Source organism: Ursus arctos, unplaced genomic scaffold, assembly GCF_023065955.2.
Source record: "Ursus arctos isolate Adak ecotype North America unplaced genomic scaffold, UrsArc2.0 scaffold_9, whole genome shotgun sequence".
Taxonomy (NCBI): Eukaryota; Metazoa; Chordata; class Mammalia; order Carnivora; family Ursidae; genus Ursus; species Ursus arctos.
Window position 1 is genome coordinate 9,390,606 of NW_026623111.1, and position 144,179 is coordinate 9,534,784.

The window sequence follows — 144,179 nt, forward strand, 5'->3', positions numbered from 1 at the left end:
TCAAAAGCTCTGTTTCCCTCTTTCATTTCTAAGCCACGTTCCATTCCTAAATTCAGTACTCCTAGGGAAGGAACCCACTGGTCTGTTTGGATCAAGAACTCACCCGGAGCTGACTTGGCGAGAGAGGTGGAGTCACAATTAAATGTTCTGGTTTCTGCTTTCACTGAAGGATGAGCTGGGAGCAGACAGGCACTTCGAGTTCATTTTCGTTTTTATTAAGTGCAGAGCTCTGTACTGGGTTCTAGTAGAGAAGAGCAGCAAGGGAAACAGACAGCTGGTGAGGAATCAGATTCCTCCCTCCAGGAGACCCCCGCTTTGTAAGGGGAAATGGCATAATAGAGTCTATGCAGAGCCACTACCATGGGGATGGGGGGTATAGAGAGAATGAAATCCCTTCTTACCCAGGGCTTGGATTCCAACGTTGGCAGGCAAAGCAAGAAAGGTCTGCAGTCAAGTATGATTGCCCTAAATACTTGAATCACACCCAACACAACAAGTTTCTCAAGACAGGAGACAAGCAGAACCACACTGACTCAGCACGGACCCCACATCTCCACCTCTCACTCCAAGATACGTGTTCAACTGAATGGACGGACAGGCAAAATCACCCACATTATTTATAATAGTTCTCTTCTTTTCATGCTGTTTTATCAAGCAGTTAAATCTTCAGAAATTAAATACATTAGGATGTGACTCATGACCTTGCCAAGCCACACAGCACTGAGTTTGGGAACCAGAATCCAACCCCAGAGTTGCCTGACTTCTCAGTCCACGATCACGCCCCTACACACTGTCTCCCGGAGTTACTTCATCCTCCATTGTCTGAGCCTTTAAAGATGGAGGGTCCTACCTGATCCTCCTTGGCAATCCCTGGCCCCCAGCCCAGGAGCTGCACAGAGCTCTGCTCGGGTAAGTCCACGTGAGTAGGGTTAGGATGGGCTGAGCGGAATCGGGAGCTCGTCTGGACAAGCACAGGGGACAATGATTGCAGGACAGCTGGTGCAATGCCATTCATTTTCCTGGGTTGTATATGCTACACAGAGCTTATCAAGGAGATGTTTATAAATGGGGAGAAGGGAGGGCATTGCTGGTTTTAACAGATTAACTATAACATGTTGGTTCAGTGACCTGATAGTGCATTTCAATGAACTGTTCGTTTACACTTGACTCTTTCCTGGACGGTAGGCAGATAAAAAGGCCACTGGGTTGACAGCGGGGAGGCTGGCCATGCCCAGAGCTTCCATTAGCAGCAAAGCGTGGACCCTGCAGGCTCTGATACAGCCTAGAATCCAGCCAGAACTCACACTTTGCTCTTTCCTACAGGGCCACTGAAGACCTTCCACCTTCCCTCCCGCGCCCCCCGCCCCAGAGCCCCTCTCTGACCAGCTCTGTGCCGGGACCCCCGTCCAAAGGACACAGAGGAACTCAGCTGTTGCTGCCTCAGTCAGATATTCGGTCACAACTGCTTGGGTCAGGCGGAAAGGACCCCAGGGCAGGTGCAAGTCTATGTTCTTATCTGGAATAGGAAAACCCACTCTCTGGGAGCACTAACACCTACCGAGTCCTCATCTGTGCTGGCTGCTCTCACGGTGCTCGTCTTGTTTAACCTCTATACTACTCCGAGAGGTAATATTATTCTCCTCCTCATTTTGATAAAACCGAGGTTCAGAGAGGTCAAGTTAACCAAACTGATGCAATTCACAGGTGGCAGAACGGGGGTTCTCACTCAGGTCTGTCAGAGCTTAATATATGTTCTTCTCACAATGCCATGTGCCCTAATCCAGGTATCCTAACTTTTCGAGGAAAAGGGGGTGCTTGTCATTTTCAGAACGCTTGTGGTAATGGGGCTGACAGAGAAAGCCACTAGGCAGTTTTCTTGAATCATCCGTGAGCCTAAGAATCAACTAGGGAGCTTGTTAAAAGTGCAAATGCGCAGAGATTCAGACACACTGGATCTCAGTTCACCCAGGAAGCTGCATTTTCAATCGTAAGCAGCTGTGGGCCATGCTGGTGCGGGCCGCTCAGAGCGCGCATCACAGCTGCAGGGCCCCCTCTCCCTTCCGGAGGGCAAGGGTCTCAGGTGAGCGGGGTTATGAGCTCCTACTCCGATCCCTTCCGGAGCTTTCCTAGCTCCCTGTAAGCGCGCCTATGTCGGCAGGTTCTTGTGGGTGTCTAAAGAGCCGCACGTCCCTTCCCAGAACTTCGATTCGGCCAAGATCTCCCACGGCCACGTGCTTCAGTGAAGGCTAAGACACGCCCCACATCAGGGGCTAAAACTTGGGAGAGTTACACCAATGATTCTTAACCCTAGACACTCATCCTGAAGTGTGTACGCACACACGTGCTCCCCTGCGTGCTCACCAGGGCACCAACCGAGCCCAATTCAACCAATCTCTAAGGGTATAACGTAGACAGCACTACGTGTTTTTAAAGACTTCCCAATTCATTCTCCTCCGGAGCTGAGAGTCACTGGCCCTAGGCATTTCCCTTACCACTAGTCTGGAATGAGCATTTGACAAAATTCTGGCCAACTAAAGGAATGAGAAGTCTTCTGGGAGGTGGGGCTTTGGGGGAAATTTTTCTTCTTTCTTTAGAGGAGACATGAGAATGGTATGGCCACCCTTTCCTGTTTCTGACCTTTGGGTTTTGTGGTATAAAGATGTAAAGCCTGGAGTTATTGCAGCCATTTTGGGACCATGAGGCAGCCAGCCTAACAGCCAACAGGCTGAGAATGGCGAAGAAGAAAGGGAAGCATCTGGGAACCTGGTGGCATCTTTGAGCAACTTAGTTCAAAAACCCTGGACTCCACTTACCCCAACGATATTTGTTGTAAGAAGCTATTGATAGTCTCAATTGTCTAAGACACTTCAAATTAAAAGTTCTGTTACTTGAAGCCAAAAAATCTCAGCAGATATGCCCACTAATGAGCTTTACCTGCCTCCTGCCTGAGCCATTTCTACCTGGGGCAGAAGGACAGCAGCAGCTGGGGCCCACAGACAGTAAGGCCTAGCGAGAGTCAGTCTTGCTGCCTAAAAGACAAATAACGAAAGTGAGCCCCAGGCATGTCATTAAATAACTAGTTACCTTGAGAGCTATTCCAATAATAACTCTGACATTTATTATGCGCTTACTTCATGCCAGAAACTGTGCAAAGTGCTAGAAGTAATGGCACTTCATTCCATCCTTAAAATTACCCAGTGAGATAAGTATTATCTATGTTTTACACATTGGGAAACTGAGACCCAGAGAAGCTAAGGAATTTGACCGAGTTTGCGTCGCTAGAGAGTGGCAGAGACAGACTGCGAACCCCGATCTGTCAGACTGTCAAGGCTTTTCTTCCTTCCAGGAGACCATGTTGTTTCGTTTCCCGATGACTTATGATGTTCTGTGTGTTCGCACATTCACTGAAGCGCTTAACGACGCGAATAAAACGCATTCGTCACTGTAATCCCTAATAGAGATAACAGAAATATTAGCAAAGGCTGCGGGGGAAACCGTTCAAGTGAGGCCTAATTTTTTACAAGGCCAAGGAATGATTTACTTTATCATAGCAAAGAATTTTATTTGACAAACGCATACTTTATCATCTCTGGTCTGCTGAAAATGTGAGTTTACATTTTTCCTAGCCATAAAATTAAAATAATTTTGGCTCCAAAACCTTAAAAGAAATCCCATTCTAGGCTCAAGCGTTTCCCTGGAAATGTAAAGGCTAAATACGGAGCGTGAATAAGCACCACTCCCATGGGGCAGAACTGACTCCGGAGTCACGGAGAGCAGGGTTCAAATCCCAGTTCTGCCTCTGAGTCTCTGCTTTCTGATCTGTAAGGTGAGACTCAAAGCTGCCACTGCAGGCCTGGGGCGAGGACTCGACCAGACGGCCTCTGTACATACTGCACGGCAGAGAGGACGTGCTAGAAAGGTTGCCTGGCCTGAAAGATAGGTACAGAGTGCCTGGTACGGGACCTGGCGCTGAGTAGCTCGCTACCCAGTAAACCTCTGATGCCTTCCCTCTATCCTCCCTCTCCTGCCCCCCATCTTCCCCTGTCTTTGGGGCTGGGCCTCTGAGGACAAGCCAGACTAGGTCACACTGGGGGGGGGGGGCTGGGGGGGGTTGTGAGACGGAGGACACATCTTGGTTCACTCAGCTGTCTGTCAGCTTCTAGAACATCTTCCCTCCGCCCCAACCCAAACACGGGGCAGCACGCCAGTCTGTTCGTGGGCCACCTGCCAGTTTGGAAGACAAATCTGAAAAAGTGTCAGGGGATTGGGATAAGGGACAGAACAGGGGGTGGGGATGGGGTGAGAGGGAATGGTTAAGCTGGCTCAAAAGCCAAGGGTCTTTGGGAAGCCAGGAGGAGACAACTCTTCACCCCCAAATTAGAAACAAATGAGGCAGGTTCAAGGGAATCTAGACTGCTGGTGGAAGAAGCAAAAGAGGGGCCTCAGCAGGAGACTGTCTACCCCTCACAAGGGGGCTCTACAGGCTCGGTGAGCCAAACTGGTCTCCAAGTCGCACCAAGAAAACAAACAGGAAAGATGGATATCCACTCACTTGTTTGGAATTGTTGGAAGTTTTCCAAGTCCTTCCTCCCGCGATTAGAGTCTCCCATCAGCCCCAAGAAGTTCCTAGGATAGTCCCATGGTTATCATTCCATTTTACAGATTTGCAAAGCGAGGCTTCAAAACTGGCGGTGCGTTCTTGGTCACTGAGCAGTGAGTCCGGCCAGCGGTTTCCAAACAGCCTCCAGGCCCCTGCATCAGGGTCGGGCCCCAGACTCAGTATCTTGTTAAGGTGCTTGGGTCATTCTGATGATCACCAGGGCGGGAACCAACTCGCTGCGGATAAAGACACGGAGCCTGACGGAGGCAGAGGAACGCGCCCAGGGTCATACAGCTGGCTAGTGGCTCGGTCAAGGCTGGCCCCTCCGTCCACAGTCACGGCTCTTCGAGAGCTCCTGGTCGGAAGGGGAGAGTCACAGCCACGGGACGGGCAGGAGGTGCTCCACGAGCCCGAGCTCCCCGGCCGGGGTGTCTGGTGAGGCCGCCGTCAGACGAAAGGTGAAGGATTCACCTCCATGTACAAGTCAGGGGCACGACTTCTGCCCAAGGGGAGCAGGGGTGCGGCGGGAAGGACTAAGACTTCAGAGGAAGGCAGAGAAAAATAAGGAAAACAAAGACTCCTTATATGGAAGGCTGGTTACTTCTGTTTTAATAAGCCACTTGTGTGCTGTGATTTTATACAACTCATGTTAGAATAAACGATTTTGAATGAGAGCTTTCTAAGGATATTTACGGGGTATGGAAGGCACAAGCTGACATCTAAAATACGTGGACACCAAAATAGAGGCCGCGGGAAAATGCTCCTGTCGACACGCGTCCTCATTGTCGCGCGGAGACCGTATCTGCCTTTGCTCACGGATCCTGATGAAAGTCAGTCCACTTCAGTGCTGTGTGGGCGCGGGGCAGGAAAGCGAACCCGCTAAATTTACATGAGGAATTCACTGTTCTCTAACGTCGCCAAGGTCATGGGGAAGTGGACACTCCCACCTGCTATTAGCAGGGTAAGTTGTACAATATCTCTGAATCGCAGTTTGGTAAACTTTATGAAAATACAAAATCATATTCAAGATACCCTTTGAACCAGAATTCTACTTCTAGAAATTTACTCTGTGGATACATATATCAAGGCAAATATAGAAAGTTATACGTAGGACGTTCAACAAAGCATAGTTTCCAGTAACAGTGAAAACTTGGGAAAACAACACATGTCCATAGATGGAGGAATGATTAAATCAATCATCGCATTATACACTCGAAAACCAGGAAGCCGTTAAACATGATGACTTGTGTTCGTGCTTATGGATGTAGGAAAATACCTATCCTTTCACTTAGTGATAAACGCTAATTTAAAAATGAGTTATTTAATATAATGCAACTCATTATTAGCATAGACTTGTGGACTGATACACAGAGACATTTGGAAGGTGGCTTTTCATCAACATGTCAACAATAATGAGCAGGGCAGGAGTGGTTTTAATTTCTTTATTTTTCTCTGTATTACTTTAAAGTATTTTTAAATAACTCTTAAAGTTTTATCTTATATATTTACATCTTGAGTGGGCTTGTGGTGGGAGGCAGGGATCCAGGTTTATTCTTATTCCTCACTGTTGGCTGCTTATCCTAATAATACTTGTTGAATGATACACCCTTCCCCCACTGATTTGAAAAGTCATCTGGTGATTATTGCTGAGGAATAGGAAGGTTTATTAGGCTTTTTTTTTAAAAATTGTAATTGGCATATAATATTAGAGTAGTTTCAGATGTACAAGATAGTGATTTGATATTTCAGATAGTGATTTGATATTTTTATACATCATGAAATGATCACCATGACAGGTCTAGGTACCATCTGTCACCACACAAAGCTATTACAATATTACTATGCTTCTTATGCTGTACATTCCATCCCCATGACTTATTTATTTTATAAGGGGAAGTTTGTACCTACTAATCCCCTTCACCTCTTTCTCCCATCCCCTCCCCCCCCTTCCCCTCTGGCAACCACTAGCTTGTTCTCTGTATCTAAGAGTCTGTTTGGGGGCACCTGGGTGGCTCAGTCAGTTAAGCGTCTGCCTTCGGCTCAGGTCATGATCTCAGGGTCCTGGGATCAAGTGCCGCATTGGGCTCCCCACTCAGCAGGGAGTCTGCTTCTCCCTCTGCCTGACACACCCCCTGCTTGCTCTCTCTCTCTCTCGCAAACAAATAAAATCTTCAAAAATAAATAAAAATAAATAAGAGTCTGTTTCTATTTCGTTTTGTTCATTTGTTTTCTTTTGTTTAGTTTCCATGTATAAGGAGCACCTGCGTGGCTCAGTTGGTTAAGCGTCTGCCTTTGGCTCAGGGTCCTGGGATGGAGTCCCGCATCTGGCTCCCTGCTCAGCGGGAGCCTGCTTCTCCTTCTCCTGCTCCCCCTGCTTGTGTTCCCTCTCTCTCTCTGTCAAATAAATAAAATCTTAAAAAAAAAAAAAAAAGATTCCACGTAGAAGTGAAATCCTATGTCATTTGTCTTTCTCTGACTTACTGCATCTAGCAGACCTCTGGGTCCGTCACAGATGGCAAGATCTCATCCTTTTGCACAGCTAATGTTCCTCTGGACATATACACAGCACCTTTATCCATTTGCCTATCAAGGGACACTTAGGTTGTTTCCATATCTTGGCTGTTGTAAATTATGATACAGTGAACATAAGGGCACATATATCTTTTCAAATTAGTGTTTTTGTTTTCTTCAGAAAAATTCCCAGAAGTGGAATGACTGGATTGCGTGGTGGTTCTGTGTTTTATTTTTTGAGGAAACTCCATACTGTTTTGTACAGTGGCCGCACCAATTTACATCTCCACCAACAGCGCACAAGTATTTTATAATCAGAAAAATGACAGGGGATCTTATCATTTGGAGATAAAAATTTTTGAAGAAATTAGTCCTAGGCAATAAGAAACTCCAATGTGATTTAATGGAGATGGCAAATATTTGTTACTTTTAGTCTGTATGTACATGTAATTCATTTATATATTCAGTCATCAAAGCAGTTTGTTTATTCGTTTGAAACTGCTTAAGAAGCAGCCAGTGTGCGTCGGCCACAGGGATACTAATAAGTAAGGAGCATCACACAATAGTTGAGAAGTCAGGCTTCTGGGCGCCTGGCTGGCTCAGTCGGTAGAATACGCGACTCTTGATCTCAGGGTTGTGAGTTTGAGTCCCACGTTGGGTGTAGAGATCACTTAAATAAATAAACTTGAAGAAGGAGGAGGAGGGGGAGAACGGGGAGGAGGGGGAGGAGGAGGAGGAGAAGTCAAGCTTCTGAGCCCAGCAGCCCTGGGTTTCAATCCCTGTTCTATCTCTCCACAGCTGTACAACCTCCAACAAGTTATTAAACTGCCCTAAGCCTCAGTTTCCCCATCTACCAGAGAGAACACAGATATCCACCGCCCTAGTCACCGAGTGCTGGGAAGCAAATTGTCCCAAGATTTCATGACTTCAAACACCATTAATGATGTATTAGCTCTGGTCGCTTCTGCGGACTGTGGGGGCGCCTCTGCTGGGCGCATCTAGGACGGGGCCTCTGGTGAAACTGCAGTCAGGTGAAAAGCCAGAGGGTTCACTTCCACGCTGGCTGCATCGATAAGCTGGCACGTGGACGCTGACTGGTAGCGGGATGGCGCTCTCCGCTTTGCTGCTTGAGTGTCCTGTGGCTTGCTGTGTGGCTTCCCTCGGAAGGGGCAGCGAGAGGCACCGAGGTGGAAGCCGTAATGGTCTTACGAGCTAACCCTGGAGATCACACTCCACGCTCCACCCACCACCGTGGGTCACATGGGTTAGTCGTGCTTCAGCGTGCGAGGGGGTGACACAGCATGTGACTAGCCGGAGGGGAGGGTCCTGGGGCCATCTTGAAGGCCGATTACCACACGCACCAGCTGAGAAGATGGAACAGAGGCCTCACGACGTCCCTGCACCGCGTCCATAATACGCCGCGGCCAAGAGCAAGTACAACCGCTCTTCCCAAACGGGTCTCAGGAAACTGAGCCCGGAGACAGTAAGTGGTTCAACTCGTCAAACAGCCCACTGGTTCTGAGCCAGCAGGAGCGGTTTTCGAACTTGCCTCTTCGGGGTCCCTCTTTCCATAGAGAAAATCCCAGGAGAGACACACAGGTGCGGGACCACTGCTAGAAGGAAGTGGTCACCAGAGTTGAAGATGAACGGGTGTCTCAGAAGACGGAGTGGGGAAGCTGTTAGAGGATTCTGAATGTCGGGCTGAGGAAGTCATTTTCCTTTCATGGAAAAGGCCACGGGGAGCCACTGAGGAGTGTGGAACAAGACGGTTAATTCAAACCCGTGGCCGAGTTCATTCTCCCAGCTGCGTGTGCGGCAGCTGGAGGTCTCGGAAGGAGGCAGGCCGCGGGAGCAATGCAGGCCTCGGGGATGAGGGCAGCGATAGTGGGCAAGGAGAAGCGGCCTGGCGCACACCGTGGCCGGGAATCCCATCCACGGGCCGCCTGCGCATGTGGGTGCACTGAGGAGGAGGAGGCCAGGGCCCGAGGCTTAGGTGACAGCGGTTCAGTGAGCTGGCCCACGTGCAGCGCCAGTGAGATCTGCGTCTCCGACCCAACCTACAGCCCCGAGCCTCCCTTCAATCTACAGCGTGGGAGGCCCAGGGACATTCAATGCAACTTGGAAGCAGGACTTTAAAACAAATAGTCTGCCTTTCCTCTCGTTCCCAGCTCTCCAGCGTGGAAAACTAAAGCGATGAAGGAGCGGACAGGATGGAATGTACACGGTTCTGAGCTCAGCCCAAAGGCCCTCCTCCCCGGAAAGGTTCACTTCCTCGGGGCTGAAGGTGCTGGAGGGAGGGTGTCTCAGGCCAGGCTGTCAGTCCCGGCCTCAGCTCCCTTATCAAAGCCGTCCTGGGGCACCTGGGTGGCGCAGCGGTTAAGCGTCTGCCTTCGGCTCAGGGCGTGATCCTGGCGTTATGGGATCGAGCCCCACATCAGGCTCTTCCGCTATGAGCCTGCTTCTTCCTCTCCCACTCCCCCTGCTTGTGTTCCCTCTCTCGCTGGCTGTCTCTATCTCTGTCGAATGAATAAAATCTTAAAAAAAAAAAAAAAAAACCGTCCTGACCACTCCCTCCCGCTGCTCCGGGCAGGGCTTACCCACTCTCAGGGCCCTTTACCCGGTTTACCAGCGTGGCTTCTCTCCTGACACTCGGGGTGCCACGGCACCCTGATAACGCAAGTGCAGAGACCGGAGCCCAGGGCATCGTATGGCCCCAAGGCCCACCATGAACACTAGGATTTTGTTTTCCAAGTTTGACAAATAATTTTCTCTTCTAATTTCATCAGTTTTACATCCAGACGCGAAGGTTTCCGGTCACGAGGGTTGCAGTCTGGCCACCAAGGCCATCCATGGGCTGCCACTCATATCACAGGGAAAGTAGATCTATCACCCATTTTCCGGGACGGCAAAAGGCCTTGTTCTACCAAAATAGCATGGCAATTTTCTAAAAGAGGGAAGCAAAGTGACTTGGGAAAGGAATCTTTGTTTCCAGTTGGCACAATGATTCTGTATGGGCTAGAGGTGGCTCTATGTACACATAGGTTTTATTGGGCCGACAGAACTTACAAACTGGATGGGAATGGCTTTAGACAGGGCACTCCAGCTTAACACCCACTCCCTACTTCCTTATACGCTTCCTCGCTTTTTATTCATTTGCCTGTCCAGCCCCTGATGCCCCGTGAGTCTGTGGACCTGAGATGCGACACAACATTGCATAAAGCAATCTCTCCCCTCGGCAAGCAGATGTGTGCAGTCTTCTTTCTAGAGCTTCTACCCACCCATCCTATTCCTGGGGTCCTATAGGTTCTATAATAGATTAGCCTTTTTCTAAAGCACAGCCTTTCACCTATTTAAAGACGACCGTCGGAGTCTCTCCGAGGCCCGCTTTTCCATATTAAGCCTACTGTCTTCCTTCACAGGACATCAGATCCCCTCACCGTTATCAGAGCGTGCTGTCAGCCTCTTAAAGAGGGACCCCGTGTAAGGGGAAAAGTATTGCGAGCAAGGTCTATTCCCTTGCAATCTGAAGTGTCATCCAAAAGCCAGCAGTGTCAAATATCACTTCGGAGCTTGCAGAACCTCACACCCCACCTGGTATCTACTGACTCAAGACTCTCCAGGAGATCCGCACGCACAAACCACCTCAGAGAACGGCCTCTCTTTGCATTAACATAGCCTAAGATGACATTCGCTTTTGAAGGCGATTATGTTCCACGGGGGACTCTGATTCCTGTTATCTGAAATCCCTATCTGACCACACTCACTGCTAAGCCACATCTTCCTGTATCGTATTACAGTTTTATTGAAACATTTAACAGTCCGATCACATTTTTATGAGTTATACATGTGCCTAGACTAAGATCTTAAGGACAAAATGCAGATCATGTTTACCCCTGTCTTTGGTGCCAAGCCAAGGCCCCGATACGTAATAGTTGCTTGTGTTAAGAATTAAGAAAAAAATAAAAAGTAGCTGAAACGAAAAAGGAAATTGAGTCACGCTGTTAAAACAATTTGTGACATGGCTTGCTCAGGGGTTCCACTTCAGGGACTGGTATTCTCTCACTTCTCCCCTCTGCCCCCTTGGCATCAGCTCTGTAGCCCCTCCCTCGGTGTTCTCAAGATGGCGGCCAATGTTGCTCAGAGCCATAACCTTTCTCGTTCAAAGCCAGTGGGCAAAGAGTAATCTGGAAACTTCAAGGGGTGGAAGCTTTTTTTTTTCTTTTCTCTTCTTTTTTAGAAACCTCAGCAAATGTCCCCTCCAGTTTCATTAGCTTTCATGGAGTTACCCCCTCATTTCTGAGCCAATTCCTGAAGCCAGGAGAAATTAATATCCTCACGGGTTCAAGCCAATGAGGATCCACTCCTATAGCTCTGAGTGGCTGGAAACGGAGGGGGGTGCTCCACCAGGCAATGAAAAGCTGTTGGGAGGAGTGGTGGCATGGATGCCAGGGAGACGGCGAACAGACGTCCACCGTGGTGCTCAGTAGGTCTGCATTTCCACTGCCTTTGAATCTTGCAACTGTTCTCCAGGATGTCCAACATTACAGCAATCACTAGCATGGGCTATGGCCAGAAAACTTTTCTATTTTTAAATGACACACAAATTATTATGCTCCATCGCATTGTTTCAGTGATCGACTTTAAAGGGCCCTGGCTTACCTCCTCCTGGAATAATAAAGCAGTCACAGGAGTTCTTTGGGCCCCTCCAAAAACCACTCCAGAGCGGTTTGCCACACATAATAGAGGGTGCACTTGAAAGGCAGCATCCAATGACCAGTTCTGGCCGAAAACTTTTGTGTTTTTTGAAAGTTCAGTAAGCACCAGAAGTGACCACAATGTGTTTGAAACTTTATAGCATGTGTCTTCAGGAGACAAAGTGCCTAAAACTAGATGGAAAGACTTGTAATTTTTTAAATTAAAAACTGTAGACAGGAGAGGTAACAGTCAAAGTAAAATAAGCATGAATCCTACGTTTTTGTTTCAAAAATAAAACCCGAGGTATGGGGAAAATTGTAATATGGAATTCAGAAATCTGCTTTGGCCATATGCTCTATTTCATGGTCACTGTGCCTGCTCTCCTTGGCCAAAAGGCTCTCAGTGATGGGTCAAGCCTCGCTGGGAAAGACATAAAACCGATGGGACCAAAGGCACAGGGTGGGGAGGGGGGCACGTTTCTATCCTCACCTTGGTGATCAGAGGGGAAATTTACCATCACCGGCCTCCTCGGACGACGCTACTGGTCTAGGTGGTCGCGTGAGAAGGTGGAGGGACCAACGCTGGCCATCACTACTGCCTGAAACACTCAGGCCTGGTCAACTCCCAGGAAGGAGGTCAGGTGTGTGATCTTCACAAATGAAGGCAGCTCCCATCGGTACCGGCCTTGTCCATCCTATCTCGGCAGTTTGTGTGGATCCTGGCTCCACCACTGACTCAAGGAAGGAGTTAGTGCACTCGCTCACTCACTCTCGGCTTTGGTGTCCTCATGTGTAAAATGAGGGCAATGATACACCTGTCATAGACTGATGTGAGAAAAAAAACAGCTCATGTGACAAGTGTCTGAAAATGTCTAGGAAAAGCCAGCCTACAAAGGCCATTCTCCCTCCTGCCCCCTGCTCAGTCCCATTCAGTGCTCGAACTGCATCAACACACAACTAAAGTGCTTTGATCACAGACCTCTCGTAATTCCTCTCTGCCTCCTCCAGAATGCCTTGTAGCACTCAGCTTGTACAGTCCTATGTATGTGTTAAGTCATACCTGCGGTAATCGGATTAAGAAAAAGATCAGGAAAATCTTCCAGTTTTCACATAGATGTAAAAACAACATAAAAAGGCCACAAGAGCATGGCCTCGTCTCTTACTGAACATACAATCTAGGGCAAGTTTAGTTTAATAGCAGACTTAATCAGAGCTTTTAAAATAGCAACAACAGGGGCACCTGGGTGGCTCAGTCAATTAAGCATCTGCCTTTGGCTCAGGTCCCATGAGGGTCCTGAGATCTCGAGCCCCCAGGTCGGGCTCCCTGCTCAGCAGGGAGTCTGCTTCTCCCTCTCCCCCCACCCTTCCCCTTGCTTGTGCTCTCTTTCTCTGTGTCAAATAAATAGACAAAATCTTTTAAATAAATAAATAAATAAATAAATAAATAAATAAATAAATAAATAAAATAGCAACAACAAATCTATTAGACTGTAAAGTCCTTGAAAGTTGAGCTCTCTTTTATTTAAATTTATATTCTCCTAAGGAACACAGGGAGACTATCCTCCCCCTAGAAGACTGGCTGGCATGTTAGGAGCTGCCGAAAGGAGGGATAAAATAAAATACTTTGAAGGACTTATCACTTGAAAGGTGTAAAAGGCTGCTTAATTGCTATAAAGTAAAAACCACAGAAATCACAGTTAAGAAAGATTGGACTTGCTACCTGATGACTACAGAAGTCACAATCCTTAAAATTTCTTCAACTTCAAATCACTCTTGAGAAGTGGTGACCCCTGGCCTTGAGACAGAAGATTTCCTCTCGGGTCTAGCTTTGATCCCACGTCCTCTGGCAAGTTCTTTTTCTGTCCAAACTTCAGTTTCCTTAGCCACACAGGATATGAAATAACAAGTTCTCTAAGACCCCTTACGGCTGTAAAATGAGGTGTCCAAAATTCCTGCACACATTTGTGGCGAGTCTCCTGTGAGAAAGGCACCCTGCTTGGCGCCCCGCAGAGGCGGGACACAGAACAGACCCAGACTGTTCTCAGCAGGCTCGTGGCTTATTAAGGAATAAAACACGAGGGCACAAATCGCTGTGATTCGAGGCAGGAGAGGGTCACGGCCATCCCAGAGGTACTCCCCAGGCACTTGCGCCGTATAGACGAGGACTGGCTTTGTGGAGGGGCGGCATTCGTTCCTGTCTTGATGTGACAAATACGAAGCACCCACTGGGCCAGGCACTGTGCCTTCGTACAGAAAACACGACACAACGGTGAGCAAGATACACAGAGCGCTGCCCTCGCCGTGCCTGAAGGCTGGCTGGCAGAAGACAGAATTCGGGGCGGGGGGGGTCCCAGGCGGGGGGCGCCGCGCGCTCAGACAGGAAGGCAGGGCAGCACACAGCACACAGCGGTGAGTCCGGGCTCTACCCGCGCAGAGGTGCGCAGCACGGAAGGTCGGGATGAGAAGAGGGAGAGACGGAGGGTGCGCCTCGGGCGGAGTCCCTGACGTGCGGCCGTGGACCCGCATCGGCCCAACAAAGCAACCTACCTGTCCGGGAGACGGGAAGCTTAGGAAACGGGACGCGCTCCCTCACTCCGTATCCCAATACACTTTGTTTGCTGAAACTAAAAGGCAGACACCCGAAAGAAAATTCCCCCAAAAAAGTAACTGAAATAAGTTTATTTGCAGGAGAAGAACATCTGAACATCAGGTACAGTCTGACCCACAACGATCCAACAACAGCTGTGCCTCGTGCCGGGAGCACGGACGGGTCGGAGGAGACATCGGCTGAACACTATCAGAGAGCCAGCGCACCTCAGTGACACGATGCGTAGTGACCATGACACAGGAATAAAACTACGACAGCAAGTACGACTTTGGGAGCTACAGTTACAGTATCAACAATTAGGCCCTTTTTAAAAAATGAAAAAAATAGATTACAGCTTTATTTCAAGCATTTTCAGTTGGATACAACTTTATATATTTTCACTCACGATAGACAGCGGAAGAAGGCCTTCTGAAGCATCTGCAGATAAAGTATGTAACTTGTCTAAGCGTGGGCAGCGGGAAGCGCCCCGCCAGCCAGGAGCTCAGGTGAGACAGCGAAACCGTGCTGGCCACACCCCGGCCGCCGGTCAAGACTGGCACGTCCTCACACTTGTCTAAAAAGCTGACATCGGAGATAAAAGAAGGGAAAGAGAACCAGCATCATTCCCTTTCAGTGAAGCAGTCTAATGCCAGACAAGGGGCTTTCCATGTTGGATTCCGAGTGTGTTGTCCCCAAGTGCAATCAAGTGCAATCCGTCCGGGCCGAGGAGCTGCCGGAGGCCGTGGCGGCCGCGCCGAGGGAGCCGGGAGGAAAGTGTTAACTGAACACTACAGAGATGGCCACTGATCACAGAGCTTCTAGAGGCCCCGGGCCCACACGGGGCGAAGGGCAGCCAGGACCACGGGTGCAAAGGTAACGTGCGCTCACTGAACTGCACACATAGAGCTCCTGGGAGGGTTGACAGTTCTCGACACAGGTTCCTGGTTGTAGTTTACAATATCTGCCTTCACCACCCTCTGTCATAAAAGAAAACAGAGCTATTATCAGCACATCAGAACGTTTAGAAAGAGCTCGTTAAAGTATATTTTTATTTTCTGAACTTTGGTGAACTTCTGATGACAGACACCATAAATGAAGCCAGAGCTGATATGAAAAGAATCAGTCAGAACAAACTGATGTAGAGCTGAGATGCTGGGCAGTGAGGGGCTTGGGTCTGGGTTTGGGGGTTTTTTGTTTTATAAGGACAGAAGAGCAATTCTTTTACTGAGTCGTCCCTGGTTTTACAACATTAACTTGAGGTTACAAGTCTAATACAAAATTGACAAATCAATATAAAAAACTAAACCCTGGTTATAATTTAAAGCAAAGGAATTAGAATTAATCACTCACGTGTTTTAATTCATAGGCAAGACCTCATAATTTCAAGTAAATATATGTCATTATTTATTAATATTTAAATAAACCATTATACCCAGCCATAACTTTTTTAGAATGTCTGCAGCAATTTGCAAGTCAGCAAGAAAACGTGTAAATGTTAAATAGGAGTCACATATAAAGGAGAAATGTTTTGAGCAGCCCAATTTTTAAAACTTTTCCAATTTTTAGAACTTTCCTCCCAAATCCCTAATTTACTTCCAAAGAGCTCACTATTGGGTTATGAGTAATGACTCTAAGAAAATACAGAATGAAAAATTTAGAAAATTACCTCATATTCATGTTTTACTAAAATAATTTAAACCAAAAGACACTTTTAACTCTTCTTTCCATCCCCCTAACCCACACTTCAAGGAATATCTTCAATGATGAATTCAGCAATATGCCTTAAGTAATAATTAAAATTAAAACAGCTCCTTCACTGTTCTCAACTCTATTACTAAGTCTGCGTACAGAAGCAGACAAAGAAAGGTAATTCAAGGCAAATTTTAAAAATACTCTTTCAACTACCCTGCTATTTCAGGAAAAAATGGGAAGCACTGAATAATGTAGTAACTGTCTCAACTCTCCACTGCACATGTGATAAACACAACCATAAAGACAAATATGTTTGAAAGTAACTGAAATGCTATTTTAATTTGTTCCAATTCCTTGTTTGTCAGTCTCCTGGCAAAGAATCAGTTTTTCAAAGTTCTAAAACAGGACTTACCATGAACAGTATTAATTCCCAATAATGTACAATAATCATTTGAACTTCTCTACTCATAAGGAATAAAGAGCAAGACAGCTAGTCCCCCCGCCCCCCTCCCCCAAATTGCAATCCGTTTACCCATTAATACCTGCACTACTGTACTGAACAGATTCTACTCTGAGCAGAGTTGGTATGTTGATTATCTTCTTCCGGGTACTTCACTATTTCTGCCCTGACAATATGCTGCCAATTCCATACAACATAAACAAGATGAAGAAGAAAGAGGGGGGAAAAGAAAAAAAAGAAAAAATGGAAAGTATGTTCAATGACTGAAAATAGAAGGGAACACCAAAGCAGAAAAATACATACATAAATTTAAACATGTCACAGAAAAAAACAGCAGAATATATGCATATAAAGGGAAAGAAAATGAGTGAAGATCCATGAAACATTATTCTTTGCAACTCTATTTAATTATTGAAATAGACATGTGTACCGAACCTCCCAGACAAGTTGCAAGTTCTCTTTTTGGTATCACAAAGACACATTATATCTATAACACCCAGAATTTCAGAGGACAACAAAGAATTACAGGGCTTTTCTATACTAAAGCGCAGTAAAAGTATTTAATTCCATCTTTTTCAACAAATATTACTGAAGATCTCTCTGTGTGCCAGTCACTCTATATTGGGTGAATTACATGGGTGAATTACACAGGCTCTGTTCACAAGGTGCTCTGGACTAAACGGAGGGAGAAACATGTACACAGCTAATTGCCATACAAGATAAGAGCTTTACTAGTGGACTTACAATATGTTGAGGGAACACAGGAGAAGGAGTAATTAATTTTCTTTGAAGGTGGGGAGTGGACGCATAAATCAGAGGAAGCCATGTGCCACTTACAATCTTTACACTTAATAATATCTAGTACTTGTCAAAGACTTCTTTTTGATGCTCATTCCCTCATCCCACACAACCCTCACCTCCATGCTTCCAAATTCCATATAGAAATAAACAAGTTCGAAACACACTTTTCTATCATTTAAGAAAAAGTCCAGACATATAGTGTTTAGGCACAATAGCTACTGTTTCAAATATCGAAAGTTTTGCTAAATAAAAAATCAAAACTACTTTGATAGGTTTTGGATTGCTATAACTCTTAGGATGAAGAGAGCATGTATGACAAGTATGTATGATAGAGATAACGTGCTCCCCTCAAATTTCTTACACTTGAAATTATCCTCACTTTTTTCAAATATCTTATTTCAGAAAATCTTTCTTCATATTAGTATCTATTAATTAACACATATAGAAATACATGTTAATACGGGCAGTTGTTTGTGATAACATTTATAACGATTGGATAAACAACTGAGAGTAAATGAAGAGGATTCTATGGTATATTAGCCTTGGATGGGCTCTGCTCCAATTCTCTAGCAAGCAGCATTAACTTCTGGACAAGCCTCATGATTTACTAGGCATTCAGCCTGATGCTATCAACAGAAGAATTACCAACTGCCACATGAGGTATTAACGTTGAACACCATTATCCGACCTCCCCAAACCTAACTGTTTCATGCCAAACTATGGGTTACAATAAAGAAAGGGGATTTTCATAATCAGTAAGCAACTCATTAATCCTCCACAATGTTGGTTTAAACCCTATCCTATAAACACAACCAGGTTACTGACCTGTGGTCAAGACATTTTGGTTGAAGTATTGACTAACATAAATGACTTGGATTTTCACCATTAATTTTCATCAAATTAATGAAGAACTAACAAGGCAACATCTTTCTTGGAGGCCTTGGCTGTCTGACATAAAGCTTTGTACAAAGTTTCTCAACTGGAAGCCAGACTAAAGCTCTGCAGATTCAAAACTTTGCTTTCTATGAGGAGAAAAACATAATTTCCATGCCATAAACTTCATGGTAGCTGGTTTCATAGTAGTCAGCTTGTTTACAAGCCATTCACTGATGTTTTCAGAGAAAATGTTACCTACAAAACACCACCTTGTACCTGTGGAGTCACAAAGTACACTCTGCTATTGTTCCCTGCAATTAGTTAATGGAGTGAAAATAAAGAAACGGCCCTAAGAGGAAAGAAGCCGTGTGGCTAAACACCAGCTTAACCCTTATTCTGTCAGAGTGTTTACTTGTGAGTGGATATTGGAAAGGGAAGCGGCAGCTACGCAGAGGTGAGCAAGACAGCAACCCAGGAGCTGGGGCAGGAAGGTGTGGAGAGTAGAGATGGACTCTTGGGAGGACACTGAAGATCAGTTTGGCCCATTCTGCGACTGTGTCTTAACCCAGATAGTAGCAACACATCTGCCATCGCAAAAGTTGTAGTTTGTCACATTCAGGATATGGAGTACACATACCTTGTCACTATCACTCATCCAAAGCTAATCACTGTTCTAGATATTGAAGACATTCAGATAAATAATACATAATCTCTGTTTCCGAGATGTGTAAGAGTCTAGCACGGAATACAGAGATGTAAGCTATTAAATAATACTATGGTTGATATATATTCAAAGTGCAACAAAATTATAGATTATCACTTAACGCATGGTTATAGCATTTTTTAAAGCATGGAACTTTGCACACAGCAGGAACTTAAGAGAAACTTCTTTTCTTTTTCTTCCATATAAAGTGCCCTTAGATGCAGCCAGAACCTTCGTAACTTTGGATGCAAGTTACTTTACCACTTCGGTCTTTACAACTTCCTGATATAAAAACACAAGGTTTATCTACATCGTCTCTAAAGTCCCACCTTTAGATCTTGAAACTATATGAAAAGTAACTTTAAGAGGTGAGGAGGAAAAGAAAAATATGGGCTATGATATGGAAATCCGTTAAGCAATGTTCAGTGTCTGAGAACTAGAATAGTATGTACAAAGCGAGTAAGTAAGTTCTGCAAGGAAGACAAGTGATGTTTAGGATAAGAAAGGAATCTCAGGGCAGTTTTTGTAAACAGACTGGAAAAAATAATAAAGATTAACATCTACGTAAGAAAAATCTAAGCTCCTTATGGCTCCTTAAGGAAGGTCAATATTCAGATAAAGCCACAGAGACGGACCCTAGGATCAGGGGTTAAATGGGCACTTGAGTTGTACAGTTATGTGCATGCCTACTACATACCAGGCCCTACGCCAGACATGTTCATATGCAGCATGGAAATATTCAGAGGGGACATATATATATATATATATATTTTTTTTAAGTGAGTTTAGTGTCTCAGACATGAGAGAAATTTTTGTTTTGAGGAAACTAATGCTTACCAAATTCAAACCAAACAAAAATTCACAGTTTATTTTTTTTTAAAGATTTTATTTATTTATTTGACAGAGAGAGAGACAGCCAGCGAGAGAGGGAACACAAGCAGGGGGAGTGGGAGAGGAAGAAGCAGGCTCATAGCGGAGCCTGATGTGGGGCTCGATCCCATAATGCCGGGATCACGCCCTGAGCCAAAGGCAGACGCTTAACGACTGCGCCACCCAGGAGCCCCAGAAATTCACAGTTTATTAACTGACAAGTGAAAATGTCAAGGCTTAAAAATGCATTAAGAACTCTTGGGATGCCTGGGTGGCTCATGGCTCAGTCCATTAAGCATCTGCCTTCAGCTCAGGTCATGATTCCAAGGTCCTGGGATCAAGTCCTGCATCAGGCTCCTTGTTCAGCAGGGAGCCTGCTTCTCACTCTGCCCGAAGCTTCCCCCTGCTTGTGCCCCCTCTCCTTCTCTCTCTCTCTCTGACAAATAATTTTTTTAAAAAACCACCCCTCTTAATATCAGGTATATACTGCAAAACCTCCTTGCAATTCAGACTGAAAGAGATAAGACACAGGAGTATGCATTTTCTCCTTGGATTATCTGGTGCATTACTGAAAAGCTGAATGCTGCACCTTTGAGAGAACAGTAATTAGAAATTCGGTTTTTTTTCCCTTAAGGTTTGACTACTTTGTAAATAAACAAACAAACAAAAAAAACTTGAACAATATGGGAAATGAGGACACTTGTTAACAACTAGTCCCAGTTTTTACACCATCTTAGAGGAGAATAGTTGGGGGAGAAAAAAGAACTGATAAATGATACAAATGCAACTACTGCTTAAATCGGGGACTGTGGACAAGGCAGCTAGAGTGTACAGAAGTGTTTAAATAGCTGTCTGCCCCACCTGTTCTGGGAGCTCCGTGAGGACAAGGACTTCCACGTATTCCTCTCTGGATTCCCAGATTCTACTGTGGCCCCTGGTAAGAAGCGGACCACCAAAGAATGTATGCTGTATTCATGAACTGTGTTCCCTTTCTTTCCTCCCCTTTCCCCTTCCCCTTCCTTGCAAAGCTTGCAAAATGTGCTGGTAACTCACTTTAAAGAACTCCCTAGGAGGAACAAACAAGGTTAGAACTAAAACAGCGGAATCTCTTTAAATAATCACTGAATACAACCAAGACTATAACCTGATCATAAATACCTATGTCACAAACTGAATTACTACAGCATCAGTTTCCATGTGACTGGGAGTCTAAAGACCAGCTCCTTCTCCAGAAAATAATACAAAACACTTTCAAATGCTACACCAAATTCCCTCAGGAATCTGTCAAAAAACACAGAAAGCAAGTGTGCACTCTCTTTCCCTCTTTGCCTTGCCTCCCTGCCCCACCTCTTTTTCTCTCCCCCTCTCTCAGTCACTTACCAGTTAGAATGGCCATCATCAAGAAGAAAGCAACAAATGTTGGGGAGGAAGTGGAGAAAAGGGAATCCTTTTACACTCCTGGTGGGAATGTACATTGGTACAGCCACTATGGAAAACGGTGTGGAGGTTCCCCCCCAAAGTAAAAACAGAACTACCATACAATCTTGCAATTCTAACTCTGGGTATTTTGCCAAAGAAAATAAAAACACTAACTTGAACATATACGCACCCCCGTGTTCATTGCAACATTGTTTACAATAGCTCAAGATATACAAACAACCTACGTGTCCATCAATAGCTGAATGGATAAAAAAAATGTGGTACATATATGGGGCACCTGGGTGGCTCAGTCCATTGAGCATCCGACTCTTGGTTTCAGCTCAGGTTGTGATCTCATAAGTCATGATCTAATGGATCATGGGATCAAGCCCCATCTCATGGTCTGTGCTCAGCATGGAGCCTGCATAAGACTCCCTCCCCCTCTCCTACCCTTCTCCCTACATTCAGACACAGGTGTTCTCTAAAATGAATAAATAAATCTTTTTTAAAAATGTAGTACATATATATACAATGGAGTATATATATGAGAAAGGAAGACATTCTGTCATTTGTGACAACATGGATGGACCTTGAGCATGTTATGCTAAGTGACAGATGTCAAACAAAGACAAGTACTGTGTGGTATCACTTATATGTGGAATTTTAAAAAGCCAAACTTGTGAAAACAGAGAATAAAATGGTAGTTGCCAGGGATCGGGTGTTTCCCCATACCGGGGAAGACGAAGAGATGTTGTTTAAGGTACAAATTTAAAACGAATAGTAAATAAGCCCTAGGGATATAATGCACAGTACAGTGAAGACAGACAACAATATTGTATTATAATCATCAAACGTGTTAAGACACTAGAGCTTAATTATTCCAACTGCTAAGAGAAAAGGTAATTATGTGATAGAGGTGCTAATTATCACTACAATGGTGATCATATTACGATACATAAATGTATCAAATTAACACGTCATACACCTTAAGTTTATCCAATGTTATAGGTCAAACATATTTTTTTTTAAGATTTTATTTATTTATTTGACAGAGACAGAGAGAGCGTGAGAGGGAACACAAGCAGGGGAAGTAGGAGAGGGAGAAGCAGGCTTCCCACTGAGCAGGGAGCCCAATGCGGGGCTTGATCCCAGGACCCTGGGATCATGAGCTGAGCTGAAGGCAGATGCTTAACGACTGAGCCGCCCAGGCGCCCTGTCAAATATATTTCAATTAAAAAAGAAATAACTGTGCTCAACATGGCTTGCTGGCTTGCATGTAAGTTCTTAGAAACCTCTTTTTAAAATCTGAACTTTTGAAAATGTTTCCACTGAGAAATGTTGTTAATTGTGAAATCGATAATTTAATTGGCAAAGACACCAAATTCATGAGATTCGGGAAAGAAGAATGAGATTTCCCTACACAAAGGATTCTGACAAACAACAAAAGAGGGCTCTCGTAATGTGAACTCATCTTCAAATGAATGAATTCATTTACACTCCACCAACAAACTGAAGACTGAGTTAAGTGTCATCGCATAATAAACAAGATGGGGTGCACTAAAAAGGTAAGGTGCACAGGAAAGGTAGAGCTATGCAGTTAACACATCTGATACCCTATTTAGTTAAAATATGCCTAGATGTAAAGTCCATCTCTAAAGTCAAGACAGTAGCTTTCTGGCTCTTGTGACTAAGAGTGAGCTGAGAACATTAATAAAGCATCACTAAAATTTTGCTTTTTAAAAATATCCAAGTTAGTCCACCTCTCTGGAGTTACTGCTGAACCTGAGCACTGTTCTGGAGATGAGGCAGTAAACGGCATTCTTTCCCAGAGTGGCTGCCTGTGACCTACCTGCACACCTTCGCCTCTAGGAGGGCCCACCAATCACTCAAGCTCCCTTTTTTCCATTCCAAGAGTTGGAAGCGTAACCTAATGAGCCACCCAAATGCCCCTCCTCTTAAGATTTTCTTAAAAACATTTTCTTGTCTCTAGCTTACTTTATTGAAGGAATACAGTACATAATACATAAAACATACAAAATATGTGTTAATCAACTGTTTATCAGTAAGGCTTCCAATCAACAGTAGGCAACAGTAGTTAAGTTCTGGTAGCATCAAATGTTACATGTGGATTTTCAACTGTGGGGGGATGGTCAGTGTCCCCAATTCCTGAGTTGATCAAGAGTCAATTGCAACTATTTTTATGTGTCTGGGAGTAATTTACATGGCATAAGATATCTTAACACCATGACTGAGCATAATAAGTGCTGAAATAAATGTCTTTTGAAAAATGAGAAATAAAAAGAGATTTCCAGAGTTTCAAATATTGTAATCAAGTCCTAGAAAGAGTCACTTCAGCATAAAAATTTTCAATTGATATCTGCTTTGTTTTAAAACACACACACACACACACACACACACACACACACACACACAGAGTGACCATGAAAATAAGACAGATCACTGAAAAAATTAAAGAAAATATAAGGATGGGAAAAGACAATTGTATCTTTTTAGCTGTATGGGATGGGCATAGAGTGGACAGGATTGAGGAAAAATGTAATTTATTTGTTGCTTCTAGCAAACCAAAAACTTAACTTTAAACTCTAGGCTCTTACTCTGATTTTTCATTCTATCAAACACGTGAATTGGTATACCACTATGGTGGTATTTTTAAATGCTTGATTGCTGGTATTCACATTTATTTTATTAGTCTAAGAAATAGTGAAAGAATTCCAAAATCTTCAATAATTAATACCATTATTAAATTGTGCATTAAATTTACAATAAAATAGCATCGAGAATTAATATCATTATAGTAGGGGGTGTTTTAGATTAGAACAGAGAACACAGACTTAAAGAAAAAGTAATGTTTTACCAAAGTGAACATGGAGGATGCCAAATGGAGTAAAGTCTAAGACTAAACTTAGATAAATTGTTGGGATTTTTGTATGAAATATAAAAAGAATATTGTAGTACAGAAATCCTGGAAGAACTTAAAGAAGGAAGTACAAAACAATATGGTCAGCATCTTAACCCATTATTTAACCACTGATGAAATGTGTATTATATTAATCTCAATTTTAGGACAAAATGAAGTTTCAAGGGTATCATAATTGGGCAAAAATTAACATCCTCCATCTTCCACAATAAACACTGATTCATTCATACACACAATTTATTCCTAAGGCTTTTAGGGATATGTACATAGAATGCATAAATGTGAAAGGAGTCAGTGGTGAAAATTAATGTCTTTTAGGAAATAAATTGATTTTTAAAAATATAAAGTTCAATATAATCACCTGTGACTGTTCTATTTCTGCTTTGTTTAACTTGATTCCAAGGATTTCAGCAGCAACTTTCTGAAAACACAGGAAGACCTACATAACAAAAATAGGTTTAAATGATTTAAAACAGGCATGCTTAAGTTACCTTCAAATAAATTGAACTTTCTAAAAAATGATAAACATCAAGAATTGTGAAAATATGATGTAACAGGTTATTACAAGAATAGCTTTGTCAAATACACTAACATTTTAAGTGTAATAATTTTTAAATGATTAAATCATAATTTGAAAATCATGCAATTCACTAAATTGGTCTAAACATAAACACATTAAAAATTTACATTTTAAAAATTTTATTTTTTTAAAGATTTTATTTATTTGAGAGAAAGAGAGATCACAAGCAGGAGGAGGGACAGAGGGAGAGGGAGAAGAAGACTCTCCACTGAGCAGGGAGCCCAACGATGCAGGGCTGGATCCCAGGACCCAGGGATCATGACCTGAGCCAAAGGCAGCCGCTTAACTGACTAAGCCACCCAGATACCCATACATTTTAAAATTTTTAACATAAGAGAATTAATTACAGATGCCACATTAAAAAAAAAAAAAAGACTACTAGCATAACAAACTCCTAAAAGTACTGGGGAAAATAAATTAGTCTGTACTTTAGTACCCAGGTTTTTCATTGCCAATTCTATATTGGTCTTTTGATCTGGCTTAGCATATCTTAAAAGATCTTACCTTCCAACCCTTTAATAATCTTTGTGGCTTTCATCAATTTCAATAAATTCTCCATATCTCTTGAGCAAAACAACTTAGTAATCTTTATTTTATTGGTTCAGGGTAAAGGAGTAGTATACTCTGTTATCATTAAACAGAAATCAATAGTATTTTCTATAAACAGCCTTTCATACATACTTAGCTTATGCTGGGCCCACTAGGATTCCTAGGACTTCAATCCAGATACTGACTGCAATGATATACTTGTCTCTGCTTCTTAAGTGTCTTATCATATTTTTACCCCTACTTATCTCATGATTACTTACTGAATATTTATTGCAACTAATTTTGATTTCTTTTTTTTTTTTAAGATTTTATGTATTTATTCCACAGAGAGACAGCCAGAGAGAGAGGGAACACAAGCAGGGGGAGTGGGAGAGGAAGAAGCAGGCTCATAGTGGAGCCTGATGTGGGGCTTGATCCCATAACGCTGGGATCATGCCCTGAGCCGAAGGCAGACGCTTAACTGCTGTGCCACCCAGGCGCCCCCTAATTTTGATTTCTAAAAAAAAAAAGATACATATCTCCAAAAGGCTTATGTCATTTATACCCTAAAAATCATTATATATGATAGTTCACTGATGGTCAACATTCAAGAAAAATAAGAAAGCTAGTGTGGTGGAATGGAGAGAAAGTGGGGGATTGTGAAGGAAAATAAGCAAAAAGATTAAGGGAGTACAAATCACATAAGATCTGGTAGGCTATGGAAAGACTTTGGCTTTTATTCTGAGCTAAATGGAAGCCATGGGAAGGTGGCTTGATGTGACTTCTATTTTAATAGGGTCAGTCTGATTGTTGTATTGAGTATTCTCACTACAGAAGATCAAGAGTACAAAAAGAGGAGCCAGCAAGGACACTAACGTAAGAGATGATGGAGGCTTGAAACAAAGTGGTAGCAGTAGAGAGGGTATATCCAGACATATCTGCATACATCATGAAAGTAGAACCAAGAGGACTTGGCAATAGATGTGGGGTATAAAAGAAAGAGAGGAGTCAAGAATGATTCTAAAATTTTCTCCGCCTTAGCAATTAGTAGAAGATCTGCCATTTATTGAACTGGGGAAGACTATGGGAGATTTCAGGAAAGACTTCAAGAGTTCAGTTCTGAACCTGAATAAAATTAGGGCCGCTTATCAGGCAGCTGAGTGGAGGTGCTGGGCAGGCAGCTGGACTATAGGAGTCTGGAGTTCAGGGAAGAGGTCTGGTCAAAGCCCTGGGGCTAAATGAGGCAACTAAGGGAAAAAGTTTAGAAAAAGATATCCAAGGACTGAGCCCTAAGGCACTCCAATATTCAGAAGTTGGAGTGAGAGGGAATCAGCAAGAGGAACTGAGAGAGAGTAGCTAGTGAGGTAAGAGTAAACCAGGAGGTGTAGTACCTGGAAGGTAAGTGAGGAAAGTATTTCACAGAAGAGAGTGATTAACTGTTTCATATGCCTCAACTAAGTCAAGTAAGATGAGGACTAAGAACTGACCACCACATTCAGCAAAAACTAGGTCACTGGTGACTTTAATAACAGTAGTTCAGGTGAAATACTGGGTGAAAAAGTCCAGCTGAAACTGTTCAAGAGAAACTGTAAAGAGAAAACTGGAGACACCTCTTTCAAAACACATCCCACTGGAACTAGGGGAAAGAAAGAAGGCAACAGCTAGAGAAGAGTGTGCAACCAAGAGTTTCCTGTTTTTAAGATAAGTCATAATATTTTGTATGCTGATCAAATAATCCAGTAGACAGAAAATAAGCGATGATGCAGGAAGGAGAGAGAATTGCTGAGTAATCAATGTTCATTACTAGGCCAAGAGAAATGGGACTAATGCGTAGTGGAGGAATGGGCCCTAGCCGGGAGCACAGAAGGTCTGTCCCACAGTAACCGCACAGAAGACAGAAGATACGGGAACAGAGGCAGGGAGTGAGGCGAGTGGGGGCAAACATGGTGGCAAGAGTATGCAGTTATCTTCTCTTGACTTCAAATTTCTATAGAATAGGATACAAGGTCATCAGCTGAGAGAATGGATGAGGAAATGCTGAAGATCTGAAGAGAGAAGAGAAGCTATGAAAACAGTCATCTAGGTGAGAGGGAGTGATGATGGCCTAGGGACACGTGGTAGAATTACTGAGCAGCATTAAGGGCTCACCTCAGGCTAGTGATTGCGAATTTTAAGTGAAACCTCCAGCATGGCTCTGTCTCTCTCGCATCATGTTCAAATGCCTGGGGGCTGCCACAGAACAGTGGGGGCTTGGTTTAAACCAGAGTTAAGGTTTAGCCAAATGAGTCTGATAAAGTCAAAGAGAGGAAAGGGAACTGAGGGCATATGCATGGCAATGATTTTGGGTTGGCCATGAGATTTAAGTTAGGAAAATGAGGACATGAAAGGAGGTTAAGGACATTAAAAAGGCGTTAAGATCAGCGTCTGGCAGGTCCTGCCGGGACTGCAAATGGACTGGATGAGGGCACTCAGGACTATGAGCTGGAAAGACCGGAGGGTGGTCAGTGATTAGGATGTCTGACACTGAGATAGGAGGTAACAGAAGAGCTGTAGTGATTTGTAATGACAAAGCCTGGGAGTGAGTGGCTGAGATGGGGTGCAGGACAAACAAAGACACTGAAATCACTAAGAATTACAACAAAGGTATTGTTAGAGAAAGTACAGTCAGGAGCTCAACTCCCCGGTGATGAGGAAAATAACCTGAAGATGGAGATGACTAAAGTCTCAAAGTGATTCCACAAGAATGAACCACTTCAAAGTTGCATTTCGAAAGAAAATAACGAGGATTTTTAAGGATGGTTCAACGTAAGTACACAAAAAATATGGAGTGGTTAAACACAAGATAAAATACCAGAAGTTAAAATAATTCTAGGGGCACCAGGGTGGCTCAGTCGGTTAAGCTTCTGACTCTTGATTTCAGCTCAGGTCGTGATCTCACAGTTGTGAGACTGAGCCCTGCATCAGCCTCCACACTGGGCAGGGAGACTGCTTAAGATTCGCTCTCTCCCTCTCCCTCTGCCCCTCCTTGCCTGCTCACATGCTCACTCGCTCCCTCTCAAAATTAATTGATTAATCAATTAATTAATTCTCAAATGACAGAAGACCCCAGAAAGGTAAGTGAGGGTGAAGCCCAATCCATCAACTTATCAAGAAGTACTGACTTTATATATTTTTAAATAGCATGTGTGGGTGGGTATGCGCCCATGTTTGCATTATCTTGGGGGAAAGGGTTCTGATAATAACCAGAAAATAAACTTAATGAAATTTTTTAAAGTTCAACCTCGATAGCAATCAAAAAAATTCAAGCAGCAAAACCGCTTTTTTTTTTTTGGCCTACCAAACTGACAAAGATTGAAAAGCAAATAAATAAATCCTGGATGTTAAAAAAACACCACGGTGATATGGCACTAATACAATGTTGGCGGTAGTATGGATTATTAAATCTAATTAAATCTGATGATTAAATCTATTTAATAATATTAAATGACATGGCCAAATTTTCTGCACGTAAATATATTAAATAAAAAACTAAAACACCAAATTATTTCGTATTTATGATCTTAATTTTTTTTTAAAGATTTTATTTATTCGTTTGACAGAGAGAGAGGCAGTGAGAGAGGGAACACAAGCAGGGGGAGAGGCAGAGGGAGAAGCAGGCTTCCCACTGAGCAGGGAGCCCGATGTGGGGCTTGATCCCAGAATGCTGGAATCATGTCCTGGGCTGAAGGCAGACGCTTAATGACTGAGCCACCCAGGCACCCCTATTTAGTGCAGTTAATAACCCTGGAGTGTCACTACTTAGGTTTACAAATCCTATCCCCACCACTCATTAGCTGTGTAACCTGGACCCCCATTACATCATCCCTCTCAGACTCATCTGTAGCGCAGAGATAATGGGAGAAGCACAATGCAAGGCACAAAGCAAGCATTCAGTGAATGCAATTCACCACCAGCAACAGCAACAGCACGAGCATTTGTGAGCATCGGAAAACTATAAGGAATCATATGAGGTTGTGAATGGTCATCTCTGGATGCTGACATAGTGGGTGATTTTTATGTTCTTTCTTTTTTTGTTGTTCTTTTTAACTCTCATACTTTTAAATTCCCTAAAATAACCAGAAACTTATGTTAAATGAATTATAGATGTAATGTAAACAGAATAAACATTTTATCTATTTTATGTCTTCAATAGGAATTAATTTGTTCCAAAAGTTAAGCCTGGGAAGTGTACTTCCTGTGAATATTATTATTAAACAAAAGATCACTCATAATATTCAGTATTCATTGTTTTACTTACAGAGTCTCCTGTCTTTGCTGAGACAAAGTGGCTACTAAAACCATTTTCCCGGCAAAACCGTAAGTGTTTTTCAGGTTTTACTGTTCGCATATGCTCCAAATCAACTAGAAAAGTGAACAAAAACAGTGAACAAAACTCGATATAAGAGTCAATCAAAACACTGTTAACATGTTTAAATTTGATTTACTTTCCAATAACATATCCCAGCTTAGACACTAGCTGTGTCACCTTGAGCAATTTCTTTATCCTTTTTATGCTTGAGTCTATTAGTCTAAAAACTGAGACTAACAAATACACCTGCCTTGTGTAGAGTTATTTGACAGTGAATCCACGGATGGTGCACAATGACCAGCACATGAAAAGTGCTTGAAAAACGAAAACTATCATTCTTATTACCTACAGCTTCGGGAATGCTGATGAGACCCAAAACAGATCTACTTAGCATAACATGTTTAAACATAATGATTGTAGTTGACCCTTGAACAAAGTGGGTTTGAACTTAGATGTGGATTTTTACAGTTCAGTACTGTGAAAGTATTTTCTCTTCCTTGTGATTTTCTTAAGAGCTATTCTTTTCTCTACCTTACTTTATTGTAAGAATATAGCATATAATACACACAGCAAACAGAACATGTGTTAATTGACTGTTTATGTTATCAGTAAGTCCTCCAGGCAACAGTACACTGTTTGTGGTTACGTTTTGGGGAGTCAAAAGTTATACATGGATTTGACGATGCAGGGGATGGGCACTCCAAACCCAATGTTGTTCAAGGGTCGACTATAACTGAAAGTAAGATGCACTTACCCAAGCACATTTAGTTTGAAACAATTTAATTACTTTAATAATTACAATAGTTCTGCAATCTCTATAAATTTCAATGTTAACACAAACACAGAATTTTGTGCCAAAAGGTAGCAATATTTTGTTGCATGTTTACTTTATTTGAAACCACGGTTTAATTTCACAAAGATACATCTCAGTTGCTTTCCAAAGCTAAAGTCTACATTCTGAAAGCACCGGGTCAGGGAGTATTTCCTTGAATAGGTGTCGGTGCTTTAGAGCAAAGCACAGTACTCGTGGCCAAGAGTGGTTTTATCCAGCACAGTCTATTTTTTCAAATGTGATCCTTTATTAGACAGTTTCTCTTTTTACAACACTACAGACCCTATAAGGGTGTTGACTCAATGCCGTCAAATTATAAGGCAAATATATTCGCAGGATTTAAGGACAACTAGGCTCTTTGAGTCAATAGAGGAAAAAAAAACTTAAACTGATTTCCTGAGGAAGGGACCCAACTGACTTGTAAAAACTTGTAAATTTGCAAATCTACTAAGCCTACATAATAGTGGCAATTGATTATCAACTAAAAAATGTTCTCATGCTACATAAAAGGCTTTATTTAAAATTATATTGAAGGTCTTTAGTTTGTAGGCTCAAGAGATCTTTCTCTAGGAGATTTTTGATCTAGTGGGGGATTTCTGAGTCTCATTTATATTACTTAGCTTGGATAATATGGAGCTTTTTTCTTTTCTGGCCACAAGTTGCTGTTCCTTAAACATCACTGAGACCTTATTTACAAGAACAAGCCAAAAAATGTCCAGATACCACAGGCATCAATTTGTAGAAGACTAAAATAAAATACTAAGCTATTAGCACTGACATTTATACATCTAGTTTATCATAATATTGAGGCTAAAATGCTTTCCTAATTCAACATGAGTAAGAACAAATCATGTCACTAAGAAAATTACCCAATGAAATCACTGTCCAATTAAAAATAAAAACAAACATGAAGTTTGTCATTTAATATGTGTGTGCATCCATCTTTTCGAATGCAATAGTCTACCATTGTTCTGTTTTTTTCTTTCTTGTTTTTCCTTCTTCCCTCCTATCCATCAACAACCTAACTACCACATACACTTATCTATAGCCCTGGGGAATTTACTACCCAAGCAAAAGGTTTTTCTTAATGAAGATAACCATGATTGGGCACCTGGGTGGCTCAGCAAGCTGAGCGTCTGACTCCTGGTTTCAGCTCAGGTCATGATCTCAAGGTTATGAGATCAAGCCCCACGTTGGGCTCTGGGCCCAGCAAGGAGTCTGCTTGAGATTCTCTCCCTCTCTCTCTGCCCCTCCCCCAGCTCACTCTCTGTCTAAAATAAATAAATTAATTTTAAAAAAAAAGATAACCATGAGAAACTAGTACTATCGCTGGTCAATTGAAAACAACAATATTTATCCATCAAACACTTCTTGAACACCTATTCTCTACCAAGCACTGTGGGAGGCAGTAAGAACCCAAAGATGAAAAAGAATACAGGTCCTAAAAAAGCCACCACCCGTATTTTAGGAACATAAAAGACCATCAGCAATCAGAAAAGTTATTTTAAATAACTGAGATTCTGACAAAGGAGGTAGCAGATATAGAATAGGCCCTCCCAGAACTGCACCACAAAGTTTTCCTCTGAAGATAAAGTTATAGTGAGACACTGATAAAATCTTTCCTTTCTGCAATTTTAAAATTATTATCCAGTGATAATACATACATGTGATAACACTCTATCATACATGTGATAACACTCAGTGCTTTGATTTAATTTCCTTTATGTCCTTCAGTGAACCTCATCATCTTTCTAGTTCTCATATTTTTTGAAAATGGAATAAAAATTTCCTAATAATGGTAATACGTATTCATTACCCAAGTATTCAGAAAAACAACCATGAAAATGAAATGTCAAATGTAAAATGCCATTAACTACAGACAACTACTGATAACATTTTCATGTATATCGTTCCAATACCTAAGCAACTGAAGGACAAAGGCATTAACATTGTATATACATGCAATTTCTTTTACCTCAAGCGTACTACAGCCCTGCTTAAACAGGTGCTTACCAGTTTCAAAGGATAACCACTTTATAGATCATTCACTTGTTCAGTTAACAAATATTTGAGTGTCTAGTTGGCCAGGCACTGCAGATACAAGGAGCTTACATTTTAACAAAGGCAAGAGACCAATAGGTAAAGTACATAGTCAGAGATGATTGTTAAGTGCAAAGACCCTAAAGGAAGATTAGGCTTAGCAATAAGAGAAAAGCAGACCAGGGTGGCTGAAGTGAGTTAGCAAGAGTGGGAAAGAGCGGGAAATGAGGTTTAAAAAGCCAGGAACCAGATCACAGAGGGTGCACTGGCCATTGTAAGAGAGATGGGAAGTTACTGGGGGCTGTAAGAAAAAAAGAAAAAAAAGATGTAATCCAGCATTTTAAAAGGTTCCTTTGGGCTGCTTCGCTGAGAATAAACTACAGAGTCAAATGTAAAGCCGAGAAGCCACTGAGGAAGCTACTGTAAAAATCTAAGAAAAAAAAAATCAGGGAAGAAAGCAGAGCCAAGAGAGACTGGGTTGCAGTGATACATACATATTTTTTGAGTCCCTGGATCACACCACAGCTGAAGACAAAACAGTTATTGGGTTTTTCAGTTATGTGAGGCTATAAAATTCCCTCCATTTTTGGTAAAAAAACAAACAAACAAAAAACCTAAAGAAAGAGAAGATAATAGTTTGGACAACACTCTACTTGGTAACAGTAGAGATGGTAAAAAGTAGGGCAGATTCTCAATACATTTTTGGAATAAAAAGTAAGTACAAAATGCTAACGGATTTGACGTGGGATGTGAGGGATTCAGAGAAATCACTTGAAGACAGTTAACCTGGATTTAAAATGAGACACAGTATGTTACAGGTTTTGTTCTAACCACACTCAGCTACATGGGAGGAGGTGCTGAGCACATGAAGGTTTGCATTCAAGCAGAGAAATTACTTAAGTAATTAAGCAGAGAAACTGTACCAAGCACAATTACTAAAAAGAAGGGCAGGTAAGTTGAAGATAGCAGACGTAAGGAAGTGATTAGCCTGATGGAGCATGAAATATAAGTTGAGTAAGGAGGGGTTCAGGAAATTGAAAATTGTTGATATAATTGGTAACTGATGTTAAGGTTTTGTGTAGGACTAAAAATTACTGGAGTTGAGTTACTAATGCAGCTGAGCTGGAAAGACAGGAGATAATGGATAGACTGGGATACATGAAATTAGTATCAATATTACAGAGAGGGCCCAGAAACTGATATGACTAGGTTTTCAGAATGAGTATGTTAGTGTAGGTCGGGGACAAGAGGACTAGAGGTAAAGAACTCAAGGAACGTGAGAAAGCAAGGATACTCTGTGTGGACACTGGAATTACCAGGAATGGTGACAGCAACAGTAATGGAGTGACTGTGAACCAGGAGAAATCTCTGGGAGTTCAGGCAGGGGTTGGCTGATAACGCTAAAAAATACAAGTAGCTAGCTGGAGGGAGGTATAATCATTTGGCTTGATATTCAAATCCAAGGGTTTTTGGGGAAGACAAGGAGAATGGTCTGGAAAGAGCAACACTGAACAAGGTCACCTATCCCACCTCCAGTCCTGACTGATAAGGTAGATACAAGAGGGGAAAATCAACATTTGAAAGAGCTTCAGGAGGGGTGCTTGGCTGGCTTAGCTGGTAGACCAGGAAGGGTCGTGATTTCAAAAGCCCCACGCTGGGGGTAGAGTTTACTTAAAAAATAATAATAATAAAATCTAAGAAAAGAAAAACAAAGAGCTTCAGGAGAAGACAGCATCATCCTCATAGGAGATAGACTATTCCAACAAAAAAGACAAGTGAGTACACACATTATATGGCAGAAGTTTTAAAACTTTTGTTCAAGGAAGATATTAAAAATACAGGAATTTTACTGATGTGGAAGGGTCTCAGAAATTAAGAAAGGATCGAAACTAGCGTCTGAAAATGGGAGGTCAGGGCTGTATAGGATAAGACTGCAGGAGATAAACCAATGATATCAATGTCCTAGGCTTTCTCGTGTAGCTAACATAAACGGGGATAAAAAGCACAAAGATGAAAAAATTCTAAGTCTACATTAGACAAGAAAATCCAAATTTTTTTATTGACAAAACCAACTATGCAAAAAAAAAAAATTACTTGGCTCATTCATTCTGACCTGTATATTAAAATGGAAAAGGAAAAAAAAAAAAGATGTCAAGATAATAAGTCAACCTGTCATGCTGATAAAATCACATGATACATGAAATAGAAGTTGTATGAGAAGCCTAATTTTGGTTAACCACCTTAATTTTGATAAAACTTAGAAAGATGTTAGAAAGAACAACCTGTACAATTTTTAAGGTATTTTTAAAATACAATTTACAATATTTCATATTTTATAATTTAGATTTACAGCAAGAAAGAGATACCAACAAAAGCATATGTCAGGGTTTCATGGAATATTAACAATCCAGTGAGAAGTGGTATTTTCTCAGAAAGGTAACTAATAATTATATTTGACAGAATGTTAGCCTACCTTAAAAGCCTTTTTAAAAATGTTTCACATAAACCTGTGAAAGCATTGTTTGATCAGTAAGCAAAGCAAGTGAAAAAAAATAAAGAACTGAAGTTTACCTTTCAAGTAGCAAAACTGAAAGAAAAAAAAAAAACAAAACAAAATAAAAATAAAAAACATGAGAACACCCAGAGTTGATGAAAGATGGTACAACTAGCTTTTTGAAAAGCAACTTAGAAATCTGTGCCGAACCTTAAAACATTTATACTCTATGACCACGTAACACAACTTGGAAGAGTTTATCTTGAAGAAAGCATCAGGGGTGTAGATAAATAGCAATTATAAATTAAGATCTTCACCACAGAGTTATTTGTAATGTAAGAAGTATCAGAAGAAGAATAAATCTCCCAAAAATGACATACAGTTAAATTATGACACAACCACATAATGCCATTAAAAATCATAGACTTAAAGACTATTAACTGAAATCTTGGTAATGATTTTTTTGGGTTTGACACCAAAAGCAAAGGTAACAAAATAAAATATAAACAAATGGGACTACATCAAATTAAACTTCTTCACAGCAAAGGAAACCATCAAACAAAATGAAAAGGCAACCCAGAGAATGGGAGAAAATATTTGCAAGTCATATATCTGGTAAGGAATTAATATCCAAAATATATGAAGAATTCATAAAACAATCCAATTATAAAATGGGCAGAGAAACTGAATAGATATTTTTTCAAAGAAGACATATAAATGGCTAACAGGTACACAAAAAGATACTCAACATCACTAGTCATCTGGGAAATAAAAATTAAAACCACAATGAGATACACCACATCTGCCAGAATGGCTATCATCAAGGAGACAAGAGACAACAAGTGTTGGCGAAAACGTAGAAAAGGGAATCCTCATGCACTGTTGGTAATGTAAAGTAGTATGGAGTATGCAAAAACGTATGGAGGTTCCTCAAAAAAATCCCGCTGCTGGGTACATAACCAATGGGAATGAAAACAGGATCTCAAAAAGATATCTGCACTCCCATGTTCACTGCATCATCATTCATAATAGCCAAGATATGGAAACAACCTAAGTGTCCGTTAACAAATGAATGAATAAATATGTGGTATAGGGGCACCTGGATGGCTCAGTTGGTTAAGCATCCAACTCTTGACTTCAGCTCAAGTCATGATCTCACAGTTGTGAGATCAAGCCCTGCATTGGGCTCCACGCTGGGTGGGGAGCCTGCTTAAGACTCTCTCTCGCTCTCTTCTCCTCTGCCCCTCCCCCTACTAAAAAAAAAATGTGGTGTATACACACACACACACACACACACACACGATGGAATATTATTCAGCCATGAGAAAGAAAGAAGAGAATCTTACCATTTGCAAAAACACGGATGAAACCTGTGGCATTATGCTAAGTGGACTATGACAGAGAAAGACAAATGCTATATGATAGAACTTGTATGTGGAATCTAAAAAAGCTGAACTCAGAAAAACAGCAAAGTGGTGGTCACCAGCAGCTGAGGGTTGGGGGAAATGGGAAGATGTTGGTCAAAGGGTACAAACTTCCAGTTCAAAGATGAGTAAGTGCTGGGATTTAATATACAGCATTAAGCTGCTAATCTTAAATGTTATCACCACAAAAATGAAATGGTAATTATGTGAGGTGATGGAGGTGTCAGCTAATGCCATGGTGGTAATCATTTATGCAGTATGTACATGTATCAAGTCAACATGCTGTATACCTTTAGTTTATACCATGTTACACATTAATTATATCCCAATAAAAGTGAAGAAAAAAGACTCTTAAGTGAAATAACCAATAGTATAGGATGTTAAATTTAAAAGCAGAGGGACGCCTGGGTGGCTCAGTCGTTAAGCATCTGCCTTCGGCTCAGGGCGTGATCCCAGAGTCCTGGGATCGAGCCCCACATTGGGCTCCCTGCTCTGCTGGGAGCCTGCTTCTTCCTCTCCCACTCCCCCTGCTTGTGTTCCCTCTCTCGCCAGCTGTCTCTCTCTGTCAAATAAATAAATAAATAAAATCTTAAAAAAAAAATTTAAAAGCAGAGTACAAAATTGCACATTTAATAAAACTTCCATTTTGTAAACATATATGTGCATAAATAAATGACAAAAAATACACTAGAATTTGTTACATAATTTTTTGAAAGATTTTATTCATTTATTTTATGAGCAGGGGGAGGGGCAGAGGCAGAGGGAGAGAAAGAGAATCTCAAGCAGACTCCGCAGTGCAGCCCCAACGCCAGGCTCATTCCCACGACCCTGAGATCGTGACCTGAGCCGAAATCAAGAGTCGGATGCTCGACCAACTGAGCCACCCGGGTGCCCGTTACACCAATTTTTAAAAATTAAAATTGGGAAGAGTAAAATTGTTAAATGACAGCTTTTGTTTTGGACTGTTCTTTCAAAGATGTTTTCACAGCAAGCAGCCTACATAGAGATAGTGCCTTCCTCAGGATAAAGTGTAAGTCTGTCCACTGTCTGGTATAATAAAGCAAAGGCCAGAGCAAAGTTCAGAGGTGTACCTGTAACTCGTTATAAAGGATTTAGGTTTCCTAAGCTCAGGGTTCCTCAGCTGTGATAAAAACCACTGCATGCATATCATCTTTGTAGGCCCCTCACACTGCCCTACTGGAACTTAAGAGCAAGGAGAACCAGTGCAAACAGGGAGCTGACCTTGCTTGCTTGCTGTGGTAGGAGTAACAAAGTCCTTTATCTCTGACCCAGGATCTCATGCCTTTTGCCAGTGTCCACAGTGGTAGCAGGCTAACTTGCTAGCTTCCAAGTAAGGTAAAATTTAGGATCCTGCACTGTTCTTAACACAAAGAGTAAAATAGTTATAAAAGGGTAAGATGGCCAGAGGAGAGAACTGTTCATCAACCTACACTGCATTTCTCAGCTTGGCTTGCAGTTTGGTGTGGCCATAACACTAACTTCTGATCAGTGTAATGAAGAAAGAAGTGACATGCATCACTACTTGGCTTGACCCATATAAGCTTTCCAGGTGTGAGCGCCTGGGTGGCTTAGTCAGTTAAGCGTCTGCCTTCGGCTCAGGTCATGCTCTCAGGGTCCTGGGGTCAAGCCCCGCATCGGGCTCTCTGCTCAACAGGGAGTCGGCTTCTTGCTCTCACTCTCCCTCTGTGCTCGCTCTCTCGCAAATAAATAAACTCTTTTTTTAAAATAAATAAATTAATAAATAAACCTTTCCGGTATGGTAGTCCTTATTCTCCTTCTTCACAGTAACCTTGAAGCCATCTGTTGAAAATGGCAGCTCCAGAAAATCGAAGGAATTTTTATCTGAAAGGGGGATGAGCCACTAATGGTAAGCATTACCTGGTTTGGGTCTTTACATAAGCAAGAAATAAATTTCTATTGTACTAAGATGGTGAAACTTCAGGAATTGTCTGTTTATAGCATCTAGCAGTACCTTAACTAATACAGATTAGCTAACTAACATAAAATACAGATCTACATCATTCTTGTTAACAAATAACCTCTTCCTGAGTATACTTTGGGTCTTGAGTTACTAAGAAATACTAGCTTAAAGTTAAAATTAGCAAGATATCAAAAATCTAAGCATTGTAACTATCTCTTTGATTGTGGTTATGCCATATTCAAATAGTCACGTCACAAAATTAAATTAAACAATCATATATTGAGAAGACTCTTTGGCATTTTTTTTCACTTACTAGGGAAAAATAAAAACAAAACATGAAATATTGGAGAAACATCCTTTCTTCTGCCATTAAATGGCTCAAGTAATACATGGAAAATTGTATGAAAACAAAAATGTATTCTTTGTCACTACATTTTGTTGGAAGATAAAAGGAAAGATTCTTCAACAATTATCAAGTCATGACCAATCTTGTTTTATTCATATCCCCACTCTCAGATTATTTTAAGAAAATCAAATACATTATATATCACTTCATCCATAAATACTTTAGTAACATGTATTCTTATTTTGTTTTGATTTTATTGAGGTTCATAGCTTTGACTTAGAAGCAACAAATCAGAATTTTGAATCTGAAGTTGTCACTTTCATTCTTCATTTGGCCGTGCTAATTCCAATGGAACACTAACTCTATAAATTGATGTGATGGTTCAAAATTTATTCACTGGATAACTTCCAGGTAAAGTGGCCTATATAAAGGATATAGAGACAGGTTTTATGAGTAACAATAAGTAAATGATGTTTAACAAACAAGAATTCTAATAAAAGTCACATCATATCAAATATCACCATAAAGAGTTAACAAAAAATTTATTCATACCCCAAAAGATGATCTTTGTTACTATTTTATTGATACAGAGTGACGACATATGAGAATTAAACTCATACAAGAAATAACTTTTCTGGGGCGCCTGGGTGGCACAGCGGTTAAGCGTCTGCCTTCGGCTCAGGGCGTGATCCCGGCGTTATGGGATCGAGCCCCACATCAGGCTCTTCCTCTATGAGCCTGCTTCTTCCTCTCCCACTCCCCCTGCTTGTGTTCCCTCTCTCACTGGCTGTCTCTCTCTGTCAAATAAATAAATAAATAAATCTTAAAAAAAAAAAAATTACTTTTCTGTATTTCTCAATTGTTTGTAATAAGGCAAATATAGAAAAAAACTATGGTTCTTCAATAATTCACCAATTTATGTGAAGAGGAAGTAAGACATGGGAAGTAAAGAATGCCGTCTCCAGAGCCAGACCGCCTGAGTTTGGTTTGCTGTTCTATTACCACTTGTGGAATTTTGAATAAATCAATCTCTCTTTATCTTAGTTTTCTCATCTCTAAAAGAGGGCAACAACAGTACCTGCCTCATAATGTTATTACGATAGATAAAATAAGTAAATACGTATAAAATACATACAGCGATGACTGGTACTTGATAAGGCACAGAGTATATGACTGGCACATACTCAATTAGTATTAGCTAGTGTTATTGTGGTTTGTCTATCCGGATATTCATTTATTCATGAACTACTTAGCACCACCTAAGTGCTAAAGGCCAGGAAGGCTAAGAGAAACACATGCAGAAAGATGTAACAATGGAATTCTGAGACCAAGAGAACAACAGTGTTCTATTAAGACAAGGTACAACAGGAGAATAGAGAACGGCAATTTTTAGAACTGCTTAGAGGGACAGGAAAGATCTCACAGAGAAGATGACGCTTCAGCTAACTACTGGAAGATGAGGGGAAAAAAACAGACAACCTTGGGGGTAGAGAGGATGTACATTCTTCAACAAAGGAAAATGTGTAAAAGCATCTGGAAGAATCTGGCTTCCAAGAGCTGGTGAAATTAGCAGGGCTGAGGCATGAGGGTCTTGTATTGGGTGCTAAGGAGCTCATATGAATATAGGTAACATCTGCACAGCTCCATTTCTTTCTTTTAAGATTTCATTTATTTATTTATTTGAGGGAGAGGGAGTGAATGGGAGGGAAAGGGAGAGAGAATCTGAAGCCAATTCCGCTCTGAGCGCAGAGCCCAACATGCGGCCCAATCTCACAACCGTAAGATCATGACCTGAGCCGAAACCAAGAGTCAGACACTCAACCAACTGAGCCACAGCGACACTTTCCACCCATCTTACCTTACATATTCCAGTCCACCGGAGCAAAAGTATAGGCACAAACAGGAAATCCTTGTGAGTGACATATATTAAAAAACCTTCAACCTTCCCCGGTTGGATTCAAAGTACTTCCATTCACTATAAAGTAACAACTCCTTGTTTCTAAATTCAGAGAGCATTCAAAAGGAAATTACAAATGATAAAAAAAGGTTACACTCCTACAGATTTCACGAACGTGACACTTTTTTCTGTTCAGCCATCTTGTATAACTAGTTACCATTGTCTATGTAACTTTAAAAATAAAAGATGGCAAGTTTTACACTTAGACTCATGCAGCTGATTCTTTTTCCTCCCAAAAGTTGTTACAGTTCTACACATTAATCAACCTAAAGATGACTCAGATTACCTGTGTAGTTGCAAAAATCACAGGTCACAAAAAAAAGTTCATGTACTTCTTTAAAAGAGGTAAAACAATACCTTAAGATTCATTTATTAAATAAGTTTAAACACCCATTATGTGTCAAGTACTGTGCTAAGCACAAGCAAGAACAAAACAGACACTACCTTTACTCTCACATTAACAAGGGAGAAAGACTGATAAACAAGTAAACACATACATAAACAAGGCAATGAAACAATTTTCATAATCTAAAATTGGGGGGGGACAGATGGAGAGTGACAGGAACCAAGAGAGTAATTATGCCAGTTTTATACGGTAGCTATGGAAAACCTCTTTGATCTGAGATCTAAAGGATGAGGCTAAGCCAACCAGGCTAAGAGAAGACTGGAGAAGAAAAACGTTTCAGTCACTGGAACAGTTAGGACAAAACCCAACAGAGGAAAGTGACTGAGTACAACTGAGAAAAATCAAGAAGCATAATGAGCAAGAGTAAGGACATGTAGCAGGTATAACATGAGGATATTATCCAGATTTGGCAATGCAAAGCCCTTGCAGGGTTGTAACCAATGGCACAATGTGATCTTGCATTTTGAAAAAAACTACTTTGGTACAGAGAGAAATCATTCCAGGAGATGTGGGAAGCAATCCAAACTCTGTTTCAAAATTTGCAAAATACTTTGAGAGCTCCTAACACTCCTGGAAAATAGGTAAAGCACTCATCTAATTCACACCTAAAAAACCAAGGCTCAGAATGACTTAACCAAAGTCCCAATGCTAGTCATCATTAGCACGAGAATTAGAGCTGAGCCATCTAATTCCACATCCAGCTAGTGTCTTACAAAGAATGAACATCACCTTTGGGGATGATCACTTAACAGTCTACCTTTTATTGAGAGTTTTAGTTAAAAGAATAAGATATAAAACTTTAAATGCTCACCATTATAAAAACGTGAACTAATATACCTGGTTATTGCTTATTAGTATTTTAAAAGTATTCATTAATAACAATAAATCATAAAACTGTAAAACTAAGATACTCTTTGCCTTAACACTTGATTGTATAAAGTCCTTTACAAAGTACTTGCAGCTGTACAAATTGTGAAATTACATGTTTAAAAATGATCCATCATGATTAGCCCAAATATGACAAGTAAAATACCCTTAATAATGTACTAAATTTGATTTACATGTGCTCAAAATATGTACATATTTTGACTTCTAATATACACACATTAATTAGCCATGTATACAACAACTTCCTTTTTTGGTCCTATTTGTTTACTGGCATTCAGGCATCCTTATTCAGGAGTTCCAATGCATCTACCTACAGGATTACTGATATAATCAATAGAACAGTCTTCAAAGTTACAGTACGAATGTAATAGCTTAAAAACTAGGTATATCGATGTGCAATATTCAGACCTACTGATCAGACTAAGTGATGAAAAATCTTAAGATTTTTAAAATCTGAAAAACATTGCAACAGTATCATTTTTTTTGGCCTGAAACTTTACGATATTCCTATTTTCCTAAATATTCATTTCCAACATCCTATAAAAACATATTCTACAACAAATATGACTTTTTCATCAAAACCAGAATGTATTATTACACGTTTTTACAAAAAGGGAAAGTGCTATATGATGCTAATCATTATAATGTCTATTTCCTATAAATGGAAAGAAAGCATTAAAAGGAAATTTTGCTCCTCAGTTCATATATGATGGCAGACACAGAATATTCTCTGTGAAATGACTGTAAAATATGTCGCTGTCTAACTTAAAGAAGTAAAAGCAAAATACAAATATAGCACTTGTGTAGATTTTCACAGTAATTTTTAGGGTATCAAGGAAACATCTAGAGTGTTGATCTGGTTATACTCAATTCAAACAAACTACTTGTCACATTAACTACCTCCAGGAAGTTACTCCAAACACAAAATAAACTGTTTATGCCCCTACTCAGATAGATAACATGACAGATTGTTATTAGTTGAAGACAGATGAAATACATTAATTTGATTGTGAGCATGTGTTTAATTTTACCCTGCCATGCACACTCTCTAATGCTGTCTTTCTCTGATGACATAGTAAATCATACTGTATTAGAAGAATTGCTAATGCCACAAAATAAAAAATGACCAGAACTTGACTTTGACTGTAGATTCTTAAACCAATCTTCTTAAAAAGTAGAACTGCCTGAAAATCACTGTTCCACAGATAAAGAAAAAGGTATACTAGAAAGTAGTATAAATTTTAAAACCTCAGTGAAGTTTAACATTTTTCCTGTATATTAGTTTTTGTATTTATTTATCAAATGTCTCTTCCTTTTCTATTTTCTACTGTGTTTTATGTGTTTCACCTTATCAATGTGTATAAGCACTTTCTCTAATAAGGTCATTTGCCAAATTTGTTCCAAATATTCCCCTCAGGTTAGGATTTTCCTTTTAAATGTTTCATGATGCTTTTGAGACAGAGAAATTAGGATTTTATGAAATCAAATATACTGATGTAATAAGCTCATTAGTTAAGCCAAGCTTATTCGGTTCTTTTGTTACATGCAGCTAAAAACAAAAGCAGGTGAGCACAAAAAAGCACATAATAGCCACTCAAAAGTATGTGTTGAATAAAGACAAAAATATTTTTAAGCTTTTAAAAGAAATACAAAGCATCAACGGTGTCTAAGATAATATACAGTTGACCCTTAAACAACACTGGGCTTGAAACTACAGATCCACTTACATGTTGGCCTTTATTTATTTGTGGGGTTTTGGGGTGTTTTTTTTTGGTTGTTGTTTTTTTGTTTTTTGAGTTCCAGTTCTACTTCCTTTTTACTTAAATAACCAAAGCAATTGACTTGGAACAGCAGAGGGAAGCTGGACTGGAGTGCGTAAGAGGTGGCAGTAGTGTGGCCTAACTGGGGGAGTGGAGGGAAAGCAGTGACTGGGTCACTGTGCGCTCTCCAGATCCTAAGTCAGGTTCAGCAGTCATGGCAACAGAATTGAGGGCACTAGAGAGGAGACATCAAGTAGTGATGTCTTGCCAAGTCCCAGAGACCGCAGGGATGGGGGCTAAGTCGGCTCTCTCCAATGGCAGAGCCAGGGCATCCCAGTCAGGGGTGACGGGGCCTGGAAGGCAATTTTTGAGCCCCAGTGGCTGCACTGGCAGCTACAGTTGGCATCACCAAACTGAAGACACCAGAAGCAAATTCCTGCCGGGCCACCTGAAAGCTGGCACCTGTGCGGCAGTGCAAGGAGTGGATCTGCCTGAGCACCACGAATCCCAGGACAGTGATGCTAGTGAAGGAGAGGACAAGCAGCAGCATGAGCACAGCTACAGCCGTGCTGGCCTTCAGCACCATCAGAACAGAGATCCAGCCACTGAACCCCCAACCTGGAATGCCTACCATCCAGAAGACAAAAACCATCCTGAACGGGGACGCCTGGGTGGCTCGGTCATTAAGCATCTGCCTTTCAGCTCAGGTCATGATCCCAGGGTCCTGGGATCGAGCCCTGCATCGGGTTCCCTGCTCAGTGGGAAGCCTGCTTCTCCCTCTCCCACTCCCCCTGCTTGTGTTCCCTCTCTCGCCGTGTCTCTCTGTCAAATAAATAAAAATCCTTAAAAAAAAAAAAAAATCCTGAACAAAGAAAATGAAGAAAACGAAGAAACTGAATGAACTGTTGCTCCAGGAAGCCTTAACACATGGGGCAGTACCAGCACACAAAGGAGCAGGGAGTGAAAAGGAGGACCCAGAGGACAGACAGCCCAAGCCTGAGCCACTGCTGGTGTCTACGTGAGGCTGGGCGGGCGAGGACATTCAGGAGAAGAGCCAGAGTGCTGCGCATGCGGAGGCAGTACAGGTTGGATACGGTTTTCGGAAATTCCTGGAGGATCTCCATGGAGACGTCCTGGACAAAGTAGGGCTGAGCTGCACAAAAAAAGGGGCCAACTATTCTGTCAAGTGGTTGTGTTCCCTAAGGCAGCATGCTGCAGCCCTCACTCTCTCTGGTCCAAGCCCTCTGCCTTCCAGCTGAGCTGCTTCTGCCATGACTGCTGCCAGGAAAAGCCTGGGTGCTGTAGGGGCCATAGATCTGACCTTGTGAGCTTTCTGGAGGACTGCAAGGAGGGAGCTAAGGGTGGAGGCAACAGGGCAGGAGCAGAAGGCTCTTAGGCCAGTGGCGGCTCCAAGCTCAAAGAGTTGTAGATGTCGAGCATGGCATGCTGCAGGGTCTGGGTCAATGCAGGGTCACGCAGCTGGGACCTAACAGGGGTTGTGAAGCTCACTTTGAGCCCTGTTTGCTACTGCTGCCCGGGCCGCTCCCTACTGTCCACACCCTTGCAGGGTGGTGGCAGCCACAGTAGCTCTTGGAGCTCCCTCCTATGTGTTGATTTTTTTGGATAAATACAGTACAGTACTATAAATGTGTATATTTTCCTTATGGTATTAATACCACTGTCTTTTCTCTAGCTTACTGTATTGTAAGAATACAGTATACAATACATATAACATACACAATATGTGTTAACCAACAGCTTATATTATCTGTAAGGCTTCCAGTCAACAGTAGGCTACTGGTAGTTAACACTTTGGTCAAAAGTTACATGTGGATTTTCAACTGCATGGGGGTCATACCCCTAACCCCCACACTGTTCAAGAATCAACTGTATCCTTTCTTATTTTGCAGGAATACTATACAGGACCGAAAAATTAATGACATCTCACTGCACAGTAAGAATGAATATCACAAACATATGTGAGCAAGAGAAGCAAGACACAAAGTAATACACATAAATGACAGCATTCATATGAAATTTTTTAAATGACCAAAACAAATATTATTTAGTGAGGTATATACAGATGATAAAACTAAAAAAAAAAAGCAGCAAGGAAAAGATCAGGACAAAGGATAATAGTTATCCCTAAAGTTACTGAAAGGATTGAGAAAGGCACTTCGTAGGCCTCTATTTCCTAACCCGGGAAGAGCTATTCTATATCTTACATATTCTTATGTATGTATATCTCACTATATTAAAACTTCCTCTTAAAATTATAATGATGACAATCTTCACTTCAAACCTAATTTTTCATATGATCATAAAGAAGGGTCTCTGTTGAAAAAATATCCATAGTGTTGACAGTTTTTCCCAAGGACCTCTATTAATCCTTTATCAGATCATATTCTTTTGTATGTGCCATGAACCTCATGGATTTAATTATTTATCACCTGACTCTGCCAGATCCTCATTTGTTAATTACTTTGCTTCTAATAACTCTCCAACACTTTTATAGATTTTCCATATTATTACAAAATTTGCCAAGTCACTTTGCATTGCATTTCTATTGTAGTCACATAGATATCACAAACCAGTGTAGAAGAATTCTGAAGCAATAATGAATATGAACTCCGTAGTGTCACCAGAGCAACACCAACAGCAGCCAGAATCAAGAGGATAGGAGGGAGTATGTAAGAATTCTTAATATTTTCTCAACTTATTTAGTAGCATTAATTAGATTACCTAACTTCTTTCTGGGGATAGATAATGGATAATTACCTCTCCTCTAACTTCATGCTAAAATGAAATAATAGGTCTGAGACCATAGCAGCACTACAGAGTAATAAATCTTTCTACATTTGTGGCTGTCTACAACTTTTTATTGCTTTCTATAACATGCGTGCACAAATCATGAAGATTAGCGTTTGCCCACATGCCAAAAGCCTAAAGGAACTGGAAAATTAATTCATGTTTTGAACATTCTCCATAGGAATTCTTATTAGAGAATTTCATACCTGCACAGAACCGTACATGTTTGCAAAATTCTGCATGATATATAGATATAATAGGGTCCAAGTTCACTTATGCCTTTCATACATAGACTTGCATGGGGAAAAAAAAAAAAGTGTATTTGTCCTGCCTAGATTCCAGCATACCCTGGGATCTTGCAAAGAACAGAAGCCACAGTAAGAATTGCCTTAATTGGCAACTATATTACAGTTATTTAATTCTTCTTTATATTTTCCAATTCCCCACCATATATTAGATCTACTGGGAGGAGGGGGATGAAAGATCATTTAAAATAACAACAAAAAGTAAATAGTAAAGAGAAAAGTGCCTGACAGCAGAAGATCTTAGAGTAATAAGAAGAGCTAACATTTCTAGAGCACCGTTTTTACAGGTACTTTACATGTATTAAATCATTTCATCCTCACAACAGCCATCATTTGACGCATGAAAATCCTGAGGCACAGAGAGGGTAAAGGACTTAGGTAAGGACACACATCTAGTAAGCAGGGGAGCCAGAACTCAAACCCACATAATCCAGTTCCAGAGTCCACATTTAACTCTCATACAATTTTCTCTTCATACATGTAGTCTTCTGGGACTGTCTTTTTCTATACCACGTTGTTTCATGCACATTATCCCAAGTAGAATAGTTCACTCATTTTCACTGCCATAGAGGATACCTCCAATGAACATACAATTTATATCTCTTTTCTCCAACTGATGGACACTCGAGTTTTTTTTTCCAACTGTTAGCTATTACCAACAATGATGCACTGTGACTATTCACAGTACATGTCACCTGATATGTACATGAAGCGGTATGAGAGTGGGAAAAAAAAAATGGTGAATCATAGTCTATGAATGTTCATCGCTTCTCAGCCTGTTGGCTAAGATCAAGCATAATCTATGAATGTTCTTTATAGAATAATGCCAAATTATTTTCAAAGTGGTTGTACCAATTTGCAATCCATCTAGCAGTGAATATGAACTCTTGCAGATTCATATCATGTCTCCATCACTGTTATTCTTAGGTCTCTTGATTTGTACCTTATTACTTACCTGTGGTCATATTTTGCATTTCCTTCTCAGTAATGAGACTGCACTTATTTTCATGTCTTGGGCCCTTTGTCTTTCTTATTCTGTGGCATTCCTATTTCTGTTTTATATCCATTTTTTCTACTGAGTTGTCTTTTCCTTGTATATTTGTAAAAGTATAGTAATCTTTTGTCATTTACTTTTGTTATAAACACCTTCTCCCAATTTGTGGCTTATCTTTTTGAATTCTTTAATGTGTCACTTGATAGAAACAAATGTGTTTATCTTCTGTGGTGTTTACCTTCTGTGGTTGATGTATTCATTATTTAAATTTAGCATTTGCATCTTGTTTAAGAACTCCTTCCACATACCAAAGTAGGAAAGCAGTTCTTTTATTTGTTTCTTCTAAAAAGTTGTGCCATTAACATTTCATTCCAGGTGAACTAATTTTTTGTGATGGGGATAACATAGGGATCCACTTTCTTTTTCAAATAAACAACTGTCCCAGGACTACTCATTAAATATTCTACTCTTTCTCAAAGATTTTCAAAACCACTTTCAAAATAACACCCAAGTTCCGTTTACATGAGCTTTGTTTCCAGCATCTCTCTTCTGCTTCCTTGAGTGCATTCCACACTGTCTTTATTATAAGCTACTTATAAAAAGTCTTGGATCACTGGCATGGTATATGTTCCTCACTGTGTAATTCAGGAGCACAGCAACTATTCTTGGCCCTTTACCCTTCCTTATACATTTTAGATATGGTTTGTTTAAACACCACACACAAAAATACCAGCAGGCTTTTACTGAAATTATGCTGAATCCATAAATCAATTTGAGAAGAACCTACATTTTTGTAATATTCAGTCTTTGTATCCTTTAATGTGATATTTGTCTTATTTTATTTGGGTCTTGTTATGCTTGTATGATTTTCTCAACACAGGGATCCTCAACATAATTAATCATATCTGAGAATTTGGTCATTTTGTTTCTTCATTTTTAATCTATATGTCTTATTTATCTTTTTCCTACTGTCTTACAATAGCCGGGACCTCAAGACGGATGTTGAACACAAGAATCATGACAGTAGACATCCTTGCCTTGTACCTGCTTTTAGGAGGAAAGCATTCACTCTGTGACTACTCAGTATGATATTAACTATGGGTTTTTCATAGATGCCATTTATCAGGTTGAAGAAGTTCCCTCTCATTCCTAGTTTGCTGAGAGTTTTTGTAAATCATGAACTGATATTGAATTTAGTCAAATGCTTTTTATACATCTACTGAGATCATCAAATGGGTTTTCTTCTTTAGCCTATTGATATAGCAAATTATATGAATTGATTTTGAACACTGAATTAGCCTTGCATTTTCAGGATAAACCACACTTGGACATGATGTAGTATCTTTTTTATACTGTACATTGCTGAAGTCACTGTTAGTGTTTTGTTAAGGATTTGCTGGGGGTGCACTTACGTTCATGAGGGATATTGGTCTGTAGTTTCCTTACAGTGTCTTCATCTGATTTTAGTATCAGATTAATGCTGTTGCTGTGAATTGGGAAGTGTCATACCCCTTTGGTTTTCTGGAAAAGTTTAAATACAATTGGTATTATTTCTTCCATACATGTTTGTTTGGTAGAATTCAACAGTAAAACCATCTGGGTCTATAGTTTTCCCTGTTAAGATTTTAAATTATAAATTAGTTTTTTTTTTTTTTCATAAATATAGTAGTGTTCAGTTTATCTATTTTTTCTTGAATGAACTCTGGTAGTTTGTATCTTTACAGGAATTTGTTTATTTAAGCTAAGTTGTCAAATTTATGGAAGTAATATTTTTCTTAATATTCCCTTATTCTCCTTCTCATACCTGCAGGATATGTGGCAAATTCCCCTCTTTCATTCCTGATATTGTAATTTGTGCCTTTTTTTTTTTTCGTGCTCAATTTGGCTAGAGGTTTATCAATTTTATTGCTCTTTTCAAAGGACCAGTTTTTGGTTTCATTGATTTCTCTACTGGTTTTTTGTTTTTGCTTTTTTTTTTTTTTTTTTTTTTGGAGAGGAAGGGGGTAGGGACAGAGGGAGAGAGAGAATCTTAAGCAGCCTCCACACCCAGCACAGAGCCCCATGAGGGGCTCAGTCTCAAAACCCTGAGATCATGACCTGAGCCAAAATCAAAAGTCGGATGCCTAAATGACTGGGCCACCCAGGCACCCCAATTTCTCTATTGTTTTTGATTTCTACTTTTGCCTTACTTTTTCCTTTCCTCTGCCTGCTTTAGGTTTAATTTGCCCTTCATTTTCTAGTTTCTTAGGGTGGAAGCTTAGATCATTGATTTTGAGAATTTTTTTTCTTTTCAAATCTAAGCTTGTAATAATGCTAACCACTTCTCTCTAAACACTAATATTTTAGCTGCACCCTATAAATTTTGATAAGCAGTGTTTTCATTTTTGTTCAATTCAAAATCTTTGACCCACTGGTTACTTAGAAGAGAACTGTTTAATTTCCAAACATTTTGGGATATTACAAATATCTCTGTTACTAATTTCTAGTTTCATTCCATTATTGACACAGCACATATTCAATTCCTTTAAATTTGTTAAGACTTTTTTCATAGGCCAGAATATGGTCTATCTTGTTCCATGTGCACTTGAAAGCACATTTATTCAGCTGTTGTTGGATGGAACGTTCCATAAATGTCAATCAGGTCCAGCTGGTCGATGCTGTTCATGTCATCTATGTCTTGACTGATTATTTGTCTATACACCCTACCAGTATTGAGAGGAGTACTAAAGTCTCAGCTGCAATGTTCTATCAGTTTTTGCTTTAAGTATTTTGAAGTTCTCTTTGTGGGTTTATAGATATTAAGGATTGTGATGGCTTTTTTGTGAATGAACCCTCCAAATATTACATTTTCTTTTTTATTTATTAATTTTTTTAATCCCTGCACTAAATTCCTATTAATTTTTTTAATCCCTGCACTAAATTCCTTGTTTATATTATCAATATTGCTACTCCAACTTTCTTTTGATTAGTGTTTGCAGAATATATCTTTTTCATTCTTTTTACTTTTAACCTATCTGAATCTTCATACTTAAAGTGGGTTTCTTATAGACAGCTTTTAAGTGGGTCTTGCTTTTTTATCCACTCTGACTACCTTTATATTTTAATTGGTGTATTTAGACAAGGTTTTGGCAAATTTTCTCTATAAAGGGTTAGATAGTAAGTCTATTAGAGTTTGTGGGTCATATATTTTTCATAGCAACTACTCAACTCTACCATTGTAGTGAAAAAACAGCCATAGACACAATGTAAAAGATGAGTATGGCTCTCTTCCAATAAAACTATTTATTGGAAATTATTATTTCATATAATTTTCAGAATATCCTTCTTTTGATGTTTTTCCAACCATTTAAAAATGTAAAAACCATTCTTAGTCAAAAAGAGAACCCTTGCTCTACACTACTGGTCAAATCACTCCTCTGTTTAAAAACGTTTAGGGGCGCCTGGGTGGCGCAGTCGTTGAGCATCTGCCTTCGGCTCAGGGCGTGATCCCGATGTACTGGGATCGAGCCCCACATCAGGCTCCTCCGCTGGGAGCCTGCTTCTTCCTCTCCCACTCCCCCTGCTTGTGTTCCCTCTCTCGCTGGCTGTCTTTCTCTGTCAAATAAAAAAAAAAAAAAAAAAAAAATCTTTAAAAACCTTTAGAAGCATTCTATAGCTCTTAGGAGAAAATCTAAACTCCTTAACACATTATCTGTTTCTCAACTCTCCTTACCTTACACCCTAACCTCCAGCTGGGACAAATATAAATTTCTATTATATTTCAGACTGCTTCCTAGCTTCTAAGGTTTTACTCCAACCTGGACTACTCTTTCTTGCCCTTTTCTGTATCATACGTTCCTGCATATCCCTTAATATTCTGCTTACATATTTACTTGTGCTGTAAAGTCCCCCTGTGTACTAAGCACATCACTCTAGGACAACACTATCATACTGTCTCCCTCACCATTGTGCTTGGTACAGAAAAGGTACTCATGAATGAATTAATGAATGAATGGGTACTTTTAAGTATAAGAGGAAATTGAATGTGTGCAAATATTTACAATATAACAAATTGCAACACACAGTTGTTTTTAATGGTTATCAGTATGCATTTTAACCAAACTGATTTTAGGGAAAAAAATTTCTAATTCTAATAAAAACTGAAAGCATTTTCTTAATTATAAAATGCCCCTTAGACTTTGACAGTAAACTATTATATAACAGACTTGGAAGATGGTGTTAGCCCAATATGTCAGTAGGCAAGAAATGAATAATAAGACAACTATCAAAGAAAACACTTCCTCTAAAAAAAAGTCTCTACTTAAGGAAAAGGCACAAATATAGGTAATTCCTAACAGAAATTTTCCTTTGAAAGAGGAAAATTTTACTCCTGAACCTAAGATTAAATGTAAAATTTAATCAACGTTTATCAATTCTTATTTAAGTACAGAAGAGTGATCAGTAATTTATTTTTTTTTAAGATTTTATTTATTTATTTGACAGAGACAGCCAGCGAGAGAGGGAACAAAAGCAGGGGGAGTGGGAGAGGAAGAAGCAGGCTCCTAGCGGAGAAGCCTGATGGGGTGCTCGATCCCAGAACGCTGGGATCACGCCCTGAGCCGAAGGCAGACGCTTAAGGACTGCGCCACCCAGGCGCCCCAGATCAGTAATTTATAATGCTTAAAACAAGAGATCCCAAAGAAAGAAGGAGCTTGACTGCAAACCTAGAAAACATTCATCTCTACTGACAAAGAATTCAGTTCACAGGCTCAATAGATCAGTATGTCAGGTTATAACTCCATGGATATAAGTAGCAATGGTGGGGAGGAAGATGGAATAAAGAATGAAACAAAATTATACAACCACCTTCGGTGTTCAGTTTTAAACCAAAAATACTTTTTTACTGAAACTAAAATGGACAAATTTAGTTGATAAGTTTTAACAACACTCACTTGTTTTTTGCTTGTTTTCAGATACATGCCATTTTGTTTTGGGTTTTTTTGTTAAGACTGACCTGAGTGCTCTGTACTTTTTGGCTAGTCACAAATTACAGAAAAATGCTAAAGTAGGATTTAATAAGCACTCCTGAATATTTTTAAAACTCTACATTCACGTATTCATTTTCAAAAGATTTATCATTTTTGTGTAGAATATCTCTGTCTCCTAATGAAAATGTAAACCCATATTTGAGAAATAAATGGCTTGTGTTGGAAGACTGAGTAAAAAGTTTCTGGACCTAGCAGGAAACAAATGCACATAGCCAAAATCTCAAATCTAAGAATATCTGACTTAAAACTAGTAGTCTTTCTTTTATTAGGGTATGTTACTATATGATACATTCTAACTTAAAAATACTTCTTATTTAAAATTAAATCCCAGAGGGGCACGTGGCTGGCTCAGTGGGTAGAGTAAGTGACTCTTGATCTCAGGGTTGTAAATCTGAGCTTCACGCTGGTTGTAGGGATTACTTAAAAATAATAATAAAAAGGGGTGCCTGGGTAGGGCAGTCGTTAACTGTCTGCCTTCAGCTCAGGGCATGATCCCGGCGTTATGGGATCGAGCCCCACATCAGGCTCCTCCGCTGGAAGCCTGCTTCTTCCTCTCCCACTCCCCCTGCTTGTGTTCCCTATCTGGCTGGCTGTCTCTCTGTCAAATAAATAAATAAAATCTTTAAAAAAATAAAAATAAATAATAATAATAATAATAAAAATCTTAAAAAAAAATTAAAACTCCAAAATATATCTCATGGGTGCAATATGTTCTATGAAGCTGAACCAATAAACACAAGTTTACACTCAAAGGAGGCAAAAGAAAGCTGTCGGCCTATATGAAATATATAGTAAATTAAAGAGACTACAGAACTTAACATTATATGTTAACTAAACTGAATTTAAATTAAAAAAAGAGATTATAGAAAATCCATCTGAAAACTACTGTTCTCATGTTAATGAATCATCTGATTCTAAGACTGTCAAAAAATAGACTTCTTTTACTGACTCCAAGAGAAAAGCTTTTTTTTTTCTTTTTTTAAGATTTCATTTATTTATTTGACAGAGAGAGTACAAGCAGGGGGATCTGCAGGCAGAGGGAAAGGGAGAAGCAGTCTCCCTGATTAGCAGGAAGCCGATGTGGGGCTTGATCCCAGGACTCCAGGATCATGACCCAAGCTAAAGGCACACACTTAACTAAGTCACCCATGCACCCCGAGAAAAACTTTTTTTTTTTTTTAAAGATTTTATTTATTTATGTGACAGAGAGACAGCCAGAGAGAGAGGGAACACAGCAGGCGAGTGAGAGAGGAAGAAGCAGGCTCCCAGCAGAGGAGCCTGATGTGGGGCTCGATCCCGGAACGCCGGGATCACGCCCTGAGCCGAAGGCAGACGCTTTAACGACTGCGCTACCCAGGCGCCCCCGCACCCCGAGAAAAACTTTTAATAAGAAAAGCTGGAGAGCATTCCTTCCAATTCTATGTAATACAATCAGTATTTATGGATAAAATTCTGAGATTTCTTTATGAATATTGCAATCACAGGAGAGCAATGAACGGGAAACTACTGAACTCTGATTCCCATTTCTCAGAATACTCAACTCACTATTTGAAAAAATAAATGAAGACTACACCATGAGAATTTTAAATGAATAAGCATTATAGCTTTTCAGGTAAGAACACTAACAAGAATTTTCCATTCCTCCTTTTAACAGCCCAACTATCACCTTCTCGGTTCACTAGGATCTATTACTCATTTAAGTTTGACTCTTGGTTCACTGTCCCCCTTATAATAGTCAATGTTATAAAAGCCATACTTCTTAGAAATAATCACAAAGAAATAATCATAAATAGAAAAATGAGTAAACTATGCAGCATCCAATCAGTAGAAATTTTAGGTAGCTCTTTAAATTATTGCTTTAAAAAAAGTCTGCATACAAGAAAGATATATAGGCTTAAAACCTTAAGTGAAAAGAATATATATACAGAAAGAGATTAAAAGAATACATGCACATATTAACAACCAGTTGGTTCTGTGAGATAGAATTAGGAGTGATTTTTTCCATAGGTTTCTGCACTTTCCAATTTTCTAAATCGAATATATAATGATTTCTTTATGCTAAAATCCTGAAAAGTATCTATTACAGAATAATTGTAGAATAACTTAACTCTAACACTATAACAACATCTTAGAATACATTACACAAGTGATATATTTTAAATAATTCACTATGCTAAAACTTCAATATGAGACATAAATATACAGAAAAAGTGATTTTTTAAACAAGGATATCAATGGCATCTTTGGCATCAATGGCACTCTAAGAAGTTATGAAGTTGCTCCACTAATATTTAATAATGTATTTTATTAAACTTTAATGATATTTTCAGATCTCCCTATTTGGTATTAATCCATTCAACAATTATTTATTACATCATCTTTTAAATATAAGTGCCTCAGAAAAAAATAAGGCACTATAATAAAATCTCATTTGGGGCCAAAAGTGGTATCAATTAAACTGAATGGCTAAAAACAATTCTACCAATTGCCAATAAAAATGTCAACCTCAAAAATCAAGATATACTATCTCTGATACTAAGCAATCATGATGAAAACAAAAGATATGCAAGCCAATTCCAATGGCGTACTACATGTCACTGAAACAAGCACTCAAACTTTAAGGTTGCCAAAAAGAAAAGTTTTAAGACCTGACTTTTTATTGATCATATCACATTACACTACCCATCTATAGCATAATGCAAAAATATATCTGAATATTGGTTGTCAAACATCTCTCATTACTGGTGATTTAAAATGACCTATCATGCTAATTTAAAATGACACTTCTGTCTCACTCTAGGCCATTTAAATGTAAAAACTTCTTTGGGTTTTTCGTACCTTCTCCAGCTCAGTGTTTTGTTAAATGAGTCTTTATGGTAAAAAGCCTTCAACTGTCTTTACAAGATTGTTATGTCTGTTAAATGTTTTTAAAACCAGTACTTAAGCACAATAAGGATTTTTTAATCCAAACTATTATTTAGGGTTCAAAGTACCATTGATACACCAGATGAAATATTAAAAATGAGAATACAAGCAGTATTTTAAAAAATATAGGTGTCAAAAAAAGAAGACAGAAAAAAATTTCTGAAAGATAAAATGAGCTGGTAGAAATAACTCTATGGGATTTAATACAAAAGGTTTCTAGTAGGAATCCTAGAAGAGTAAAGTGTATCAACTAGGGTTGCATAAAAGAAGCAGAACCAGTATGGGTGATAAAGAAGAATTTATTATAGGGGTGAGACCTTGCGTAACTGGGGAAGCTGCTGGAGCAGCAGGTGTAGGCTGTTGCCTCTGCATCTGATTTTGAACCTGAAGTCACGACAGGTCAGCCACGCCAGCAGTCAGGAAAGGAAGTGGATAAAAAGAGGAGCAAAGACAAAATGGAACCTGTAAGGATGAGCTAGAATGGAAAAGACAACTGAAATCTACAAGAACAAACTGGAACCTGCGAGGACAACAGGAAATGGCAATGACAAACTGGAACTCACATCTGCCTCTCACCAACTCCAACCTTGACACCAAGGGTGAGCTATGGGAGAAGCCTGCACCCTGCCCTAGGGGGCTGTACATGCAGGGCAAGTACTCAGAGATGGTGAAGGAACTGCTGATCCACATGTAATCCCACACCTCCAAGGTGAGCTAACAAATCAGTGACACTAGAGAGCTGACACAGTGCCTGGTACTCAGCTCTGACCCTCAGAGAGACAAAAAGCATGCCAGCCACTTCTTGTGCAAAACTGTCTCTTGTGATCACTACTAACCAAAATCTGAGGAAACATCTTCAGGTTAGCCAAGGTGACCTGATACAATGCCACCAGAGAGAGAAACCAGGTCAGTACCTCCACATAACCTCTCACTATTACAAAGGTATAAAGAGTGAAGAAGGATAGCTGTACAGACTGGTACATCAGTGGTAAATCAGTCTAAGGAAATTCCTTCTTAACTTCTACAATGGGCAGGGGACTCACTTATCACCTGCCTATGTTCCCGTATTAGAAGCCTGACTTGCCCATACGCCACCAATACTCTACAGTCAGGGTGAAATATACTGCAAGCCCTGAGGTCCATCCTCACATTCAAGGTAAGGACTGCTGAGAAAATCCAATATTGACTATCATGATAAACGTAAAAACCCAGATCAGCTACTAATACTATTCAATTCTATCTTTATATTTTAATAAAAATAAGCAAGTATCCACAGATCATAAGGAATCAAAAACACAAATGCGAGGCCACAGAGCTATTGGATCTCAAGAAAAGTCATAAAGAAAATGAAGAATAATACAAAAAAGAAAAAAAAAATGCAAGCATCCTGTCCTCATCTCTAGTCTCTTTCCGTTAGGCAGCTGGGGCTGCTGCTGCTAATTCTTCCATTTCAGCATCATGGTAGACACAATCGCTGCAGCGGGATATGGAGGGCAGTGAGGAAGGCTGGGCTCATCTAGGATGGTAATATTCTGTATTTTATATGGAATTAAGTTATACAGGTGTATGAACTGTCAAAATCAACAAATAATACTCATGAGATCTTTTCATTTCACTGTAAGTAAATATCACCACCAAAAAAATTGAATTCTAAGTAACGATACGTACAATGAAATGTTTAGGTGTAAAGAGCACTGTCTGCAACTTATTTTGAAATGCATTAAAAAGTAGATGAGGGGCGCCTGGGTGGCACAGCGGTTAAGCGTCTGCTTTCGGCTCAGGGCGTGATCCCGGCATTATGGGATCAAGCCCCACATCAGGCTCTTCTGCTATGAGCCTGCTTCTTCCTCTCCCACTCCCCCTGCTTGTGTTCCCTCTCTCGCTGGCTGTCTCTATCTCTGTCGAATAAATAAATAAAATCTTTAAAAAAAAAAAAAGTATATGAACTGCTAGACTGACAGAGGGACAAATTTGTGATAAAGCAAACATAGCAAAATATCCATTGTAAACTCTAGATCAGGGGTCAGCAAACCATAGCCTGTGGGCCACATCCGGTCTGCCACCCGTTTTTGTTAGGGCCCATGAGCTAATACCAGGTTTTATAATATTTAAAGGTTGAAAATAAATGAATAACCCATGACATGAATGTGAAATATGAAATACAAATTTCAGTGTCTATAAAGAGCCACATTCATTCACACAGCCACATTCATTCATTTACATACTGTTCATGGCTGGTTTCGCACTACAATGGGACAGATGAATAATTGTAACAGTTACTGTATGGCTTGCAAAGCCTAAAATATCTACTATCTGGATCTTTTCAAAAAAAAAGTTTGCTGACCCCTGCTCTAGGCAATGAGTATACAAGTGTTTACTGTAAAATTCTTTCAACTTTTCTGTGTGCTTGAAAATATTTATAATAGAACGCTAAAAACAAAAACAAAACAAAACTGATTCTACATTGGCTCACTGGGAGGTGAAGGGAAATGCTATCTGATGGAAGTGCTGCAGTCAGCTTTTCTAAAACCTACCCAGAAGAAAAATCATGTGCTTACAGTTGCAAACAGAGAAAACTACTACCAAGACTCTTACAAAGCTAAGAATTCTACCCACCAGCCAATGAAAGTGTCAAGGCAGTCTGACATCATATGAAGTCATAGGTCAAAGAAAGAAAAGAGACACCCATAAGAAACCAAAACATCAAGCCTTCCTCCATTCCTACTCCAAGCTGAAGACTGGTGGTTTCCCAGGGCTGCCTTAATAAAGTATCACAAACTAAGTGGCTTAAAACAACAGAAATCTATTCTCTCACAATTTTTAAGGCTAGAGGTCAGAAATCAAAGTACCGGCAAAGTGGTGCTCCTTCTGAAGGCCACAGGGAAGAACTGTGCCTTGCCTCTTCCTAGCTTCTTGAGGTTTCCAGAAAACCTTGGCATTCCTTGGCTTGCAGCTGCATCACTGCCTACTCTGCCTGTCTTCACATGGATTGCTTCCTTAATTGCCTGTGTGTCTGTCCAAATTTCTCTTCCTTAAAAGATACGTCACTAGAGGTCAGGATTTCAATATATCTTTTGGGGGGAAAACAATTTAACCTACAACAAAGACTATTCTTCCTATTTCACTGAGAAACTGGAAACAGTCAAGAGACTGTTCACCACATGTGTCACCAAATCTATACATCAAAATGGTATGAGAGGCATGCCTGGGTGGCTCAGACGGTTAAGCGGCTGTCTCTTGATAATCAGCTCAGGTCATGATCTCAGAGTCATGAGACTGAGCCCCACGTGGGGCTCTGAGCTCAGCACAGAGTCTGCTTGAGATTTTCTCTCCCTCTTCCTCTGCCCCTCCCACTCATGGTCTCTCTCTCAAATAAATAAATATTAAAAAAAAAAAAAGATTCTCTCTCCCTCTGCCCTCCCCCACCTCTTTCTCCCTCTCCAATAAATAAAGAAATAAAATAATATAAAATAACATGGTATAAGAAATTGCCTATACTCCTGTTACTATGAATCAATAAATGGTCCATCTTCCTACCTAAAGCCAAACCATTTATTTGTACACTAAATCCTATCCCCTTCTCAACCACATAAATGACACCACTCCAATGATTCTAACATCTCTCTCCTAAAGCATCAATTTCACTTTACTATTTCCTTCCTACCAGCATACAAACATCTGAAAAAAAAAACAATTTTAAAACTCTTGACCACTCCCCCCCCCCACTTCTATTTCTCTGCTTTCTTTATAGAAAACTCCTCAGAGGGCACCTGGATGGCCCAGTCAGTTAAGCATCCAACTCTTGATTTTGGCCCAGGTCATGATAGATGGCCCAGGTCTAGATACAACACCAAAGCGTCATGAGATCAAGCCCCACATCAGACTCTGCACTAGGCATGAAGCCAGCTTCAGAGTCTCTCCTTCTCCCTCTGCCCACTCACGTTCGTGCATGCACGCTCTCTTTCTCTGCTCTCTCTCAAAAAAGAAAGAAAGAAAGAAAAGAAAAGAGAAGAGAAGAAAAGAAGAAAAGGAAAGGAAAGGAAAGGAAAGGAAAGGAAAGGAAAGGAAAGGAAAGAAAAGAAAAAAACTCCTCAAAAGAATAATCTATATTTACTGATTCCAATCTGGCTTTTGTCCTCACCATTTCACCAAAATTGATCTTATAAAGATAAATAATGAATTGTTGCTAATTCTAATAGTTATTGATCTTTTTACTCACCTATCAGCAGCACTTGCATAGTTGATTCTTCCATCTTTGGAATATTTTCTTCAACTAGCATCCAGAATATCATACTCAATACCAAAACTAGGTAAGTAATATTTCTCTGAAATGTTCTAGAGGTACACTGAGATGTAGTACTTTAAGGTATTCTTTGAAATTACATCAATTTAGAATATCAGCAAGGTTGCAGGATACAGGTTAATATAAAAAAAGTCAACTGCTTTCATATATTCCAGGGATAAATAATTCAAATTTGAAATTAAAAACATAATACCACTGGGGCACCTGGGTGGCTCAGTTGGTTAAGCATCTGCCTTCGGCTCAGGTCATGATCTCAGGGTCCTGGGATCGAGCCCCATGTCAGGCTCCCTGTTCAGCAGGGAGTCTGCTTCTCCTGCTCCCCTGCTCCTCCCCTTGCTTTTTCTCTGTCTCTCAGATAAATAAAATATCTTTTTAAAATATCTTTTAAAAAACCATAATACCACTTACATTAAGTAACCACCCCCCAAATTAAGTCCTTAGGTATAAATCTAATAAAATATGTGCAAGATCTATACCTTGTAGAGAAAATATATATGTAGAGGAAAACTACAAAACTCTCATGAACAAAATCAAATAAGAGCTAAATAAATGGGGAGATATTCCATGTTTATGGACAGGAAGATTCAATATTGTCAAGATGTCAGTTCTATCCAACTTGATCTAGAGACTCAACGCAATCCCAGTCAAAATCCCAGCAAGTTTTTGTGTATAATGACAAAACTGATTCTAAAGTTTATATAGAGAGGCACAAGACCCAGAATAGCCAAAACAATAATGAAGAAGAGCAAAGTTAGAGGACTGACACTACTCAAATTCAAGACTTATTATAAAGCTCGAGTAATCAAGACACCAGTATGGCCAAAAAAAAAAAAAAAACAGATAAATGGAACAGAAGAGAAAGTCTAGAAATAGGCCCATATAAATACAGTCAACTGATCTTTAACAAAAAAGCAACGATAGTACAATTGAGCAAAGACAGTCCTTTCAATAAATGGTGCTAGAACAACTGGACATCCATATGCAAAATTAAATGGATCTAGACACAGACTTTACATCCTTCACAAGAATTAACTCAAAATAGATCACAGACCTAAGTGCAAAGCACAAAACTATAAAACTCCTAGAAGATAACATAGGAGAAAACCTAGATGATCTTGGGTATGGTGATACCTTTCTAGATACAACACCAAAGGCACAACCCATGAGAAAAAATGATGAGCTGAACTTCACTAAAATTAAAAACTTCTACCCTGGGAAACACAATGTCAAGAGAATGACTAGACAAGTCTCACACTAGCAGAAAATACTTGCAAAAGATACACCTGATAAAGCAATGTTATCCAACATACACACACACACACACACACACACACACACACACACACACACAAATCTCTTAAAATTCAGTAATAAGCAAACAAATTGAAAAATGGACCAAAGACCTTAACAGACACCTCACCAAAGAACATATACAGATGGCAAACAGCATATGAAAAGATGCTGCACATCATATGTTAGTAGGAAAATGCATTTTAAAACAGAAAGGCCAAAATCCAGAACTGACACCACCAAATTCTGGCAAGGATGTAGAGCAACAGGAGCTCTCAATCATTGCTATTAAGAATGCAAAATATTATAGCCCTTTTAGAAGACAGTTTGACAGTTTCTTACAAAACTAAACATATTCTTACCATATGATCCAGCACTTGTGTTCCTTGGTATTTACCTAAATGAGCTGAAATTACATACCCACAAAAAAAAAAAAAAAAAAAAAAAAACCACACACCAAAGTTTATAGTAGTTTTATTTATAATTGCTAACACTTAAAAGCAACCAAGATGTCCTTCAGTAGATGAACGGAAATAGACTGCATTAAAAAGAAATTAGCTATCAAGGCATGAAAAGACATGGAGGAGATTTCATGCATATTACTAAGTAAAGGAAGCCAATCTGAAAAGGCCACATACTGTCTGACTCAAACTACATGACATTCTTGAAAAGAAAAAACTATAGCGACAGTAAAAAACATCACTGGTTGCCAGAAGTTGGGCAGGGAGGATAGGGGGGTAGAGGAAAAGGTGAAGCACAGAAGATTTTTAGGGCAGTGAAAATACTCTGTATAATACCACAATGATGGACAAATGTCATTGCTCATTTGTCTAAACCCAGAGAATGTATAATACCAAGAATTAATCAGGGAACTATTGACTTTGAGTGATACATGGTATGGCAGTGTAGGTTCGTCAATTGTAACAAACGTACCACTCCGCTGGGGTGTTAATAATGGGAGAAGCAACACCATGTGTGGGATCGGGGGTATATGGGAAATCTCTGTACCTTCCGTTCATTTTGCTGTGAACCTTAAACTGCTCTAAAAAAAAAAAAATCAGCCTTTTTTTTTTTTAATGATTTTATTTATTTGACAGAGAAAGCACAAGCAGGGGAAGCAGCAGACAGAGGGAGAGGAAAAATCAGGCTCCCCACTGAGCAGGGAACTTGATGCGGGGTTTCAATCCCAGGACCCTGGGCTAATGACCTGAGCCAAAGACACTTAAACGACTGAGCCACCCAGGAGCCCCAAAAAATCTGTCTTAATAGTAATATATTTAAAAAAAAAAAAAAAAAAGAATATCAGCAAGCAATTGATTCTGGAATCAAATAAACTTGCTTGGATATTACTAAAATTAAAGACTGAATCCCATGTAAAACTATGTCAACAAATACTGTTTTTCTGAAATACTTCTTAGTAATATAACAGATCTTTCCATTTCAGAAGCAAACATTAGCAAATTCAATCTCTAGCAACATGAAAAGCACTCAAGATCTATATTAAAGCTGTGTGTGTGTGTGCGTGTGTGTGTGTGTGTGTGTGTGTATGCACATTCAGTTGAGCAGGAGGAATTCTTAGAGAAAGCCAAATTTGATCCATATACATTTTTTCAAGATCTCAATGAATTTGGCATTATAGAAGGATTTACAGAAGCTTCTAACCTCTAGCAAAGTTCTTGGCTTTAATAGATCCTGGCAGTTTTTTGGGTTTTGATTTTTTTTTTTAATTTTTTTTTTAAAGATTTTATTTATTCGACAGAGACAGAAACAGCCAGCAAGAGAGGGAACACAAGCAGGGGGAGTGGGAGAGGAAGAAGCGGGCTCATAGCGGAGGAGCCTGATGTGGGCCTCGATCCCATAACGCCAGGATCATGCCCTGAGCTGAAGGCAGGCGCTTAACCGCTGTGCCACCCAGGCGCCCCTGGGTTTTGATTTTTTAATTTACCACATGTATATAGAGTTCTGTGGCAAGAAAAATGTGACAGTATGATAGTCACACTTTGGAGCTGAATCAGTTCTAAACAATACATAAGTGACTATCCTCACAGGATGTCACATTCAGGTACTATTTTCCCCTTCTACTCCCACTTAACATCTACTTGTATTCTAGCAGTGAAATATAAAAGAAAAAGAAATTAAAGCTTAGGTTAAAAGCGGGATTTTATTTCAAATTTTCCACGGATAACTTTAGATTAAGTTTAACGACTATCATATTAGTATCAAATCTATTTTCTCTAGAGATTTAAACTTGAGATACTGTTCAAACTGAAGAGGACAAAAATTTGCCTGATTGCTGCTTCAACCTGGAGACTGTCTCTTTGACATCCCCACATCTTTTGAAAAAATTCTTGTTGAGACTCCATAAAGACTCTGTGCAAAAAGCCTTATTCAGGAAGAGAGGGCAGAGCAGAATTCACCCTCTTGTGAGCCTGAGGCTACTATCTAGTCTCATCCAATCTGACAGGAATCCTGCACAATTCAGAAAGCAACCTTGGAGAAGAATCTCTGAGGAAGGGAACCTGGCATGAGATCTCAACAGAATGAGGGCCATGAGGAAAAAAACTAAATGAACTCATAAAACCCCAAATGATACTTCAACAATATCTATGACTTTCTTATTCCACAGTATTCATGCGGTACTGATCCTTTACCTCGATTCCCATTTAATATCCACTTTCTCCTGCCTGTCCATACATCCAACCTCATAAATCCAACCTTCCTCATAATTTTATGGCCATATCTTGAAAACTATCAGATCTTTAAGGGTAGGGACTATACTTTACTCTTCTTGTATTCCCAGTATTTAGTATGATTCCTAGGCAAAACAGGCCCTTAACAGATGCTTCCTAAATAAAAGCATATTACCGTACTACACTGATGAGATGATACCCATGTTATTCGACAGTTTTAGTCAAAATATTTGGCTGACCTTCAAAGTGCTTAATTATTAGTATTAGTCTTAGTAATCTTTACTCTCAAGATTATGACTAATGAAAATATTTTCACCCTGTGGGTAGCAACATGTACTTTAGAAGTTTGTGTTTTCAAAGACACTTCCTTAAAAAAAAATTCAGTTTGTATGTTTCTTAATCATCATTAACATTGTCCTTCTCCTTGCTTTCCATGAAATCAGGATAAGCATGGTATAAGAAAATGGCTCAGCCTCATCGTCCAAATGAATGGAATTCCCTACAGATCTGATATCCTGAAATAAACTCCTCTATTTTTGAGCTTCTCTAATTATTTCTAGTTTTGAAACTCTCTTCACAAAAACACCTAACACAAAATGTTGGTATTATTTGATTTGAGAATTTGAAAATATAAAACATTTTGAAGATATAAAATATCTGAAGATTTAAAACCCTTCTTAAAGTACTTTCAGTTATGACAGAATAACCTGGGACAAGATTTTCCTCCTGCTGTAAATCACCAGAAAACTGGATGAAATATGTAAAGCAGACACTGAACATGAGGCTGGATGATCCTGAGAGATGAGATACAAATAAGGTGAGCTTTATAGTCACTCTGACTTTCTACCTGGAGGTACTTTCTGGACCACACAAAGGAAAAGAAGAACTAAAGGCAAGCAGCACTGGCTCAGTGACTAGGGAAAACTAAGAACACAGTTCAAATAAGCGGAAGCCCTTGGGACTCTGTGAAGCAGAGTACTGGAAAGGACAACGATACAAAGAGAAAAAGGTCCAGAAATCTTTAATGGAGTCTCTGAGCCAACTGTGAATACTAAGCTATACATATACAGGCAAAATTCCATGAGGCTGGGCAAAGAAGAACTACAAAAATTCCCAGAAAAATTCCTGGGATGAGGCACCTGGGTGGTGCAGTGGTTAAGCGTCTGCCTTCGGCTCAGGGCGTGATTCCAGAGTCCTGGGATCGAGCCTCACATCAGGCTCCTCCCCTGGGAGCCTGCTTCTTCCTCTCCCACTTCCCCTGCCTGTGTTCCCTCTCTCGCTGGCTGGCTCTCTCTCTGTCAAATAAATAAATAAAATCTTTAAAAAAAAGAAAAAGAAAAGAAAAGAAAAATTCCTGGGAGATATTCAACTTCCAACCAACTACAGAGGAAGGAACTCATGGAATTACCAGGGCATTCAGTAGAGAATACAACAGGGTAACACCTTAGGAATGGAATTAAACTAGCCCTAGAGTATAGGCACTCCCAAAACTCAAAGACTATCAAGCTACAAATAATTTAAGTGCCTACCAAAGCACAAAAGATAACAAAATATAGCACTTTAGAATGTCCAAAGCCCAGGGGCGCCTGGGTGGCTCAGTCAGTTAAATGTCTGCCTTCAGCTTGGGTTATGATCCTAGGGTCCCGGGATCAGTCTTCATGTCAGGCTCCCTGCTCAGCAAGGAGTCTTCTTCTCCCTCTGCCCACCCCACCCCCCGCTCATGCTCGTGCGCACTCTCTCAGATAAATAATATCTTAAAAAAAAAAAATGCCCAATGTCCAATAAGAGAAATATTACATATATAAAGAAACAATAAAATCTGAGCAATACCAGGGGAAAAAACAATCAGAGAAACAGACTCAGAAATAATAAAAATCATGGGTTAATTAACAAGTACTAATGAAAAATTCACTATAGAAGTTCAATAGCAAATTCAAGCAGGCAGAAAAAATAATTAATGAACTTGAAGAAAGGTCAGTTGAGACTATTCATAATCAAACTGGAATAAAGGAAAAATATTATTGTCTCCACAGATACAGAAAAAACATTTCACAAAATCCAACACTCTTCCATGATAACAACATGACAGGGATATCTGCTCTCATCATTTCTGTTCAGTGGAAGTTCTAGCTGGGGCAATTAGACAAAAAAGTTAATTAATTAAAAGGCATTCACAGTGGAAAGGAAAAAGTAAAATTATCTCTACTTAGAGATGACATGATTTAATATGTTGAAAATCTTAAAGAATCCACACACACGTAAGACTAATAGAACTAATATACTAGTTCAGCAAGGTGGGCAGAATATAAGATCAATATACAAAAATCATTTACATTTCTATACACTGGCAATAAACAATCCAAAAATGAAATTAAGAAAACATTTCCATTTATAATAGTACAATAGCATTAAAAAGAATAAAATACTTGGGAATAAATTTAACAAAAGATAAGTAAATTTCATTCTCTGAAAACTTTAAAACATTGTTGAAAGAAATTTTTAAAAACTAAATAAATGGAAAAGCTTCCCATGTTCATGGATTGGAAGACTTAAACATGGTTAAGATGGCATTACTCCCCAAACTGATCTACAGATTCAATACAGTATGTACCAAATTTCCAGCTGACTTCTTTGCAGCAAATGACAAGTAGATCCTAAAATTCATATGGATAGGCAAGGAACTCAGAATAGACAAAATACTCTTGAAAAAGAAGGAGAAAGTAGGAGGAATCACTTCCTGATTTCATACTACAAAGCTGTAGTAATAACTCAATGTGGTACTGGCATAAGGATAGACATAAAGATCAATGAAATACAAGTCCAGAAATAAACCCATCTATGGTCAATTGACTGTGACAAGTGCCAAGACCATTTAACGGGAAAAGAATATTTTCAATAAATTGTGCTGGGACATACACACATACAAAAATATGAATCTGGACTCCTATTCACATAATAGAGAAAACTGATTCAAAAAGGACTAAAGTCCTAAACTAAAGAGCTAAAACCATAAAACTCTTAAAACATAGGCATAAATCTTCATGACCCTGGACAGGGCAACAGTTTCTTAGATATAGCACCTAAAGTCTAAGCAACCAAAGAAAAAAAACAGATAAAATAGATTTCAACAAAGTTTAAAACTTCTGTGTATCAAATAGCATTACCAAGAAAATGAAAAGGTAAACTACAGAATCAAAGAGTTATAAATCAAGGGCGCCTGGGTGGCAGAGCGGTTGGGCATCTGCCTTCGGCTCAGGGCGTGATCCCGGCGTTGTGGGATCGAGCCCCATATCAGGCTACTCTGCTATGAGCCTGCTTGTTCCTCTCCCACTCCCCCTGCTTGTGTTCCCTCTCTCGCTGGCTGTCTCTATCTCTGTCAAATAAATAAATAAAATCTTTAAAAAAAAATTTTTTTTTAAATAAAAAAAATAAAAAAACAAAGAGTTATAAATCATATACCTGATAAGGCTATTATATCCTATAAAGAGCACTAACAACTCAACAATAAAAAGTCAACCCAACTTAAAAAATGGACAAATGATATGAATATACATTTCTCCAAAGAAGATATGCAAATACACATTTAAGTACATGAAAAGATACCTAACATCATTAATCATTAAGGAAATGCAAATCAAAACCACGATGAAATATCATTTCACACACATTAGGATGGCTATTAAAAAAAAAGAGTATGATAACAACTGCTAGTAAGGATATAGAAAAATTACAGCCCATTTGATAGAAATGTAAAATGGGGCAGCTGCTGTAGAAAGCAGCTTGGCAGTCCCTCAAACAGTTCCTCAAACATGACCCAGCAATTCCATTCCTAAATATCTTCCCAAGAGAAATGAAAACTTATGTCTACACAAAAACTTATGCACAAATGTTCGTAACGGCATTATTCATAATAGCCAAAAATTAGAAACAACCCAGTGTCCATCACCTGATGAACAGATAAACAAAATGTGATAAGATATATCCATACAATGGAATATTATTCAACCATTAAAAAAATGAAATAATGATATGTACTATAACACAGAGTACCTTGAAAATATCATTATAAGTGAAAAACCCAGACACGAAAGGCCACATATTTCATGATTCCATTTATATAAATGCCCAGAATAAGCAAACCCATAGAGACAGAAAGTAGATTAGTACTTGCCAGGGGCTAGGAATGGGGAAGAGGGGGGAGAAGGCAAAAGAGCAGTGACTGCTAATGGGCAAAGCATTTCTTTTTGGAGTAATAAAAATGTTCTGGAATTAGACAGTGGTGATGGTTGCATAACCTATTGAATATACCAAAAACTATATACTTTAAAATGGTGACTCTTATGGTATATGAATTATATCTCAATACAGGAAAAAGATCGCCTAGGGACGCCTGGGTGGCTCAGTCAGTTAAGTATCTGCCTTCAGCTCAGGTCATGATCTCAGGGTCCTGGGATTGAGCCCTACATCAGGCTCCCTGCTCAGCGGGGAGCCTACTTCACCCTCTCATTCTGCCCACTGCTCCCCTTGCTTGTGCTCTCTATCAAATAAAATATTTTAAAAAAGAAATCCTGCAACAATAGCATCTTAAAATTACAAAAATATAAAATGGTCAATCGTCTCTTGGGGTGATTAAAAAGTATTTTGAGTCCTATTTTACCAACCTGAATGAATACATGGATAATGTATTTAAATCATGCATACAAAACTCCCAGATCCTCTCTTAATCCTCAAATTTTTCTCTAATACAAAAAACCATGAATAATGCCATCAAACACAAGTATGTATGTACAATTACTACAGCACTGACTATCTCCATCCATTTCTCTCTCTTTCGCAAGCATATCAGAACATAAGGTAGTATTTATATATACATATATGTTACTATATATCACACATATATATCTACTTTATTATTACTACATCATTTGTAATACAGAGCACAACTAATCACGTCAAGTGTGTCATGACTGCCTTTATTGCGCCTGAAAATTTTCCCTGTGATGATCCACTTGAAAAAACAGCTTTTGTCTCTTCCATAAATGTACTGGGAAAACTGGACAGCTACATGCAGAAGAATGAAACTGGACCACCACTTTACATCACACACAAAAATAAACTCAACATAGATTTGGGACCTAATTGTGAGACCTGAAACTATAAAAATCCTAAAAGAGAGCACAGGCAATAATTTCTCTGACATCAGCCATAACATCTTTCCAGGGATATCTTCTGAGGCAAGGGAAACAAAAGCAAAAATAAACTATTGCAACTACATCAAAATAAAAAGCTCCTGCACAGCAAAGGAAACCACCAATAAAAACTAAAAGACAACCTACTGAATGGGAGAAGATATTTGCAAATGATATATCCAATAAAGGGTTAATATCCAAAATATATAAAGAACTTACACAACTCAATACGAAAAAAACAAATAATCCACTTAAACAATGGGCAGAAGACATGAACAGACATCCCTCCAAAGAAGACATCTACATGGCCAACACACATGAAAAGATGTTCAACATCACTCAACATCAGGGAAATGCATATCAAACCCACAATGAGAGGGGCACCTGGGTGGCTCAGTAGGTTGGGCATCTGACTCTTGATTTTGGCTCAGGTCATGATCTCGGGGTCCTGGGATCCAGCCCTGTGTTGGGCTCCTCACTCAACAAAGAGTTGGCTTGTCTCCCACTGCCCCTACCCCTCCTCACATGCGTTCTCTAAAATAAATAAACAAATCTTCAAAAAAAAAAATGGGATATCACCTCACACCTGTCAGAATGGCTAAAATCAAAAATACAAGAAACAAGTGTTGGTGAGGATGTGGAGAAAAAGGAACCCTTGTGCACTGTTGGTGGGACTGTAAACTGGTGCGGCCACTATGAAAAGACAGTATACAGGTTCCTCAAAGAATTAAAAATAGAACTACCTTATGATCCAGTAATGGCACTACTGGGTACTTACCCAAAGAATATGAAAACACTAATCTGAAGGGATATATGCACTTCTATGTTTACTGCAGCATTACTTACAATGACTGAATTACGGAAGCAGCCTGAGTGTCCAATGATAGATAAATGAATAAAGAAGAGGTGGCATATATACACAGATTATTCAGTCATAAAAAAATAATGAAATCTTGCCATTTGCAACAATATGAAAGGATCTAGACAGCATAATGCTAGGCAAAATAAGCCATGTATGATTTCTGTACATACTGTACAAAATACTGTATGATTTCACTCATGTGTGGAATTTAAGAAACAAAAGAAAGAAAAAAGAGACAAACTAAAAAATAGACTCTTAACTACAGAGATCAAACAGAGGGTTACCAAAGAGGAGGTGAAGGGGGATGGGTGAAATAGGTGAAGGGGATTAAGAGTACACTTATTTTAATGAGCACTGAGTAATTGATGATTTGCTATACTGTATGCCTAAAACTAATACAACACTATGTGTTAACTACACCAGAAGAAAAGAGAAAAAAAAGAGAAACCACCGTTGACATCAAAATCTTTGATTATATAGAGACTAAAAGATTATAAGAATAGAGCTTCTTTTTAAAACAGTTACTTTTAGTCAGTGTCCAGTAGCTTCTTGAATAGATAGTTCATTTGTACCTCATCATCTAGCAAAAATGACTTAAAACTGATAGCTTCATATGTATTACATTTATTAAACTGGAGAAAAATCAACAGAACAGCATTAGTTCAAAAAGAGGTAAAATAACCAAACTTTTGGAATTAAACCTACCATACTCATTTAAAAAAAATAGTGCATTTGAATTTTAGATATGCTTCTAAAAGTTATATGTAATATCGTATTTCTGTAAATCAACTCACTTTCATCCTTCCTTTGGTTTCCATTATAGTTTTAGAAGTACGGGGACAGAAAAAAAGGAGGGCACCATTTACTTTTAGAAGCATTCTTCCTTAATTTGCATAGTATATTCATTTGAGTCTCCTAATACCAAAAAAAAAAAAGCTATTTAAATAATCTGATTCATTACCATAATAAACTACATTTTTATATACTAAATATTTAAAGTTACTTTACAAATTTAATTCCCACTAATTTTTATGTTTTCAAAAGAGTTGTAATTTTGGTTTTCTCATTAGTAAATAAAATAATAAAATCAGAAGAGTTCTAGATTCTTCTAGTTTCAATTTCTATTATTCTTTGAGATTTATTTCTAACATATTAAACATAATGGTTCTATTTTTGGCTTAACTACATTACCCCAAATTCATATGTTGAAGTTCTAACCCTCTTATTCCTTGGACTGTGACTCAGGGGATAGGGCCTTTGAAGAATAAGATAAATCAAGGTCATGTGGACGGACTCTAATCCAAAATGACTGGTGTCCTTATAGGAGATTAAGACCCAGACATGCAGAGAGGAAAGAACATGTGAAGACAAACAGAGATGACTGCCAACTACAAGCCAAGGAGAGGGGTCTCAAAAGAAAACCTAATCCTGGACTTCTAGCCTCCAGAACTGGGAGGAAATAAATTTCTGTTGTTTAAACTACCCAGTCTGAGGTACTTCGTTATGACAGCCCTGGTAAACTAACACAGGCTCTAATATTTTTCAGTTATTTAGATCTCCTTAGCATGGAAACAAACACCAAAATAAAGAAGTGGAACTTGTATTTTAGGAAACTCTAAAATGAGTTCTTTGGAGACCTAAATGTGTAAAAGGGCTCTAGACATCCTTTCCAAGAAGCTGAACTATTTCGGTTTCAGCAGGATTTCAGAAATAGTAAATTCCACATCCTAAAGCAAAAGTTAACTTCCTACTAGCTTTTTGTGTTCTGGTATATGTATACACGTTTGTTTAGTTGGGGTTTTTTTAAATGCAAAAGAGCCAACATTAAACTCCATATGGACAGATATCCTTGAACTGGCTCAAAACTTAGTTGTAACAAGATGGAGAGAAGTAAGGTATTTTGGAGAAAAACAGCTGGGTTCAAATCTTGGCTCCACCTCCTCCGAGCTATTTAACAACAATCAATCTACTCTCTCTGAGATTCAGTTTCCTCAGTCATAAAGGGAGATCACTTAGCGTGATGCCTGGCACATAACCGATGCTCTATATAAAAGGGGACATTATTTCATCATTATATTTAAACAACTCAGCATTAGCCACAAGGAACAGTAAGCTATCTACCTAAACACCGTGTGTGTGTGTGTGTGTGTGTCCAATGTGCCAAGTGCTATTATCTAATTTTTACTATAACTTAAGTAATAAGGCCCAATTAAAATCAAATTGACACAAGAGCTTATATTGCTTTGAAAAATAGTAAATACTTGGATGGACTCTATTTAATGACTTAAATACTGAAGGATTCAAGATTTCTGTCAAATTCTACCTAAATACACTATCTTAAAATGTTAGATTTTGCCTGAAATTCAGTTCTTCCATTTATGTACCCAAACCCTACTAGTTTTACAAAGACTCAGTTTAAGTTCCACATTCCTCTTAATCCTTAGGTGACAATTTTTCCCTACCATTGATACAACAGTACTAAATTATACGTTGTCTTTCCTTGTACTTTTTATGTAAATCTTACTTTCACAACAAGACTTGAAGTTTCCTGACAGTAGGATTCATAATATATGTGCCTAGGAAGCAGCCATGTGCTCACAGAAAGAATTTAGTACTTTATGGACTGACTGTGTTAAGTAGTTACAATGAGGTTTGCTACTGCCTTTCTATGTCACTTAATTTAAAGGTATTTCAAATTAGGGAGAATGCAGAACACATATAGAACCACACACAGATTTGAAAGCATCTTAAAGAATCACCTAATTTAGCCTAATTAATTACCTAATTCTTTAAAAGTAATTATTAGATAAAATACAGACCACAATAATGTTTTTTTTTTCATTTTTTCTTATTTTACCATTGTTAGCAATATATCTCTTTTACAGTCTACAGCAGTTAATCTCTACCAGTCCCTGAATGATAATGAGAATATATTTTCACAGTAGCAACTGGTGACATTTCAATAAATCAATGTGCTGCAGTGATACCTAAATAAAAGCTTATTTCACTATAATGATGCTTCCAGGCTTCCCTCAAGTCAGGTGGTTACTTGCAGTTAATGATCTGTGACATACCACACAAGTAGTCCTAAAAAGACTTATTATCCACTGCATGTGCAACAATATTTGCTTTATGGATGGCTACATGAATGAAGACATTCAATGTAACTGTAAAAGTAAAATCAAAAGAAAACTTACAAGTAACATGTTTTCTTTAAGTAAAAGGGCTGTGACCATTTTCCATTAATACTTAACCTTTTGCTGGAGCAGTGCAACCACATATAACGCTCAAATCCATAAAGCCCAAGAGCTGTTCTGGGTTAATGCTAATTAACTGCCCCCAATCAAAAGAGCAGTAACTTTCCAAAAATATGAGATCATCAACCTCTATTGTTGACATCAAAGTCATATCACAAAGCTTAATGAACAATAAAAAAGACAAATACACTTTACATATGTTAAGAACCCGTCTTTTGACTGATTTTCTATATACCTGTTCAACAGAAACATGCTGAGAAAAGAATTACTATGCTGCACACAAATTTGCTAATCTCAAACGATACTCTGTCTTTCATAGCTGCCAGACTTTGCAAGCATTCACATGTTTACCATTTATAATTTTATTTCATTCACTAGACTCAGCTTTTGTCCACCATATGTCCACTGTGGATTAACTATTCCCTTAGGTACAATTAAGGCCTTTCCATTTGTTGTAAGAAGAGCTAAGTATGAAGGACACAGCCAGAAATAACATTTATACCTCAACCAAAAACAGAAGCACATTGAAACTCAAGCCATGGTTTATGCAGCATCTTTTTTTTTTATTAGACACATGTCTACATAGCAAAATAAACTTGAGATAAAAATTCATGGCAACTATACACCAGCTTTCACCATTGAGATTAGATATCAAAATCATATCACCTCCACCAACTGAGTTTAAATAATTTTTCAGGAAAATATATTTCTAAAATCTAAGTTACATGAAGGCTAGCTTCCAAACATTAATAACAACTGAAACTTTAATCATTATTTATGTATTTCAAGGACATTTCACACAATTTTTAACGTTTTTTTAATTTCAAATCCTTAAATTAAATATATATACATATATACTTAGCAATACTTCCTCCCATTATCCATAACCAGAAGACAGAATCTGAGGAGACAGAAACACAATAATAAGAACTAACACATATAACACCTGTTACATGCAGGCATTGGTTCTAGGGGCTTTATACATATATAACTCTTACAACAACCTCCCTATAACATACGTGCTATTATTATTCCCACTTTACAGATGAGAAAATTGAGCTACAAAGAGGGTAAGTACCTTACCACAGCCAACAATTAATAAATGAGCCCTTATCTGAACTTAGGTGGTCTTACTTAGAAGTCTGTGCCCTTAACCACTTCTCTACACTGTCTCTCTGTATTGATGATATTAACATGCCAGAACACACTCTAACTAACATAAATATCTATAAGGGAAAATACAATTTCTCATCTTTTTTAAACTAAATTTTTATATGAAAATTATGAGATTAATTAGAGTTAGGAGTCTGTCTTCAAAAGAACTATGTGTGTAATGTAACAGGTGTCTTGCATGGTCTGATGTGGTGGTGACTCATAAGCACGAAGTGAGTCTGTCAATATTAAACTTCTCTTCTGATTGAAAAATCTGGGGTCAGAGTCGTACAGAAGCCAGAACAGTATTTTCACTTTATCATCTCAAAAGGTCTGTAGTTCCATTTTTCACTGAGAGAATTATACTTCTCTAGTCATTCATATTGAGCACTTTCGGTGACAGAGACTAGAACGACAGCCATGAATAAGGCAGTCTCTGCCTTCCTGGAGCTCAACTACAGAACGCCTGGATAACTGCAGGGCGGGGAGCTTTCCTCTAAAGAAGGTGACTTTTTCAGAAGAATCACACAGTTCAAAAAGTGATAAATAGTAACTATTAAAAAAAATTCAAAAGATGAAAATAAAGAGAAGATAAAATGCAGCATTTTGACAACTAGAAAAAAAAAAAAAGCAAGTGAGGACCTACCTAGGATTCTGTCCTAGTCCTCTTCTATTTATTTGTTTCTCTCAATACTCTAAAAGAGTTTAAGATTTGGGAACGTCTTCACAGACCCCTCATGTTCTACTTTTTCACTAAATCAGAATCAATGCAACAGACTGAAGATTAAGGAATGGAGATGACTCATTCAAAAATATATCTAAAAATAGAACAAGTTCAAAAACAATAAAAGACAGGCATTTTATGTCATCAGGTATTTGCACACATACCCCATGTCTGTCTTTCTCTTCCCATGAACAGAAAACATGCTGGATCTCCCATCCTTTAAAAACAACGCCAGAGTTCTAACCCACATTCCCTCCAGCAGCTGCCCCATTTACCAACTCCCAGAGTGGTATTACATATACACGTTGCTTCTATTCACTGTCTACAATTCATCGACTTCCCTTCTCTCTTCAACTCACTCTACTCAGCTTCCACTCCAATGAACCTGTTTGCCAATGTCAATACCCATCACCTCTATGTACTTAATCTAATAACCATTCTTGGTCCTCACCTATTGATCACCCTCTTCTTAAAACACCTTTACATGCAGCTTCCAGGATACTTCACTCTCAGGATTTTCCTCCGATCTCCACTGGCCACATTCCAATTCCTTTGCTGATCTTTCTTTATCTCCCCAAACCTTAAAACATGGCTGTAACCCAAGGATCAATCTTTGGACTTCTCTTTTTATACTCACTCCTACGTAAAGTTCATCTAGTCTCAGGAGTTAAATACCATAAATATGTTGTTGACTCCCAGACTTTTATCTCTAGACCTCCTCTTGCCCCTGAACTCCAGACTCACATATCTAACTACCTATTAAATATCTCCGCATAGATGATTAATGTACCTCAAACTTAACATGTCCAAAAACAAACTCATGATCCTCACCCAAAATTGTTTTTCCTGCACTTTCTCAAGTCAGTAGACAGAATTTTAGCCTTCCAGATGCCTAGACCAAAAATCTTGGGATTATCTTGCCTCTTCTCTCCTCTAACTCCACAACCAATCTATGAAAAAATCCATCATCCCTACCTTCAAAACGTATCCAAAAGCCCACTCCTTCTCACTACTTCTACTGTTGTCACCCTATTCCATACCACCATTATTTCTCACCTAAATTATGTCAAAAGCCTCTTATCTGTTTACTTTGCTTCCATGCATACCCACTATAGTAAACAATTCTCACAACAAGAACTGTAGTGATCCTTTCAAGTTAAATCTCTTCACTCCGATGAAAACCCTCAGTGGCTTTCCATCTCACACAAAGTAAAAGTTGAAGCCCTTACAAAGGCTTTCCTGATCTGTCCTCTTCCTAGATCCTTTCCTCTATATATCTAACTTCACGTCCTACACTATTCTTTCACTGACTATCCCCTACATACAGCCACACACACAGCTACAAACACACACACATACACACACACACAAACACACACACTCACACATACATGCCTTCTTGGAGTTCCAAAGCGGGGTGAAAAAAACCAAAATACTACCTCAAGGGCTTTGCTCCTACTCTTCCCTTCTACTTGGATAACTCTTCATCCAGATATCTCTGTGGTGCTCTCTCTCTTCCTTTATCTCTTTTCTCAAATGTCATCTTCTCAAACTTTCCCTGCTACCATATTTAAAATCTTAACACCTTCTCCCAAGTCTTCCCTTTTCTCCCTTCCCTGCTTTATCTACACGAAACTTACCATCATTTAACATATTACATATTTTCTTATTCATTTATTTACTATCTTCCTCTGCTTGAACCAGGCTAGATGAGGGCAAGAATTTTTGTCTATTCATTGCTGTATCCCTAACACTTTGTTAAATGAAATGAATGAATAAGAGAAGACACTGAAAGCAAAAAAAAAAAAAAAGGAAATACCTGCTGAGACATTTACGTGAAATTTTAGGAAATAATGTCACAGAAAGTAAAAAGTAATTAAATTGTAAGCTCAAGAAAAATTTTAAATTAAAAAGAAGTGCTATTTTTAGAGCCTCCCAAACACTCCAAAGTTGACAATATTTCCAAGGTGTGCCTGGCAGTTAGTAAGAATTCAGCTAGAGTTATCAGGGCACCTGGATGGCTCAGTTGGTGAAGCAACTGCCTTCAGCTCAGGTCATGATCCTGGAGTCCCAGGATCGAGTCCCACACAAGTCTCCCCGCTCAGCAAGGAGTCTGCTTCTCTCTCTGACCCTTCCCCCTCTCATGCTCTCTCTCTCTCTCAAATAAATAAGTAAAATCTTTAAAAAAAAAAATCTTAGCTAGAGTTATTATTATTACTGTTATTAGGTATGTGGACCTATCCATGTATAAAGAAAATAGATTCTTAATAGTCTAACAATTAAATAAAATGAGCCTAAGAAACCATCTGCAAAGATAAGAAGATAGGGTTTACAGGACATATAAAGTTAAAATTAAACTCTCTTAAAATTATATGGCAGTAAATATGTTCAATTAAGCAGACTTATTACTAAACATGTTTGGGTCATCATATTTTAGGAATAGAAGGTGCTTATGATTACCAAGTATAATCCCTCATTTTATGCATGAGGATGATCCTAAGTGATTAACTGAATTGCCCAAGGTGATGTAACCAGATAAAAGGACAGCCCCAGGACAAAAACTAAAGTTTTCTGATCTCCACTCTAAGTCTTCCTTTTAACTGACTGGATTTGTTCCACAATCACTGTAAATAAAATTAAAATAAATTATTAAAGAGGCTTAAATCACATTAATGAAAATTTTAAATCTCCTTTTCACAAAGAAATGTTTTTATAGCTATAAATTTTTTAATTTATGAATTTTATAAAGCTATACATTTTTATAATTTTAATTAAATTAAAATTAAATTTAATATTTAATAATTTCTTCCAATTTTTAAAATCAGAGATTCACCATAAAAGAAACAAAAAGTAGGGGTACCTGGGTGGCTCAGTCAGTTAAGCATCTGCCTTCGGCTCACGTCATGATCCCAGGGTCCTGGGATCCAGCCCTGCCTCAGGGAGCCCGCTTCTCCCTCTCCCTCTCCCTTTCCCACCTGTGCTCTCTCTGGCCATCTCTCTCTCTCTCTCTCTCTCTCTCTCTCAAATAAATAAATAAATGAAATCTTTAAAAAAAAAATAAGTAAAGCAAATGACCTTTTTTAGCATTTAATAAAGTTTCTCTGCAACAACTGTCCAGTGAAAATGATTTTGATGATTATTATGAAAAAGCACTCATTTGATGTTTTCTTTCTCAATAAGTATCAGTCCTAACACCAGTCTGAATGCAATCTTATGCATTTAATTTGAGGAAACTACTCCACCAATTGAACTGGAAATACTATCAAAATGCTCTTAAAGTACAGCAGGAGTGTTAAGTATCATGTAAAAGAACAGCTATGCTAAAAGACTCAGTACACATAATACTGATGCTGTCAGTATCAGAATCAGATGCTCTCAGCATCTTCCAGTAAATAATCATAGCTTTAGTTAACAAATTTACATGCAAAGAGAGGGAAAAGAAAAAAAATGAAGTAATAGAAACACAAATATAAAGTCCAGCTGAAAAAGACACTTGGATCTGATACTCTGGGATTACTATTCCCAGAACAAAATAGAACCAAAGTATTAAAATAAATGGGCAAGGAGACAGAACGTTCTAATTCACAATGTATAAAGAGAATGAACTTTTCAAATTCTCAAAAGAGTTTCTGTTCATGATTTGTGTAAATTATAAACTCTCTAAAGCAAACTGATAATAATGATTCACTCGTTCACTTTATTATAATACTGTAGATAACTTTTATAGAAGTTGATATGAATCCTTCAAAATAGGAATCAAAATAAATGTTACATACTTCACATTTTCTACTCTCCAGATAAAATAAGAATTTTTGAACACTCAAAAGAGTCACAGGATAAGAAAGAACATTTGTGTAAATTCCCACAAAGTTTTTCAAGCTGAATGTATAACCATATCTTATACTCCTCTGTCACTAAGAATAAAGAATAATCTTTTAAAATTTTTGTGATAATTTTATTGAGGGCATCAGTTAAATTTTCCAACCTGAAATTTACTTGTTTTACTAATACATTTCCATTGAGTTCAGGGAACACACTACAGAGTACATTAAAATGTAACCATTGAACCTCGCAGTGTAAAACATCACTTCCTGGGCAGAGATAGCACTCCAAGAACAATCTATCACTGTTAAGAAGAATATACACTCAACATTGTTAATTAGTGTTGATGCACTCTCCTCTATGCCCTCATCTGTCATGAAGATTGTTTAAAAATCTGAGTTATTAGTCTTTATTTGGGAAAGGATCTGGTTAATATCTTTAAGAGCAGAAATCACTCATCCATCCACTCTATCCCAGAGCGTGATAATTCCTACCCCCAATACAAGTTACTGATAACCACCACCCCTCCACTAACTAAGAAGCTATAAATCAGGAAGAGGGCAGCTTCTATGCAACCCCTGTTAATTTCTGTTTACAATCTATCCAACTGAGAATGTTAGCTAGTCAGGGGAGAAACTAGCTGATGGATCAGATAATAGGAAAACATAACAGCTTAAAGACAGAAAATAACAAAATGACAAATTAAAATGTCATGTGCTTATAAAACATGGATTGAATTTAAAATTAATCTTTAAAAAATTAATATTTCTGAATGTGCATTTCATTTCAATGGGAGCCTTTCCTAAAACACTGAAAGAAAAATTAAAACTAACTTCGATGCAGATGGTTTTGGGAATTAAACACAAAAATTTAAAAAAATAAAAAGTCAAAAGCATAGGTTTCTACCATTACGTAAAAGTCGCATTAGGAAAAAGCAAAATTCTTAATTCTTTCATATTTATTTAACCTAAAATCATGATATATAATCTATGACATCTTATCTCAAACATGATCCAGCATAATATAACTTCAATATACTTCCTAACAAACTCTCTGGCGTTATTCAGCAAGGTGGAATTCAGTAGGCCAGTTGGGCCTGAAGGCCATCTAACAGATTCTCTGTATCTACATGTGTATTTTTCCTCATTAAGACAACCATATTCCCTTAATAACACATCCCGGGCCATAAACACTTCAAATTTCAACGGAGGCTTCATGAAAAGGCTTTTATTCATTCATTCAGTATTCATTCATTCAGGTACTGTTCTCAGTGATGAGGTCCCCAGGTTTCGTTGAGCTTAGATTTTAGTGGGGAAAGACAGAAAAGAAAAAACATCAGATGGCACTGAGGCTCCACAGATAACTGAAACCAAACGTCCTGACAGAAAGGGACTGCATGACCTGTTTACACTGAGTGGCCGAGAAAGGGAACTCTGACGAGATGACATTTAAGACGAGATCCAAATGATAAAATGGAGCCAGTCAAGCAAAGACCAGAAGTATTTCAAGCAGAAGAAACTCTATGGTACAAATTAACTTAGAATGTTTTAAGTACAGAAAAAAAGACAAGTGTGCCTTAGCATACAGCAGCAAGGGAACACACAGTAGAAGAGGTCTGAGAGGCAGGTAGGAGCCAGATCACCTAGTGCTTGGTAAATGTGGATGAAGAGTTTGGAATTCGTTCTAAGTGTGATGAGAAAGCACTAGAGGAGTTATAATGACATGATTTGCCATTTGGGAACTGGACTGTAGCAGAGCAAAGCCAGAAGCAGGAGGGACAGTTAGGAAGCTACTGCAGTAGTTCACATAAGAGGTGATGTGTTTTAGACCATGGCCAGGTCCACCTGTAATAAGCCCGGAAGCAGACAAAAATAGAAAACCCTGAGGCTCTGCGGTCCAGGCCCTGATCAAGTCAGAGAGCAAGACTTTCAAGGCCAGGAAACCAGGTACCAGACCTGGTAAATCTGGCTCCATGAATTGCAGAAATTGCCTTAGATGGTAAGACAATGGTTTCCAGCTGCATATCAGTTGTTCCATTCCACACCAGGCTGCAGACACCATCAAACTTCAACTGAACTTCTGTGAAGTACACAGAATAAGTAGATGACTTCCCCTCTTTCCCATTTTGGAAGTTACCTACCAGGAATTTATGCTTACCTCACTAGGGAAAAGTAGGGCCTTCCATGAAGATTTGGACATAATTATACTTATTAATCCCAACAACCAAACAGAGCAAAAGAAAGGCATTCAAATTTTTAGAAAACCTGGAGGCAGCTAAGCAAAGGAATAAAATTAAGACTAATTAATTAGGTTAAAATTAAGGTTAACAGGTCCCTACCACTCCTTAAGCACGCTCTTTGTCTCCACCTTTGTGCAATGAACGTCTAACTGAATACACATAGCTGGCACTCCAGAGTGTTTGCTGAATTGAATTCCCCACCCATCACATGGTCAGAGAAGTATGATCTAAAAACAAAAACAAAAACAAAAACCCAAGGCATAAGATGATGACAAGAGGATTCTCTAGGAACCTTTACCTCCAGGCTGCTTTTGTAAGATACCTGTTCCAGCTCTACTAATTTGTAATTTGTGATCATTCAAATTGAAGCTATAGTCAGCGTTTTTAAAAGGCTATTATGAATGATAATAATTATGATGGTAATAGTTATTGAGCACTTACAGTCTACAGATCACAGGCTAAGTGCCTTCCATGTAATATTTCATTTAATCTTTAAAACAACTTTATCAGACAGCAGCTATTATCCTTACCTGCAGATGAGGAAGTTGAGGTATCTAGAAACAAAGTAACCTGTCTGATGTCACACTGCGGTTAAGTGAAGAAACTGGGCTTGTAAAAGCTAAGTATGCTGAAATTCAAAGCCCTATGATCTTAACCACAATTCAATACTTCATTTAAAAATTTAAATAGTACAGGGGCACCTGTCCATTAAGCATCTGCCTTCAGCTCAGGTCATGATCCCAGGGTCCTGGGATCAAGCCCCACATCAGGCTCCCTCCTCATCAGGGGTCTGCTTCTCTCTCTCCCTTTGTGCGCTCTCTCACTCTCCCTCTCTGGTAAATAAATAAAATCTTAAAAAAATAAAAAGATAAAAATAATAAAACCTTTAATAGTACAAAGAAAAAACACTAATTAGTGTCTTACAGCCTTTCAGAATAGAATAGAATATAGACTAAAATAAATTTGTTTTAAGCACTATACACTGAGTCGTTACCAATTCTATTTCATAAAAGCAAATCCCTTCCTCTACTGGCTACTTCATTAACCTATTCTAATTATTCTTTATATTTAAACATAATAAAACAATTTTTAATAAAAATAAACCCATAATTCATCCTTACCTAAGACTATCCTCAATCCTTAGCCCAAACTTCTGTGAGTTTGCTATATTTTAATAAAAAACAAATGACTTTATAACATTAATTATAAACTCTTCCTCTAAAACAAATTCAGACATACACACGCATATGCACACTCCTTCTCCTCTTCCTCCCTCTCTCTTCTTGTATAGAAATTTTCTGTCAAGCCTATCCTTCTGCTAAACTTTGGCTAAAAGTTGGCTACTCCTGGGGTGCCTGGGTGCCTTAGTTGGTTATGTGTCGGACTCATGATTTGAGCTCAAGTCATGAGCTCATGGGATCGAGCCCCACGTCAGGCTCCTCACTCAGCATGGAGTTTGCTTGGGATTCTCCCTCTCCCTCTGCCCCCTCCCCTGCTCGCTCACTCAAGCACACACACACACACACAATCTCTCTCTAAAATAAATGAATAAATATTTCTAAAAATGAAATAAAAATTGACTACTGCTGCCAATATTTTCATAGCCTATACATACTTTTCAACGTATGCTTTTTTTTTTTGGAACTTTGTAAGTTGTAAAGAACAGAACACAATGATGAGTTTTAAAAAGCACATTTAGGTAGAAGATGACTCTATTAGATAAGGAACGTAATAATCCAGTTTCAGATGTCTTCCTATCATGTTTCTTTTGCTTTGCCTTTAATTCATATGTAAAATCTTTGCTTTTTAATATAATCTTGTCCCCCTAAACAGAAGATGAGTACACACTACTATACTAATGTAACATCAACTTGGAAACACAGATTTCAAGATCTTTTATTGCATGACCATATGAAATCAGGCCAGTGACAGATTATGCAGTAAATAATATCCAGGAAAATGTTCATCTTATAATCTTTTCATTTTACAAATGTAACATTCTGTGTGACTGCATACTTTATTCTATGATCTCATTCTGAAAGAGAGTATTATAAATACAAGGAAGGGGTTAGAGCTAAGCCAAAAGCTAAAAAACTCAACTTTTTATGCTATTAAATCTCAAACATAACACTGCAATAATTTTTTTCATAAATTCATATAACTTACATAAATGTGTGCTTTTAAAACTTAGGAATGGCATCACCAGCACAGTCCAACAGCCCATCTAGTCTGATAGCCTCTCTTTGACAGTGACCAATGGCAGATGCCCCCCAGGACCGCATAAACACATAATATATGTAATTATGCGCCACTACACCATTACCCCAGATGGTAGTCAGATTATGCCTTGAAAGAAATGAAAACAAATCTCAACCCCATCCCTTTCCTACTCTATAATTTCCTAAAAGGTGATGAGAAACTGCTAATAAAGCACAAATTTAACCATAATACAAGCCAGTGCTTCAGTAACATGGCAACTAAGAAATGATCTCCTAAAATGAAAAGCTGCACTCAGAAATAGAACCTAAGATCATCAAAACTTTCTAAAGGAGAATTTCAATGAATTTAAAAGCATCTGATTCATTCAATTAGAACTATTTATGAACAGAAGAGCAAAATTCAACTAAAGCTTTAAAAAAATGTATCTTTTACCCAAGACATCTATTTTATGAAGTATAATACTATTTTCTAAAAAAGTATTATAAAATTTGTATTTTTAACTCTTCAGAGAAATGGTATCCACACCTGTTTTGTAATGATTTTAAAGTAAGGCTTGGATTTATTAAATGTTCATCTAAGTGTGCAAAACTACATAATGAAGAAATCTTGGTTTAGTCCTTCAGGAAGTACTATTTCCTAAATAATTACACACAAAAAAATGCACTATACTTTTAAAGACCTTTGGAGAAGATAATTCTCTTGGTAGTATACTTGGGTATTGGTTTAACAAAGCTTGTAGTCAGGAAACTGCTCCTGACCTAAATCCTCCGTGGTATAATTTAAATTCATTTTCTCCTTTTTCTGACCTCAAATAGTTGTATAAGATTAGGTCGTATCATAATATTTTATACATTTAAAAACTCTTATTAATGTCTTCTTTTCCAGGTAACTGCATTGTAAGACTATGAACCAACTAACAGTCCTATACTAAATTCAGTCTTATAATTTTGTATGCTGTATATCATAGCCCAAGAGACAGATCTCAAAAATTACTTAACCACTATTTTTACCAAGCACTACTCGTCCCCCAATACACTATTTCTTAAAAAAAAAAAAAAAAAAAAAAAATTATCTACATTTTAGAACAAACCCCAAAAATTTAGAAAGAGAAGCTTATGAGAAATGGGAGCCAGGAACAAGGCACACAAAATTCCATCCAGACACTGTTTTCTTTCCTAGAAAAGGGGACCATTTAATGAAATCTATCTCTCAAAATCTCTGGGGCAGAGCTGAAGCTGCAGTGCAATATCATAAAATCTGCAGCTGTGTGGCTGTTCTTAGCAGTCCATGCTGCTTCCTCAGACCACAGGAAGCCAAAACATACACGGTCAGAACAGAACTTACCTGCACAGGAACTGGCCAAAGCAGCAGAGCAGTGAGGACAGAGCAAGCATCAAAACTGTTATTGAAAAGACTCTATACATCTTTAAAAATGTTCTCCTCAAGCAGTGTACTTACTCCAGGAAAGCTGTATCTTTTATGTTTATAAACATCAACATTTTCGTAGGAATAAAGACTGTGGGATAGGTAAATAAACTACTGTACATAAATAAGCATTAATAACTTACTTTTATTGCCCACCAAGGCAACCAGTGGCTGAGTTTCTGACTCCTCGCTCACTTTCTTCACCACAGAATACCAGTCTTCTAAATTCTCAAAGCTTTGATAATTTGTAATATCATATACCAAGAGGATTCCCTGTCACAAAAGAGTTACAGAATCTTGGTAAGATACCTGGCATATGCATGGTAAATTACAATGAATATAAGAAAACCATTTCATAGAGGTGAAAAAGCTGCAAGGTCTACAATCCTGCCTCTAACTTTCATGAGGTCAAACATGTAAACCTTTCAATAAATAACCATCTGCTGCTGCTCTTTTTAAATATTTTCAAAAATGGAGATTCCATGACATCCCTTGATAGTCAATTTTAGTGTTTAACACAATTTTCTTTAAATGAAATAAGTCGATTTCCTCTTTTGGTCCTCTGTGCATTTGGAGAACAACATGAGAGTATCCTCCTCATAATAACCCTTCATGTACTTGAAGATAGTTAAGTAACTCCTTTACCGTCTCCTTTCCAGAATAAACAAACTCAATTCCTTAAACTTGCCTCAAAGGACCTATTTTCTATCGCTTTAATCATAGTTGTTGAGTTCTTCCCAGGACACACTACATACAGTTTTTTGACATCCTCTTTAAAATGAGCAATGTAAAACTGGACATGATACTGTAATAAGAGCCTGAACAAAGCCAAATATAACAGAGGGATTGTTTCCTGCCTCTTATATATCATATTCCTTTTAATATATCCCATTATTTTGTGTGGGAAGGAGAAAAAGTATGTACACACAAAAAAATAACAGTGCCACATTCTTGACTCTCATCCAGTTTGTGGTCAAACACTTAATACAAAGCTCTGCATACAGTATAAGTCTGGACCCTAATAGCATTTATGTCTTCTTCTTAGGTTATAATCATAAATGTTAACTACATTTTTGTACCTACTATGTATCTAGACATATATTTAGATCTTTTCATTAGTCCTTAAAACAATCATGCAACGCTGGTATTCTTCTTCTCATTTTACTAATAAATAGAAGTTACAATAACCAAGGTCATACAGCTAGGCAAGTGATGAAGCCAGACACGAATCAAGGGCTGAAAGAATATGAAGTCCATTTATTCATTCTATAAGCACTTGTCTGCCAACTATATGCCCAGCACTGTGCTGGGTCCTAGGGGTATAAATTCCAAACCTCAAGAAACACCCAGTCTTGCAGCAAGGCCAGATACATAAACAGACAAGTACAGAACACAAAAGTGATGGCCAGTGATGGCCAGTGATATGCTGGTAAAGATTAATCAGCTGGCTATGGTGGTGGTCAGGGTAGGGAATTGCAGAGTGTGATTTGTAGCATTTGCCTATTTCTGTGGTGTAAATACTCCCCTAGGGCCATTTTCAAGCTATGGATGTCACTTCACTGAACAGAGCTGGGTAAGACACCACCATATTGCATCTGAACCATACAGTTACACTAGACATAAATAATTTCAAGAACATAGATTATAACAAAAATATATGTTAAAACAATTAGTAAATGAGGCATTTGAACATATATCTTTGTTTTTAGTATAATTTATGCATGTATATATAATTTTTAATCATGAATGTATTCAACAACTGGCTCACAAAAGTTCCCAAAAATCTAACAACTGAGTTTCTCAAGCCAGTTCCAGCGCACTACTCTTATAACTTTCTAGCACCATGCTCTTTTACTAAATTACACTGGCTCCCAAGTCACTTAGCTTCTCTGGGTCTCAGGTTGTTTGATTCTAAAATTAGATCACTGAAAGTAAATGGTCTGTAAGATCCTTTCCAGTTTAAATAGTCTATAATTTTTATGCAAAATCATTTGTCTGATTCATTTTGATAACTTAGACACCTACTTCTGTCTTCCCAAATGCTTTGAGATAATGTCCAACACAGAATTATTTGAAATAATCAGCGTAAGTCCACTTTTCTTATTAAGAATAATGCCCCAGGGGCGCCTGGGTAGCTCAGCTGGTTGGGCGTCTGGATCCTGGTTTTGATTCAGGTCACAGTCTCCGGGTCATGAGATCAAGCCCCGGGCTGGGTTCCGTGTTCAGTGGAATCTGCCTGGAATTCTTTCCCTCTTCCTCTCCCTCCCTGCTGCCTCTTCTGTGTGCACACACATCTGTGCTCTCTCAAATAAATAAATAAATAAATAAATAAATAAATAAATAAAATCTTTAAAAAAGAAAAAAATGCCCCAGAACTGGCCTTTGAAGAAAACTAATCTTCAATCTACGGCCTCCACCTCCAGTTGACTTGAATGATACAATATACTGTATTAGAGTTCTGCCCTGAAAGATTGCTGTTGAACTACAGTCTTGGCCCTACCATCTACTGATCTTGGGCAATGCTTCTGTCATCCACCTCTATAATACCTGTCATGTCTACGTGATTATGTGAAGTAATAAAAATAGACTTACTTAAAAACTGACATATTACATAATTGTTGGGAATTTTTTCTTTACTCTTCTGAGTGACTAAGAATCACATTTTCAAGACAACTTTGAGGTAGTTTCTACACTCACAGATTGAGCCATTGACCTATGATGTCTCTTAAACCTTAAGGTTTTTGGAACCCTTCTAAATCAATATATGAAAATCTTCATCTGAACATGGATCAATATGCGAACATGATAGAATATGCAAATAAGACATGGCCACCATCTCTTTATGATCAGTACTAGACCAGAGCTATAGAATAAAAATTAACTACTACTGGGAAGCCTGGGTTGCTCAGTCTGTTAAGCCTCTGACTCTTGATCTCAGCTCAGGTCTCCATCTCAGGGTCATGAGTTTGAGCCCCACACTGGGTTCCATGCTAGGCATGGAGCCTACTTAAAAAAAATTGGGACATCTGGGTGGCTCAGTCAGTTAAGTGTCTGCCTTCAGCTCAGGTCACTGTCCCAGGGTCCTGGGATTGAGCCCCTTATCAGGCTCCCTGTTCAGTGGGGAGTCTGCTTCTCTCTTTCCCTCTCCTTCTCCTCTGCCCCTACCCCCCACACATGCTCGCTCTCTCGCTCTCTCTCTCTCTCCAACAAATAAATACAATCTTTTTTAAAAAAAATTAAATACTACAGGAGTTGGTAAACTATGGCCCCCAGGTTGAATTCAGCTCAAAGCCCATATTTGTAAATAAACTTTCATTGGAATACAGTCGTACTTATTTGTTTAAGTATTATCAATGGCTGCTTTTGTACTACAACGGCAGAACTGAGTAGCTACAAGAGACAGTATGGCTTCTAACTGGTTCTCTAAGGAAAGGTTTGCCAATTCCTGATCTAGATCAGTGTGTCCAATATTCTTCAGAGAGCAATACCTATGAATCTTTCAGAACTCATAAGAAAGGCAGAAGGATAAATGCCATTCATTAATCTAGCTATCCACCAACCCAAACATCTGTTCATAAACCCCATTCTCAATAAGACTTAATGTAAAAAACTATGATTCCCTCTTTGCTCCTAACATGACAATCTTTCATCAGTTCTGACCTACACCAATGTGATCAAAACCTAAAAAGGGAAAATGACAAAACCAAAAAGACATTTAAACACAAAAGTGTTCTAGAATTTTCAGTTTCAACCCTAACCTGTAGAAAGCCTAGAAGTCATCATGTCTGTCCTAGCAGTAAGAAAAAATCTAAACAAACTGAAAATCAATGACTTTTCTTGGACAAAACAGACAGCTGAGTTTTCAGGGTAAGTCGCCACACTGAAATCTTGGAAACAGGTGAATCCAAAGAGTCAGCCAAAACGTGCTTACCTGGATCAGAAGCTACTACAGCCAATAAGGGGTGGGAACACTTAAATGATAATTTTGATAAACTGCTGGAGGCTGTGTGTGACCCACTTACAGTAAAAAACTCCCAGGTGACACAGTATGGGAGTACTCTCACACACTCATGGATTTTACCACCAGAAACCCTATCAGATCCTTTTGGTAAAGCATCAGAAAAGATCCCCCACATGGTTCTGACATGGTGAGGGAGAAAATAACCATTGTAAAATATGCCCAGAGTATTACCCATTTAAAAAAAAAAAAGGCGTACTGTCCAGGAAAAAAGCTTAATCAGTGTCTTATATCACAAGGGGGAAAGTTCCCATCTCCAGGCCCTTCTATCCATCCTGTCTCACCTAAGTGGGAAGAGCTAATAAACACCTGTAAAGGTCACAACCCAGGGACAAAGGCCCACTATAAGGCTGTGACTTAATCATAAGAGGACAGAATGCTTCCCTGCCTCCATACTTTACCACAACACCAACTGGGCTCCAGCATAATAGTAGTATATTATATTTGAAAGAGCTTCAAAACACAAACTTCAACTAAGGAAGAGTTTTTTGAGATGGCCAAAAAACAAGGGAGAAACAAACAAAGACACTAGAGGAATTGGATGTCTCTGGTACCTAGAGCCTCAGCAAACATTAAACACAGACCGATTCCTGGCCAACTAACAAAACCTCACACTAAAGGCCTATTTACCTGAGTTCTTATTACTCTATACATCACATCTCGCTTTCAAAAAAAAAAAAATTAGAAGGCACACTAAAAGGCAGTTTGAAGGAAAAGTAAGCCTTAGAACCAGACTCAAATATGATACAGATTTTGGAATGATCAGATCAGGACTTTAAAACAAACTATGATAAGTATTTTTAAAAAGGTTCCAATGGAAGAGGCAGACAACATACAAGAACTGGTGGATAATGTACCCAAAGAGATGGAAACACTAAAGAATAATGAAAAGGAAATGCTAGATATCAAAACCACTATAAAAGAAATGAAGAATGCCATTGATGGGCTCATCAGTACACTAGACACAGCCTAGGAAAAAATCTGTAAGCCTGAAGATAAGGTAATAGAAATTTCCAAAAGTGAAATGCAAAGAGAAAAAAGAATGAATAAAACAGAACATCAAAAAACTATGTGACAATTCTGACTGGTACATCATATATGTAACTGGACTACCAGGAGAAAAGATTATGTAACTTAAGAAATATCTGAAGTAACAATGGCCAAGAAATTGCCAAAATCAATTAAAAACACCAAACCACAGATCTAGAAATCTCAGAAGATGACAAATAGGATAAATACCAAAAAAAATCTACATGTAAGCACATCATATATTCAAACTGCATAAAACAAAACACTAAGAGGGGTACTCTGGAGATTTGAGCACCCCTTTTTCACCTAGGTGATCCAGTCGGTTAAGCATCCAACTCTTAATTTCAGTTCAGGTCGTGATCTCAGGGTTGTGAGATCTGCATGGAGCCTGCTTAAGATTCTCTCTCCCTCTCCCTCTGCCTGCCACCTCCCGCCCCTCACACATGCTTGCTCTCTCTCTCTCTCTTAAAAGCAAAAAAAAAAAAAAAAAAAACTAAGAGAAAATCTTAAAAGAAGTCTGGGATGAGGGAGGAGTTGGTGAGAAGGAATACATTATCCATTGTACACGGATACACGGATACACGGAACACAGATAAGAATTACAGAGAATTTCTTATCAGAAACCATGTAAGAAAAGAAAGGAGTGAATTACGTAAAATACTGAAAGAAAGCAAAGGACCAATCTAGAATTCTGTATGTAAAATTATTCTCCATAAGTGAGAGAGAAATAGACTTTCTCAGATAAACAAAACCTGAGAGAATTCATAGCTAGCAGACCTGCCCTGGAACAAATGTTAAAAGAGGCTCTTCGGTGATAAAGAAATGATATGGATGACAAATGTATTTCTACGTAAAGAAAGGAAGATGGGGCACCTGGGTGGCTCAGTTGGTTGGGCGTCTGTCTTCAGCTCAAATCATGATCCCAGAGTCCTGGGATTGAGTCCCACATCAGCCAGGAGTCTGCTTGTCCCTCTCCCTCTGCCCTGCTCGTGCTCTCTCTCTCGCTCAGTCTCTCTCTCCCTTTCTCAAATGAATAAGTAAAATTTTAAAAAATAGAAAGAAAGGAAGGAAGGAAGGAAGGGTATCAGAAAAGGAGTAAGTAAAGGTAAAATAAAAGCATTTATTTTTTTTATTCTTAGCTGATCTAAAATACAACTGTTTAAAGTAATAATAACAATGTATTGAGTGATTATAGCATATGGGTAAGTGAAATGAATGACAACCACATCATAAAGGATGGGGGGATGGATTAAGGATATGCTTTTGATATGTTCAGATATGAAGTATCTGAACTATACATGCAAAGCAATACAGTGCCATGTGAAGGTGGACTTAAACTAGTTAAAAATATATATTGGAAACTCCAGGGCAATTGCTAAAAAAAAAAAAAAAGTGTTTATGCGTAACTGATAGGCTAAGAGAAGAGTTAAAATCCTCAAATAAAACAATAAAAGCGAGAAAGGTTTAAAGAAAACAAAAGACTAGCACAAGAAATAGAAAAAAAATACAAAAGAAATTAACCAAACTGTATAATAATCACTTTATATGTGAATGGTCTATATATACCAATTAAAGAACAAACTGTCAGAGGGGATGAAAAACCAAGATTCAACTATACATTGCCTACAGGAAATTCACTTTAAATATAAAGACACAAGTTAAAAGTAAAGGGATAGAGAAGTACCATGCTAACACTAGTGAAAACAAAACTGGAGTATTCATATTCATTTCAGACAAAGCAGACTTCAGAATAAGGAAAGGTATTAGATATAAAACCTGGCATAATGATAAAGGGGTCAATTCTCCACGAAGGCATAACAATCCTTTATGTATACACACCTAACACCAAAGTATCAAAATACGTAATGAAAAACTGACAGAACTGTAAATCCACAGATCCACTAGTATTGTTGGAGATCTGAGCACCCCTTTTTCACTGACTGACACATTAAGCAAGCAGACAATCAGATTCACATGAAACATTCACCAAAACAGCCTACATTCTGGGCCACAAAACATACTTTAACAAATTTGTAAGAACAGAAATCATACCAAGCATGTTCTTAGACTACAAAGGAATTAAACTAGACATCAATAATAGAAAGATAGCTGGAAAAACTCAGAATATTTTGGTGATTAAACAACATGCTTTTAAATAACACATGGGTCAAAAAAGAAGTCTCAAGAGAAGTTTTAAAATATCTTAAGTTAATAAAAACACAACCTGTCAAAACTTGTGGGATTTAGCAAAAACAGTGCTTAGAGTAAAATGTATAGCATTGAATCATATATTAGAAAAGAAGAAACACCAATGATCTAAGCTCCTACTTGAAGAAACTGAGGAAGAGCAATTTAAGCTTAATGAAAGCAGAACAAAAAAAAAATCATAAAAACTAAAACAGAGATCAACAAAATTTACAAGAAGAAAATAACAGAGAAAATCAACAAAACTAAAAGCTGGTAAATCTCTAGCCAGGTTAACCAAAAAAAGAGAGAGAAGGGAAGAGAAAACTCAAATTAATGAGGGGCCATCACTATTAATCCCACAGATATTGTAAGAATAATAAGGGAGTGATATAAACAACTCTATGGCCAAAAAGTTAATCACAGAGATGAAAGGGACCACTTCTCTGAAAGACAAAAATGACCAAAGCTCGAACAGGCAGCCACTGACCCCCGCCAAGGCCTCTACCCACCAGCTTCAGCACACCAAAGTCAGAGTTCGAAGTACTCACCTCTTTAGGAGCCTATAACACAAGCACCCTCAAAGCCCTGAATCTCTCACCACATCCATCAATCCGGACCTCTTCTGACTGCTTCCAGAAAACTATCAGAATCTTCTCAGCCACAAGAAAGTATAACTCCTCAGAAATGCAACACATCTTGGCAACAACTGAAGCAATCTACCAGGAACTGCTGGAAGTAATTTTCTTGGCAACCCTGTGGCCATGGAAACCCATCTCCATGTCTCATGTCCCTGATCCACTTTTATCACCTACCTACCTGCCATTCATCTTTCTCCTATGTCTCTTCCCCACACTGCTCTGTGCTTGTTCTTCCCGATTTACCCTCCAACTACTCCTCTTCATCCCACACCTTTTTGCTATGACTTTTGGAAATCAGATTTCAAGTTTAATACATCCTTCTGTATCTTCAAATTCTTCAACCAAAATTCCCTATATTTTCTATGCCTTAACTTCACTTTTTCCCCCTGCAATTCCCAGAAGACACTATCACCCCTTCTCTTCATAAACCTCAACACTTTTAGTAAATATTGCATAAAGTTTCTTCATACAGTATTTTGTTTTTATCTATTTCATTTATCACCATACCTAATGAACATGATGAACCATTAACCAGATAGATAGATAGCATTTTCAAAGGAATACCGAAGTCTCAAAGGACAATACCCAAGTAGTGTAAGTTATTAAACAGATTTAGTTCTGAAATTTAACAGGCACAGTACACACACAATTTAACCTTCTGCAAAATGAAAGGTTCCCAGTTCCCGTAATGCAGGTATTTTTTTTTTCTCCCTGATTTGTAAATAAATAATCTACTTTAGCTTTTAATTATATGTGGAAATGGGCTAAATCATATAGATTGTACCATAGTCCTTACAATATATACTTTGCTGAATAAGTACAACCTGTAAGAAGAAACACTAACGCAAGAGAGGTCTGTATAATCAGTTATAAGTTGGCAAATATCCAAGGAAAAAATGTACAGTAAAAGACAACAGAGGGTCTCAGAGAGCCCAGCTTTGCGATGCGCTCTCTCGCCAGCCGCCATACAGGCAACCAAATCCTTTTGTTGGTGGTTAACAGGCTGGCTCATCTGTGTGGGGCACTGGCACACAATAGTAGTTATGTTCTGCCTCACAAATGACTACACTTCATTGAGTTTATGCTCAGTAGGGCAGTGTTTGCAAACCACTTAGATTCCAGGACGGAAAGAGCTACAAAAATGAAACACCCAGTCCTTCTCTGAGGTTTGTTATTAGCCTCTGTTAGCCACAGGTTACAGGGCACTAAACACTATGTACTGTGTATTTGCTCGTAACCACTATGAAAAATAGCCTATAACATCTTTCTGAAGACTCCTAGAAAATTTTAAGTTAATTTAAAATCTGGGAATTTAACTGGGAAAAACTTCAATTCTTAGAACTAGTTCTTGTCAAAATACCTCACTAATTCTTTCTTGGGTGTCAATCCAATTTTGTTTCAACCAACGCTATTCAATAGATGATTGCTAAAGTTTAATGCTACCGGGGAGAAAATGTGAACAGGGTAAAACAATCATTTCTATTTTAATCTAAGTTCATTCCCAGCCTACCAATAAGCTTCTTAACGTTAAGAAAAGCTTTAAGAAAAACAGATTCACTAGCTTAATAGCCCAGATATGTATAAGATAATTCTTTCTATACATAATACATAAGTTAGAGAACCTAAACCAAAATCCTAAATAATACATTAAACTGATGTCCTCAAAACAGCCTGTTGAAACATCATTTCTGAACAATTTCTATCCTGTAACATGTATAACAAAATGCAAAGTATTCATAAGACGAGCAATATAACATCTATAAGAACTCTAGAAACAGGGGCGCCTGGGTGGCACAGCGGTTAAGCGTCTGCCTTCGGCTCAGGGCGTGATCCCGGCGTTATGGGTTCGAGCCCCACATCAGGCTCCTCCGCTAGGAGCCTGCTTCTTCCTCTCCCACTCCCCCTGCTTGTGTTCCCTCTCTCGCTGGCTGTCTCTATCCTGTCGAATAAATAAATAAAATCTTTAAAAAAAAAAAAAAAGAACTCTAGAAACAGTATAGATCCACTTTGAAGAAAAACTATATGCCTATATAATATAAAGTTATCAAGTATGTTAAAATGCTATCGGAATGTTTTTGAAAGCAATGTTTTTGAAAAATAACATTCCCCCAGTTTATGATAGTGAACTATATAGTCAGAGCTTCTCTGGCCTTGAAAAAAAACTTACATATATTTTACAAAAGAAACTATTGGTAAATATACTTTATGTATTTTGCATAAGCTAATTTAGAATCTCTGGAAAGCAGAGAAAATGTATTATATTTTCATTAATTTATGATAATTCATTTTTGTCATCTCAGAATTTGTAGTTTCCTGGCACAATTCATGAAGATGTTCAGGCGCTTCACAGAAATATTGTACTTAATATCATTGTTCAATAAAACAAGGTATAATCTTATAACATTCACAGAAATTGTACAGTATAAGCAATATAAGGCACATCAAAAGAAAAAAATGTCATACATACCTTCAGAACAGAAATCTTATTTGACAAGTTATAAGGAGGAATATAACATGCTCTTCTCATAAGATATGAGGGACATTAGAAGAGAACAGACATTTTACTAAACCCAGGTCCTCTCAAAAAAGATGAAAATTTTTTTAATTTCTACAAATTTGACCAATAATGTCTGCTGGTCTTAAGCAGTTACATAATAGCATAACACACTGCAAAAAAATTATTCAAAAGAACAGCCACATAACATTGTGAATGCACAAATGCCACTGATTATATACTTTTACAATGGTTAATTTTATATCATGTCAATTTCACATCAACATTAATTTTATATATAATTTTGTAGTAATAAATAAATTTATATAAATCAAATAATAAATTTTTAAATGATATAAAGGCAAAATTAAAAGAATCCAAATCATGAGCATTATATACCCCCAATTTTTAGTGAAGAAAAATTTGTTAATTGAATTTTATATTATTATTTGCCCTGAGATTCATAAAATCTTCCTGTACTCCACTAATTCTAGATAAATCTATAAACAATAAAAAGTTACTTTATTTGACACTCAGAGTCAAATATTATGAGAACCTTGACTAATATAATGTTCATTTTTTTAAAAATCCAATATGTACCCTTGAAGGCAGACTTTAATGGACAAAGACGAAAAAGATTATTATTTTCAAAATCCATTTTACCAAATAGGTGAGCAAAACAAAGAACTGTGGCTTCAGACAAATCTCTGTCCAGCAATTTTTATCTTAATATCTACTTTGAACATAATCAGTTTAAAACAGAAAAAAATAAATAACAAAAAAGCCAGACACAAAAATCTGAGATGTGTCTTTTAAAAGAAAAATGAACATGCATAAAATATAAAATCATATGATCACAAGTGAAAATGCTAAATGAGCAGAAAGATTTTCCAGGAGACAAAGAACAATGAAGAAAAATAGAAATAGCTTTAAGAGCCAGATCTATATATCAATAATCAAAAAAAACGAAACCCTAGGGCCTTCACATGTGACTCAGAACCATACGAGCCTCATTTATCCTTCTCTGAATGTTTTAGAAAATAATTCAGAATCTATTTTCCATCCAAAATTAAAGCAATGGTTTATGTCAAGCACCGAACTTCATACAGAACAATGCTTAACATTCTTTGTCTCCTAGACTAACTTCTTAAAAGCAACACAGTTCCACAGAACCAAGGTAAGACTCTTCCACTTAAAACATTAAATTCCAATAAAGACCTAAAGAAGTATTATGACTATTATCCCCTCTTATGCTTCATGATGGTGTGAAAGACACACACTAGGGGGAAAGAAAAAGCAAAAATAAATAGCATGTCAATAATTAACTTTTTGAAGTATATCACCATCATGCATATTTTCTATTTGTACAATAATTTAACAGCTTATAAATTATGTCTCTATAAGCTCATGTGGCCAAAGAATTTTGTCATATTATTATTCAAGCAGTTTTTCTCTGTCTACATAGATTTTCTTCTGAAAAGACATCATTATATTAAATAATATGAGCTTTATACATAGAATTATTCACTTAGTTTACTGATACACTATATCGATATGTATTAAATCTGAAGAATTATAAATATTTAATAAACTAATTCATAGCACAAAAATATATAAATATGCTTTTTGTCCTTACAACTTAAAATGAAATTAAATTTTCCCCTTCTATATTTTCATTCAGTTTACATATTCTGAAAGCAGTCACTATAACCAAATCAGCTAATAAATATAAAATATCACCTATCACTGCATTTATTCAACTGCTGACAATAATACCTAGCAATATAAGGAAGCATAGGAAAGCTATTCGAGTCACACCAGCTCCCTGACCCAAATCATTCCAAACATAATTTGCGGAGGATGAAACCAAAGGCTTATTAGCACAAAGATAAAATCAGTCTCTCTATGTATCAGATAAAAATCAAGTTATAAAGGGAGGGAGGAAGGGAGAAAGAGAGAGAAAAAGAGAGAGAGAGAGAGAGAGAGAGAGTGTGTGTGTGTGTGTGTGTGTGTGTGTACCCAGTTGTATATGCTTGTAAGAGGAGTATTTTCAGTACTGGAATAATCACAGAATTTATGTCATACCTGTGCTCCATAGATATATTTATCCAACATCTTGCCTCCTATTGTCTGTCCTCCTATATCCCAAACTTGAAGAGTAACATTCAAGTTCCCTTGAATATAAAAACAAGAATGCAGAAAAGGTAAGTAACAAAATAACAACTGAATACAGTTTCAGAGAACAGGAAGTCACAATGATAAACTGTGAGCCTAATCTGCCTTTTATTCTGCACGCTCATACGGTCAGATATTTGGAACTGGGAAATAATGTTGTCAAAAGAAATCATAATGGGGAATTTAGGTTTATACTTTTACCCTTTCTATAGAACCATATTTATAATCATCTTCAAAACAAAAAAAAAAAAAGCTTTCATTCATAAACTGCTCAAAACTTTAAAAAAAACACATTTTTTTAAACAGAGAATAGGACGATAGAATACTTGTACAGAGGGTAAAAATATATATATATATACTTTAAAAAAATAGAACTTTATACACTAACTACCCTATAGGACATAATGAATTTTACTGTAAACTCTAAACTCTATAGGTTCTAATACTCACAGATTAATAATAGACTAAAAAAATGGACCCAGAGTTTCAACTCAAATTAATGGACTTTTAAAATTTAAATGTCATCTATTATATGTAATCTACAGGTTTTCTAATTTAACCTATAAAACATAAACACATATGACAGCCCTCTTCAGAACAGATGTAGGATACATACCCAGTATATCACTAAATATTACATGCATTTACTGTTCAAAGCATTTCCATTGAAACAAATCATAACATGTGCTTCAAAGCCTTCATAAAATGGTGGAACAAATTTTCCCCATACAAGCATTATAAAAACATTTAAAAATACTAAAAAGCAATCTTTAAAATTCTTTTGTCTATTTTGTAAAATATTTGGTTGATACAAAAATTTATGAGATAAGCTATTCTCTCTTATGAATGCATAACCCCAGAAGTTAAAGACCATGTCCAACATACTTTTTAGTTTATTTCAAAGTATTTCTTCTAATAATGCAGTTGTCTCCAAAAGTAGACAAAGTCTCAATTAGTATCTTCAAAATGAGCTCCCACACTAAAAAATGTACCTTTCTGAATGATTTGCAAATCAGAAAAACTCGAAATAAAAACTTAAGACACTAAAAAAATGTTCTCGCTTCAAAAATAACAATAAAAAGATTATAAAGACATGAATTTTATGTCAATGCCAAACACTAAAATCGGAGAATGTTAGTCACACCATTCAACTGAAAAGCAAGTATAACACTGAATTAACCAGCCAAGTTTTATCCTTAACTCTAAGTTTTGTTGGGTTTGTATTACAATCTTTCCATTATTTTGAGGTAGGTCTGTTGCATCTGCCAACGTGCAAAGGATTTACATGAGGAACTTCCATTAGCATTAATGAGAGCTCCTGAAGTTTATCACCCGTCATCATTCCCACATACACACACTTTCAATGTTCACAGAGTAATGACGAAAATGGTCTTAAAGCTCTGTGAAGACGAAAACCAAAACGTCACAAACTAAAAGTAAGACTTATCCAACAACTGGGATAAACCCACTTACTTAAAAATCTAAATTTTTCAAGCTTCGAAGCTGAACTCATTCTCCTATGATGCTGTCTCAAACGAAGCAGGTGAGAAAGCAGTCACGAGCAGTGTGTTAAATCGCTTCAGAAGCCCCTAAACAGGCAGTATTCTATTCATTTTACTTGCACACTCTTTACAGTCATTTGTTTACTTCAAAAAAACCAGTGCTTAACAATATTAACTTTCTTACAGTAAGATTGTAGGCAATACTTCATAAAAGGCATTTAATCCCATTTTCTTCAAGGCCAGTATAAATCCTATCACTTAGTTTTACATCAAGAAATACAAAGTTTTTCTCCCTTTAAATTCTGATAGTCAGATCCAATCTGAATTAGTTATTGTGAACATCTTAACTACAACTTTACGAACATGATATTCATGTTTCCACATCCTCACTACCTCAATTCAAGACTAAATCATTTATTCAGTTGCCTCCCATCTGAGAAGTTTATATTTATATTCATGTGTTGCAGGTACTTTTTAAATTCATACCTTTCTAAATAAACACCGTTTGTTGTTGTTGGCTTGTTTTTTCAATATACATGTTCTAGTGCCTCAGAAATCAAAAGAGTTATGCATTAACCAACAATGCTAGCCAAAAAAAACCCACTTTTGCTATCATTATAGCTTCCACAAATGAAACTAGCTTCATAGTTATTTCATATATCTAGAAACATATATTTAACTTCCACATTTGAATTTTAGGCTTATTAACACATAAAAATAAAAATTAACAGGGGTTCTCTATTTGGGAAACAAAATCTTATGTGATTTCCAATCAATATTCATTTTTGTTTCCCTAAATATAAATACATAAAGCCTGCATGTATATTTTCAAAATGACATATCTAATAACCTATAAAAGTAGTATTCAAATTATTAATACTGTAAATTTTTTTTAAAAATCAAGAATCCATCTAATATAAATTTCCCACTAATAAAGAACATTAAAGAAATTGTCAGCAATCCAATCTCAAATGCAAAATGCTACAAAATTCCTGCTCCCCAGTAAGAAATGACATGTAACCAGGGGAAAAAAATAAAATAAATGAGGTGACAAAATACAGGTAAGTTGCTTTTGGTATGAATCAAAGCCACCAAGAGGATTCAACAGTGACCTTGTAAAAGTACACTTGGTGCCTTGGTTAACCTTACTTAAAGTGCTGCATAGTCAAGATGGAACTAAAAACACAAGTCTGCCCACTTCTTGTACTAAAGACTTAGAAATCCTTTTCACAGTAGAACGCTGTTTACTGGACTGTACCCACAAGCTTCCTGAAAGTATTTTGACTAAGGCTCTTAAGAAGCTCTATCAGCAGAATCTCTGACTAACAGATACACTATTTTAAGCAGTAAACTCTGCACAGTGGTTGCATCCAGACTATACAGCATACCGGAACATGAAATATACTAAAATGGATGAATATTTACAAAGTAATGACCTTGAAAACTTGCATGAAGAGAATGTCAATAGATGGATAGGAGGTATTCACCTCTAACAATCTGAACGGACAGAAGACTTACTAGAATACTTAACAGATTCGCCTAGTATGCTCTTTACTATAAACTCAATAATGCTGCCTGTAATGTTTTAGCAAATGATACAAATATTAATCATCCTACATTTGACACTTAACAATGAATTAAAATTAAGGTTAAAATATATAAAGGATATACTGTGAACCTTGTAATTTATTTACCTCATTTCTTAATGTACTTATTAATTACATAAAATCAAGTTACATTAAAACAATTTTTTCCTACTGAAACTTCTAACACAATTTTGAGTCCATTAAGAAACATAAAACCAATTGCCTTTAAAAAAAAAAAAAAAAGAAAAAAGAATTTTTTTTTCTGGAATTCTACCCATCAAAATAAAAACTTATTCAGGAATTCATTAAAATATATATTCACTAAGAGTATAAATTTCCTAACGTCATTTTTAATATAAGAACTTTCTAACTCTAAAATATTATACTATAAATTTTGATTTCAAAAATACCAAGTATTTTTTACAAAGTAATCAAAACTTTAAAATGAGTAGTATTCTGCAACAGATGAGAAATCATCATATGTATATATCACCTATATAAAACGTCCAAAACCAGTCTTAAAATATTTTTAATGATTAAGTGGTGCTTGTTGCTATATTTAAGCCTTTGAACTAAAAAAAAGTCAGAAAAACTAAATAATATTAATGGTACAGAAAGCTAATGCTCTGGTAATTAGGATTAAAAACAACAGTCAATAACTAAATACATATATTGAGGTTCTCTCTGTGTACAACTGGCATCTCTGAAAAAACTGTTGCAAAAAATAAGCTTTCAGCATGTATATTATATGATTTGTATATGTATTCTAGTGACTGCTATAAACACTCTGAATGTAGCATTGACTTCTCCATACAAATGAGAATAAAAATAAAATGAGATTTTTCAGTTTTGAATACATTAAAAGGAAATACAAATGAAACAAAATATGTGTATGTTTCTCATTATGCCTCTTGCTGAACAATAACTTACTAACAGAAAGTTGGAATTCTTTTCTCATGCTATATCTTTCAATTTAGTTTTCATTGGTAGTTGAAGACAGATACTCGCAAAATATAATAGAGCATATTACTAGTGAGATATGCAAAATACCTTCAATTATCATGAGTTTTCTTTAGCTGCTCTAAAACTTTTATGGAGAGTTGTCTGATAGATGGGGTGCTTGAGAGGTTAACACATTTCAATAATATTGGAATTTATTAAACCCCTTCCCACTATATCACTCACGCTCCAGTATATGAATCTGACACTACACTTGCAACCGTTTTTATTCAAATGTGTTTCCTTAGAGAGGAGAAGGATGGACTGGTTTAGAAAGTCAATCAAGATAAACTGCTTTTAATAAAATACTTTAAACATATAATTTAACCATCACAAATGAATGGACAGAGCATTTTAAAGCCCCAATTGTTCAGAAACTAACTTAAAACAGAAACCACTCTCTTTTTGTTATTATTTCCCTGTATTTCCCACAAAATGTGCTGCAACTGGCATCTAAATAGTTTCTTTGCATGGTGAACTGAAACATCTTGAATGCTCAAACTGTATTTTTATGAGTGCCTAGGGACCCTAAATTTTAGTGGTCTATTAAATGCCAGCAATTTCATGCTGCCTTGCATAAAACAGCATTCACATATTAGAGCACAGAAGTTCCATAGCTACATTATACTTCTGTTCCAACTTTCTCTCAAACAAAAAACTGAAGCAGAGGCTAATCAAAATAATATTTTAAAAAAATAATCCTTTCCAGTCTTTTCACATTTAGTTTATACAATATCTGTTTATAATTGTATAGCATTTGATTTTTTTTTTAACTTTTAGAATTTTATAAGCAACTATTGTTTATCCTCGAAAAATGTGTAGAGTGGTCAAAAACAGCGGGAGAGTGGGGGAATATGTAAACTTTTCTCTCACACCCATGTACAATATTGTCTTCATGGGAGATCCTGATGAAAGTTAATCTCCCTATGATAGATTTGCTAATTATATATATTTTCATGCAGAAACAGCCCCCAAATTTATTTTACATATTTCTGCTATTATTGTAAGATATGTACAACTTTCTATGTTAAGATTTTTTAGTCTCTTACCTGGCAATGTTATCCTTCTCAAAAAGAAATCCAGTCCTATAGTTTGTTTGTACTGTTTCCCAAAAGTTTCTTGAGCAAAACACGTAGCTAAGGAGGTCTAAAAAAATTGATGCATAGAATATCAAAATTAACGTCTTTGGTTTAGAAATGTAAACACAAAATCATTACTAAACTTTATTAAGTAATCTTAGTATTTATACTACCATTAATCCAACAAACAACTTTAAGTAGTTCTAATCAGTTACAAAGGGAGGAGGGACTTAACACTCCACCAGGTAAACTTCACTTGCCAACAGCTATCAGTGGGGACAACAGACTAATCGGTTAGATCTCTTTAAATCCCCTGATAGTCAAGCTCCTTCTCCTTGCTGGAAATTAGAATTTGAGATTTATTGACAAGAAAACTAAAACAACATGACTAAAGATCTGAATCCTATATATCCATATATACCAGTTCAATGCAAATTTCAGAGAATTCCGAATTTCATTTCTGAGGTTAAATACTCTGAATATTTGTGCTCCCAGCCAATAATAAGAAGTACTAATTAAAAAGGGGAATGCCTGTTCACATAATTTTTCTTCTTTCCTTACAAAAAAGTATCTTTAAAGGTCTAATTTTTCTCTATATTAGAGATGTCAAATGAAAATTATCCTACAGAATGACTGAGATAATATTTATCTTTAAAATTAAAAAGTCATTATTTTTAAGACTAATATTAAGCGGGCAAAAATAAGTATTTTCCATCCAAAAACATAAAGATTAAAAGTCACAAGAACATTATAACCAGAACAGATATGTATTTCTACATTTTTTTTAAATAACAACTCACAGTTGTATTCAAAACTCTGGAATACCATTTCCTATCAAAGCGGAATAAAAATCATTCTGGAAACAACTGAAATGACTCGATAACTTAAAATCTTCTTAAATATTTTAAATGCACTATTTATTTGTAAACTTCACCAAAAAGAAAGGCAGCTTCACGAAGCTTTATGCTCTTTAAGAAAGATTACCAAAGTTAAGTGAAAATTGTCCTTTTTTATTTTAAAAGTTAAAATTAGATATCAACTCCCAAAATAATGAAAACTAACATAAAATTTCCAAGATAGCTTAGTATAATTAAGTATGACATTAAGTGCTGCAATGCAGAAGAAAACTTGGCCAAATTTCAATTTCTTCAAACAAAAAGACCTAAAATTCCTTTTGACACAAGAACCATATTTTTCACTCAAATGACAATCTGCACACCCTAACATCAATTCTTTTATTATTTAAATACTCAGCATTTATAATAAATTTCTAAGATATGGGGTCAAATATTTATTGAGCACCCTAAGAAAGATGTTCTGCTAGAACTGAGAAGTAAACTCACTACACTCAAATGAAAATTTGTTTGGCTTCCTGAAGCATATAACAATAATATAAAAACTGAAAGACTGTGATTAAAAAGGTAAGCATTCCTTTTTAAAACTTTTTGTTTTTCATTTAGCTTTATTTACGCCATTGAGCTTGTTTAAGTTAGAGTACAAAATCTTCTGTTAAGAGGTTCAGAGTTACAGAGAAAAATAATTGCCACTATTTAACTATTACAGATATTTCAAAATGTTTAATATAGAGATGGTTGATATAGTTTCATAAGACAAAGAGAAACTCAAGGCACATGTAACATTAGCATAGTGCCATTTAAGGTAATTTTTCACTTTCATGTAAGGTTCTCAAAGTTCAGTATTTTTATATTAATGAAGATTTTTAAAAATTCAAAGGTTCTTTTCTCGGAAACAGGACTTTGAGATTCTGAAAGCCCTACCTTCACACTTTTGAGGCAAATATAAAGCTAGGATTTTTTATTGGAATAAAGTATAATCTGTCAAAAGTATAGGCCCGTGGAAACACAGAATATTAAAATGTGTTCTTATACCATCTTTGGACATACTATAAAAATTAAACAGAGAATCAACCGAATCAGTGGCAGGCACTTCCTCTTCAATTCTCTAGACTTTTTGCCCTTTTTCACACTTAATAATTTCTCGCAAGTCATTATATAAATATCCTTCTTAAACAATTATGAAGTGAACAATCACCTACCATATGTGAAACATCTTTATCTGATTCTTTATATTGTTTTGTTTGGTGAGCTTCTGCTAACAATTTTTACCATACTACATTTACAAATATCAAAAAAAAAAAGACCAAGAAAGAATATTTTGCCCCCAAAAAATCTTAAGATATATGTAATAAAATCAAAAGTATGAATCAAAACAGAAAGAAATAGAAACACATGTTACCAGGAGGAGGAGCTAAATTTCTCTTGGAGGAACTATTAGTGATTATCTCAGTACTCGATTGCTTCCATCAATGTGTATTTAAATGCCATGAGTTAAAACTGACAAGAAAAACTAATGCTAGAAAAAACAGCCAGGAGTTCAATCAGGATACAAATAAGAATGACAGAGAAGCTGAATTCATAAAAGGATAGTAAAGGAAACAGAATGGGAATGTTGGTAGCTTCCAATAACTTGAGAGCTGAACAAGGTACGGAGAAGAAAAAAGCCTGATACACAAATAATGAAAAAAGGTTAGGTTTCTGGTGTTTGTATCTGAAAATCTCTGGCAGAAAATGCCTTTACTTTTAAAGTGATTAGTCAAGATGATAAAGACTAAATCAGAGCACCATAAAGAGTTATCATTCTTACCCTTTTAAGCAGAATGACAGTCCTAATTCAACAATACGGAAGGGAAAAAAATCATGCCTTGTCCTACACTAAACAGAATTTTAGACAGAGATGAAAAACTGTAATTATTTACGCTAAATTAGCAACAAGAAGAAAACACATGACACGCTAAATAAAAAACCCAGATATAAAATTATGAACAAACTTCAACTAACACATGTATGAAACTAACTGATAAATACTGGGAGAAAAAGAAATGAACAAAAGTTTAAAGAATTATGACAGAACGTAGGGTAATAGACAATTTTTGTCTCTTTTAACAAGTGTATTAGTGCTATAGATTGTCATTATAATTTTAAACAGGAAATGAATTCAGTTATGAGTTGACCATAAAAGGATTTAGGAAATGAAAAATTAGAAGGTATTCAAAATTGAATAATTAGAAAACTATACAAATAAACCTTAAAATTTTTATTGAATAAGAGTGTTAGAAACAATGCTGACTTATTTAAGACAATTGAAATATTCAAAAAGTTGCTTCCCCAAAACCTTTTAAAGGTAATCAGAGCATTGTTTTTCTTCAAGGATAAAAATCAGTTACAAAAGATCTTCCGGGAAGGCAAGAAGAAATTAACAGAATGCTCCAAATTTTGCATATGAATGACCCCTATCCCAGGTGCCCTAGGAACTCAAATCCCACAACCAAAGACTGGGGCAGCTCTGCAGGGTCAACTGCCAGGGAAGATGCAAAGAGCAGACGTCACCAGAGAAACCAGGGTCCAAGCTACACCAGTAAAAGGGAATCGTGAAGCCAGAAACTGGTAACAGAAACAACCTGCGTTTCTGAAGACTTTGGCTGGGAAAAGGGAGGGAAGAAGAAAGGAGAGAGACTTTAGCAATATTCCCAGAAACAGTGTTGGCGCCTTGGACAGAAGCGACAGGTGTGAAGACACCCGGGCAGAGGCTCCTCACTTTATTTGGGGGACGGTCACCGACCCTTTTGAGATCCCATGGACCCTCCCAAAGAGCAAGCACCAAGAGATGATTATTCCATTTCAGGAGCTCCACAACCCAGAGTTAACAACCCCAGCCTAAGAGGTAAGGAGACTGGCTGTCGGGTATTCTCACGCAGTCTCAGTTATTCAATCAACCGTCACCAAAGACTAGACTGTAGGCAAGGATCGCCTCTGTCACTATAGCAGCTCTACTCTCAGCATCAGCCCAAATTAGGAGCTCAAAAGATATTTGTTCAATGAATGCTTGTGTTAACAGGTGCTGTGCTTGGAGCAGTGATGAACAGGTATGATGCTATAAAACAGCAACTAGCGTTTATTGAGTGCACACCATTTTCTGAAAGCTTTATGTGGATTTTCACATTTAATGTGTATTTGCACATTTCACCCTTTTGGGCACCCCTATCAATACCCACCTTACCGATGAAGCACAAATAGGTTAGCAATTTTGCCCTCCAATGTCCCGATCAGTAAGTGATGGAGCCCCAGTGCTCACCCAGGGAATTTGATTCCAGAGCCAAGTTCTTGGGAGTGCAGTGCAGGTATGAGAAACCGTAAAGCGGCCGGGGGTGCGGGGATTGGGGGGGGTGGGGGAAGGCAAAGTGTGACCTGGACTAAAGTAAAAAGACGTAAGATGCCTTGGCAGATTTTTGCCAGTCCTCAGAGGCGAGAAGCTGGAAAGCTTCCCAGGAGGGCGATGCTGGCTCGACTCTTGAAGTAGGAGTTCGCGATCCAGACAGGGAGTTGGGCAGTGACTTTTTTTTCTTTTTTTTTTCTTTTTTTTTTATTTAAGGAGAGCTGGACAGCTCTCGTCAGCTTTCACCCAGCGCCCACTTTGCGTCCGGCCCCAGGCCACGATCAGGTGGGCCCCGGCCCTTGGGGTAACCAGACGACCGCGAGAGGCTGGGAGGAGGCTGGGGTTTGCCGGGGCCGCGCCGGGGTTCCTGCAGGCCTGGGACGGCGGGCCCGCTGGAGGACTGACCTTCCCGGAGGTGCCGTCCCCCAGCACGACGATTTTCAGTTGCCGGTCCTGGCTCTCCTCCTCAGAGTCCGACATGGTGTTCCGGGAACCAGGCCCGCTCCCCCACCCCCACCCCGAGGTAGAGGGAGGAAAGGTAGGAGGGGGTCTCCAGGGGCGGGGGAGAGGAGGAAGGGCGGCAGTGGGGGCAGAACCCCCCGCCCCGGTGTCTCAGCGGCGGCTGGACGTATCTAGGGTGAATCACTCGCCGGGCGCCATCTTGCCCGCCTCCCCTCCCCCGCGCGCCGCCCCGCCCCCCACGCGCTACGTCGGTCGCGCACCCCCTCCTCTGCGCCAACCCGCGCGGGCGTGAGCCTCCGTAGCAAACCGGCCCATTTTCGGGCCTGGGATGGGGGAGGCGTTCGAACTGAGCAGGCGAGACGGACGGTACTTTCGCAGGGGCAGCTGTGAAGAAGAAAAACAAAATATATCATTGAAACCAGGTAGAAAAATGGGAACCGAGTAGCATTCAGGCATTCTATCATATTCTCATGTTTCCATCACCCCCTGTGAAGGTCCCTGAAACGAATGGTTTAGCCCGGGGGGGGGGGGGGCGTTGACGCCTGGGCTGCGCGCCACGGTTGCCATGGAAGCCGGGAGTTGGAGGAGAGGCGGTGGGGCGGGGCCTGTCTCCGGGCGCCCGGGAAGCCGGTTGCCAGGCGCAGCGCACACGGGAGGGGCCCCTGGAGCTAGTAGAGGCGCCGGGGATCGCGCCGCGGGAGGAGCGTGGGCGTCGCGGAGGTTGCATAGGACCGTTCTGCCTGCGGGGAAGCACCCGTAGTGGCCTTCAATTTAACGGAGTTGGGGCTCTGCCTCTTGTTTTGACCACTCAAACCATGGCTTCTCTCGACGGAACAACGGAATCGGATGGTTCATTCACCAAGCAAAGAACCTAGAGCAAGAGTTCTCAAAGTGTGGTCCGGGGAACCCTGGGGGCCTCCAATAAAGTCAAAATTATTTTCTTGGCCTTTTTCGTGTTCATTCTTTCACGAGTATAAGTTTTCCAGGGGATGCATGATGTATATGATGTCATTACTCTGGCAGTTAAGGAATCATGTGCTTGTTACAAAGTTCCAAACTTTTTTTAGTATTAATTTCAAAGCAGTAATGATAGCTATAGCTTACATAAACAAAACTCCTTGGGGTCTACAATAATTTCTATAGAGTGTAGAGAGGCCCTGAGCCCAAAAAGTGTAAGAATTGCTGTACTGTCTCAGACCAGTAGATTAGGTAAAAGATGTCACAGAAAATTTCATGGAGATAAATTCTATGCTTGTCTCATTGTTAATTACTTTACAGGGATGATCACGGTTCATTCCTCATGAGAACCCTATAAGATAGGTAGAATTATCTCATTTTACAGAGGAGTATGCTTAAGGCACCAAAAGCTTAGCTCAGAGGCAGTGGTCCTGGAGAGAATGTAGGAAGTAGAATGCGAAAGCAGTACAGTTTTAAGAAATGCCCAGCCCTAGAGGGAGCACTGGAGCTCTAATCACAGACCTGTGCTTACTAGATGTGTGACCTTGAACCACAGTTACATCTATAAAATAGAGGTACTACCTCCTTCATAAGGTTGAAAATTAAATGAAGTAATCATTGTAAAGTAACAGCACAGTGCCTGGCAGATACTAGTAACACTCAGTATTAACAGGTGTATTATCCTCTTCCTCATCATCAGTAGATATGGTCCATATTGGAGCATCACTGCTTCCTAGCCATGTTACCTTAGAAAGGTTTCTTACATAGATTACGTTTAATTATATATTAGTAGTTCATTCTCCTTCTTACATATTATTATACATTAATGATATGTCCCATGTATATAAGCATGTATATATTATGTATGCCAGCAGGATCCCTATGTATTATCATGCATTAATGATATACACCTTGCATATAAGCATGTACATCATTAATCTTGCATAAGACATTAAGTTAAACTAATCTCCAATAATACTTAAATCGGAATGCACTTCACTTATCCAAACAAGACCTTGATCAGCAAGCCTCGAGATACCAGCAATCCTCACACAAACGTGTACCTCTTCTCGCTCCAGGCCCATAACATGTGGGGGTTTCTATATTAAAACTATACCTGGCATCAGGTCCTTCTTCAGGACAATGTAACTCTTTACTCCTATCCTACAAATCCTCTCAAACAGGGCATGTAGGTGGACTGATGACTAATCAGCCCATGATCACACATAACTGTGGTGTCATGCATTTGATATCTTTTAATTTTTAGTGGGGAAAGGCAGGATCACTCAGCCATGACTGTAAAGGTCTCCACATGTAGAGCCTAGTTTCTTCATCTCTAGGTAGGGTTAGTCCACAATAGTACCTACCCAGTTACTACTCCCAACCACCACTGCTAACAACTTCCTACATTACCTGGTCTTTTAATGAAGATCAGTAGGAAAAAGTACCTGAAAGAGCTTTGCAAAGTTCTTTGTAAATGTTAGTTTGAAAAATCTGTTTCTGGGGCGCCTGGGTGGCACAGCGGTTAAGCGTCTGCCTTCGGCTCAGGGCGTGATCCCGGCATTGCGGGATCGAGCCCCACGTCAGGCTCTTCCGCTATGAGCCTGCTTCTTCCTCTCCCACTCCCCTGCTTGTGTTCCCTCTCTCGCTGGCTGTCTCTATCTCTGTCGAATAAAAAAAAAAAAATGAAAAATCTGTTTCTAACGAAGACAGATTTAACCCCTTCTTGTCCACGAAGGGAATTAATGTTGCAGAAATTTGCTTTTCCATTCATCCTTAATGGAAATGGTTATGTAACCCAGTTCTGACCAATGAGACAGAAAAGGATGTCCTATGGGAGACATCTGGAAAATATTTTCCTCCCTGAAAAGAAGAAGAGGGGCACCTGGGTGACTCAGCCAGTTAGGCATCAGACTCTTGATTTCAGCTCAGATCACGATCTTAGGGTCATGAGATCAAGCCCCAGGTCATCAGACTCCAAGCTGGGCATGAAGCCTGCTTCCCTCTCAGTCCACCCCCCCCCCCCCCACACACACACATGCTTGCTCTCCCTCTCTCTCTAAAGAATAAAAAGGAGAGATGCGGAAAGAAATATCTCCCCCTCCCTTCCCTTGCTGTCATTATTTGGGTGAGGACATAATGTTTCAAATTGCTACAGCCTTCCAGGCTTCTTGTTATGGGGCACTTTGGCTACGTATTCCATTACTCGCAGATAGAAACATCCCAACTGGCACAACTGCTTTGGCCCAAAACTAGATTTAGCTGAGGTCTTAAGACCGATTTTCATGTGTGGTTTCGTATGAAGGGAAATTAGAAGAAAACTTTGCATTTTCCTATCATTAATTTCCTAGACGACTGCTTTGATGGAGAGACATCATTTATTTGGAAACGAATTTATCCCTGGGCACTGCTGCTATATGAAACAAGCCAATTGCTTTATTTTAGTGACCATATTTTACACATCTATGGCAAGATTTCAGATTGAAAATTAGATTTGAAGACTTGCAGCCATATTTATAAATTTAAAAAAAAAAAAAAAAGAGGGGTGCCTGGGTGGTTCAGTCAGTTAAGTCCAAATCTGACTTCAGCTCAGGTCATGATCTCTGGGTCCTGGGATCAAGCCTCGAATCGGGTTCCCCATTCAGTGGGGAGTCTGTTTGCCCATTTCCCTCTCCCTCTGCCCCTCCTCCTCCCCCAGCTCATGCTCGCTCTCACTCTCTCTCTCTCAAATAAATAAATAAAATATTTTAAAAATATATTTCTCTGGTGTAGAAGAGCATGTTAGCTAACACTGAAAGCTTCCAGTATGGCGCATTACCATTCTAAAGAGCAATAGAGCTGATCCACAGAAAAGGAAAATGTGGAGCTTATGTAGGATACCCACAACAGGGTCATAAACTAGGGAAGTCTTTTCCAGTGGTCATAAAACCAATAGATTAACAAAATGCTTAATGATGAGTTCTAGAAATTTCAGGAGATTAGGGTTCTTTAGATATGAAGAATTAAAAGCACTTACATAAGATAAACCTGACTACCATCTGCTACTACCTTCCCACCTAATTTTAAAATATCTTCTCCAAGGGGATCCCTCTTACACTGTTGGTGGGAATGCAAGTTGGTACAGCCACTTTGGAAAACAGTGTGGAAGTCCCTCAAAAAGTTAAAGATAGAGCTACCCTATGAGCCAGCAATTGCACTACTGGGTATTTACCCCAAAGATACAGACGTAGTGAAGAGAAGGGCCATATGCACCCCAATGTTCATAGCAGCATTGTCCACAATAGCTACATTGTGGAAGGACCCGAGATGCCCTTCAACAGATGACTGGATTAAGAAGATGTGGTCCATATATACAATGGAATATTACTCAGCCATCAGAAAGAACGATTACCCAACATTTGCAGCAACATGGATGGGACTGGAGGAGATTATGCTAAGTGAAATAAGTCAAGCAGAGAAAGACAATTATCATATGGTTTCACTCATTTATGGAACATAAGAAATAGCAGGAAGATCGGTAGGAGAAGGAAGGGAAGAATGAAGGGGGGGGTAAACAGAGGGGGGAATGAACCACGAGAGACTATGGACTCTGGGAAACAAAATGAGGGCTTCAGAGGGGAGGGGGTGGCGGACTGGGATAGGCCAGTGATGGGTATTAAGGAGGGCACATATTGCATGGATCACTGGGTGTTATATGCAAATAATGAATCTTGGAACACTACATCAAAAACTGGGGATGTACTGTATGGTGACTAACATAACATAATAAAAAATTATTATAAAAAATAAAAATAAAGTATCTTCTCTAGCATCCCTAACAGATGATAATCCAAACTCTGTTGCAATACATCCAGATACAAGGAGTTTCTTGTATGAAAGCATGAAGCAACTTGGACTATGGACAGATAAGCCTGGTTATTAGAATATTCTTTCTGAGATGAACTGAAGCCCTTCATCATAAATTCCAACTAATGATATCAGGTATGTCTTTTGGAGTAAAACAGAACTCCCCCGTTCTAAAAGAAGGTCTTCAAACGTATTCATTATAACCAGTGATTTATTTGACAAATATTACGTGAATGCCTACCATGCACCAGGCATTCTCATTCACAGCTGTTTTAACAAAACATACAAGGGCTCTGCTTCCATGGAACTTGCAATTTGGTGGCAAGGTGTAGTAGAGTGAATAGTGACTGCCCCACAGATAACAGGTCCCAATCTCTGGAACCTATAAATATTACCTTATTCAGAAAAAGTATCTTTACAATGTGATTAAGGATCTTGAGATGGAGAGATTATCCTGGATTATCGGGGTGGGCCTTACATGCAATCACATGTACCTTATAAAAGAGAGACAAAGGGAAATTTGACCCAGACAGAAAAAGAGAAGGCATTGGGACCACAGAGGCAGAAACGAGTGACTCAGCCACCAGCCAAGGAATGTTGGCCAGCACCAGAAACTGGAAGAGTCAAGAAAGGAACTCTCCCTCTAGAGCCTCTGGAGAGAGTGCAGCTCTGTCAATACCTTAACTTCGGCCCGGAACATTGAGTTAGCATTTGAAGACTGCAAGGCTATGAGAAAATCAATGTTGTCCTAAGCCACCAAGTTTACGGCAATTTGTCACAATGGCCACAGGAAACTAATCTAAGGAGAAACACGGAAATACCATAAATCAACAGGAAAATTTTAGATTCAGATAAAAATAGACAGTAAAACAGTCAATGGATGGGATAAAGAGTAAAACCATCTGAAAGTTTTTATTTAGCGCTAATTAAGGTATAAAAACAGTAAGTGAATCAACAAGTAAACTGATTTCAAAGCCACCACTCTCTGCTATCATTTTAAATCCAATAGTCACCCATTAGTTTTCTGTCATTTTTTTAAATATTTCATAATTTTGAAGATGCAGACCTTAGGATTAAAGCCCCAGTGAATATGGATTTGGAAAAAAAGACAAAGTATTGTTGAGTAAGGCAGAATAATGGCCATGCTTTCAGCTCATTCACTTGGTGTTGCTGTGTTTCTGCTGAAAACATAAGAAAAATATAGGAATGATCCATAGAATGTATTGATTGAACTCCTACAGGACCAAAATAAATAAATAAATAAGGCTGTCTTCCTGAAATTCTCTCCTCCCTTGGTTCTACAAATATACACACACATATATACGTGTGTGCACATGTGCGTGTGCATGCTTGTGTGTGTGTGTTGCGTGTGTTGCATGTGCATGTAACCACCACCTAAATCAACATATAGTACAATCCAGAATCCCAGCAGGCTCCCTTGTGTCATCTCTCAGTCACCGCCTTCTCAGCAGTGACTGCCGTTCTAGCGCCGTAAATGAACTTTACCTGGTTTTGAATTTTCCGTGAATAGACTCCTTGCAGTGTGTGCTCTTTGGCATCTGGCTTCTTTGCTACATATTGTCTGGGAAACCATCCAGGTTGTTATGTGCAGCAGCAGCTCGTGCTTTTTCTTTGCTGCATACTGCCCTCCACGGTACGGATTAACCACGACTTAGTTATCCCCTCTACCACTGATGGACAAATGGATTGTTTCAAGTTTGGGGACGTCATGAATAATGTTCTTAAGCATGCTTCATCCCTCCCCCAAAGAAAAGCCCAGCCCACAAATCACACTCTTCTCATCACACACACATGCTCACACACGTGTGCATGCACGCACACACAGATCGTCCATCTACATTTTATAGCCTTCAGGTGGCTGGGTCATTTCATAATCATGGAACTGGTTTTTGGACATACCTTTGTAACGTCTAGGTTTGCGGATTTGCTCTTGGAGTGGCTCATCCATTGCATCTCGTGGTCTCCCCTGAAATTTCAGTTTTCATGCACTGTTCTGTTCAGCATTGTAAACATGCTAGTTTATAAACTGTTATAGTTTATGAGGTGCCTGGGTGGCTCAGTCGTTAAGCGTCTGCCTTCAGCTCAGGGCGTGATCCCAGGGTGCTGGGATCGAGCCCCACACCGGGCTCCTCCACTGGGAGCCTAATTCCTCCTCTCCCACTCCCCCTGCTTGTGTTCCCTCTCTTGCTGGCTGTCTCTCTCTCTCTGTCAAATAAATAAAATCTTTAAAAAATAAAAATAAAAAAATAAACTGTTATAGTTTATAATATATAGTTTATAATCTGTTATAAACAAAAAACAGATTAAGCTCACTTTCAATCAAAACCTCCCTGACTTTTTTAAATGGAAGATGATGTGAAACTACATCCAAAAGAATAAACAATGAGGAAAATTAAGGGAAGGGGCAAGATATGAAAGGATCAACAGACAACATAATTTTTCTAAAAGACACTATTTACAATCGCAACTATATCATGCAATACTTAGGAATTTATCTTAAATATGTATATGGAAAAAATTACAAAACATTGAAAGACAGTAAATAAACACTAAATAATTGTGAAATATCCCATGTGCATGCATAGAAACACAATATTGCAAATACATCAGTTCTACCAAATGACCAACAGTGTCAATGCAATTCTAATGAAATATTCATGGAGTATTCAAATGATGCATATGGAAGGCAAAGATCCAAGAACACTGAAGATATTCCAGATATTCCAGGAAGAGAAGGGCGAAGAACTTGCTTTACAGATATCAAGGCTTTATATCAAGTTATAATAATTAAAGTATAATGTATTATTTCAGGTATAAACAAATTGGCCATTATAACAAAATGAACAGCCACAAAATTGACTCCCACTCACATGAAACTTTGATAGTTGACACAATAGATATGATAGTACATAAAAGGATAGTACTTAGAAACCACATAGAAGAAAAAATTAAATTGGAATCCTACATCTCATCTCTCTCTCTCTCTCTCGCCCTCTCTTGCAATTCAATGCAATCAAGATTCTAAATGTGAAAAGCAAAATTTAAATAATTTGAGGTAACTATCTTTCCTATCTAGAGATAGACTTCTTGAACAAGACACAAAGAGTTAATCATAAAAGATTATGTATTTTATATATATACACACATATATATAAATTAAAATTACATTAAAATTAAAAATGATTCCGTGAAAAGATACCATAAAGAAAGGGAAAGTGAAAGTCACAAACTGGGAGAAGATATTTCTAACACATAAAATTTACAACCAATTGATATCTAGAATCTATGAAAAAACAATAGGAAGAGAAAAATCAATAAGAAAACAAAAATCCAGTAGAAAAATCAGCAAATTCATGAAAAGGTGTTTACAGAAAATGAAATACACACAATAAGCTTATGCAAAAATGTCCAACCTGGAGGTGCCTGGGTGCTTCAGTCAGTTAAGCATCCAACTCTTGATTTTGACTCAGATTATGATCTCAGTCAGGGTCGTGAGATAGAGCCTAGTGTCAGGCTCAGTGCTGAGTGTGGAGCCTGCTTGGGATTCTCTCTCTCTCCCTCTCCTTCTGGCCCTCCCCACTCACACATGCTCTCTGTCTCTCTATCAAATAAAACAATATAAAATAAAATCTTTTAAAAATGCCCAGCCTCCTTAGTATAACCACAGAAACACACACACAAAGAGCTCACTGAGGTACCATTTCATGCCCAGTACATTGGCAAAAATTAAGAAGTCCAACAATATCTTTATCAGTCAAGAAAATAGAAGCCACATAGTTGTGTTATCAGAGAGAATTTAACATAGGGAATTGGTTACATGGTGTTGAAGGACTCAAAACAAAACAAAACCAGTTCCAAAAGATCTACTTTTTCTTGATTCATCATAAAAGTGGCACTCCAGAACACTGAGAAAATGACTCTCTTTGCAATAAATAGTCCTGGGCCAATTACATATTCATATAGAACAAAAATAAATCTTGACTCCCACCTCACACCATATTCAAAAATCAATTCCAGGCATTTTGTAAAGCGAAGTCTAAAGTAAGAAAGCTCTCTGGGAGCCTGGCTGACTCAGTCAGTAGAGCATGCAACTCTTGATCTCACGGTTATGAGTTCAAGCCCAACTCTTGATCCCTGGGTTGTGGGTTCAAGCCCCACATTCAGCGTAGAGTTTACTTTAAAACAAATAAAGTAAGTAAGAAAGCTTTAAGAAGATAACACAGGGAAGTATTTTCGTGATCTTGGGCTAGGTGAAGATTTCTTAAAGAAGAACAAGATAAACTAACCTTTAAGGGAAAAGTTAATTAAATGAGTTACATTAAAATTTTTAAATTACAGTCATCAGAAGACATCTTTAAGAAATTCTGTGAACACCCACACCAGAATGGCTGAAATTAGAAAGACTGACCTTGTCCAGTGTTGGGGATGTGAGCATTTCAACTTTCCATGCACTGTTAGTGGGAGTATGAATTTCTACAACCATCTCAGCAACTTGTTTGGCGTCATCTACTAAAGCTGAATATATATCCGGTGGTCTGACAGTTTCATTTTTTAGTGCCTATCTGACCAAAATGCTTCTAGACACATGCACGACAATGTTCACAGCAGCATGATTCATGATCTCCCCCAACTGGAGCCATTTCAAATGTCTATCAAAGGTCAATTGTGGTATAGTCACAGAATGAGAAATTATGCAGCCATTAAAATGAATGAGTTGCCACGTTACAATGAGGAAGAATCTCATCAAGATAACATGGAAAGAAAGGAAGCCAGGCGCAAATGAGTACATCCTCCATGATCCCATTTATGTAAAGTTCAAAAAATTAACCTCTGATATTCAAAGTCAAATTAACGGTTACCTCGGGAAGGGAGGAAGAAGATAGTGATTAAGAGCAGGGCACAAGTTTTTGGAGTACTGGCAATATTCCATTTTTTTATTTGGGTGGTGGTCACATGGGTGTGTCCACCTTCCTATAATTCACTAGGGTATATCCTTAAGATAGTGCAATTTTCTGTAAGTATGTTATTCTTAAATTAAAATTTTATGTATATATAATATATATATATGGGGGCACCTGGGTGGCTCAGTCAATTAGGCATCCGACTCTTGATATCAACTCAGGTCATGATCTTGGAGTCCTGGGATTGAGCCCCCGGGGCAGGCTCTGTGCTCAGTGGGGAGTCTGCTTGAGATTCTCTCTCTCCTTTTCCCTCGAGCACCCCTCCCCCACTGTCTCTCTTTTTCACTCTCTCTCAAGTAAATAAATAAGTCTTTAAAGAAATTATATATACATATGTAATGTATATATGTATATCTGATAGTAAATAAATAGTCAAATTACATCTAGAAGAATAAAAACCATGCTTTTAACAGCCATTGATAGTAATGAGATTATCAAGAACTATCACTTTCCGTATTACACATTTCTGCAGCACATGAATTTTTTATGCTGAGCGTGAATGCATGTTATAATCAGAAAAAAAAAAAACATGAAAAAAAATATCAATGACAACAGAAGACTAGTTAGGTACAGTCCTTTTCACTGTGGGCAGATGAGGACTTTGTGATGTGATACGTAGATTCCACAAATATAGAAAACCTGTTCGTTTCATAAGCATCTAAGAGTCTTTGTTTGAAAAGGAAAAAAAAAAAAAACAAAGCACCCTCTTGCCAGCACCAGAACCCCAGGCTGGTGTGCGAGCTGCAATTTCCAGCTGTCCGCAGTTCTGCCTCATTGCTTAGGGATGTGCTTCACTGATTCCTCAAGCATAGCTCCAGACAAAACCAAAAATTTGTAAAGCAGGAGAATTCTCAAATCACCTCTACAGCTGTCAAAACCAGACCTATCACAACTTACCACTGAATCTGACATGGTTAAATAAGGTAATACATGTAGACATGTTTTTGGAAAAGAGAAGTTATGGTACAAATGCAAAATATTATTTGAAACTTGGTTGCCGGAGCCTTGGGGATGTGAATTTCCCTGACCTTTGAGGACCAGCATAGAGCAGCCGGTGATTTTAAGGAAACTCTGCATTTCCAGATTCCATAGAGAATAGTGGCATAATATCCTTTACTTTGATCCCTTCTGAAACCTTGCTTTCCACAGCTCTCCTCTAGAACATAACTGCTTTACCAGTGGTGATCCTTTGCTGTCTGGGTTTCCAACTCATCCACTTTGTTAAATTTGGGTTTAAAACATTCCAACAAGCAAGATGCTATTACAAAGTGTTATCTTAACCTTGGGATAACATTTCTCAAAACTGTGTTCTCTAGGACACTGGTCCCATGCTATTCAAATAAAGTTTAGAAGTGGCTATAGCTACCCCATGTTTGCAAAGCAATCGTGTCCTGGAACACAGCATACTCTGAGAAATACTGAAGAAAACAATCTCTTTGGACTTTGTAAATTCCAAATTGCCCAAGTTTATTTGACCAAAGAACCTTTTTTCCAAATACTATTTACTGATATCATATAGATCTAAGGATGCATAAAACATTATATCAGAGGGGCGCCTGGGTGGCATAGCGGTTGGGCGTCTGCCTTCGGCTCAGGGTGTGATCCCAGCATTATGGGATCGAGCCCCACGTCAGGTTCTTCCGCTATGAGCCTGCTTCTTCCTCTCCCACTCCCTCTGCTTGTGTTCCCTCTCTCTCTGGCTGTCTCTATCTCTGTCGAATAAATAAATAAAATCTTTAAAAAAAATTATATCAGAAACTCTACTTTTAAACTAAAAAAATTCCAGGAGAGAAATCTTAGAAGTAGTTAAGACACTGATTTCCAGTACTTAGATCCTTATTATAGAAAGGTTCACGTGAAAAAGGCCTCAATTCTCCTACATATATCAAGAGTTCAGTCCTACTATATAACAACGCTTTGATTCAGAATGTATTTAAGGATTTTCCAGTGCCTTAGCTATAAGTACTAAAATAAATAAATTTATATTATAGGAACATGAATTGCTACTCGAGCGTAGTGGTTAAAGCTGTAGCCTAGATTCAAACAAATCTGATTTTCACTGGTAGTCAAGATTATGACCTTGGACAAGTCATTTAAATCCTCCGAGTTTCCATTTCCTCATCTATAAAATAGAGATTATAGTAATAGTACTTACTTCGTAGGGTTATTTTAAAGCTTATCAATAATACATATACAGGGGTGTCTGGCTGGCTGTTGGTAGAGTTGTGACTCTTGATCTCAGGCGTGTGGGCTCGAGCCCCACATTGGGCATAGAGATTACTTAAAAATAAAATCTTAAGGGGCACCTGGGTGGCACAGTGGGTTAAAGCGCCCGACTCTTGGTTTCAACTCAGGTCATGATCTCAGGTCTGGGATCAAGCCTGTGGGGCCCCATGCTCAGCCGGAGTCTGCTTGTCCCTCTCCCTCTGCTCCTCCCCCACCTCAAATAAACAAAATAAAATCTTTTTTAAAAAAGAGTAAAAAAATAAAGTAAAATCTTAAAAAGAAAATATATATACAGTGCTCAGTACACCACCAAATCTATGTTAGGACCTATTGTTGAAGCGTCTCATTTTGATATCAAGTAAGCCCATTAGAATATAAATATTCAAATGAAATTTGCCAAAAAGCAGTCACCATGGTGAGCTACACAGTGAAGCCAGTGCTGCCAATAGTTTTCAAATATCTTTTTTGGAAGGTGAGCAAAGGGAGGAAATAAGCTTTCTAACAACATATGGGTGAATTAAAGTTTGAAGTGATACGTAAGAAACATTCTCCTAAAAAAATAATTTAACTGAATTCAATAAAAACATGTAATATCGGCTCTGTTTCCACAAAGCCGTGGATTAATACTACACTGTGTAATGGCTAATTTTCAAAAACCTAGGTTTCCTGGGGAAGAAATTCTACCTCAAGATGGCAACATAGAAATCCTGTCTGTTTCCAGTCTGCCAGCCAACCCTCCAAATTTCAGACTTACCAGTCTCCCACAATCACGTGAGCCAATTCTTTAAAATCAGTCTCTCTCTCTCTCTCTCTCTCTCTCCATCTGTCTCTACACACACACACACACACACACACATACACACACATGCACACTAGTGGTTCTGTTTCTCTGGAGAACCCCGACTAATATATGCTATAAGGGATAAAAATGAATTATGACTTCATTGGATTAACAGTATACTTCTTTGCAAGTAAAATAATCTACAAATCTCTATTTTTTTGAATGCCCATCATGACCAGATCCCTTATGAAGAACTTGAATGTACATCATCTAACTTCATCCTCATAATGATCCAAATAGATGTTACAATTTATAAATTGCTGTATAGACCATAAGATCCTGGGGCGCCTGGGTGGCTCAGTGGTTAAGCATCAGCCTTCAGCCCAGGGCATGATCCCAGGGTCCTGGGATCAAGCCCCGCATTGGGCTCCCTGCTCCACTGGGAGCCTGCTTCTTCCTCTCCCACTCCCCCTGCTTGTGTTCCCTCTCTTGCTGGCTGTCTCTCTCTCTGTCAAATAAATAAAATCTTAAAAAAAAAAAAAAAAAAAGAACATAAGATCCTAAAAGAAAGGGCAGAAAAGTAGAAAAAAATAAAGCAAGAAATAGTAAAAAGCAAAACAAGTAAGTACGGAAAAATAACTCTGAAAATCCGTTGCCATTTTGAGAAAATATTTAGAGATATCTTGGGCTAAGCCTCATTAGCTTTTTCCAAAGAAAGTTTAGTTTTTAGGTAATGGAATGAAGCACACCTTTCCCTAATTACTCAGCCCTCCACTATCCCATGGTAAAGACACAAAAATTATTTAAGGATATATACTGGGAAATTATGGAATAGATTGAGAGGCATTGAGCATGGGTGTACTTTCAGCTCTGCTTATTACTAGTTTGGGGGCCTTAGGTAAGTCTCTGAGACTTAGTTTCATTATTCATACAATGGAAATAAGAGTAAGCACCTCATAAGATTACTATGAAGATCAAATTAAATACCAGTACACTAAAGAACTCTGTAAACGATGCAGGATGTGCAAGCCCTTGTTTTCGTTAATTTGAGCTTTCTATTACATTTTCATCCGTCTGACAGTTTATTTATTATAGCAGAGATGGACTTGCAAAGAAGCTAAATTTCTATGTCTATCGGTTTCGCAGACTATAAACTCTATGAAGTCCTCCCAACACACAACCAAAGACTTTCAAAAATGAACACTCTGTCTTTAAAAACAAATGGAACTTTGAGAAATGAAAACTGCAGTCATTGAAATTGAACTCCTAGTGAATGGATCCCGCAGTACATTTGAAACAGCTCAGTAACTGGAAGGGGGATATAATGAAATTATCCAGAATGTAACACAAATATTTCAGGAGATTCAAAAAATGAAAGAGGGATTAAGACACATGGAGAATAAGATGGAAAGGTATAATATTCAACAGGAGTTGGAAAAGGACAGAGTAGGGAAGATGCAGAAGTGATACTCTGTAAGGCAAAGCCTGAGGATTTTCCAAATTAATGAAGGGCATTAATGTGGATAGAGAAAACACAATATACTGATGGGAATAATACAATTGTGGTAAAACTTCGTAAGCTGCCAAAGACCAAAAAAATATGGTTTGCATGTTATACTCTGTTTGCTAATCACAATTCATTTCCTTGTAATCAGGAAAGTAAGTGCAAAATAATAACATGCCATAATGATACATTTAATTGCTATTTTTAAAGCATTTGGAGTTTTTCTTGTGTTTCAGTTTTTTTCTCTCTCTCTGTATCAGGCCGATTCATTACCTGCTGGAACTCATACCACAAAGCATTTTTGCCAACTATTTACGTTCTTTTCTTACTTAGGTAAAGTAAATCCCATACTTTCTCAGTGGGGTTAAGGTCAAGACTCGGAGGGGAGCCACTCCTTCCTAATTAGTTCCCCAGACTCCTCTCTTTTTTTCCCCCTTAAATGGCCACAACAGTTTAGAAAAATGTTTGGAGTCATAATCCTCCTGATAAATGAATCCTTGATCAAGCAGCTGGTTTCCAGAAGGGACTCCTTGCTGTGCTGCAATTATGTTGAATCTGAGCTCCGGTAGTTCAGGTCGCAGCCGAAGTACTTGTGGGAAAAAATACCTGTCTCGGAGCTCCTCTGTATGACACACTAAGCTAAGAGCTTCCAGCGTCTCCTCTCCAAAGCCCTCACTCAAAATATCAATTTTTCTTGTGAGCAAGTGAGAAAAATACTTACTGAGTGCATGTGAAGATCCCCTACTGGTGACCAAGGTGGGGGGAAAATCCATGCTTTTAGAGATAATGGCAATGCAAAACCTTATCCTAAAAATCTTGAAAATAATTTTCTATTTAGATAATGCACTTAATTTTTGAGCTACTGAACAGTGATCTATTAATAGTGATGGCGTAAGAACTATTAGCAGCATCGTTTTATCTGCTGAGAGTTTCTAGGTTGAAGTCATTCTAAAGGGAAATGTTTATAAAAACAAAGTTGTACCTCAGACTTAGAAAAGAAGGCACAGGAAATTACAAAAGGCTCCGTCTTAAATACTATAAGCAATGACACTAACACACACGCGCATGCAAGCACACAAATGTACACAGAACTACCTGAGCACACGGTGGATGAGTATATTTCACCTAATGCCCATAAATCTTATGGATTTATTTTCCCTCCCTGATTCTCCTAGAGTGACAAAAATGCCGTCTTCATGTTCCATGTGAAAGTACAATCCTACCTTATTTTGGTACCGTCAATAAGAACAACGTCGAAGTTGGTTTGTTTTTGCCAGGAGACCACTGTGTTGTCAGTGCCTCTAATAAGAAACATACCTTTCGGGGCGCCTGGGTGGCACAGCGGTTAAGCGTCTGCCTTCAGCTCAGGGCGTGATCCCAGCGTTCTGGGATCGAGCCCCACATCAGGCTCCTCCGCTATGAGCCTGCTTATTCCTCTCCCACTTCCCCTGCTTGTGTTCCCTCTCTCTCTGGCTGTCTCTTATCTCTGTCAAATAAATAAATAAAATCTTTAAAAAAAAAAAAAAAAAAAGAAACATACCTTTCCATGAGACTGCTATGACTCCACTTTTACCTTAATTATAAATAAATAAATAAATAAATAAATAAATTGATCTTTCTGGAAAAAAACCTCAGAGGCATTTTAGAAGACAATGGACTCACTGTGTGAAAGGAGATGATGATCACGCATATTCATTTAAAAAACAAGAGGCTCATGGAAGAGGTTTGCAACCTATAAAATAGAGAAAGAATTGATAACAAGAATAAATAAAGCATCCCTACTCTGTTTGTTTTCTAGGAATGTCATAACAAATTGCCCCAACAGAAATGTATTGTCTCACAGTTCTGAAAGCCAGAAGTCCAAAACCAAATTGTCCATAGAGCTGCACCCCCTCTAAAAATTCTAGTGGAGAACCCTTTTCTGCCTCTCCTGTTTCCGGTGGCTATAGGCAGTCCTTGGCCTGTGGCTACATGATACAGAGAGAAGGAAAAGAAGGCCATGTAAAGAATCCACCTTCCTCCTCTGTATGTCTCTTAGATTGTTATTAGATTTAGAGCTCACCTAGATAATCTAGAATGATCTCATCTTGAGATCCTTAACTTAATAGCGTCTGTAAAAACACATTTCAAACAAGGTCACATTTATAGGTCCCAGAGCTTAGAGTATGGACATATTTTTTTAGGAACCACCTACTACATCTATCAATCAGACTTCTAGTTAAAATAGTTCTATAAACAGGCAATTTCCTATACTGTGTACATATAAAATTGAATGAAGAATAAAAATAGAATTAAAGATACAAACCATGTTGAATCAGAAGATTAAAGCCATAGACAGAACTGAAACTATAGGTGTAAGTGACTCCAGGTCCCAAAAAGACAAAAGAATTTATATCTTTCAATATTAGAGAGACCAAAAGTGCATTCAGCAACAGTCCATATTAATTAATGATTTAAAAAAAAAAACTCTTAGAAAATGAGGAATAGAAGGGAACTTACATAATCTGATAAAAAAAAAATAACTCTCAAAATCTTCAAAACTCTTACAACCTTCATCACACTAAATAGCAAAGCTACTAAAGCATTCCTAAGTTGGGAATAAACAAGAATGCTTACTACTCAATACTTTAAGTGGAATAAACATTGAGAAGCAAAAAACAAAACTGTCTCTGTAGATGATATGATCAACTATATCAAAAAGCCAAGGAAACATTCTAATAAACTTCGAGTACTAAAAAACTTACAGTACTAAAACATTCTAACAAACTTACTGTTAATTAAGGTTGCTAGATACAAGATCAACATACAAAAACTAATGGTATTTCTTTTTTATTTTTAAGATTTATTTATATATTTATTTATTTATTTTAGAGAGTGTGGAGGGGAAAGGGGAGGGGAAGCAGACTCCCTGTGGAGCACGGAGCCTGATCACCCAACCCAGAGATCAAGACCTGAGCCAAAACCAAGAGTCAGATGCTTAACTCACTGAGCCACCCAGTCACCCCTACTAATGGTATTTCTAAAGACAAGCTAAATCAAGTAGAAAGTCTAATTTAAAAAAAGAAACCATTCACAAGCAAACACAAATTACAAAGGTAATGAGGAACAGAAGGTGTTCAAAAATTTTGTCGAGAATATTATAATACATCATTGAAGAAATAAATGAAGATATATACTGTATTCATAGGTAGAAAGACTCAATAATTTTAAAAAGTTGTTACTGTAAAATAGACCCAAATCTACATAAATTCTACCCAGTTTCAATTAATTTTCAAACAGGCCCTAATGTGGTACTTGATGGTATGATCCTAAAATTTGATAGTCAAGTAATTTTGAAAAAGAATAACAAGTTTAGCAGACAGTGTGGAGGTAAAAGCACCAATGGGACAGAATAGAGAACCCAGAAACAGACTCATATGCACACTAAAACGTGGTACTTTAAATCAGCAAGGAAAGGATGAACTATCTAGTAATTGGCACTTGGACTACTGAATATTCATTAGGAAAAAAAATAAGTGTTCTATCTTACACTATAAATAAAAATAATTTACAGATAGAAAAATCAAACTTTATAGTATTTTAGGTAAAAAATATAGAACATATGACTTAGAGTAGGGAAGGACGTCTTAGGAGTAAAAACAAAATGACAAAGGAAAATTTTAACACTCTCCTTAAAATTAAAAAAAAAAATCTCTAGTTCAATAAAAAACACTGTAAACAGGGGTGTCTGGGTGGCTCAGTCGGTTGAGCACCCGGGTCTCAATTTTGGCTCAGGTCATGATCTTGGAGTCCTGACATCAAGCCCCACATGAGGTCCCTGCTCAGCGAGGAGTCTGCTTGTCTGTCTCTGCCCCTCCTCCCGCTCACGCTCTCCCTCTCTCTCTCAAATAAATTTAAAAAAAAATTTTTTTTAAACTGCTGTAAACAAAGTTAAAAAGCAAACTATGAGGGAAGACCTATGCCACTTATATAACTGATAAAATTCAAGCCATGAATTTAGCTTCAAGTGGATCTCCAACCTTAGTGCTCTTAGGCACAAGGAAAAAACAAGAAAAAATCATCTCTGGAGGTAGACACCCATACCCTATGCCACAAAACATCCCCACAATTAGTTTTCCAAGAAAAATAAGCAATTCATAAAGATATCTTGCAGCACAAAGAAGTAAGGCACGGTAAATGACAATCAGCTGAAATAACAGATAGCAAAAACAGACCGACATGACGAATATAACGGAATTACTGATATAGATTATGAAGAAAATCTGCTTGGTATGTTTAAAGAGCTAAAAGGTAAGCTTGAAAGCTTGAATATATTTGCAGGAAAAGAGGACTTTATTAAAAATAGCATAGCAGATATTTAAAACTTAAATAGTATTTCTTAACATGAAAATTAAAATACTTGAGATTAAAAACACAACAAAGAGATTTGCCACAGATGATGAGAGTTTGTGAATTAGAAAACATTCCAGATGACAGTATCCAGGATGCAGCACAGAAAGAAAAAAGATTAAGCATATGCAATAAAAATTGAGAATCATATAGGAAAAAGTGAAAAGAGCTATAGGGAACCTAATCTGAGTCCGGACACCATGAAAGAGGAAACAGGGTGAGTGCTAAGAGGGGAGTGTTGTGCTGATAAAGGGGGGAAGAATTTCTAAAAACTGATGCATTGGGGCACCTGGGTGGCTCAGTTGTTAAGCGTCTGCCTTCGGCTCAGGGTGTGATCCCGGCGTTATGGGATCGAGCCCCACATCAGGCTCTTCCGCTATGAGCCTGCTTCTTCCTCTCCCACTCCCCCTGCTTGTGTTCCCTCTCTCGCTGGCTGTCTCTCTCTCTGTCAAGTGAATAAATAAAATCTTTTTTAAAAATAAATAAATAAAATAAAAACTGATGCATTGCATTCATCTACTGATTCAAGAATCACAGTGAATCTTAAACAAGTTAAATAAAAATAAACCGACACCCCAATGCATCCAGTGAAAATACAGACCTTCAAAGACAAAGAGGATCTGCACGCTACCACTAAAAGAGTGGTATATTGACCCTTGACTTCTCAACAGCCACAGTGGAAAGTCAGAAGACTGGGGAACGGAATCTTCAATGCCCTACAAGAGAATAACTGTCATGCTACATTTCTATACACAGAGAAAATATTGCATAAGGAAAAAGATAAAATTAAGATATTTTCAGGCTACTAAAAATAGATTAACCACCATTAGATGTACTCTAAAGGAAATTTTAAGGACCACACTTTAGGCAGGAAAAATGATCCCGGAGGGTCTGACATGTAAGAAGAGCAAAGAAAGTGATAAATATGTGCGTAAACAAAAGCACGTTGAATATATAATCATAATAATCATCATCATATTTTGTAGTGTTTCAAAGGGTAGGATTAAAATATATGACTATAACAGCATATAAGACAGGGAAAGAAGGGCATAAATAGAGTAAAGTAGCACTGAACACAGGAATATAAAGTTGGTTTGACACTATAAAATTAAATAATATCATATACTACATTTAAAGATTCAAGGATACAAATCATGGACTCTGCTCGGCAGGAAGCCTGCTTCTCCCACTCCCACTCCCCCTGCTTGTGTTCCCGCTCTCGCTGGCTGTCTCTCTCTCTGTCAAATAAATAAATAAAATCTTTTTTAAAAAATGAAAAAAGCAAAATGTAGAACGGTGTATACCATATTTGTGCAAAAAAAATGGAGGGGTTGTGTGTTAGCTTCCCAGGGATACTGTAACAAAGTAACACAAACTGAGTGGCTTGAAACAAAAGAAATTTATTCTCTCATGGTTCTGGAGGTGAGAAGTCCAAAGTCAAGTGTTCCCAGGGCCACGCTCTTCTCTGGAGGCTCTAGGGAAGAATCTTCCTTTACTTCTTCCAGCTTCTGGTGGCTCCAGACATTCTTTGGCTTGTAGCAAGATCACTGCAATGTCTGCCTCTGTCTTCAAGTGACCTCCTCCTCTCTCTGTTCTCAGTGTCTTCACATGAGGTTCTGTCTTTGCTCTCCCCCCTTCTTACGATGACGCTTAACGGCTGAGCCACCCAGGCACCCTGCTTTTTTCATTTGTAAGTGCTCATAGTCAGATTTAAATGTAGAATTGGCTTTGCTTCTTCCTAACGTTGTCATCATCTAAAGACATAAATATTGTTATCAATTCACTTCCTGAACACTTTTACCTGATAAACACTGGATTTTCCTTTCCATGCCCATTTCTTTTCTCTAGTGATCTCTAAGGGAAATTGTGAAATGCTTTTCCCTTGGCATTTTTCCTCTTCCCACTGCAGTCATTAGCCAAATCTGTATGGTTGCATGTAACAAAATCAAGCCACTTTCCTGTCCCACTCTAGAGAAATCTTCATTATTTACCTCATTTTATATCACTTCACCTGAGCCAATTCTACATGTTTTCTAAAGGACTATTGTTTTCAACCCAATTTCTGGTACCAATCTCCTTAGTTAAGATTTTTTTATCAATATATGATTGACACATAACATTATATTAGTATCAGGTGTAAAACATAGATAGCCACCCCACAATAAGTCCTATTACCATCCATCACATAAGCTACAATTATTTTTCTTGTGATGAAAACTTTTAAGATCTACCCTCTTAGCAACTTTCAAATACACAATACAGTATCATTAACCATAGTCACCATGCCATACATTGCATCCCCGGAACTTATTCATCATCTAACTGGAAATTTGTACCTTTTGACCCCCTTTACCCATTTCATCCACCCCCACCCCGACTTCGGGTGACCACCAATCTGTTCTCTGTATCTATGAGCTCCGTTTCTCTTTTTTTTCTTTTTTTTTCTTTTTAGATTCCATATTCCACATATAAGTGTGAGATCACACAATATTTTTCTTTCTCTGTCTGACTTATTTCAACAGACATAATGCCCTCCAGCTTCATTCATGTTGTCACAAATAGCAAGATATCCTTCGTTTATATGACTGAGAAATATTCCATTGTGTATATATATACATTTTCTTAATCCATTCATCCATCCACAGACACTTCGGTTGCTCCCATGTCTTAGTTATGGTAAATAATTCTGCAATGAACAAGGGGGTGTGATATTTTTTGAGTTAGTATTTCCAGTTTCTTCACATAAACAACCCAGAAGGGGAAAACTCTTTCAACTGAAGTAGTAAAATGTGACTTGGACTAGACTTAACTCATTATCAGGATACAGTAGTATCCTACAGAACCAAAGGACAAGAATGGAGCTGAGCCTCTCAGAACACTTTAAGCAAGACCTAGAAATCCATACGGAAGACAGAGTACTCTGCCTATCTCTCATATTTATTTTTCTCTATGCATATACTGTATTCCACTCTAGTTAGCCTGGTATTCTTTGCTTCCTTGTCTGGAAGACAGCCGTGCCTCAGCTCCTGGGCTTACATTATTATAATTCCAATTGTGTGCAGAGATGAATTCTCTGTCTCTGAATCCCAATTCCAAATTTCTGACTGGCCCAGTTGGGTTTGGGGATCTATTACAAGTCTAAGCAATGGACGCTGGGGGCAGGGTCAGTAGACAGAGTCCTTGGTAGGGAAGCGTGAGGGGAAGTTGTCTTGAATTGCATAGTCCATAGGGAACAACTTGACAGAAATCCTTTCAGACTTTCTTATCCTTCAGAGTTATATTTCAGCCTCCTTTCTGCCCAGGTCCCTTCAGTTTGTCTTTTCTAGGCAATACCCAGCTACCCTCTCTTCATTTGCCTTCTTCCTGATTTCCCTTAGAACTTTAGATTTCTCCTTCTCTATCCTCTGAGATCTTGGCGCCAGCCTATGCCTGCATACTCGGGTTGAGGGTGTTGGAGACAAGGTTGGGAAATGGGACAGCATCATGGGAATCTCTGCATTTTCCTAAAGATAGTCCTATCCCTAAAAACTGTACTCCAGTGAACAAAATTTCTCCCATCCTATTATGCCTGTTTATTTATTGATGTTTATCCTCTCTCTTCCCAAAAATGATTTAAAGAAGCTCCTCTCATCTCTACATCTCCCTCTTCATTCCTTGTTCTGCACTTTTTCTTCCAGCACCGTTCCTGTGCAATGCTTAGCCTGAAATGCTTGCACCTAGTCTTAAAGCCTATAGGAATCCCAGATCCTGTTGACACTCCCTAGTTCTGAACATTATTTCTTGTCCTGCCTCTGAATTTCCAAGCTCATATTTCGTGAAGATATACATGAAGCCATATGGTTTCTTGGATGGGATTCCCTGAAAACAGATTTCAAGCTGGAGAACTGCATGCAGAGGGTTGATTGGTGAGTATTCCAGTGAGACAGTCCCGCAGGGAAGTCAGGATTGGGCAGCATGAGAAGCTGACCCTGAATACGGTTGCAGCTGAGGCCTTGGCCCACTCCACACGGTGCTCTGGAGCTGCCCTGGCTCTTCAGAGTTGTCTCAAATCAGAAAGAGGAGAGTCGGATTTTTGTATTCTTAAATCAGCCGATCGCTCACCATGAGACACTCTCTGGGAGGGGGGCATAACCTTGGCCAGAGCAGTCTCCTGCAGCCAAGGGCAGTCCTCTGTGAGGAATGCAGCTGGGAGCTGCCAGAAGCTGCTGCCCCAGCCTCCTCCGAGGAGGAGAGCAGAATGTTGACTGTGAACAGAGGATTGGGGAAGAGCCTCCAAGGAGCCACCATATATGGTGTCACAGAAAAGTCAGTAAACTACAAATCAGGAGCCCTGGGCTTTGGTCCTGGCTTTGCCAACACTCTGGGTCCTTAGGCAAATCAGTCCATCTCTATGGATCCTTGGGGCCACAATTACAAAATCAGGGGAATTCTGCACAGTCCACCGTTGTTTATTCCAGAGCAATAATCCCACATGTATGTAAAAAGGGGCAAAGGACATGGTTATAATAACGAAACATTGGGAGGTGCTTAATTGGATGGATTTATAAGCCCCAGTCAAAAAGAATTAGGTGTATCTATATGTACTAATATGGATAGCTTTTTAAGTAATACTATAAGGTGAAAGGTTGCGTAAGAAGTATGGTGTGATTCCATTTATGTCTGAAATAAATCACATCAAATAAAATTATGTATGAAAATATACTTGTGTCTGGAAGGACCAATGCCAAAGTAATATCAGTAATCACCACTAGGAAGATTCTAGGATTGAGGGGGATGAGGGGAGAGTAAATTATTTTACTTTATATAACTTTTTATTTTTTTTAAAGATTTAATTTATTTATTTGACAGAGGTAGAGACAGCCAGCGAGAGAGGGAACACAAGCAGAGGGAGTGGGAGAGGAAGAAACAGGCTCATAATGGAGGAGCCTGATGTGGGGCTCGATCACGTAACGCCGGGATCACGCCCTGAACCGAAGGCAGACGCTTTAACCGCTGTGCCACCCAGGCGCCCCTATATAACTTATCATTTTTAATAGTCATATATTACTTACGTAATTTGAAAGAAAAAAAAATTTTTAACATGAACTAAGTTAAAAAAAAGATGCCTGAATGTGAGCCTTGAAATTCCAAGTCTGACATTCGTGATTTTAAGGCCACTTGTCCACGTTTATTCCATCTGCCTCCCTCGGACAGCGATCCACCCACGTATTGGTAATCCTAACAAGACAGAGCTGACCTTAGCAGCAGACCCAGCCAGAAGTGAACCAGAAATAGAAATATTCTCAAAAGTAACCACCTCTCAAATCTAAACATATTAGCTAAGGAAAACTTAAGAACCATCTGACTGGTACACACTCCATACTTAACTCTGGTCTCGATTCAGTAGATGAAGCAACAGCAAGAGTTATTAAAATTGGAACTTCAAGTAGGATGTCAGCTGGTCCACACAGGTCTTGAAGAAAGGATTTTGACTTTTAATATAGGAAGGAAAGTGAGCCTCCCAAGATGTGATTACTCTCTTGATAATCACAATTTTTAAATATGTGTAAATTATCATAAACATTCTTGATTTCTACCACTTTAAAAATGAGCTGTTGAAACTCTGAGACTAAAATAACTGCTTTATGTAGTCCTTTACAGTACCCTAAAAGTAAAAGCTTTTGAAGAAAGATTCTATCCACCCACCCAATAATGTTTCTGATTTAGAAATGCTAAATGTCTTCTACTACTTACACACGCGCATTGTTGAAATTCGCCCTTAACTACTTTGATCATGTACAGAACATCCTAATACTCTCAGAAATTCAGTCAGAGAAGGGATGACTGTCTTCCCTCTTCCTGCCAGAATGGAAATGTTTTGGGGGGCAGGGGGAAGGCTCCTAAAAGTGAAGAAAAGGGTCAGACTCAATTAAAACTGCAAAGGAAACTTCGAAAGGACGAATGCCATTAGCCCAAACTGGAATGTGGCCAAAACAAGGGGTAATACTTCAAGTCTTAGAAAAAGTGCCAGGGGGATATTTAACAACTGCAGGTGGCCAAACGCCTTCTCGTAAGTCTCATCAGAAAAGTCACTCATGGCAACAATATTCACCAAGGTGAAATAATATTATTTGACAAACTGCATACTCAAGTCCTGTGCTTAAACTCTGACATTTGTCAGGTTATCGGTGGAAACTACTTCTCTATAGGACAACAACCAGAGAAACAAAACAGTTCTGTTAAGAAGCAACATAGGAAACAATTGTTATTTAAATCTGGCATCAGATTTCCTTAAATGAAGCACCAATCCTCATTTTGTCCAATAAACTGAGCCTTGATGCATCCAGTTTTAGAAGTCCTCAGGACATTTTAACCAAGATTACATTCCCCACAATATTTTCTCACTATATGTTTATTTTATATGACTTCAATCAGGTTTATATTTTCCATAATGTCCATGAGAAGGAACTTGACCAGTTCTTTAAAAATGCACCAATTCATATTGTGAAACATGAACGTGATGCCCCTTCTTACATCCTCTTTAATTTATCTTTCTTTTTATCTCTTTAATTTCTTTATTTCCTTTTAAGCACCCACCCCTCTTTTCCTCTCTTATCTCCCTCTGTCTCTCCTAGGGTTGCCAGGGAAACATTTGGTGACCTGTGATGCAAAAGCGGTAGAAAATGCAAGCCTGTTAAACGACATAACACATCCATTCTTGAATCCTGCAAAGGATATTATGTGAGCAAATGCACATAGTGAAACCCGAAAAAGGTTCCCGTTTGAAAATGCTGAATGCTTGAGAGCTCTGCTTTTACCTGCTGTGATTTAAAAGGCTAGAGGCCTCATTTTGAGCCACTAAAATTCAAAGTGACAGAAACCTACAAATTTTTATTGCTGTGCATTTAATAAAATTTACATTTACAAGCTGTCAGTTTGAAATGTTGAATAACTGGTACTTTCGCATTCAGAGGAGCAGATTTGGTTGTATTGGGGGTTCATTACTACCTACTTACACGTTCTTGAAATGCTCAGAATAATCCTTCAATCTATGACTTTTGATATCTCTTAATTCAACACTGCACAAAAACACCATTGAGCTTGCAGGAAGGTCAACAAAAGGAATTTATTGTGCTCCCATAAAGCAAGGCGTAATTAAGAGCCCCCTTTCTGCTTGTTTTAATGTGCTAATACGAGAACATTAGAACCAAGGAACAGCCAATTGCTAGGTGTCTGCAACAGCTGCCTAGGTTTTTGGTAATTTACTTACTCAATTATGTCGACTCTCTTAAATCCACAACACTGGTGGGTGGTAAGGTAGAGGGATAATAAAAAAACATAGAGTAGGAAACGCCTTTAATGCATGTTTTATGTGTATCTTGGGTAACATTTTTTGTTTGTTTGCTTTTGAGAACAAGAATTAAAGATTGTAACTTTAAGAAACTCAGCACAGGAATAACCAACCATGCATGGGTTTAAGACACCTCTAAAAATTATGACATGTCTAATAATCCTATGATTATGTGGTCTGTTCTGAAAAAGAATATTAAACCAAATGTTTGACTCAGTATTACAAAAACAGATTATCTAATGGCTTCCAAGGGGGAAATATGAGAAAGACCATTCATAAAGTTCCTTAATAGTAATAAATTACACACACTTCCTTATTCTCCACGTAAATGGAAAGACAAAGAGAGACTCTGAGAGAGAGGATGTGTTCTCACACTTTTACAAAAGCCACACTGTAATAAAGTCTCTTAAAATTGTTTGCTATCAATATGAATCTGATATTCTTTCGAAGTGAGCACCAGAAAAATGCACATTACACTTGTAAAGTACCTCATTTTTTTAACATTCAAAGAAGCCTCAATGCTAACCTCAAAGTTTTCTTTTATTTCCTTTTTTTGTAAATGCATTTCTGTTATATGCAAATCAAAACACAAACTGGGGAGGGAAAGGCCCAAAGTATAAAATTCATCCTGATTTACTTCAGCATTATTCAAATACAAAAAAATTAAATTATCGAACTAAATGCAAATCACTGAAAACAATGGAAATTCAAATGACCTCATTTTAAATTGTCTTGAAATTATCTCTATAATTGTGGCATTCATGTAAAAGGGCACATCCTTACATGTCGATAATAAATCGATGCTCAGAGGGAAAAAGTTAAGTAATTTTTTTCAAATGTCAAAATTTACCTAGCATGCATCATCTGTTTTCTTTTCAATTTAAGTTCCACAAAATGTCTTTGATAAATTAAATAATCTCCATGTTGCAAGCTCAAAAATTGCAAAAGAATTTCCAAATACCCACCTACTAGTTTGGATTGCATATTAGATATCCTTAAGCTTTCCTCCCTGGAACTTTGCCATCTCTCTTAGACAAGGAGACATAATTTTAAAATTAAAAAGAATAAAAAGTACCCTATTTTAATCGTTGTGTTTAAAAATCATTTTTATCTTTTGCCTCAAAGAGAACATTTTTTCATTTTGGTCTGAAAGGAATTGAAGATATAAAATATTATACTCAATTAAGTCCTATACAATATTATGCTCAGTAATGCAGGTACCTTGCTAAGTTTTCAAAAGCAATTTATGCCTCATTTTTGTTTTTAGTTGTCAGCAGTAAATTAAACAGTTTGGAAGGGAGCCTATGAAACTTTGTTTTTAAAATGAAAAGTGAAAACTGAAAATGGCTGGGAGGCTACAAAATGACAGAAGAATGTATAAAAGTCATCTTTTCTCTTTCTTATTTTTCTAATAATGAAGTCACTGAGCTAGAGGGACCCACTGAGTTTTCACTGTGCAAAGATCACTAAACTCATCTCTGTCCGAATTCTGTATTCCAATTGAGCCATTCGATTCTATGCTGATAAGTACGTTCTGAAAGATTACACTCTGTTCGGAAAATATAAACAAATAACATATCTGTAACAGAGCAAAACAATTTCACCTCTCAAAAAAAAAAAACAAAAAAGCCTGACAATATAATAATTTCATGGTAAACACAGCAGTGACACATCTAAGATAACGCACACCAAATAACTCACCTACTACAGTTTAGAGTTTAAAAAAAGGATCTTTTGCCCTCATTCATCAGCTCAAAGCAAGCTCAGACTGAACATGAATACTTACATGCTGTGCCTTCCTCAGACACTTGGTTTCAATGCCTGCTAAAATACTGGAGTTATTGGTGTAATGTACGCATTAAATATATTGGGTCTAGTCAACTAATACAGACCCAATGTAGTCGATGTATACGTTACATAACTGAAATACATGCTGTATAATGCATACATTAGATAACTGACCTCTTAGTAACTAAAATAACACCAATATTAATATAATTGTATTTACTAACCTCTTGCTACACCCTCCTGCCTGGCGTAAGTGTTGGAATTACAAGTCAGACGGCGCTGAGCAGCAATCTTCAAGAAAATTGCTTTAAATTGGCCTTCATTAGTGCTCACAGCACTGAAAAACAAATCCAAGTGCATGCCTTATGGAAGGTAAGCCAGTGGCAATAGCTGCCTATTAAAAAGGCAGCACATTAACCTGCTCGACCAGCATGCACCACATTCTATAAATACTATTAAATAAAGAATCTCTAACCACAAAATAATTCTGCTATTTCTAAGTATTGGGACAATTCGGGCCAAATTTAAAATTCCAGCCTTCCATGGTGTGTATGTTAATTCCAGTTTATTCTTTTTCCATTTTAGAGAATTGGATATTGCGATTGAAATGTTAAATTTCCTTTACATGACATTGTTGCTGGGTTATAAAAAAGTCAGTGCCACACAGTAGCAAAGGATAAAGAAACTAAACCTTTCAGAGGGCATTCAAACTTACTTAGATACCAACAGCAAGAAGAAAATATATTTCAAAGTGAAGAAAAAATTCTTCTGTTTCATAGCTTTGCTTTGAAGACCATGCTCTTTCTTGACATCTGCATAGTAAAAGGGAGTTTAATTTCCTTGGTCAACTATCCTTTCTGAAAATCCTGCATTGGCAGACTTGGAAATGGAAGGAATTTTTCCCGGGGATTAATTCGCAGCTCTTCTTAACACTCAAAACGCTGAATATCTTCAGTACACAAGCCAGGGAATTTGGCGCTTGGAGTTACACTTTTTAGCAAACAAACGTTAAAGAAAAATGTTTTCAACAGAAAGAGGCCATGCGAAGTCTGTCAGATATATGAAATGGTCAGATATGAAATTGATAGACATATTAAGTCTCTCACTTGAGCTCCCTCTGGTTTACAACTTGAAAAGATTCCAGCATTTCATCCTTTATATTGGCATTTCCATTTCTGAACCTTACCACTGGTTTTGTTCCAAAAAATAACATTTCAAAACAGAACAGTAAAGTAAAACATTTTAGGCCTAGCAAATAAGACCACCTTCTGGAAAGCCAGGTAATTTTTCTCAAAGTCTAAGTTCATAGCCAATTCTTCCATTTCAACTTGAACCATTTAATTTAGTAAACATTTTTTTTTAAATACAAGGTTCTGTGAATTCATGTCTGTTCAGTGAAACATGGCTATTCATATCAATGGAGGGAGTAGTGGCTAAAATTTGGGTCTTAAAGTCAATTGATGCCCATTTCATTCTTTACTATCCATACCACTGTAAGGAAGTTAATTATACCCTCCAAGGCTTGACCTTCTCCTCTGTTAAGTGGGGATAATATCAAAGATTTTCATAAGAAGGAAATGAAATAATGTTTGTAAAGCATCAAGCCTAGTGCCTAGCCCTTGGGAAGCTCTCCATAATGGTAGTTATCTCCATGCTCGACTTGATCATTTTTAAAAATTAAATAGAATAGTTTTAGACTAAAATGGTCAATCAAAACTTTATCAATACTCAGCTCAGAGTTCAACTGACCCATCACAGACCGCTTATCTCCACCAGATAAAACGTGAAAACCTGGATCATTCTTAAAATATCCTCCCCCTCTCCCCCTCTCCACATATACACAAATGTCAAGTTTTTCCCTCCAAAATATCGGGTTATCCAATCGCTTCTCGGCCTTTTGGCTAAGATCAAGTGTAGTAAAATATCTGGTTATCTGTTTCTGTAAACAGGACTTAGAGTGACAAATAGCATTTTTCACTTTTCCTCAAAGCCTTTTGCCAGCTTAAAAACAATTGTGCTGTTTCCCTTCTCATGTCATTTGCATGTAAACCAAATTGTATTTTAAACATTTATTTCAAGATTTGTCTTGAAGCTGACCTTGAAATTTCTTCCCATTGTCCACTGTCAAGTGAAATTCTCAAGCCTTGTTCTTTATTCTAATTCCAAATTAAAACAAGCTACCTTTTTTGCTAGAGTCTTGATTTTTAAAAAACTACGTGTGTGTGTGTGTGTGTGTGTGTGTGTGTTGGAAAGTTGGGGTATATAGTTTTTTCGTTTTTGTTTTTTTCCTTCTCTTGCATACACAAGCAATGCTTTTTCAATACAGGTAATATAAATTAATTCTCTTACATTGCAACACCTATCAGGACCCAAGATTATTTATTTTTTATGCCAATCTACCTGTTCTTTACTGAACAACCCATTTCTAGAGCTCTAATTATCTTATGAAAATTATTTTCAGTTTTATGATTACAAATAAAGGGGTAGAGAGACTCAGGATAAAAGCCACAGGTGACTCACTGTCTGCAGGGGGTGTGACAATTATTTCACTCATTTGCTCTAAAGAAGAGAACTGGATATCCTGTTAAGGGAGCAGGGCAGCTTCAATTTCGGCTTCCTGTCTGTAAGGTAAAGTTGGGAGGACAGCCAAGGCAAAGCAATGGCAAAACAAAACCCCAAACACCACCTCCAATATAATGATGCACTTGCCACATGGTCTCTAAAGAGAGGACTGACTGCAGAAAGGTGCCCAGGCCCAGTTTCTGGAGGAACCAAGAGCTTCCTCCTCTCCCAGGGGCAGCTGTTAGGCATCCAGGACAACACAGATTTCACCAGCCTACACCTAACCAGGCCATTTTCTACTTGCCTCCCTCTGTCCATGGAGGTGGGGACGCCAGAAGTCAATGGGAGTTCAGGGCATGTGAGCCTGTGTAAAGCAAGCCCATACAGCCCAACCAGGCCCATAAAAGCCAGGAAATGAACAAGTTCAAGTTCTCATAGTGTGTTAATGTGCCCACAAATGTACCTACTTTATACATTTAACAGCTCATGTAGTAATGAAAAATGCCATGTAGAACATAGTGCGTGTGCAAGGTGGGGTAATTAATATGCCTATATGCGCTCCCTAATTGTTTCATTCCCTGTATTTTCGGTTAATGTAACACTCTGCAAACTTTTATATAAATAGTTTGTGTTTTATATGGAATTCCACGTAAAAGAAACCAAGGGGGAATGACGAATAAGGGAAAATTCTAATGGTATTCTTACTGAATTTCACTAGCTCAATATTCTACCTTACATTTTTTCCCTATAAACTGCCAATATATTGACCAAAATCTTCAGTCGCTAGTATGGTCACTCAGCAAGGCCATGGCTGGCTTAAGAAAAAAAAAAAGGAAAGTCCCCTATCTGTCAGAATTAACACTTCACATTTTCTGTCATCTCTCAGCCAAGTCATCTTTGTAAAACAGCCAAATAATCAAGTTTGACATTTGAAGTCCAAACATGTTTGAGTTGTCAGTTGAAAACTGGGGAAGCATGGGATAAAGAGCTGAATTTTAAGGTTTTCACTATTACTAGTGAGATCTGGGTTTTGGTTGTTTTTCTAGCAGAACCCAAAGGCCACTGAAGATGTTTTTCCATCAATTTTTTCATAAGCATTTAAGCTAAAGGGAAAAAAAGGTGGAAAGATGGGAGGACATGGTTTTCTTTGGGGGAAGGAAATTAGAAGTCACCGCAAATAATTCACCTGGATAGGTAAAGGCGAGCAAACACTGTTTGCTTGTGAATCCCTGACAACTTCATTGCCTTGTACCCAAGGGAGGAGGCAGAGCCTCTCGCTTCATTTCAGAGCGGCCAGGAAAGGGCTTTGAGAAGGGAACTGGGGAGGGGCTCGTTCCAGGTGTGGGTTCAGCTCGGCACTCGCCAGCGGCCTCCGCAGGTGGCTCTCCTGGCAGCAAGGCCAGGCGCGAACCCGCTTGCTTGGGAAGCCTGACGTGACCCCCGCCCAGGCTGGCAGGAAGCGACGCTCCTGTTCTCCGCGAGGAGAATGGGCCTCCGCGAGTCGGCGGCAGCGGGGCCCAGTCTGCCCGTGTCCCTCGGCACAAGCCGCTGCAAGACCCGACTTAGGAAAAACTCGACCACGCACTCACCGGCTGCTGACAATCTCCGGATTGACTGTCGCCCAGGACGCTCGCCAAAGCGTTCGGGGCTGCAGCAAAGCTGCAGCGCGTGGCCGCTCCCTCCCCGGCCGGGACCTGGGGACGCCCGGGCTGCCCCGGCCCCGCACCACGTGCGCCACGAGATTCCACCGCGCGACAACTACTCTGAGGCTGAAGGGGACCGGGGACACTGGGGCTGGTGACGGCGCATTAAGGCTGAGACTCCGCGGCGGATCGGCCTCGCTGGAAGAAGTGGCCTAAATGCACCGTCCTGGTCTCAGGTCTGACTCTCAACTGCTGTATCTCCGGCTGTCCCTGTGTCCCCAGTGCCCCCGGCACCGTGGCTCCCAGGACGGGCTGACCGAGCCCAGGCCGGACCGCACTACACGAGCCTACCGGCCCCGCAGCATGCGGCGTCTGCGTGTGAGGTCCCTGAAACCACTTGCACCAGGACCACCCGTGGGCTAAAAGTGCGGATCCTGGGCCCCACCCTCACCCACCGAAGCCAAGCACACTCCCGCTGAATTTTCACTCGCGCTGAAATTGGCGCTTTGCTGGGCCCTGACCGACCGCAGCGTTTTCGTTTCGGAAGCGCCTGTAGCCTCGAACCGATAGAGATACCATCAGCCGCATCTTACACAAGGACCTCCAGCACAAAGAGGGGTGGGGGCGCCCAAAGCCCCATGCGGGCGGCGGCCCTGAGCGGCTGCGGCTGTGCCAGCTTGAGCGCTGTCCCGCGGACCACTGGGCTGCTAGGATTTGGGGGGTCCCCCTCTCCCGCTACCGCTCCTGCGCACCGACTCCACTCCACCTTTCCCGCAACCTCGATTGCTGGGGTTCGAATGCTGGCGTTCTGGGGCGTTTCAGGGGCGGGGAAGGAGCGCCCAGCTTGAGTGCAGAGGCCGGCTCGCCCAACATCGCCCTGGGGTGTAGGGGAAAGACCGGCTTTGCAAGGGGGCCAGGTGACCTCCGTGAGAGCCCGGACTGCGTCCCTCAACCCCATCCCACCTAACTAGAACTGCGCCTGCGGCGCCTACCCCATTTCATTCCACCCGCGCGGGGCCTCCGCCCCTCTGCCGGTTCCACTCCATTCACGCGGGGCTTACCCCCTTCACCGTCCCACCCCACCCGCGCGGCTGCTGCAGACATCACCCTGGGACCGGATTCCAGGCCTAACCCGTTTTGCCTGCGGTGCTAGGGGGACAGGGACTGGATCACTGCAGCCCCTGGGCACCCCCCACCGCAGGCACACACAACACACGCACACCTACACATATACACTCCCCACTCTCGAGCCTCGGCCTCCAGCATCCCGAAAGGGCGCAGTGTTTGCGGGGGCGGGGGGGATTGGTGAATGGTTAGTCGGTGGTAATGGGGTGGCCTTCTGATTGGAGCGCTCCGAAATAAAACTTAATCAGCCTTAATCAGCGTCCTCTGCGCGCCAGGCCGAGAAGCCCTAATTCACAGAAGCTCATGCTCTGCTTGGGACCGAAGGACCCGGTATTGAAGGAAGGGTGTATCAAGCTAGGGGCCCTGTTCCACATCCTCGAGTCCACCTGGAACGCAGAGAAGACACACGCCAGCGTGGCCTCAGACCCCTTCCGGCCAGGGGTTAGCTCTGCAAGTCTGTCCACCGGCTCATCTTCCAAAACGCCGGGGTAACAAAGCCTTCCTCTCACCACAAATACTCAGAAAAGACCACCAGGTGTCAGGCACCCTGCTGGGCCCAAGGCACACCAGCGGAAAGCAGCGTAGAGGCGACGTTAAGGACACGAGCTGTCAAGGTTCAAATCCAGGTTCTATTGCTTGGTTAACTACAGGACCAGAGAAAAATTCAGCTTTTTGTATTTCAGTCCTCATAGCTGTAAGACAGGGATGACAGCAATATGTCCCTCGTGGAATGGATGTGACAAATTATCGAATGGGCATAGTTTGTCAGGGTGACTGGCCCCTGTGAGAAGCTCGACAAATCATGAGCTGTTACTCCCATGATCCCACTTTAGAGTGCGGTGTGACACCCAACAGTCTTGACCAACCACCTTTCCATAAGGATCAGAAGGAAGGGATGCAGAGGAGAAGAACACGAGGAGCCCGCACCCTGGGGGGCTAGCCAGGCGGATGCCAACCCTTGCCCCCCCCCCCCCCCGCCAACGGGACCGGAAAGCCGAAAGCACTGAGATCCTGCTCACTCTCCCATACCTCAGGGCTCTGGGTTTTGCCAGGCGATCCAACAGTGCGCCAGGTACACGGCGCGGACGAGGTGCCCCAGAACCAACCGTGGGTGCAGACGCAGAGCAGCCCAAAAGAGCTGCAGGTGCCCCTGCCCACACAGTTTATCCCAACCTCCTGAAGCAACAGCGCTGGGCACTGGGGAGCCCAAGAGTTGGAGCAAATGCCCCGAGGCCCCGGTTTCACTTCTTCCGAAATGAGTTGCTAGATAGCCTCATATCTTAGGGAATTTCAATGGAAAAATTCTCTCAGCCTCAGGATGTCCTTCAGTGACATGGACAGAAGTTGCACCACAAGCCTCTAAAGGCTCACCTGGGAAGGCTTCAAAATGCACCGTGAGCCTTCCTGTGAACAAGTCCCCAAATGTCCTGCCTAGGCCCTTTGACTTCAGGCATTTATGATCCGACTTAATAATAGGGGCTCCCACTTTTCCAGGACTGTGTGCCAGCCACACTGTCAAACATTTCACTTGCTCTAGTTCTTAATCTACAAAACAGGTGCAGAAGCTTTGTGGACCTTTTAAAACCTGCAGGCACATTGCAAGTGGTTCCTAAGATCTAGTAAGTAATCAGGATTTCTGATCAATTGTCCTGCAGAAAAGGAGTCCGTGATTCGCAGATGAATTCTGCCCTTCCGGGGACGTTTTGTGAAGGACTCAGCAGCAAGTGCCCCTCTCAATCAGACTTGAATCCATCCTGCCTGCCCCACCCACAGACCGAGGCACTACAAGAGGAACATTAGCATAGCATCCTTCTCTCTAAGAGCGGGCTGGGCAGCCAGGGGCAGTTAGCACCATGGCCTCGAAGTGTCTCTTCCAGTGGATCGCAGCATCCAATCTAAGTCAAGAGCCTGCTAGTTCCGGCAGAAACTTTAAGACAAACTTCCCCCTGACCCAAGCCTCCACAGCCCTTCCTATTGGGAAATTCTGGAGTCTCTGCTGCTAAATGGAAATTATTATCCTTCTTGGAGAGGTGGCAAGCTGACTCAAAGATGCTGTGATGGGTGCAAAGGCCACACAACTGTGAGTGGTCATGTCAGCCTTGAACTCAGGTCCACTCTAAAGTCCTTGTCCCTGAGCAATGACACCTGGTTAGTGACCAGAGCACTGAACGATTATGCCACCTCCCTCCACACTAGGAGTGTAAGGGTCTGTAAGGGCAGTTCATAAAGAGCTAACAATATTGACCTCTTACTGAGTGTTAGGCAGTGAGATAAATGCTTTACATCTATCTTTAAAAAATCAATTTACAAAAAAATAAAAATAAAAAATAAAAAATCACTTTACACAACAAGAAACCAAGGCACACACAGATTAAGTATCTATGGGTTTAAGGTCGCCTGGCTAGGAAGTGGCAGAGCTGAAACTGACCTCCAGGCAACCCTCCAAACACCAAGGTCTAGGCAACACGTACAGCATCTCTTTGCAGGGTTCCTTAAGCTCTCAGTGAATGGTAGCCTCTCTATTTGTTTGTTTAAATCCAAGCAAAGACCTGAGATTCCTTCACATGTGAGATACAGTGTCTTTGCAAGTAGCTAACATGTATTGATTGCTTATCATATTCGAGGCACCCGGAACTGAGCACTTGTTATGTACCAGGCACTATTGTAAGTTTCAACCCATTTAATGCTAAACGAACCTCTATTAGTAGGTTCTACTCCTATCCCCAATTTACAGATGAGCAAACTGAGGCCCACTGCCATACAACCAGTAAAAGGCAGAGTTGGGTTCGACTCCCAGGTACTCTGACTATAAATATGCTATACTGGATGTGAAAATGTAAGATCCCTTTTGCTTAGAAGCTTCTGCACCACAATGTACCATCTTTTTCCTTTTTAATTAGAAGGATGTCCTCTCTCATAGAGTTTCTCTACCCGACCTAAAGCTTTACCAGCCCAAAGGAAAGAGGAGGGCCACCACCCCCAAACTTGGTCTCAGTCTCTAAATTGGTAAAATGAGCAGTTGATGCAACTCTCGTAGGTGTGAAGCTTGCAGGTTATGCCTCTAACTTGAATAAGAGGATGGCCAAGGGGCTCTCTACAGCCTCTGGGCACGTCTTTATAGGTAAGGGTGGGTCAGCTACCTCCCAGGGCTCTTTGCATACTCTGGGGATTACCAAGTCCTTTCAAAACCACCCTTCCATTTGTGCCTTGCATTCGGGAAGGTGGAGGGAGGTCTGTTACTCTTTAACTTTTAATAAGAAACCAAAACCCACAAATCACAGTGGACAACACCCACTTTGGCTTCAGGCTGGCCTGGGGCAGGAACAAAAGCTCCCAGTTGTCCTGATAGCTAATCATCTTCAGCCTTTCTCCAGGGAACCCTCAAATTTATTTGTGTCTAAAAAAATACATTCTTAACACATTTCTTTTTAATCAGCAAAGGCCGACTTTGGGGACGGCGTGGGGCAAGTGGGGCAGAGAAGCCAGCTGCTTCAGCATTCACACTAGTTGGTGCCCCCGGGGCCACGTCCTCTTCCCACTCGCTCCCTGGGCATCCGCGGCGTCGTTGGGTTGGAAACATAGGAGGCTGCGGCCATGACGGAGTGTGGTCCACAGCGGAACTTGGGTGGTGGCGAGGAAGGCGCCCAGTGTGATGAGACCCTCGGGAGGCGGGGGGGGGGGGGGGGGGGGGGGGGGGGCGGGGCAGACGCCAGGCA

The 144,179-nt window shown here is 38.9% G+C and overlaps 1 protein-coding gene and 2 pseudogenes across 2 annotated transcripts; 1 reads left to right on the forward strand and 2 right to left on the reverse strand.

Annotated features, from left to right (window-relative positions):
* Positions 1 to 14,469: 14,469 nt before the first annotated feature.
* RAB28 (RAB28, member RAS oncogene family) lies at positions 14,470 to 107,567 on the reverse strand. 2 transcript variants are annotated; one of them, XM_026514416.3, is made up of 8 exons: positions 107,274 to 107,547; positions 102,606 to 102,702; positions 97,380 to 97,468; positions 85,072 to 85,201; positions 29,557 to 29,660; positions 24,513 to 24,590; positions 16,627 to 16,721; positions 15,268 to 15,369 (listed from the first exon to the last, which is right to left on the reverse strand). In XM_026514416.3, exons 1-7 carry the CDS (start codon positions 107,346 to 107,348, stop codon positions 16,632 to 16,634), a joined length of 663 nt encoding a protein of 220 aa, XP_026370201.1. In that variant the 5' UTR covers positions 107,349 to 107,547; the 3' UTR covers positions 15,268 to 15,369; positions 16,627 to 16,631. The 2 variants fall into 2 exon arrangements, with proteins under 2 accessions (XP_026370200.1, XP_026370201.1); XM_026514415.4 differs by lacking the exon at positions 16,627 to 16,721 and having other exon boundaries at positions 14,470 to 15,369; positions 107,274 to 107,567.
* Positions 44,034 to 49,209, reverse strand: LOC113266777 (secretory carrier-associated membrane protein 3-like; annotated as a pseudogene).
* Positions 107,568 to 137,014: 29,447 nt separating the features above from the next.
* On the forward strand, positions 137,015 to 137,128 carry LOC113266797 (U2 spliceosomal RNA; annotated as a pseudogene).
* The last annotated feature ends 7,051 nt before the right edge of the window (positions 137,129 to 144,179 follow it).

Bases quoted from the DNA above. Each gene is read 5' to 3' on its own strand.
- RAB28 (XM_026514415.4), bottom strand. From the start codon at position 107,348: ATGTCGGACTCTGAGGAGGAGAGCCAGGACCGGCAACTGAAAATCGTC. The intron at 85,202-97,379 runs GTATGACATAAA...CTTTTGTGACAG, and splicing joins AATATATCTATGGAGCACAG to GGAATCCTCTTGGTATATGA. The intron at 15,370-24,512 runs GTGATTATATTG...CTTTTATGACAG, and splicing joins CAGAAATAGAACAGTCACAG to AGGGTGGTGAAGGCAGATAT.